Below are 144,179 nucleotides of genomic sequence, written 5' to 3' on the forward strand. Positions count from 1 at the left end.
TCTCTCTCTCTAAAAGTGTTCCCGCCTTTCTGCCTCACACAATCTGAGAGGATTTTTCTGCAGCGTGATGATCTGGTAACTATTTTATTTTGAAAATACAGACATGCTTATTAATTATTTGTTTTAATGTGAAAGTCCTGACCATAATCCTTTTTTAGTGTCTGATTGTTAAACTTTATTTCAGTTTTAAGAGTCTGAAGACAGGAAAGTAACTTTTCAAAATAAAAGCTGAGGTTCCATTTATGCAGGACCTGCAGAACCTGCAGAACTTTACTCCATGAAGACCCGTGATGAAGAGCTGTGATGAAGAGCTGTTCCCCATAAACACTCAGACCACAGAGGATCTAGAACACTTCTGCATCTGTCTGACTCAGCTCTGTCATGAGCTTGTTGTCGGGAAGATTTCCATTTCCTGAAGAAATCCAAACCAGCAGAATGGTTCAAATCATGGAATCCTCCAAAACTGTGACGGTACATTTCTCCAGCAGATGTCACTGTTCTTTGTTGGACTAAAGTCTTGAAAATCTCCATGTTTTTTGGTCCAGTCAGAGCTAAAAGCTCCAGAGATGGTTCTGCTTTTCACTCCTCCCTGTTTCTCCATCTCAGCTTCTTCTTCTTCCTCCAGTAAATCTGGGAACTTCTCTGTTCTTCTAGAGGCTTTTCTAATGTCAGACGGTGTTCATTCAAACCCATTTAGAGCTGAAAGTTCTCCTCTATGCTGATGACTCTTTGCTGTCTTCAGCTAAAGTCATCAATCATGGAGACTGGGAGAAGGTCCTCTGTCTTTCATCTGGAATGAGGAGATCAGGAGACTTGGTGGTGGAATGAAGACGTTCAGGAGTGTGAAAAAGTGGGAGAGGACAGAAGACATGTGTCCTCTTCACAAACAAACTCAAACTCTCACAGATCAGACGTTTCTTCTAGTCGTCCTCCAGGTTTGCTCACATCTCAGGAGGATCTTCTTCTTCTTCTCAGATCTTCTTCATGGTTTCATGAAGACTGTGATCAGATGGGTGGAGAAAGTCGTCTCCACCCTCCTGGAGGAGAAGCTGCAGAATCTTAGAAGCTCCAACAGACTCCCAGCTGATGAAACAGAGAGCAGAACGTTGATCTGATCTGTTGGAACCCACTCCATCCTGAAGCTGCTGAGTTCCTGTCCACCAGGGGGCAGCACTCCTTCATTCCAGCTGCAGGAAACCTTGATGTTCTGCAGAATCTGCAGCCGTTCAAACACTTCCTGTTACTGAGGAACAAAGACGTCATTCAGGAATGTGGTTCTGCTGCAGAACATTCTTCCAGACTAAAGCAGAGAAAAAGTCCCACAGAGCATCTGGAAGATCCACATTCTTTCAGTCAGAGCTGCTCTCAGGCTCAGACTCTGGTTCCAAACAGTCTGAATGTTGATGTTTGTGTCAGCAGTAAAGAGGTCAGAGGTCAGAGCAGAGCTGTCAGTCAACAATGTGATCAGAAAAGATGGAAACATTCCCAGAGAATCTAGGAATGTTCCATCAAATCAGAACAATGTTGATGTCTGCAGATCAATTCCTAAAAGCTGATGATGTGTTTGAGCTGAAAGGAACATTTCTGCTTTGAACAGACGACCATGAAGGCATCAGAGCTCCTGCTCCAAACTCCAACATGTGATGCAACAAGCTGACAGTTGATCTGACAGCAAAGGAATGGATGAGGAAGACAGACGAGGAGGAAAGTCTCTGCAGAGCTGAAAGAGCACAGGAAGAGAAAACAGACTCAGGTGGTTGGAGGAAGATCAGCAGGTATGAGGTGGAGAAGAGAAACACCTGAAGATCCTGATCCTTGGAGGGAAAACAGAGATTTGGAGCTTTGGAGAGATCAGTGGGACTCTTTTTCTAAACTTCCTGCAGTCATCAAAGTGTCAAACTAAAGTGTTTTTCTGCTCCTCACATCTTTCTCTCTGTTGGAATCTGTCAGAGTTTTTCCTGGAAGCTCTGACAGATCTGGAAGATCCACATTCTTTCACTTTGAGCTTTTCTTTGGGATCAAATCTCTGCCTCCAACGGCTGTTCTGACTGATGATCAGAAGGAGCTGTTTCCAGGAAATAGTCAGGCCCCTCCCTTCAGCTCCATCAGGAGTTTCTGCTTCAGTGTCAGTAGATGACAGATGAGGGGGGGGTCATGCACGTCTGGAAGGGGAGAACAGAAAGCAGAAGGTCACATGACCTTCACTGACATCAACTATATGTCAATCTGACAGCTTGAAGCTCCGCCCCTCCTCCCAGTGACTAGCAGGTTTCTGGTTGAGGCTGCTCCACCTGCTGCCCCGCCCACCTGTGCTGCCCCGCCTCCATCCAGGTGGACTCTTCCTGGTTGTGAGTCAGTGATCAGTGCTGCAGCTGCGTTGACACGGTGAGGGAGACTCTTCTTCCTCTTCATCTCTTTGCAGAAACTGAAGTGAGTTTGTTTCTGGAACTTTGTCTTCACTAACTTGACTGTTTGTTTCTGAATGTTTGGAGAAGATCTTCTTCTTTCTCTGCAAACTCTCCTCCCTCTGCTGTTTCCAAAGCTTCATCATTGTTGGATCAACAACATGGAGGACTCTTCTTCATCACCTCAACAACAATCAGCTGATGCTTGTTGGCTTTTTTCATTTCTGACTCCAAACCTTCCTGTTCTCCTCCATCCAGTCTGTGGGAGAACTCCTTCCTAAAGTAATAGATTACAGTTCCAGGTAACAGAGTCCTATTTCCTCCTTCCATGTTCAGGAACTCTGGGATTCCATCAGACCAACAAGCTAGAATAGAAATGTTTGGAGCAGAGAGACCATGAGGCCTTAGTGGATGAAAACAAAGATTTTTCTGCTTTTCTTCAACTATCAATTCTATTTTTCAGATCATCTTCAATGATTTTGCTGTTAGTCTTCATAGACTCTAAACTTTAGTTGTTGTCTTCCTCATGGTGTGTTTTGTGTGTTTTTGGACAGAGTTGTGTGTCTAGTTTTTCTAGTTCAGTCATTTGAACTTTAGGACAGAGAATTGGAGCCACCATCAAAATAACAAAAAAATACATTTATCAGAATAAAGTCCTACAATTATGGGAATAAACTGGTAGGATTATGGGTAATTGTCAATAATTTACAATAATCAAGTGTATGGATTTTGGAAAGAAAAACTTTTTTACATTGTTGATCTAACTTTATTATTTGCTTCAGTTAAGATAAATCATTTTTTTGTTAAGTCAGTTTAAAAATAACACGTAGTTATCAGACATTTATTTTACTTTCATTTAAATTAATTCAATTAAGTAGGTGTAACTTTGGTGCTGCTGTTAGACTGGCACCGCAAGGAATTGTGGGATACCATTCCCTTTGCCTGTCTGGACACATTTGGATTTAAGTTTGGGTTTTTGACCAAATGTGTTTAGCGCTGTTTTGTCTAATTCTTTGTACTGTTATGTGCTATATATATATATATATATATATCTGCCTTAACCTGCTTACGCTGCTTACTCTGAGCTGTAAAACAGCTTCAGTACATCCAGAATGCTGCTGCTGGAGTCCTGACCAGAACCAGGAAGTATGATCACATTAGTCCTGTGCTCAGGTCTCTGCACTGGCTCCCTGTACCTCAAAGAATAGACTTCAAAGCAGCTTTGCTTGTGTACAAGTCTCTCCGTGGCCGAGCACCAAAGTACATCTCTGACATGTTAGTGCCATATGAACCATCTCGTACTCTGAGGACCTCAGGGGCCGGCCTCCTGTTGATTCCCAGAGTCAGAACTAAACAAGGGGAATCAGCGTTTCAATATTCTGCAGCTAAAATCTGGAACAGCCTCCCTGAAGGCGTAAGACAGGCCTCTTCTGTGTTCATGTTCAAATCTAGACTTAAAACATTTCTGTTTAGCCATGCATATGACTGAAAGGTTTCTTTTAAAGTAAATTTTACGTTGATTATTTCTATGATGTATTGTGATTTTAATGCATTTTTCTGTTTTGTGAAGCACCTTGAATTACTTTGTGTACGAATTGTGCTATACAAATAAACTTGCCTTGCCTTGCCTTACTCTGGGTATGTCGGTTCCAAAAGACCGGAAAGAGATATCTATCTAGATAGAGATATCTATATGTCTATATAAATATATCTATCTTTCCCGTCTTTTGGAACCAACATACCAAGAGTAAGGCAAGTTCAGGTGGATTTCAGCCAGAGTTCAGGCTCAAAGTCAGGGGAGTTTAAACATGCTTCCTGGAATACCCCCCTGAAGTGTAGAAACAGGAAGTTTGTTGTTTCTGTGTCAAAGTGACTGAAAGGAAATGTTGCTGCTGCAGCTCCATGTCTCCACCTGCTGGAGGGAGAGCAGAAGTGCAGCAGCTGATGGCAGCTTCCTCTGATGATGAGGAGGGTTTCCTCTGCAGGTGAAGGTGTGTGTGAGCTGATGTGGATCCAGTGAATCCAGCAGGATGGATCAGTGGGAGGAGCCACAGGAGAGAGCCCCTCCCTCTAAAAGCAGAGATGGTAACCATGACAACCAGAGCAAAGCTCAGAGGTGAGATGAACATCTCCAACTGTCCATGATCTTCTCCATGTCAGAGCTCAGGACTCACACCAGCAACCTGCAATCTCCACAGGAACCAACCTGGACCTGGACCTGGACTTGGACCTGGACCTGGATCCAGCAGTGTTTACTCCAGGAGTGACAGATCAAAAAGTCTGAATCGTTTCTTCAAAGCCATCTGTACAGGACTGACACAGTAAGTGTTTGTCAGAGTTAAAGGAGGCTGGATTTTAGTTGAGATGAGCTGTAGTTTTCAGCCGCGCTCAGGAACCATTTGGTGGTTGAACCCTCACCTTCATCAGCCACAGTTGATCCTTCTCCTTGAAAAGCCACTTGTTGTTAAAGCTACATTTGATTGGCATTTTGGAGCTTTCCACAATCCATGAACAGCAAGTAGAAAGCGTCACGCGCTGAACTGAGGAAAGTTCCACCTGCTTTACGCCAACAGAAACTCTCATCACTGATAGTTCCAGGTTGAACTTCTGCCACAATTTTACTTCAAATCTCATCTTAAACTACTTTATTTTTGTTTTTGCATCCAAAATATGAACATTTCATGACTTTTCCAAAACTTTACAGAAGATTTCATTGTTCATAAACTTTTCAAGGATCTAGAAATTACATTTTCAGAACTTTTCCAGGTTTTCATGACCGTATGAACCCTGTTTAAAGCTGAACTTCATTCTATTTGTCCATAAATGACAGCAAGATTTCCAATGCAGTCTAATCAATCTGTTACTTAGAATTTCATTCTTCAACAGTCTCAGTTCAACATTGATGTTCTACTGATCAATATTGTTCTATGAATACAAAGAGTTGATCCACGAGGAGAGAAACTGAGGCTGAAAATGAATGAGTCAATCTGAAGAAAGACTTGATGGAAATTGGAGAAAACCAGCAGAATCCTGCTGATCTGAAAGTCTGTCCTTCAAAATAAAGGCCCTGGAAATGTCCCCTACTGTGGTTCCTGCTTCTTTCTCATTCTAATCTCTAATCAGACAGAGACTAAGTCATTGGAGATTTCACTTTGTTGAACTTTATTTCCAGCCTGATGGAATTCAGAGTTTGATGACATGTAGAAATGTCTCCTATCTGAAAGATTTAGGGTTCAGCCTGATGCCTTTGAAAACAATCCTGTTTTTCAAAATAAGACCGTATCATCTATAAACTAATGTGACATTTAAGATTAGTGTTTTATCCACAAACAAAGACATGATTCCAGTGACAATCCCTGCATGCAGTGTCACACAGTTGTCAGAAGGGGGCGTTTGAACAGACTGTCTCACTGCAGATCAGTCTGTTCATGATCCGAGTTCAATAGTTCAACATGAAGAGAATCTGATGAACAGAAGAGATGAGTTTCTAATAAAACAATTGTTTGTCCATCAGGATTCAACATAGATATGGACTTGGATCTGGATCCAGCAGTGTTTCCTTCAGGAGTCACTGGTCAAAGGGTCGTAATCCAGACTTCAAGGACATCCATCCAGGACTGGAACAGTAAGTGTTTGTCAGAGTTAAAGGATTCTGGATTCTAGTTCAGATGATCTGTAGTTTTCAGATGAAGGACTTGAGGTCTGGTTCAGTTCTGGATCTCTCTGATCAGACTCACTTGGAGCATCATGTGTGTGATGAGATCTTTTCAGTTGAGTCTTCTGAGAGTCTCTGAGAGACATCAGAGATGTTGGAGAAGAAAACATGTTGACTGCTGACTCTGACTGACAGCAGCTCCAGTCTGATTCCAACCAAATCAGGAGAAAAGTTCCAGTTTTCTCTGCTTTGCTAGATTTTCTTGGTGAAAATGTCTGACTTTGGTTTCATACTGTGGCTGATTTCTCCAAGTCTGACAAAGTTGACCACACCCACTAGGTGAGCGTCCAGCAGGTCACCCACAGACTTTGCTGCTTTGTTTCCAATGTTGTCGTCTGGATTGAGTCTCAAATAAAATAAACGGTTCACGCTTCTCCTTGAAAAGCCACTTGTTGTTAAAGCTACATTTGATTGGCATTTTGGAGCTTTCCACAATCCATGAACAGCAAGTAGAAAGCGTCACGCGCTGAACTGATGAAAGTTCCACCTGCTTTACGCCAACAGAAACTCTCATCACTGATAGATCCAGGTTGAACTTCTGACACAATTTCACTTCAAATCTCATATGAAACTACTATATTTTTATGTTTTTGCATCCAAAATATGAGCATTTCAGGACTTTTCCAGAACTTTACAGAAGATTTCTTTGTTCATAAACTTTTCAAGGATCTAGAAATGACATTTTCAGACTTTTCCAGGTTTTCATAACCGTATGAACCCTGTTTAAAGCTGAACTTCATTCTATTTTATACAGTGGTGTGAGAAAGTTTGGGCCCCCCTGAAAATTTTCCAGATGTTTCTTCATAAATCATTGGTTGTTCAGATCATCAATTTCAGTTAAATCTATCATCTAGCAGATGAACACAGTGATATTTGAGAAGTGAAATGAAGTTTAATGGATTTAAAGAAACTGTGCAATAATTACTTCAACAAAAATAGGCAGGTGGGTAAATTTGGGCCCCCCTGTTGTTTTGATTTGACTACCTTTACCAATCATTATTGTTTTACAAGCTCATTGACCCTTGACCTCCATACACATGTGAAGCCAATCATGAGAAGGGGGATTTCAGGTGGCCAAGAGCAAGTTTTTCTGAAGAATGTCACCATGGGAACCTGAAAACAGCTGTCAGATGAGCTGAAAACAAAGATTGTTCAACATCATAGTGTAGGCAGAGGTTGAAGGATGGTGAGAACCATCAGACTCCACCCACAGAGCAGCTCCAAAGACCTACAACGTGATCTGGCTGCAGATGGTGCCACTGTGCATCCTTCAACCATTCAGCACACTTTGCACAAGGAGATGCTGGATGGTAGAGAAGAAGCCTTTTCTGCACACATGCCACAATCAGAGTCATGTGAGGTTTGCTAAAGCACATCTGGATAAGCCAGCTTCATTCTGGAATGAGGTGCTGTGGACTGATGGAACTAAAATGGAGTCATTTGGACATAACAAGGGGCGGAATGCTTGAACAAAGAACACAGCATTCCAAGACAAACACTTACTACCCACAGTCACATTTGGTGGGGGTCCCATCGTGCTTTGGGGCTGTGTGGCCAGTGCAGGTTCTGGAAATCTGGTCAAAGTTGAAGGTGACATGGATTCCAGTCAGTATCAGCAGATTCTTCCAACCAATGTTCAAGAATCAGTGACAAAGTTGAAGATCCTTCAACTAGACAATGACCCTAAACACTGCTCTAATTCTACAAAGGCCTTCATGCAGAGGAACAAGAACAATGTTCTGGAACGACCATCTCAGTCCCAGACCTGAATATGATTGTAAATCTGTGCTGGGATTTAAAGCAGGCTTTCCGTGCTGGGAAGCCTTCAAATCTGACTGAACTGGAGATGTTTATAAAGAGGAAGGCTCCAAAATACCTTCAACCAGAATCCAGGCCCTGATTGGAAGCTATAGGAAAAGATTGGAAAAGGAGGATCTACTAAATATTGATGGCAGGTTTCTGTTGGGGGCCCAAATATACACACCTGCCTATTTGTGTTGAAGTAATGATTGCACAGTTTCTTTAAATCCATTAAACTTCATTTCACTTCTCAAACATCACTGTGTTCATCTGCTAGATGATAGATTTAACTGAAATTGATGATCCAACAACCAATGATTTATGAAGAAACACCTGGAAAATTATCAGGGGACCAGACTTTCTCATAATACTGTAAATGACATAAATGACATCAAGATTTCCAATGCAGTCTAATCAATCTGTTACTTAGAATTTCATTCTTCAACAGTCTCAGTTCAACATTGATGTTCTACTGATCAATATTGTTCTATGAATACAAAGAGTTGATCCACGAGGAGAGAAACTGAGGCTGAAAATGAATGAGTCAATCTGAAGAAAGACTTGATGGAAATTGGAGAAAACCAGCAGAATCCTGCTGATCTGAAAGTCTGTCCTTCAAAATAAAGGCCCTGGAAATGTCCCCTACTGTGGTTCCTGCTTCTTTCTCATTCCAATCTCTAATCAGACAGAGACTAAGTCATTGGAGATTTCACTTTGTTGAACTTCATTTCCAGCCTGATGGAATTCAGAGTTTGATGACATGTAGAAATGTCTCCTATCTGAAGGATTTAGGGTTCAGCCTGATGCCTTTGAAAACAATCCTGTTTTTCAAAATAAAACAGTATCATCTATAAACTAATGTGACATTTAAGATTAGTGTTTTATCCACAAACAAAAATGATTCCAGAGACAATCCCTGCATGCAGTGTCACACAGTTGTCAGAAGGGGGCGTTAGAACAGACTGTCTCACTGCAGATCAGTCTGTTCATGATCTGAGTTCAATAGTTCAACATGAAGAGAATCTGATGAACAGAAGAAATGAGTTTCTAATAAAACAATTGTTTTTACATCAGGATTCAACATAGATATGGACTTGGATCAGGATCCAGCAGTGTTTCCTTCAGGAGTGACGAATCAAAGGGTGGAAATCCAGACTTCAAGGACCTCCTTTCAGAATTGGAACAGTAAGTGTTTGTCAGAGTTAAAGGATTCTGGATTCTAGTTCAGATGATCTGTAGTTTTCAGATGAAGGACTTGAGGTCTGGTTCAGTTCTGGATCTCTCTGATCAGACTCACTTGGAGCATCATGTGTGTGATGAGATCTTTTCAGTTGAGTCTTCTGAGAGTCTCTGAGAGACATCAGAGATGTTGGAGAAGAAAACATGTTGACTGCTGACTCTGACTGACAGCAGCTCCAGTCTGATTCCAACCAAATCAGGAGAAAAGTTTCAGTTTTCTCTGCTTTGCTAGATTTTCTTGGTGGAAATGTCTGACTTTGGTTTCATAGTGTGGCTGATTTCTCCAAGTCTGACAATTCCACTGGTTTCTTTTTCTGGAGAAGATTCAGATGAACATGTTCTCCTCAGTCCAGAAATGCTTGAAGAATCTTTTTTTCTCTGTAGAAAAACATCCTCATAAATGTAGCTGCTGTGCTCCAACAGTTAAACCGTGTTGATCTCCATGAATTACATCAAGAGTTCAGATGTTTCAGATTAAATCTAACCTTTCTGGAATCTAGATCTAGTCTGCTTTGGAAAAACCTCATTCTGATGATGAACTAAACAAAGTTAGAACAGACACAACATTTTTGGAAGTTAAATATAGGATAAAATTTGTCTTTCTTTACACAACAAATTTACTCGAAAAATATCCTTCAATGCTTCAATGTTGAAAACAGATTTCTATAAAGTAATGTAGATGAAACAAAAATATATATAATTGTTTGCATAATTATTCACCCCTTCAGGTCAGTATTTAGTAGATGCAGCATTGGCTGCTCTCTGGAGTTTTTCTCCATTCGTCTTTGTAAAACTGCTTAGGTTCTGTCAGGTTGGGTGGATCCTGAACATGAACAAGTCCAGCCACAGATTCTCTATGAATTTAGGTCTGGGCTTTGACTCTGCTGCTCCAGAACATTGACCTGGTTCTTTTTAAACCCTTCCTGTTAGCTTTTGCAGTTTGCTTTGGATCATTGTCTTGCTGGAATAGAAATCTCCTCCCAAGCCGTAGTTCTTCTGCAGACTGAAAAAGCTTGTCCTCCATGGTTTCAGTGTATTTTGAAGCATTCATTCTGCCCTCTATCTTCCCATAAAGCTTTGAGCGGTGAAGAACCAGGAAGCAGTTTCTTCATGACAGTCTCATCTCAGCAGCTGAAGCTTGTAACTCCTTCACAGTAGTTGTAGGAGGCGGCTTCTCTCACAAGTCTCCTACTTGAACGGTCACTCATTTTATGAGGGCGGCCTGATCTAAAGATCCAGATTCACACATGTGCCACATTCCTTCCATTTCTTGATAATTAATTTCACTGAAGTCTGGGGGATGATACCTTTCAGCAACCGTTTCTCTGAGTTGTTTGGAGTGTTCCTCTGTCTTCATGGTGAAATGGTAGCCAGGAATATCGCTCCACCAGTATCTAGACTTTTCATGGACATCAATTATCAAAATAAAGGTTTTTTTTGCCTCCATTCACTGCAGTGAATGAGACATTTGGACCAAACATCAAACAAAGACACATCGGTGTCATCTGTATAGAATGTTAGGTCTGAAATGTTAAACAGGACTATGCTGAGAGATTAGAGATTAGAGATATTCTTTATTGATCCCACATTGGAGAAATTCAATTGTTACAGCAGTTCAAAAAGTAGAAAAGTATGGCAGCAATGTGCAAAAGTGAGGGGTGTTCAAAATGTGCAAAAGTACAAATACAAAATGTGCAAAAATAGAAAAAGTAAAAAACTAATAACTTATGTACACTATTACGACATAACGTATGTTATGCGTAATAATAAAATTAAATAAAGTAAAAACACAGAATACAGTGATCCCTCGCTATAACACGGTTTACTTTTCACGGTTTCGCTACTTCACGGATTTGCATCGTGCATTGTGTTCTGCATTCTGATTGGCTAAAAAGTCACTCCGCTTCTTCTCTACCTGTGCGTTAATAATGTTGCAGTTTAATATGTACATGTAACCCTCAGCATCAGCAAGTCTGCTTCCGGCCCCTCGACGCCATCCCTCTGCGTTGTGTTTTTATTGATGTTGTATGGTGGTGGAGTGACGAAGAGAGAACCACAGGACACTGGATGCTGGATTCAGGATTGTGACTGAACCACAAACTCCTGTTGTTTTAATTAGAACTTGACATCCAATCAGCAGTCAGGCAGCTTCAGAACATGCACAGGGAAACTCCGTGTCAGGTAAACTCAGACATTGTAAATTGTAAATTTAAAACAAAAGAAACATAAATCAGAATAAAACCATAAATTAATAAGGTTACCAAAGGTTAATACAAAATGATAATTACAGAGACATCATACAAAAATAATATATCTTTCAGCGTCTACATCCCATGGAATTAAATCATGTCTGCCTGCATCGCTGTCACGTGCAGCCTGCTCACGGACCCCTCCCCCCTGACAACTAGCTAACGGCTGCTTCCTACCAAAACTTTATTTAAATTAAACTAAGTGCAAATGCCTCATACTTCTTTTTCAACGTAAAAGTTTAAAACAGTTTAATGAACAGTCCTGAAACAAGATTACAAATTACCAGTTTGGACATGTGTAACTGTAACAACCTGCGGGGCCGCACAGCCCATCTTACCTTCAGAACATGCACGGGGAAGGGGGGTGACCAAGATGGCGCTCTGAACAGTCGTGTTTGGCTGAGCTCTGCAAACCTAACTGTTTTTTGTAATAATACACGGTGAGCAAAGACCCTTTCTTGATTTTTTTTTACCTCTTTACATTTTTTTATACTTTTTGCATAGTTCTCAAAGCAATATGAGCAAAGCCGAGAAGAGAAAGACGGAACTCAAGAAATCGCTAGCGAGTGTTGGCTCTGTTAGCAAACCTGCTAACGTTAGCCATCCTGCAAAGCCGTCTGCGTCGAGTAAGACTACTGATGCTAAAGTCAAATTAATTGACTCAATGCATGACTACATGGAGGCAGTTTCGGAACCATTCCTAATGGAAGAAGAAGACTTCCCTGCTCTTCCCTGCACACCCACTGCTTCCCCAGCTGGCAAGCTGAGAAAAGTCACAGAAACGGAGACAGAGGCTGTTCTTTCTCAACTCTCGTCACTCACACAATTGATAAACTCGAGGTCAGACACTCTGGAAAAGTTAATTAGCGGCAACTCCAGAGAGATCTCTGAGATGAAAAAAGCTGTGCAGGAGAACTCCATGCAAATCTCAGCTGTAAAAGGCTCCGTTGATGTCGTTTGTACTGAAATTAGTGACATGAAGAACAGAGTGGTCCACGCTGAGGCACAACTGGAGAAATATAAAACAATCGTGGAAACACAGGAAAAAAGGATCTCCCAGCTGGAAAGCTACTCCCGCCGCTGGAATCTGAAACTACGCGGTTTGGCTGAGAAAGAAAATCAGAACGTGCGGCAAGAAGTGATCCAGATCTGCCAGTCTGTTCTACCGGAGGCAAAAGACAAACTCCCCGATGTTGTGGATACGGTACACAGACTCGGCCCGAAGAGACCGAACAACAACCAACCGAGAGGGATCATCATCCAGTTCACTGCGAGGATTCACCGCGATGCTGTCTGGCGCGCCGCAAAGAAATCTGCCTTTCTGAAAGAACACAACCTGAGGATGGCGGAGGATCTGTCTGCTGAGGACCGCGAACGGAGAAACCAACTGTGGCCGGCCGTGGAGAAAGCCAGGAGGGAGAACAAGCTGGCGTTCTTTGTTGGAGGACGTGCCTTTGTGAATGGTAAAGAAATCCTGCCGCCTTAACGAAGGCTGCAGATGTGAAAGCTGGATCTGAACGTTTTTTGCTATTTTCCACATTTATCAAAAATGATACTGTTGCTTAAAATTTGATTTTATTTGAGCTCATAAGCTATTGCATTCAAGCTGCTACTTTTTATTTTAATTTTTATCTTGCTTTAATTTTGTTTTTGATATAACATTATAATGTTATTTTAAGTATTACATTATACTTAAATGTGAATCAAGTAGCAGCATTGTGGGTTTTATTTTTATTTATTTTTTTCTTAAAACATTTACTCTTATGAGTAAGATGGGACTAATAACGCCCATCACTTTGGTGTTATTTCATAAGGAAATAATTATTGTTAGGGTCTTAGTTCACAGCTTTTTTTGTAATGGTTTGCAGGTTCTTATCCTCTTTCTGTTCCTAAGCGACCAAAAATCCTTAACTCAACTTCTTTTTTCTTCTTCTTTGGTCTAAATATCTTTTGTTTTTGTTCTTTTTTTCTATTTCAACTTCATGTCTTTATCCATTATTTCTTTAAATGCGAGAGGTTTAAGAAACAATGTTAAACGTAAAGCCATTTTTTTGTTTTGTAAGCAGTTTAATTCAGATTTTTGTTTTATCCAAGAGTCCCACTCAACTGAACAAGACAAATCCTTCTGGAGGTCACAGTGGGGAAATGATGTGTGGATGTCACATGGTACAGAGCGAGCTGCTGGTGTCTGCATTCTCAAAAACAGATTCAATGGAAAAGTTTTGCTATCTGACAGCGATAAAGATGGTCATTACATTTTTATGATACTTGAAGTAGCCCATTCCGTCTTTATTCTAGTCAACGTGTACGGGTTCAACTCTCAAACAGAAAATAATCTTCTCTTCAATAGACTAGAAACACGTTTATTGCACTGGCTGTCTAAATACCCAAAGTCTTTTATAATATTTGGAGGGGATTTTAACTCAGTTTTTGATAATTCTATGGATAGATGGCCTCCCAGGAGTCCAGACTCTAACTCTCCTATAAAGTTGTTTGCACAAAATTTAGATTTAATTGATTCTTGGAGAGACTCGCATCCAAACCAAAGAGCTTATACATGGTGTAACAAATCACAGACCAGACACTCACGCATTGATTTCTGGCTTACTTCTAAAGACTTAAAAAATGTTAAAACAGATATTCATGCCACACCGCTTTCAGACCACAAAACAATTCATCTAACCGTCCCTTTGTCGAGCTCCTCTGGCACTAAAGCTTCATACTGGAAGTTAAACAGTACCATTCTTGAGCATCTGGAGGTGATTTCTGAAACTCATCGCTTAATAAAACTTTATTGGAACAATGCACTAGCTGAACACTAATTCTGTAATAATTGGGAACTTTTGAAATACGAACTTGGTAAATATTTTAGAAAATATAGCTCTGACTTAACAAAAAAAAGAAGAGCTGTTGAGACAGATGTAATACAGAAGATTGCTCTTCTTACATCTAAGCCAACAGATGTCCTAGATGAAACGGATAAAACAGCTTTAATAGACTTACAACACAAGTTAGATGACATTTATAAACGCAAAGCAGAAGGCGCGTTTATCCGATCTAGGAGAAGGTGGATTGAAGAAGGAGAGCAGAACTCTGCCTATTTTTTCAGGCTAGAGAAATACCAGTCCAATAGCAATTCTATTTCACAATTAAATATTAATGGGGTCATTTCTGATGATAGAAGTACCATAGCAAAATATTGTTCTGATTTTTATAGTAAACTCTATTCTTCCAACTATTGTTCAACATCTGCCCTTACCTTTCTTAACACTGTCAATAATATTACTCCAGTGAGTGAAGCGGACAGAGTCTGTTGTGATGAGGTCATCTCTTTGAGGTTACAGATGCTATAAAATATCTGAAAATAAATAAATCTCCTGGAACAGACGGCCTTACTGCCGAGTTCTATAAACAGTTTTCTGACAATTTAGCCCCATTTTTATTAAAAGTTTTTGAAGAAAGCATTAACAAGGGTGCACTCCCTCCCACGTTATCTCAGGGACTGATTACCTTGATCCCTAAACCGAGAAAGGATCCTCTTTCCTTAGATAACTGGCGACCAATCACCTTATTGAATTGTGATTATAAGATATTGGCTTTGATTCTTGCAAATAGAATAAAGCCAGTCTTAGATACAATTATTGATGAAAATCAGTCTGGATTTATGCATAATCGTCATATCTCAAACAATATTAGATTAATTTTAGACATACTAGATTACTCAGAACTCGTGCAGGATGACAGTCTCATTCTTTTTCTAGACTTTTATAAAGCCTTTGATTCTTTAGAACACAATTTCATTATTGCTGCTTTAAATAAATTTGGTTTTGGTCAATTCTTCTGCAATGCTGTTCAAACTTTATATGTCAATAGTAATAGTTCTATAAAACTCGCCAGCGGAACTTCTCCTAGATTCTTCTTGAAACGTGGGGTAAGGCAGGGATGCCCCTTATCAGTCTGTTTCTTCTTTCTGTTCAACTCCTTAACCTACATATCAAACTCAGCCCATTAAAAGGTTTAATTGTGGCTGAGAGGGAAATATTCATAAGTCAACTAGCAGATGACACTGCTCTCTTTATCCGAGACGCTTCACAAGTAGCTGTGGCGATTAATATTATCCAATCCTTTTCTAAAGCTTCAGGACTTACCCTTAATTTAAATAAATGTGAAATTCTGCCTGTTAAAAACTGTTTGCTTACATCTATCCAAGGTATTCCTGTAAAAACATCTGTTACGTACCTTGGTATTCAAATCACTAAAGATATGCAATCCAGATGTTCTACAAATTTCTCTCCAATAATAGATAAAACCAAAAAAAAACTAAACCAATGGCTGCAAAGAGATTTGTCTTTGAAGGGCAGAGTTCTGCTTACAAAAGCAGAAGGAATCTCTCGTTTGACGTATGCAGCTCAATCTCTACAGGTTAATAACACAGTCTGCAATACAATTAATAGAATATTATATAACTTTCTATGGAGAAATAAAACTCACTATATCAGAAAATCTGTTATTTTAAATACCTCTGATAAAGGCGGTTTAAATTGTATTGATTTTACTGCCCTTAACAATACACTCAAGGTAATCTGGATTAAGAAATATCTTAATAACCCCACATCTATCTGGAACTTTATTCCACATTTTGTATTTTCAAAGGTAGGAGGCCTTAACTTCCTGCTATGCTGTAACTATAGTATTCCAAAAATCCCTTTGAAACTGTCAAATTTTCATCAACAGGTTCTCTTAGCCTGGGCTCTGATCTACAAACACAACTTTTCTCCACAGAGTTGTATTATCTGGAATAACTGTAATATTGTCTATAAAAGGAAAACTCTGTTTTTAAATAATTGGTTTAATAATGGTATAATTTTCCTCAATCAATTATTCAAAGAACCTGGATTATTATATAACTACTCAGATTTCACAAAGCAGTATAAAGTACCAATAACTCCCAAAGACTTTGCAGTAGTGTTTGATGCCGTCCCGTCTGGGCTTTGCATGTTATTCAGGGGTTTCTACAGCGCTCATCCTCTGACTCTTCATCCTCCTGATGTGCTCAAATCCCCTCTGGGTAATGTCTGCTTCACTTCCGCTAAACAGTTGAACTCAAAAATCAGAGCTTTGTTTCAAGATAATTTAGTTTCTGTTCCATCAGCTTCCTTTTATTGGGCTAATTTCACTTCTAACATTGATTGGAAAAAAGTCTGGTCTTTACCACAAAAATACTTCTTAACAAATAAAGTCAAAGAAATCTCTTTTAAACTCCTACACAGATTTTATCCAGCAAAGCATTATTTAACTAACAGTGATGAAAGTCAGGTAAGGAAAAAATCCCTGAACTTTTCTTTGAGCGATATGGCGGGCACAGAGCGAAATTTTGGAAAAATACGTGGTCTTAGATGCATTCTGGTGCATTCTGGCAGCTAGTTATTCACTTCTTTATCAAAAAAAACTAAGACTAATCGGAGCATCATGATTTGTCATTCAAACCCCTAGTTTGACTCTCCATTAAGGACTTGCTGGTCCCAAAAAAGAATTTGGAAAATTGCTCAAAGTAACACAATCCTACAATCTACGCTTTTCCTTAAAGCTGCAAAACATACAATTGCTAAAATATAGTAACATCAAAGCCCCAAATGGCAAAAAGAACACCAGTAACTATGATATTCTATGAAAATACCTCAGTTATTTATACATTATTTCTGCTTTAGAAATGACTGATGTACAACATCCACTTGCACTGTTTTCTCAAACTATAATTACATCAAAATATGGGATCTGCTTTTAAGTAATCTGGGAAATATCAAAACAAACATACAAACTAAACTAAACATTGTAAACATTATTTTTTAAGGGAGTGCGGGTCCAAACCATCAAATACTTATAATTAATGTCAACTATACTGAACTAAATCATGGTAATTAGGAAATACAAATAAATTAGATAAAGAAATGTATTCAAAATAAAAACTGAAACTCAAAACTAAAATTGAAATTATTTCAAAATGTGGTTTTGAGATTATTTTACACAAAAAAGTATTTGACCTACACTACCTTAAAAATCTTTTTTTTCCAGCCAAGACCACTTCAATTTGTTTTTTATCGTCTTCTCACAACTGAGGTCGTGACCACGCTCAATAATGACGATGCCTGCCATTATTTTAACACAAATTTGATCGCAAACTCTTCAGATGTGTTTGTGAACGTTTAGCGTGGGTCCGCCAGTTTTGGTCTCTAGGGAAGCGAGTCACGCTGACCACGTGGTGCAGACAGAGCCAATCAGACCCGTCGACGCATCCGAAAGCAACTAAAACGTGCCGTCATTGGTCAATTAGGCCGGGAAGACGAAAGATGGCCACGACCATAGAGGAAGCGATCTGCGGAGAAATATAGAAAATAGAGCTAAAATTAGCTGATTTCAGACCATTTTTTAATCCGGAAAGCGATTTGTCCGTAGAGATCAGGTCTTTATTTCCCGGAAAGTACGTTCGGTTTGCTCAAAAACCCGGATTTCCGGGAATTCCCGGAAGACTTTCATCACTGAACTAAATTTAAGGCTGACATAAACACCAGTTGTACTTTCTGCCAGAAACAACCTGAAACCTGCTCATTTATTCTGGTCTTGTGAATTTACATACAGATTTTGGAAAAACATTCACAAATTTATCACCGATTCTATTTTTGCTGACATTCAACTTTATTATAAAAACATACTTTTTGGTTTTCATAGCTTTGATGTCAAAGACCGTGATGCTTTCTTTTGTGTAAACATGGTATTATTTATCGCTAAATTTCATATACACAAAAGAAAATTTTCCAATAAAAAACCGGATTTCTTTGTGTTCAAACTGGAACTGCAGCGTTATTTAAACTTAATTTCTGCTTCAAAAAATACAAAAGCTCAAAAAACAATTAGCATCTGTAAATCTTTTGGACTGCTGACATAGATTTACTCTCGCATTTTCTCTTTTCTCTTTATTTTTTTTGTTTCTTTTTATTTCTTATTCCCTTTTGTGTTTATTATTAATAATTAGTATTTTTTAAAGAATGCAACATGTTTGTTCTGTATTCAGAATTCTATTGTACATTAAATGTGCATAATTGTTGTATTTTCTTGTTGTGTATGTTGCAATTGTTCAATAAAAAAAAAAAAAAAACATGCACAGGGAAACTGAAGACAAAATGGCGCTAACCCAGCAAAACCCCAACCGAACTACGGTGTCCCATCTGGCCCACTCATTTGAGCACAAGGGCTAGTCTCGACAGTGCTGCCACCCTGTGGTCACAGGAGTCACCTGTCCTACATCCACCCCGACTTTAATTGATGGCGTCCCAGCCATCAGACAAATGCCCCTGCCCTAGCCCTTCAAAGACCACCCACCGAACAAACCATATTGTGTCCCATTAAAATTATGTGTATTTTGAGCCCAAATGACTTAACTATTTCTAATGGATCATTATGACCGAGCTTCTCTCCTAGCTTTCACTCTCTGCCACAACTCCCAGCCTCGGTTTATCTTTTCTTGGTCTTTCAAAGGCCCTGCGGCCTGGTGTAGTAGGCACAGTTTCTTTGGGGGGCGCCTATTCCTAGGTGGGTTTCTTTTTGGAAAGTCAGGAACTTGAGAGGTGTAACCCCCACTTGTAGCTGCTGTTGTCTCTGTTGCCTCGTTCATCAGTTCTGCGCTGAAGTCCACCATGTTGTCGTGTTCATGCTCACCACTTGTCAGGTCTTGCACATCCCCTTCCACATTGTCCTCCACATCCCCCAGCACTCTGTCCTCCATCACACCTGGCTCTGTGCCTATGTCTCCAGTTGTTACGTCAGTCTCTAGCAGCTCCTCCACAGAATCCTCATTCTGCTCCACTGGGAGGAACATGCACTGAGTGAGGAGGTTTCTATGAACAACTCGTTCTGCTCCTCCATTCTCTGGACGCACCACATAGACCGGGATGCCTTTCTGTTTTTTCACCACAATGTACGGGTGACACTCCCATTTGTCCCCAAGCTTTTGTCGCCCCTCTATATGACAGACCTTGACCAGCACTCGATCCCCTGGGCTGAAGGCGTGGCTTTTTGCAGTTCGGTCATAGTACTTCTTCTGCTGTCCTTTGGCATGTTGAGATGTTTTGTTAGCCTGGGCGTAGGCCTGTGAAAGACAGTCAGAGAGGGTCTGCACATAGTCACTGTACCCACATTCCTCAGCCCTGATAGAGAGTCCAAAAACAAGGTCCACTGGAAGCCTGGGGTGTCTCCCAAACATCAGGAAGTAAGGTGTATAGCCTGTGGAATCATGCCGTGTGCAGTTATAAGCATGTGTCATGGCATCTAAATGTTCATGCCAGTGGGGTTTCAGGTGCGGCTCAAGTGTCCCAAGCATATTGAGCAGAGTTCTGTTGAACCTCTCGGTCACTCCATTCCCCTGGGGATGGTAAGGCGTGGTGTGTGTTTTGGTGATGCCGACACATTTGCACAGCTCTCTCACAATAGCACTCTCAAAATTGCGACCTTGGTCTGCATGCAATTTTGATGGGAAACCAAATCTGCAAAAGAAGTTTTTCCAGAGCACTTTAGCCACTGTGCGAGCTTTTTGGTCTTTAGTGGGGTAGGCCTGTGCATATCGGGAAAAGTGGTCTGTTACAATAAGTACGTTCTCTATTCCACCTTTGGACTTTTCCAGGGTCAAAAAGTCCACACACACAAGCTCCATGGGTGCGCTACTGTGAATACTGACCAGAGGAGCTCTGAGACCTGCGGTTGGTGTTTTCCTGAGGCAGCATCTTTCGCATTGCTCGCACCATGTTTTTACATCCTGGAACATTCTTGGCCAGTAAAACCGCTCTCTGATCATCTGCAGCGTTCTCTCAAATCCCAGATGCCCCGAGTCATCATGAAGAGCAGTTTTGACTGAATTTCGAAGTTGCTCAGGCAAAACGAGCTGGTGGACTGCACCTCTGTGAGTGTCCTCTATGTTCCGGTACAGAATTCCATCTTTTATTACCAACCTCCTCCACTCCTTTAAGAGGAGTCTTCCTTGCGTGTCACCACTGAGTCTCACCCCGCGACAGGGTTTTTGGCCCCGGCTCTTAAAGTGAAGGACTGAACCAATAACGGGGTCCCCCCTCTGAGCAGCCCGCATCTCTTGTGTTGTCATGGCAGGGAGCGACTCAGTCCCCACATCCCCGTAAGGCTCTGACATAGGAGGTTCACTGGTCTCAGGCTCTCCTAAAACAGCAGGAGGAAGTTCTGCTAACACACTTGTTTGCACCCGCTGTGGGCACATCTGCAGAACATCCGAAACATCCTGGGTGGACAGGCGGGAGAGGGCATCAGCATTGGTGTTATTCTGGCCTCTGCGGTACTGGATGTTGAAATTAAATGCTGACAGCCGAGACACCCACCGCTGACCTGTTGCATCCAGTTTTGCAGTAGTCATCACATACTTGAGGGGGTTGTTATCAGTCTGGACAGAAAATTCTCGCCCGTAGAGGTGGTCATAAAATTTGTCCGTGACTGCCCATTTCAGTGCTAGAAACTCAAGTTTATGTGCTGGGTATCTCGACTCTGCGGGGCTCAACCCTCGGCTTGCATAGGCTATGACCCTCTCTGCTCCATCCTGCACCTGCGCCAGCACAGCACCGAGCCCTTCTCCTGATGCATCAGTCTGAAGAATGAAAGGCCTGTTGTAGTCAGGGTAACCAAGCACAGGTGCAGTGACCAGTCTTTCCTTCAAGGAGTCAAATGCCTCCGCACATTCGCTCGTCCACACGAATGGTTGGCCAGAGTTTGTGCACTGCATCTTCCCTTTTTTCTTCTTTCTGGGATCGCCTGAGGTGAGGCGATACAAAGGAGCTGCCAGTGTGGAGTAGTTCTGCACATACCGCCTGTAATATCCTGCAAACCCCAGAAACTGCAGGGCTTCTTTTCTAGTGGTTGGCTGAGGCCAGTTCTTAACCTTACTGATCTTTTCTGGATCCGTTCTAATTCCTTCAGCAGACACCAAATGACCGAGATATTGCACCTCTTCCCTCACCAGTAGGCACTTGGAGGGCTTTAGCTTCAGCCCATGCTCACGGAGTCGGTCAAACACCAGCTGCAGCCTTTCCAGGTGTTCCTCAAATGAGTTTGAGAAAATTATGAGGTCATCCAGATAAATCAGAAGATGAGTGAAATTCATGTCCCCAAAGCAGCAAGTCATGAGCCTCTGAAAAGTGGATGGTGCATTCTGTAGCCCAAAAGGCATCCTGTTGGCTTCAAACAGTCCCATAGGAGTGCTGAATGCTGTTTTGTGCCTATCATGCTCTGCCACCTCCACTTGCCAGTAACCCGATGTCAGATCAAGTGTGGAGAAATACTTTGCCTGGCCCAGTGACTCCAGCGCCTCCTCAATCCTTGGCAAGGGAAATGCGTCTCTCGTACTGCAGGAGTTAAGCCGTCTGTAATCAATGCACAGCCTTAATGACCCATCCTTCTTTGTAACAATCACCACTGGCGAAGCATACGGGCTCTTGCTTGGCCGAATGACTCCTGCAGTCTCCATTTCACCTAGCAGGCGCCTGACATCCTGCCACTGGGAGGGGGGAATCTTACGGTACGGGAGCCGAAAGGGTTTAGAATCAACGAGGGGAATTTCATGCTGTACTGTTTTTGTGTGACCAAAATCTGTTGGGTGCTGCGAAAACACATCTGCATTCTTCTCCACAAGCTCCAGCAGAAGGGAGCGCTGTTGTTCATTCTCCACAGCTGCTTCAGTCAGATTGACACCAGCACCTTTCACCACCTGGCCAAAACTCAGACACGCACCATCTTCCTGTTGTCCTTCACCCTCCTCCTGCTTATCACCTGCAAACTCCACCACATTGCGGACCAGGAATACATTGACCAGTTTTGTGTGAGGCATGATAGTCACAGCTCGCTCAGAAAGGTTCATGACGCGGACTGGGGCACAGCCTTTGTTAACATCGGCAAGTACCTTTGCGACCAGGAGGTTTGGGGGGAGATGCAGAAATGGACGGCCTTCAATAACAGCCGTAAATGTCTTTCTTTGTGGGCCAGATTTAATTTTGCACCACAAGTCAACTTCTTTTCCTCCCGGAATTAAAACCTTCTTGCCTGTGTATACAACAGGGCCCACCAGGCCATCCATGTTGCCCTGGATGGCATCCCCAAGTTGCAACAGGGCTGTATACCACTCAGGATAGTGTTCCTTGATTTGATGGAGGAACTGCTGCCCATGAGTGACTTGGAGATCATGTTTAGCAGCCCGCAGCACATTTGTGCCTATCAGCAGGGGGACCGTTGAACGGTACACAGAATCTGGAACAATAAAAGCAGGCACCATCTTGTAGTCTTGGCCTAACAGTTTCAAGTTTATATGCACCACGCCATAGTAAGGCACCGTCTGGCCTCCAGCACCTTCAATTGGTATCTTGGAAGCTTGCAGCTGTTGTTCTTTGAGGGTAGGATGGCTACACCAGAACGTATGCGTGATGCTAGTCACTTGTGAGCCAGAGTCAATGAGCGCTTTACACTTCGTACCACTGACTTCCACTTCACCCTCATTCCGTGGGCCCACCAGAGATGGTCCTTCTCCTCCATCATAAGCTTCTCCCTCCTGCTGTGGGGAACTTTGCTGCTCGCCCATGGTGACCCCCACTCCCACGGGCTCTAAGAGTTTAAAGCCTGTGATGGTGGCATGGCAGCCTCTTCAGCAAGGGTTGATGGCTGCGGCTGCTGAGCCCAGGTAGGATTAGGGCAGGGGCTGGGGAACGCTGCTTTGCAGACACGAGCTATATGTCCCTGCTTCCCACATCGATAACATACGAAGCTCTGATTTTTTTCAGTGTTCGTCATGGGTGGGGTGGAGTAAGGAGGGGCGGGTGGGCGAGGTCTTGGCGAAGGAGCAGGGGGGGACTGGGGCCATGATGGGAGGCTCAGAGGAGGAACAGCAATTCTTGCCTCAAGTCTTGATAATTTGGCCATGTGTTCCTCTTGATTAATGGCTAACTTTTGCACCAGTTCTGTCAGTGCTGATAGCTCAGAGGATGGTTTAGCTCTTTCAGCTTTGACATTTGTGCTATACTCCGCTGCAAATTGAACCTGTGCACCTGGTTTCTTTGACTTGGGCTGGGAGTGGAACTTTTTGGATTCTCTTGCCAGATCTCGCAGCTCAACTTGCAACTCTCTGAAGCTTAAGAGCCTAGGCTTCATGGGGGCAATTCTAGCAAACACCTCTTCATCACAGAGTCCCCTCAGAAATTGTCGGGTGAGCTTGCTGTCGCGATCTGGGAAGGGCCTGCTCCTTCTTTGACTTTCTTCTACCGAGCGCAGGATGGATTCAAGGGCAATTGCATATGAGCAGGCAGATTCCCCAGGCCTTTGGGTGCGCTCATAGAAGTCAGCTAATGGATCCAAGGAGCCCTGAGCATCACCATATTCCGCCCGCAGTTCCTCAAAGGCTTTTTCTGGTGTCTGTTCAGAAGAGGGCAGGTTCAAAACCAGTTTCCGAGCTTCTCCACTCAGGTGCCTCACCACAGTTGAAAAGCGGAGGTGTGCTGGTAATTCAATTGCATCCAGAAGGTACTGCATATCCCGTATCCAATCATCAACCAGCATTTTGCTATCTGTATGGCCCGTAAAAACTTGGACATTCCTCACCTGGTGTGTCTGCATAAATCCACCATATGTCATCTGTGCAGTGCTTGGGTTCGGAGTAGTCCCGGAGTTTCTTAATAGGGGATTAGGTGCATATGAGGCCAATAATGGGTTGGTGGAATGAGATGGGGGAGCCACCTGTGGTGGTAGTTTGGATGGCATAGTGTGTTGGGGATGGAATGCGGTAGCAGTGTGGTTATGGGATGTGGTCTTCAGGTTTATAGGGGTTGACAGAGTCAGGCTGGATTCCAATGCACCCATGGTTGGAGGTAAGGCAGTAGTCGAAGGGCCTTGAGAGTAAAAAATAGGTGACGGCAGTGTGGGCATCTGGGAGACACATCCTGTAGGTGGAGTTCCATTTGTGGTGACATCAGCTGGTGGGTGATGGTGGTTCGGTGCAGGAGCATAGGGCACGGTGCAGGATTGGGAGTACCCCATGTACCCCTGTTGCCTTGGAGTGAGCGGAGGGCTGAGGTGGGAGACAGCTTGGGGATGTATGGGGAGCTCTGGCACAGTTGGCGCTTGTTGTGGCATGGGGTGCCGAATGTCTCTAGGTGGAACCACTGGCTGAGGAATGCTGACTTGGGCCGGAGGGGCTGGTGTAGTGTAATATGGTGAGAGCACAGGGGGCTGCAAGCTTAGCCATGACTCTGGGTCTTGCCCCAGGGGGTGTCTATGAGGCTGGGACTCAAAACCCAAGAGCTGCGAGTGGGGGCTGGTATAACGGGTGGTGTCATAGAGCTGCTTTGGTCTCACTACTGGCTGTTGGCTTGCTGTGTTGTGTTCTGCCATTCTCCCATCACTGCAGGGAATAACTTTGATCTCATCAAGTTCATGAGAGTGGCTTAGTGCTGGACCCTGAGGAGGACAGCTGTGTGCAGGTGCACCTGGAGACATCCCCAGGTTTAGTGGAGGGTCTATGTACTCGCTTAACATCTTATTCTGCCTGCCGCTTTTATGCACACATGCAAAAAAAAATATATTGTCCGTTCTGAATGCTAGGAGTGTATTTGGAACTGGGCGTGGGACTAGTTATACTTTATAGCCCAAGGTATGAGGGTAGGCAATGTAAAAATAAAGTCAAATTCAACAGAAAAAAATAAAATTCAGTCACGATTCAAATCAAAACCATATAACAGTCCAGCAATAACCACTTGTTCAAAATGTCTCCAAGTTAAACCAAGTAGCTGCATAAGAAATAATCTTGAAAACTAATAGGTAGCAAACTTTTACAGGAAAGGGAGAGACAAAAAAATACATCAGGTTTCATTTAGCTTAGAATTAAAATAATGACACTGATTTTTTTTTTTCCCCCCCACTATATATCAAAAACAGGAAAACTCAATCACTTACACTCCACTTCTTGAGAATAAAGGATACCTGTTTTGTAGGTGGATGCCTATCTAAAATCAGAGTCTGCAGGGTCCAAAAGACTGTCACAATCCGGGTCACGGCACCAAAGATGTAACCCTCAGCATCAGCAAGTCTGCTTCCGGCCCCTCGACGCCATCCCTCTGCGTTGTGTTTTTATTGATGTTGTATGGTGGTGGAGTGACGAAGAGAGAACCACAGGACACTGGATGCTGGATTCAGGATTGTGACTGAACCACAAACTCCTGTTGTTTTAATTAGAACTTGACATCCAATCAGCAGTCAGGCAGCTTCAGAACATGCACAGGGAAACTCCGTGTCAGGTAAACTCAGACATTGTAAATTGTAAATTTAAAACAAAAGAAACATAAATCAGAATAAAACCATAAATTAATAAGGTTACCAAAGGTTAATACAAAATGATAATTACAGAGACATCATACAAAAATAATATATCTTTCAGCGTCTACATCCCATGGAATTAAATCATGTCTGCCTGCATCGCTGTCACGTGCAGCCTGCTCACGGACCCCTCCCCCCTGACAACTAGCTAACGGCTGCTTCCTACCAAAACTTTATTTAAATTAAACTAAGTGCAAATGCCTCATACTTCTTTTTCAACGTAAAAGTTTAAAACAGTTTAATGAACAGTCCTGAAACAAGATTACAAATTACCAGTTTGGACATGTGTAACTGTAACAACCTGCGGGGCCGCACAGCCCATCTTACCTTCAGAACATGCACAGGGAAACTGAAGACAAAATGGCGCTAACCCAGCAAAACCCCAACCGAACTACGGTGTCCCATCTGGCCCACTCATTTGAGCACAAGGGCTAGTCTCGACAGTGCTGCCACCCTGTGGTCACAGGAGTCACCTGTCCTACATACACGTACGTAAATCAGCTTTCCAAATTACGTACATGCAAATCATCTTGCAATTTCAAGTTTCTCTAAAACCCATAGAAAAAGAGCAACACCAACTGTCAATCACTATGTTCTTCTCCCGAACAAACACACAGCTGCACCGCGGGCTTCAAAAGGAGAAAACACTGCAGCTTCTCAGACTGAAGAGCATTGAAATACACCTGAGCCACTATTTGTCTGTTTGTACTTTGTATTTTTTCATGATCATTTTAAATTTTCTCCCGTTTAATTCAATTACTCTCTGGTCGCGGTGGGCGGGGCTAATCTCCGCGATTTGAAGCCTTCTGTTTACATCGATGATTCAAATTATTATTTGACAGTACAGAAGTTATTTGTTGAAAAAAAACGTTTTTAAAGTACGTATACAGGGTTTACTGTATACATATGGGCTATGGATGTATAATTACCGGTTTGTACATGCATATTTAAACTGTGGCATTGTACAATCTCACAGCTGTTGGGATGAATGACTTAGGTGATGATTGACACCCGTAAGTTGGAAAGAGAATGGCGCCGCTCCGGTTCAGAGCAGTCTCTGGATATCTGGAAACATAGCCTATTAAATTATAAAAAAAGCTCTGCGTAGAGCTAGAAGCCAGTACTATTCAACCTTAATATCAGAGAATGGAAACAATCCCAGATTTCTTTTTAGCACTATTGCTAAATTAACTGGCAGTCAGAGCTCAGTAGAACCACATGTTCCTGTTTCTCTCAGCTCTGATGATTTTCTTACATTTTTCGACAGTAAAATCTCAAATATTAGACATAAGTTAAATCAAGTTATTCCTTTTTTTTTTTTTTTTAACTTGTCCTGTCCAACAGCTGGGCAGACAGATGAGAGCTGAGGGCCTCTTGTGTTGGACATATTTTACTTTAACAAGAGGGGTTATTCATCTTCAGACAAACCAAAGGTATGTCTGAATAAACCCCTTTTGTAATTGAGGCCAAACTTTATTAATTTCAATCATGTCTGAAAATATTTGGTACAGTTTCATTGTTTTATGTTATGAGACATTAAATACTGTCCAAAAGTTTTCAAGATGTTTCAGTTTCAGGTGTGTCACCAATCCTCAGCTACTAAAAATATTTACACTGAATATTTAGACATCAGTTTTTAAGACCTTTTTTCTAACTGGACCTCTTTAAATTTGAGTTGAAGACCCCTGTTAGAAACCACCTCCTCCCAGAGGGAATCAGCCCCCCACTGCAGTCTCCACTGTAAATGTACCAACAGTGTTGTTCTGGTGTGTGGGTCTGCAGTTGTGGCTGTAGAGGCTGTAGATCAGGGGTCTCAGACTCAGTTTACCTTGGGGCCTCTGAAGGCAGAGTCTGACTGAGTTTGGACCCCCAGCACACATGCACATGTTTGCAGCTCGTGGGTTTCTGGGAGCCAATCTGAATTTAAAAATACAATCTTCTTAATATTTATGTGTGGACAAAGATGTAATGTGCATTTTGACTGCATGTAAATTCATGTAACACTTCATTTCAATTCAATTTTATTGAATAACTAAACAGACTAAACTAAACTGGCATCCCTGCCTGTTACGGCTGTAGCTTGTTTGGTTTTGTTTTGTTCTGTGTTTTCTATATTATTTCTGTATCAGAGTGGGACCTCTGTGTTCTTGTGTATCTTTGTGTGTGTTTGTGATTATATGCAGGTGTGGTGCATGGACGTGTGGCCTCCAATTGGAAAAACACAATTTGGACCTCCAGATGATGAGAAAGGAGCCTTGCAGCAAGAGTCTCCACTGCAGCTTGGCCCTCTTCTCCATTTTTGTTTTGACTTCACCACCTGTTTAGTTGTGTGTTGCACTTTAGTAATTTGTATTAGTATTTTGTCCGTGCCCACTCTGTTTAGTCGTTTGGTTTGTAGTTATGTTAAGTGAAGCTGTACATTTACCGGTAAAATGACACGTTTCAGTTAGGTCGGGTTTTGTTTGTTATTTTGGCCTGGGTTCACCCTGAAGCCTTTTTGCTTCACTTTTAGTTCTTGTTGGTTGTTGGTTTATTTGTAAAATAAATGTGTAATATTTTGTATGGAGACAGTTCTTTGGTGTGTTAATTTAAAATTCGGTAGCCAAAACTTTACTTTTTATTTTATGCCCCCCTAGGCACCCCTAGACATAAAAGGGGGCTTAAGCATGATTGGGGGCTCATCCGGGATTGTGCCCACTTCCTTCGGGATCTGATAACCATTCATAACTTGTTCTGATTTGATATGTGGGTTTGTTCAGATTTGATTGCATTTTGAGACGTTGGTTAACACTTTTGTTGTTTTTTTTAGGCCATAACATTGGCATTTGAAGTTGGTGACCTGTTGGCTTTGGAGCCCAATAGCATTTGCAAAGAACAGTTGTTATCTGAGCAGGAGTGCTTCAACCCTTAGGCAGACCTTGGCTGGAGACATCAGTTGGAGGTGATGTAGGCAACAGTGTAGGAGTGGAGGCCCAATTATGTTACGCCCCCGTCTAGGGGTGCCTAAAGGGGCATAACATAAAAAAGTAAAGTTTTGGCTAGTAAATTTAAATTAACACACACACCAAACAAATGTCTCCATACCAAAGTTAACAAATCTATTCACAAATTAGCAGACACAAGATGCACAAAAACACAGAGGTCCCACTCTGAAACAGAAATAATATAGAAAACACAGAACAAAACAAAACCAAATACAGCCACAGCCGTAACACCCCCCTTCCCAAGATAAAACTTCTTCCCTAAGAAGCATTTATCCTAAGAGGAGCACATATTCAAAGTGGTTGCTCTCAGCCCACCACTCAAACTCAAGATGGCCTCACAAGACGAATCACACAAACTCAGGACGCCACACAAGATGCACCACACTAACTGAAGGCGCCACATAAACTAACCGTCCACACAAACTAACCGGCCACACAAAACACTTCACAGAAACTCAGGAGGCGTACCCCTTTGGGCACGCACACGTCAACTCGGGGTGCGCGCCCTGCAGGACACGCACCCATCCACTCAGGGTGCACACCCCTCAGGACACGCACCCGTCAACTCGGGGTGCGCACCCCACAGGACACGCACCCATCCACTCAGGGTGCACACCCCACAGGACACGCACCCATCCACTCAGGGTGCGCACCCCGCAGGACACGCACCCAGCAAGCCTAGTCATCAAAATCTAGTCACACAAAAACAACTCAAAATTAACCTAACAAAACGAATGTGTTGTACCGAAAAACAAGTTTGCTTAACAGCTTTCTTGTTCTACAAAATGTTGGCAATATGCTTAATGCACCAACTTCACATGTGGTGTCCTAGACCAAAGAGGCCAAAATCCACTCAAAAGTGCCAGTACAAACTCAGAGTGACTTAAGAGCGATGTTTCTACTCACATAATTTGAAGAGTAGTAGACATCCTCTGTGGCAACCCCAGTCAGGAACAATACAGTTGGGTATGGCCCCCTCCTTAACCGGCTACGGCAGCAGGAACCTCCGCACCTGCCTCCGCCCGAGCAGTGTTAGTGACATTGGCAACACCTGCAGTAGCCTCCTCTCCTACACTGTCACTTACACAACCTCCAACTGATGTTTCCAGCCAAGGTCTGCCTGAGGGTTGGAGCATTCCCTGCTCAGACAACTGCTCTTCAAAAGTGCTCTTGGTCTCCAAAGCCAACAGGACACCAACTTCAAATGTCAATGGTATGGCCCAAAAAGAAAACAAACTGTTAACCAAAATCTCCAAATACAATCAGAACCCACAAAAATCAAATCACAAATAATGTGAACTCAAATGGTTCAATCCGGGACGAAGTGTGCACAATCCCGGATGAGCCCCCAATTATGTTACGCCCCCTTCTATGTCTAGGGGTGCCTAAAGGGGCATAACTTAAAAAAGTAAAGTTTTGGCTAGTAAATTTAAATTAACACACACACCAAACAAATGTCTCCATTCCAAAGTTAACAAATTTATTCACAAATTAGCAGACATAAAGATGCACAAAAACACAAAGTCCCACTCTGATACAGAAATGATAGATAAAACACAGAACAAACAAACAAAACAAAATCAAATACGGCCACAGCCATAACACTGCCCTTAGACCCTCCTTGGTTGTAAGGAAAAGCTCGTAAAAACAAAACAAAAAACATATTCCAGGAAAAAAGAAGAAATCTCAGGGGTGTCCACATGAAGGAGGGATCCTCCCCCAGGACGCACAAGCCATGGACCAGAACTCTTGATGTACCCGTTTAATTTAAACACATTAACATTAAGTATAATAATCTCTGAAAACTAACTAGTCTGATAATAAGCCTGTCCAAAGTGGAATGTTTTCAGTCTAACTCTGAATGTAGAAACTGAGTCGGCCTCTCTTACATGAGCTGGGAGTTTTTTCCATAAAACAGGGGCTTGGTGGCTCAATGCTCTACCTTCAACATAACATCAGCCTTTTTTTTTTCTGGACATGATTCTTTCCACGGTTTCACAGGAATGCTTGAAACATCATTTTTGCATTCCTAAGCCGTCCCTGGAGCTCAAACACCGTACTGAAGCCACTTTTCTGCTCCTTTGTTCTCCTGGGTGGCCGGGATAGGCTCCGGCAGCCCCGTGACCCCAAAAGGGATAAAAACGGTTAAGAAAATGAATGAATGAATGAATGAATGAATGTTCTCCTGGGAGAGGGTTCTCTGGACTCAGGCAGCTCGCTATGACTGGAGTAGCCAGAAGTCCACAAGTGTCTCTATTGGTTTGTTAGGGAGGATGGTGTTAAACGCTGAGCTACAGTCCACAAAGAGCATCCCTGTTAGCTCTCCTCTAGCTCTAGGTGGGACAGAGCATCATGGAGGGCTGTGGTCACAGAGTCCTCTGTGGATGGACTGCCTCTTTAGGAAAACTGCTCAGAATCCAGACATGGGGGCAGCAGAGACATGAATCCAGCCTTTGGCTCCAAGACAGTCTAGACACTTCAGTGACTCTGTAGACATGGACAGAGAGGTGTTGATATGATCCATTGGTTTGCTGTTCTCCATCTGAACTGTGAACTAGAACATTCTAGCTGTGACATGACTCTAGTTAGTTTGGTTTCAGACAGAATGGAGCTGATTGCTGCTGATTCTCCACAGACTGGACCAGCAGAGCTCAGAGACTCCCAGTGGTCCGTCTGTCCAGCAGCATCAAACACAGCTGGACTCCATCTTTCTGGTCTGTACATGAACAACAACTACTTTCCATCATTCTGTCCACAGTCGTCTCCATGCTGCACTTTGCAGACCAGTGGATTGTCAGAGTGTCCAACATGGAGCTGATGTTTGGCTCCATGACTTCACTCTGATTGGCTCATTCATCTGGAATTCTGTTGCAGCTGCTGGAGGACAACATTGTCACTTTTGTCAAGAAGGAGCTGAAGAAGATCCAGAAGCTTCTGAGTCACAGGGAGGAAGAGGAGGAGCTGGAGGCTGAAGATGAAGAGCAGAGGAGCAGCAGAGAGTCAGTGATGAAGATCACAGTGAACTTCCTGAGGAGGATGAAGCAGGAGGAGCTGGCTGATGGACTGCAGAGCAGTAAGAGGATTTCTCTGAAGGTTTCAGCTGCTGAGAAATGAAGATTTCCTGATGTCTGAACAGGGATTCAAACCCTCATCATTCAGGGCTGCAGAGACTTGATTTACTGTTTGTTGTCTTCATTCAGGATCGGCTGCTGCAGTTTGCCGACATGAAGTCCAATCTGGTCTGAAGAAGAAGTTCCAGTGTGTGTTTGAGGGGATGGCTAAAGCAGGAAGCCCAACCCTTCTGAATGAGATCTACACAGAGCTCTTCATCACAGAGGGAGGAAGAGGAGAGCTGAATGAAGAACATGAGGTCAGACAGATTGAAGCAGCATCCAGGAAAGCAGACAGAGCAGAAACAAGCATCAGACAAGAAGAGCTCTTCCAACTCCCAGCTGGAAGACCAGAACCAATCAGAACCCTGATGACTAAGGGAGTGGCTGGCATCGGGAAAACAGTCTTAACACAGAAGTTCACTCTGGACTGGGCTGAAGGCAAAGCCCACCAGAACCTCCACTTCACATTTCCATTCACTTTCAGACAGCTGAATGTGCTGAAAGAGGAGAAGTTCAGCTTGGTGGAACTTGTTCATCACTTCTTCCCTGAAACCAAACAAGCAGGAATCTGCAGCTTTGAAGACTTCCAGGTCCTCTTCATCTTTGATGGTCTGGATGAGTGGCGACTTCCTCTGGACTTCCACAAGACTCGGATCCTGAAGGACCCTAGAAAGTCCACCTCAGTGGCTGATCTGCTGACAAACCTCATCAGGGGGAACCTGCTTCCCTCTGCTCTCCTCTGGATAACCACACGACCTGCAGCAGCCAATCAGATCCCTGCTAAGTGTGTTGACATGGTGACAGAGGTCAGAGGGTTCAACGATCCACAGAAGGAGGAGTACTTCAGGAAGAGGTTCAGAGATGAAGAGCAGGCCACCAGGATCATCTCCCACATCCAGAGATCCAGAAGCCTCCACATCATGTGCCACATCCCAGTCTTCTGCTGGATCACTGCTACAGTTCTGGAGGATCTGCTGAAGAGCAGAGAGGGAGGAGAGCTGCCCAAGAGCCTGACTGAGATGTACATCCACTTCCTGGTGGTTCAGGCCAAAGTCAAGATGGTCAAGTATGATGGAGGAGCTGAGACAGATCCTCACTGGAGTCCAGAGAGCAGGAAGATGATGGAGTCTCTGGGAAAACTGGCTTTTGAGCAGCTGCAGAAAGGAAACCTGATCTTCTATGAATCCGACCTGAGAGAGTGTGGCATCGATATCAGAGCAGCCTCAGTGTACTCAGGAGTGTTCACACAGGTCTTTAGAGAGGAGAGAGGCCTGTACCAGGACAAGGTCTTCTGCTTCATCCATCTGAGTGTTCAGGAGTTTCTGGCTGCTCTTCATGTCCACCTGACCTTCATCACCTCCAAACTCAACCTCATGGAGGAAGAACAATCACAGATCTCTCAGCCTGAACAGAGCAGTCCAGTCCAGTTGTACCAGAGTGCTGTGGAGAAGGCCTTACAGAGTCCAAACGGACACCTGGACTTGTTCCTCCGCTTCCTCCTGGGTCTTTCACTACAGACCAATCAGAGTCTCCTACGAGGTCTGCTGACTCAGACAGGAAGTAGCTCACAGACCAATCAGGAAACAGTCCAGTTCATCAAGGAGAAGATCAGTGAGGATCTGTCTGCAGAGAGAAGCATCAACCTGTTCCACTGTCTGAATGAACTGAATGATGGATCTCTAGTGGAGGAGATCCAACAGGTCCTGAGGTCAGGACGTCTCTCCACAGATAAACTGTCTCCTGCTCAGTGGTCTGCTCTGGTCTTCATCCTACTGTCATCAGGAGAAGATCTGGAACAGTTTAACCTGCAGAAATACTGTGGTTCAGAGGAGGCTCTTCAGAGGCTGCTGCCAGTGGTCAAAGCCTCCACCAAAGCTCTGTAAGAACTCTCATGAAAATCACCTTCAGTGAACAAATGAATCTGATGGAAACATGAAAGATTCAATAACTGCTGTCTGTCTTTGTTTTCTGCAGACTGATAGACTGTAATCTGTCAGAGAGAAGCTGTGCAGCTCTGTCCTCAGTTCTCAGCTCTCAGTCCTCCAGACTCAGACTTCTGGACCTGAGTCTAAACTACAACCTGCAGGATTCAGGAGTGAAGCTACTGTCAGCCGGACTGGAGAGTCCAGACTGTAAACTGGAGACTCTCAGGTCAGCTTTCATTTAAATGTTGATTCTCTACAGTCTTTTTCAACCAGTGTGCCGTGAGAGATGATCAGATGTGCTGCTGGAAATGACTCATTTTTACTGATCTAAAACATTTACCATCACCAGAATATCAGCTCCATGTTCATCAAATAGGTCCATGTTTCACTCTGACGCTTTTGTGGAGCTCTTTGTAGTAGAAATACACCGGATCTCTCAGCATCTTCCATGTCTTTCATAAAGAGGCAGAGAAAAACTTTTGACGGGAGCTCCTCCCACAAGTGGCGGGAGCTCCTCCCACTCGCGGTGGGAGCTTCAGATTTAGAAACACACTGTTGGAGGAACGTCCAACACCCACTTTGATTGGTGGACGTGAATCTGATGCGGTTAAAACAAAAGTGGAGGACATGAATGAAGTGGGAGGATAAGGGGGGGGGGCATGGCACACGTCTGTGTAGAACTCTGTGACGTGTGGTCAGGTGAGGTTAGTGAGGCAGAGCCTCACCTGTCATAATGGTGATGAAATAGAAAAAGGTAAATGAAGTAAATCTTCTTTCCACTGATCTGTGTTAAATCTCCATTTTCAGTCCAGTTTTCCACAGTTTGTGAGGTTCAAATCTCTGAATTAGAGTGTTGATCACAGACGGAGCTGAATCTCCTGGTAAGGCTCTGGAGCTGCTGAGCCTCATGTCTGACTGCAGGACTCAATGTTAACAGAGACTAAACACTGCTGTAGGCCTGCAGAAAGGGGGCAGACGTGAGCTGACAGCTGCTTTGTAGCTACACTGCTGCCGTAGAAACAGAATAAGAACGTCTGTCTCCATAGAGAGGAGTGGCGGTTCTACCCTAAATTACTCCCCGGGCGAGATTCTCCTCTGCCCCCCCCCCCCCCCCCCCAAAAAAAAAAAAAAAAAGATTCATTTTGTCCATTTATTGTAACAATCCTGTGGTCTGGCTTGGCTTGGGGGGGTGGTCCCTTTGCCTGTGCTGGGGGGGGTTGGCGGGGGGCCCTGCTCGGGTGGGGGGGGCCCAGCGGCGCCGGATGGGCTGCCCATCTGCACCTGGGGCTGGGATCGGCCCTTCCCTGGCTCTGGGACGGGACGGGACAACCCTCTCGGGGCCCCCGGTCGCTCTGGGTGTCACCCGCTTCGGCTGCGGGGTCTGGGGTGGGGTGGGGTGGGGGGCTTGTCGGCCCTGTCCTGTGGGGGGGCGTTCTGGGGGGGAGGGGGGGCCCATTATTAGTACGGGTCGGGGGGGCTAGCGGGTCGGGGTCTCCGCTGAGGCAATCAGTGGTTGCCTCGGCCGGTTGGCCTCCTCGGTCCCGTCGAGGCCTGACCAGAGCTCTTCTAGGGCCGGCGTCTGGGGGTGGGGGCCTGGGCTTGCTCCGGGGGGGGGCGACGCTTTCTGGCTCCTCTCTCTCTGTGTGAGGTGGGTGGTGCCGGGCCTGGGGTGTCGGCGCCTCCGGGGGTGGGCCCCTGGGCTGGGTGGCCCTGGCCCCTTTGCTGGGGGTGGGCTGGGGGACGGCTGTTTGACCACCGGGGGACAGTCTACCAGCTGTCCCCAACTTACCCCCTTCCTTATATAACCTCATATTAGGGTGAGGGGGTGGGGGGTCTAGCCTGCGATGCGCCTTGGGGGGGGGCTACTTGGGAGTGGCCCCCCTCCTATGGTTGCCGTATGGAGTGGGCCCCCCCCTCTTTCGGTTTTATTTGCACCTTAGACATGTAGGGTCCTTGGTAGGGGGGGTGCTTGGACATCACTGCAAGCAAGCAGCAGATGTCCTCCTGGCACCCTACCCGCCAATTTTAACCGCACCTTAGACATTTAGGGCCCCTTGGTGTGGAGGGTGAGGGGACATCACTGTGAGTAATCAGGAGATGTCCTCTTAGTGCCCTACTCGCCAATTTTAACTGCACCCCCCTTAGTACACACACCCCTCCCCCTTCAATATATACATTCAAACATAAACACACACACATGCACACAAACACCCTCTCAAACACCCATACACGCACACACATTTTACAAGGAAGGTGGGACCTGGGTCCATCTGTCCCCTACCCCTTCCCTGGTGGGGGGTGCGGGCCCCTTGGCGATGGCGGCCGTGTCCCTTGGGTGCCGGCTCCCTGGGCCCGGCGGTGCTCTCTCTGCACGGTGGGGGGGTTCATATTACACCTGAGCCGGGGGTGTTCGTGTCCCTGGGGGGTGGGTCCTGGTCCTTGCCCCTGGGCGCTGGGCCCCGCCAAACTTCCAACATGGCCGAGCCTGGTCGGGCCATATTTATAACATCCCTTGTGGGCCGCCCTTTTTTCCCCGGGGTTCCCCCCTCCTGGGCGGGGGCGGCGGGCCCCTGCCTTGCTCCTACCTGGACCAACCGTGGGCCGGGTGGGTGGCTGCCTGGAGTGTGGAGCGGGTCTCCCTTGGGGGGTCCTGGCTCGTACCTGGGGTCGGGGCGGGGGGATGCCCGGAACTCCTGGGTGGTGGTGGGGTGCTCGTCTGGGGCTGTGGGCGTCCCTCTCCGGTGGGGCCCTGCGTTGGGCTCTTCCGGCGCGGCGGGGGGCTGCTTTCCTGGCTGGGCTGGGGCGGCGCTCTCTTTCCCTCTGCGCCTCCCTGCTCTCTGGCTCTGGGGGCCTCGTGGCGGTCCTGCTGGCCCTGGCCTGGGTGGCGGTCTTGGTCGCCCGGGGGGCGGTTGTTCCCTGCCTGTTCCCGTGTGGCGTTGGGGGAATTCCGGCTGCCGCTGCTGCTGCGGCGGGGGTATGGGTGTGGGGGTGGCTGGGCGCTCCTCCTCCTTCTTTTCACATTCCACCATCCATTTTAGAAGAACATAAACACTCACCTGAGCACAGGTGTTAGCTCACCTTTGCACTAATAGTTTGCATGATTGAATGAATGAAAGATTTCACACTAGTTGGTTTAAAGGCATAGGTATGCGTTCGTGAACACTATCTGTTTTGTGTGCATGTTGACATGTGGACATTTTTGCGGCTAGCAGGTGTGTTGATAATATTTGAGTGTGTGTGAACAGGCCCCGCCCTTTTTGTACTACATTTGAACCGTACCGTAACGATAAACAACCAGTAAACCTGTCTGCTCTATGCTGCTTCATGGTCTTACCCCCCTTCCCCTCCTATTATCACCCTCCTACCCCCCCCCTCTCTCTAACGTCCCTCTCTCTTCTTCCCCTCTTTCCTTTTCCGTCCGGTCCAACACCATAGATTTTCAAACATGATTGAAATTAATAAAGTTTGGCCTCAATTACAAAAGGGGTTTATTCAGACATACCTTTGGTTTGTCTGAAGATGAATAACCCCTCTTGTTAAAATAAAATGTGTCCAGCACAAGAGGCCCTCAGCTCTCATCTGTTTGCCTAGCTGTTGGACAGGACAAGTTAAAAAAAAAAAAAAGAAAAAATCCATCCATCCATCCATCTTCCTCCGCTTATCCGGGACCGGGTCGCGGGGGCAGCAGTCTAAGCAGAGATGCCCAGACTTCCCTTACCCCAGCCACTTCCTCCAGCTCCGCTGGGGGGACCCCGAGGCGTTCCCAGGCCAGTCGAGAGACGTAGTCTCTCCAGCGTGTCCTGGGTCTTCCCCGAGAACTCCGCCCATTGGGACATGCCCGGAACACCTCTGCAGGGAGGCATCCAGGAGGCATCCGAACTAGATGCCCGAGCCACCTCAACTGGCTCCTTTCGATGTGGAGGAGAAGCGTTTCTACTCCGAGCTCTCCACGGGTGACCGAGCTTCTCACCCTATCTCTAAGGGAGCGCCCAGCCACCCTGCGGAGGAAGCTCATTTCAGCCGCTTGTATTCGGGACCTCGTTCTTTCAGTCATGACCCAGAGCTCATGACCATAGGTGAGTACTGGAACGTAGATCGACCGGTAAATTGAGAGCTTTGCTTTTCGGCTCAGCTCTCTCTTCACCACGACGGACCGATAGAGCGACCGCATAACTACGGACGCCGCTCCGATCCGCCTGTCAATCTCACGCTCCGGTCTTCCCTCACTCGTGAACAAGACCCCAAGGTATTTAAACTCCTCCACCTGGGGTGCCTTTTATTTTATTTCTTTATTTATATTTTTGCACCATAAGTGTTGAGGGGGGAGAGGATAAAGACATCGGTGCGATGTTCAGTGTGTAATACACTAAAACAAAGGCGGGATGTGCAGGCTGCTGCAGACATGTCAAAATAAAAGCTGAGGCCCCAGATCGATTTAAGCTTGACCTGACGTGTTACTCTGCGGGTATGGACAATACCGCCCCCTACAGGGTGCCGCCCTGGTCCACCGCTCACTTCGCCCATATCAAAAACTGCCACTGTGAACACATCTGTATACTTTAATTTGTTTACAGTAAATATGAATAATTTATACCCAAGAAGAGTTTTCTATCCATGTCTATGACAGAAATATGATCTGGTGTGTATTTTAGAAGCTGTTAGCTGCTGTTGGATGGATGCTGAAATATTCAGTTCTTTCATTGTAAATCTGACTCCAGAGGAGTCGGTGCCTCACCAGCATCAACCTCACCACACGTCTGTGTAGAACTGGACTAAGTTCTGTGTTCTGGAAAGAAAACAGGAATCCATCCCAGAACTGCAGATTTCAATGGACAAACAGTTGCAGCAGATTTCTGAGCCACAGAGCAGCAGCTCCTCATGCAGAGATATGAAGAGGTCAACCTGCAGCAGACTGACAGGTCTTTCCCACAGACCTGGTTCTGGTTCTTCTTCAGAACCCAGCCTGGATCAGAACCTCTGCAGGTAGTTTCTGGATGAGGCTGGGGGCGGGGCTACCTGGCCAGAGAGGTTTAAACCAGGGGTCAGCAACGTTTGTGACATGAAGTGTCAGTTTGACATTTTCTCCAGAACAACTGTGCCGTCACCAACAAAAATGTGAACTCTGATACAAAGAAACACAGAAACATTTCCAATAGATCTGACATTTACTGTCATTCACAAACAGCAGATCAAAATGTTCAAAGGTGTTTTGGCATTAACTCTAAAAAGTACTTTCATAACAATATTACAAGGAAAATTGGTCAAAGTTGAAATAGTACTGCAACTATGTTTGAAACCCAAAGTACTGCATTTGTGTCTGTCAGACCTACACCAATAGGATTGGATACTTCAGAACAAAATACCATCAATATTTTTAAAAACTTCACAACCATCAACATGAAAAAATAAGATTATTTAGTCTGATTTATCTTTTGTTCCATTACAAGACAGAGGAACTGAATGTCAGTTCATTCTGTCATGGTGCTGTTACTGCATGTAAAATTGCATGTTTTTACTTTTTCCTTAGTTTGATCATTATAGTTATATTATGATATAGTTATTGATATTTTCCACAATTGGACAGAGTCTTTTTTTTTTTGGAGTGGTGATCAGTCTTAGCAGCGTTCAACATAAGCAGTTATCCGGTTGTCCGAGACAACCAGATTTCACCGAGGACAACCAAAATGAGCTTGATGGTTGTCCGTGTGACAACCTGATCTTTTGGTATTTTTTGACTATTTTTCAAGTTTCAATGGTTAGTATTTGGCAACCTCTGAATGGAGACGTATGCAGCAAATTATTTCCACTGACAAACGAAGTGCGTGCATGCTAGCGAATCCTTTCTGTTTGTACATGTGCACTTTTCAATAAAGATTACCGGTTTTCAAATACGTGTTGAACAACACTACCTGGCGCGTCCACTAGAGGTCTCTAAAAACACACAAAGATTTAGTTTTTGGCAATACTTTGTATAACCAGGTGCTTTAACTTTTAGTAAAATGTTTGTTTTTAATATTTTAAGAGATTTTTTAAATGTCCATCATAAGAGGCAGTTGATATTAGATGCATAGAAGAAATAAAGATGTAAGTACTGACATCTGAGTAGGTTTCGTTGCTGTTGAGTATTGGTATCTAAGGACAACCAAAAATTGGGGAGGACAACCAAGTGTACTTGCCAGGTTGTCCAGAGGACAACCATTTCTTTCCCCTTATTTCTAACACTGCTTAGTATTCATTTTTAAACTTGTTGACATTTGTCAGAACAGACAGAAAGTCTGGGTTTAACCTGTTACCCCCCCCCCCCCCCCCCCCCCCCGCGCGTGTCTCCGTCTGTCTATGGCAAGCAAAAGGCGTCACAAATCACCAGGAAAAGCAGTGTAAAATGCTTTTTAAGCACATTTTAGAAGTAGAACATAATTTACACTGTCCTGTGTTGTCCTAAGACAGGTAAAAAGTGGTGTTTTATCACATACTTAACAGCCCCCCCTCATGCATAATTCATTTTCATTTCCAGGTCTTCATGATTTTTCCTCCAGAATCTCTCCTGAAAATGTCATCTGTCAGTGTCTCATCAGGGCGGGTCCCACCTGACTGAATGGACCAAGTTCCTGGACCTCCAGCTGCATCACTGCTCCTGAACACACTTTTCTGTCTCATTGCAGGTTGAAGAACTGCAGTTTGTCAGAGATCAGCTGTGAAGTTCTGGTCTCAGCTCTGAAGAAAAACCTGTCCAATCTGACAGAACTGGACCTGAGCTACAACCAGAACCTGCAGGATCCAGGAGTTGTTCATCTGTGTGGTTTTCTGGAGAGTCCAGACTGCAGACTGCAGACTCTGAGGTCAGACTCCATGTTTCAGTTGTGTTCACATCAATATGATGACAAAGTTTGGTTTGATTCTTTTGAAATGGTTTATTTCAAGCAATCAAATAGGAATATTACACAAAAACAATACAATCACCAGTTATACATTCATACAATAACTAATCAAACTTAGAATAAGTAGACATATTAATAAATATTGCTTGAAAGGGAGTGGAAGGAAGCGAACCTATATAATCCACCCCTGATGATGATGATTTATCATTATCCGGTTCTTAGATTTTAGATGAATTACTTAAATTATTTTGTAAAAAATAACTTTTAAAAATCAACATGGCAATGAAGTATCTAAAATATATGCAGATTATGTTACTTATAAAAGTCATTGATATGATTAAAAAATAATACTATATCAGTAAAACAGAAATAACACTGTTTCAGGAATTATCATCGCAAAATTTGATCAAGTATCAAAAGTTAATGTGTTTAAAATTATGTTACATTAGGAAAAATTCATGAATCAGCTCATCAATGTTATGGAGCAAGTGTAGTAATATCATTAAAATTCAATCAAATAACAATTTTCAATAATTGTTTAATCATTTGTTTTATTATTTTTTTGTATTTTTATTTAGCTTTTTTTTTCTTTTTATCTTTTTTATCATAAAGTAATGCTATGAAGTAAAATAAACAGTAAAAAGGGTCTATATTTGTCAAAAGACCAAGGCTAGTATTTCTTCTTCTTCTGCTGATTAGCAGCTGATCTTCTGGGTTTAAACAGTTTCTAGTTCTCTTTGATATGTCTGCAGACATTAGATTCAGGTCCATATCCTTCTTCAGCTGATATCAGCGGCGGTGAAAGTTGAGGTCAAGTTGTCTGCAGGTCAGAGCTTTGCTGTCAATCAGGTTACGTCAGACTTATGGAGAAAATGATTAATCTAGGCGTCATATTTCTTGAAATTATTTGGCTCTTTGGTTTATTCCTCCATGTTGTTTCAGACGACCGTGATCAAACACTTCTCAAAGTCCTTCATGGTGTTCACAACCAGAACCTTGGACCGGTCCTCTGGACCGAGCGGTTTGATGTAAATCCTGCAGCCTTTAACCCAAGTGTTCTCAATCTGCTTCTGCTTCCTGAGAAGCTGTGCATGTTTGGAGATTTCAGCATTCCTTCTGGTCAGATGGTCGTTCAGATAAGCAGCAGATCCCTTCAGGTTCTTCCTTTGATTCATCAGAGCTAGCTTGTGTTTTTGATTCACAAACCTGATGAGGATCGCTGGTTTATCAGTCTCCTTTCTCCTGGGGAGCGGGTGGCAGGTCTCCATGGTGTTGAGTACCAGGGAAATCCCTTTAGACGTGAGAAATGATTCCACTTGGTGTTCCAGAGTCTCCCCACCACTCCCCGTTTCAGAGCTCCTAGCGCTATTAGCTTTAGCAATGCTAACTCCATCTGCATTTAGCTTTGCCTGAGGTTTGATCAGTATACCAGTGAGATTGACATTATTCATCCTTACTTGTTCTTCCACATCATCCAGTCTTTTTCCATGAATGTCGACCTGGTTATCTTGTTGCTCGTTTTTAACGCAGGGCCTCAGGAATTCTTCCAATAGCACTGAGAGCGGAGCTAGCTTAGCATTCACCTGTTCCATAAATGGATACAACGTAGCTTAGAAATCATCAAGAGTCTTTTTAAGGTATTTGTAGTCAGTGTTTTTCTTGGGGTCCATGGTCAGCTCTCTTCTTTGGAAAAAATCAACATTTTAAGTCATTTGAAGATAGTTGTATGGCCGCCGTGAGCCCCCACGTGTCCGCGCTGTAACCTGGAACCGGAAATTGTGTTAGGACTGAACTGCAGACATGAGGCTTATCAGCTCTGCTCTGTGTCTTTGGTCCAAAAGACTCCTCTAAAGTGCGTGCAGAAGCAGCAGCCTCACGTGCACGCTCACATGCACTCTGAGTCCTGCTGTGTTTCAGCAGATGCAGCTGAGAGTCCAAAGGGTTAGGGTGACAGAGTCCTGCTGCAGCTGGATGCTGCTCTGACAGACACATCCTCCACAAACATCCTCACCTTTTCATCCACAAACATCATCACATCATCCATCAAAGCTCCCAGCAGCTTCTGACTCTTCATTCAGAGCTGAAGTCATGCTTGATCAGGGATCAATGTCCAACATTTGCTGCTGACTCTTCCTCATCACTTCCTTCTTCTCTCTGCTTTGATCTGTTGGAGCTGAAAGTCTCTGCTTGAAGGGCTGCAGCAGAGAAGGACTGGAAGATCATCTCCTGAAAACTGGGAGGAAGACTTTCCAGCATCCTGCTGCTGAAATTCTCCCATGATTCAGTGCTGTTTGGAGAAGAGCTGAGCAGAAAGAGGAAGTGGACTTTTTCTGCTGTTGCTGCAGAAACATCAGTTGGTTTGGATGCAGCCACAGGCTGATGTTTGACTTTCACACATCTGGACTTCTTTCCTGAAGCAGCTGCATGTTGTCCTGAATGTTCCTGAATGTTCTTCTTCTCTGCTTCTGCTGGACTCTTCTGATCTGCTGCTGTTGCTTCACATCTTTGGACTTTTTCTAAACTTTCTGATCTTCTTCAGCTCTGAACTCTTTAGAAGAAGTGAAGGATGAAAAACAGGAACTTTGTCTTTAAACTCAACTCTTTCTTCTGGATTCAGGTTGATGGACTGCAGTTTGTCAAAGACCAGCTGTGATGCTCTGGTCTCAGCTCTGAAGTCCAACCCGTCCCACCTGACAGAACTGGACCTGGATTACAACAATCTTCAGTCTTCAGATGTTCAGCAGCTCCAGGATCTGGTGGAGAGTCCAAACTCCAAACTGCAGACTCTGAGGTCAGTAGAGGGTTGGAGTCAGTCCAGCTGCTTCCAGATGTTTGGTCCTAAAGTTAGTCTGAGAGCAAAGATGCAGAGTTTCCTGTGAAGCTGCAGCTTCTCAGTGAAGCTCTGAGGAGAATGATGACAGGCTTCAGGACAACAGTCAGCCAATCAGAGCAGCAGAAGCTCCAACAGGTGAAGATGACAGGAAGCTGCTGCTCTGAACAGGACTGAAGCTCCTGCTGCTCTTTCTGCTGCTGTGCTGCATCACTGACTGACAGACCAGGATCAGGAGACACTCCTTCATCTCTGTTTCTCTTTCTCTTTGCAGGTGGGAGTATTGATACTGATGTTCCTCCTGGAGGAGCAGAGAGGAGCAGCAGCAGCAGCTGGTCTGCAGAGATGTGGTGACTGGACGGTGTTCCTGGGAGGTGGAGAGCAGAGTGATGGAGGAATCAGAGGAAGTGGAGATGAGTGTCAGAGCTGCAGCAGGAACTGATCTGAGATCAGCTCCACTGTCTCTCAGTTATGGTGCTGCAGCTCCCCCAGTGGACTGATGGAGAACTGCTTTTCCTCTAATTCTAACTTCTCAAACGTCACTATGGGGTCAAATTGTGAAGTTTCCTGCAAATAAACTCTGATATGAATTTGTAACAACAACCAGTAAATAGCTGGTAAACTAACCTGGCTCCAGTTAGTTTCCATTTTAAATAAAAAAGTTTCCTCTTGGTTCAAAGTAAACCTGGACGGTTTCTCTAAACCAGGGGTTTCAAACTCGCGGCCCACGGGCTATTTGCAGCCCCCAAGATGATATTTTGCGGCCCTCGCCGTAATATGAAAGTTTAATGTTAATGTGGCCCGCCGGTTTGTGTGATTGACACTTTTTCATTGTCGTGCGCGGAGCTGACGAACCAATCACAGTGGAGTAAACTCAAACTCAAACTTTATTTATTTATATAGCGCCTTTCATTTTGGTTAAAACGCTTAACATAAAAACAGATAAATGAAAGTTGTTAAAAACGGAAAACAAAGGACAATCACACAAAGAAGGGACCCCTACCTCACCACCCCCCGTCCCCACCCCCACCCACCCAGTTACCCCAAAAAAAAATGTCTACAACGTAGCTTAGATAAATGACTCTTGAGGGCGAAGGCGAAGCTGCAGACAGAAGGAGAACATTCAATTTAGTTTTAATGTGCCTCTCCCTCTCAGTACGATCTGTTATTATATCTTTTACATTGATTTGAATGTTTTGTAATGTATGTTGCCTTTTTTAATCAATTGGTATTTTAAATTATTTTAATTGATCACTTAACTACAAAAACCATCAGGACACATGTCCCACAATGCATTGTTTTGCAGTCATCAGGGCAGCTTTCAGTCAGTGCAGTTCTAAATTTCCAGCTGCATTTGATTATGTTTGCCCCTTGCTCCGCCCCTTTTCTCGTGATATTTTTGTGATGATTGACAGGTGATGTTGGAGCAAAAACATACGTCTCACACCAGGTTATCTGTGCAACGTTTCGTCCACCTGGGTGATCTCAAACACGCTGATTGTGCATCTTGGCTGCACATATTTGGTAAATGGTAAACGGCGTATACTTATATAGCACTTTTCTACCTACAAGGACAAAGCGCTTTACAGTCACAGACCCATTCACCCAGTCACACACACATTCACACACTGATGGCCGCTCCACTGCCAAACACAGGCGCCTGCCTGCCAGCAGAGGCAAGGTGGGGTTCAGTGTCTTGCCCAAGGACACTTCGACTCATGGGCATGCAAGGCATTTGGTGTCACCAACATACATTTCCTTCCTTTTTTTTTTAGCTTTTCTCTGATTTCGGGTATCTGTGACGTTTGTTCTGATCTCCAGTGAACAGTGCCCATTATTTTATGAACCAGTTTGAATTCAGTATAAAAATATAGGAGTGGCTGACCGGCTGCTCTACAATAAGTTCTGACTGGGGTTTAAATGTGCAAAAAGTCACAAGAAAGAAAATCCAAAAATGGTTACTGAATTTTGTTTCTCCTTTACTAATTTGTGGTTTAAAGAGTAAACTTAAAAAAAAAAAAAAAATTCCACACAGACTCAGAATTGGAAGCACATCCTCTCTGACTTCTCCACTTTAAATTTCAATCAGTCCAGATTTACTGACAGTCATCTTCATCCACACTGAGGGTCTCAGCTGTTTCGGAGGAAGTGCTGCCAAGTGTCCATCAGTAAGAAGACAAGAGAACCGTGTTCAGAAGAACCATTGATGGATTTACAGAACTGTAGAATTGGAGTCTTCTTTTGTGTTTAATAGTTATTATTCAACAGTGTGAACTGAACTGTTTTAATAGGGGCATTTAAATTAGAAAATAGCAGATATAGAAGACTAAATGAACAGAAAAGTATCACTGATTTATTTACTTATTGATTTTTTTTTGTTTACGTATTTTATGTTAATGAATGAGAGTTTTATAAGTAAATTTTCTACAGAAAACAGTTACTAATAGAGTATAGTTAAGAGTATATATATATATATATACATATATACATACATATATATATACACATATATATACATATATATATATATATATATATACATATATATATATATATATACATATATATACATATATATATATATATATATATATATATATACATATATATATATATATATATATATATATATATATATATATACACACACACACACACACACACACACACACACACACACACACACACACACACACACACACACACACACACACACACACACACACACACACACACACACACACACACACACACACCGGGGCGAAACGAACGCGCTGTGCGCCGTCAGCTGCCCGCGGATCGGAGGAGAAATTAAGGAGAGCAGACGCGGCGGAACGAAAACCCCACATCAGAAAGATGGGGATCATCCATCCAAAGGACGGGGGGAACACAGCAAGACGCCGAAAGAGAAGGAGACCCGCGGGCTCGGAGACCGGCGAAGAATGAGCGCTGAAGGTAAGAAAGAATGAACAACTGCGCACCTGGGCTTAAATAGGACGCTGAGCAGGTGAGTTAATTAACTGAACCGCCCTAGGGTATTTACCTGAAAAACACTGCAGCGAGTATCTGCCCGAAATACGATAAATCGTCATTTAAAGACGATGAAGCTTCTCCTTCGTCCCGTTGAGTCATGGCAGCTTCTGAAACATTTCTCCTCCAAGTGATGGAGATTGATGATCTTCACTTCCTGAAATGACTCCAAACTCCATCCTTTTGTTTAAGGATGATCTAATTTAGGTTCTCTATACTTTAAATTATCATGTGATTGATGAATATTTGTAGCCTAATAGCATCTTTTTGTTGTCTTTTTGAAAACCTTTTTACTGCTTAACTTCATGCAGCTAAACTGTTAAAGTCCATCAATCATTCATCTTCTATTGACATCTAACCCTTGCTATCCCAGGATTTATGCTTTAGCTCCTCAGATTTAAAGTTTGTGGAAACAAAACATTTAAAATAGTTTCATTGAGTTGATATGATGGAGTAAATCCTTTGATATTTGTACATTTTCAAACAGAACATCCTGTGGAAATGTTCTTTCACATTTTGCTGACATTGTAAAAATGTAGTGTTCTGGGTAAATCAGTGTTTTCTCTGATAACGGTAGTTTACTGCCACTGTTCAACCTTTATTGTTAGAACATTGATCACAAACAAGCAAAGAGGAATTCTGAGGGTTATTGGGACTTGAGGCATGGATTCAGACATTCTGTGGAGTTTCCCACTAACCAGAAAAATGGCCTTGTAGGTAAACATTTATCATCTGTTTGTCTTTTCTCTGAATGAACGCTGACTTTAACAGGTTGGAGGAGCTTGGCTTGTGGTCAGTTTCACCTCCAGGATCTTGGTCTGGCTGGTATTTTAAGGGTGAAGATCAGTCTGGTGGTCTTCCTGAAGCAGGGATAGAACAAGGCATAGATGAGGGGATTCATGCAGGAGTTCAGCAGCATGACCCAAGATAAGACCACAGCTTTGTGGGGGGGTCTTGGCCTGCCAGGGAAGGGTAGTAGTACGGGCAGAAGCACATGAGAAACACTGCCATCACCATGCCCAGGGTCCGGGCTGCTTTCCACTCCCACCTCTTCACCGTGGGAACAGAAGGGACCGTCTGCAGGCGCCAGACCTGAGACACGGCCCCCACCAACACCCGGGCGTACAGCACCAGCATGACAGAGCGGGGGCCAACCAGAAGAACAGGTGGACACTTCCTGATGTGTGGCTGATGACCACCACGCACTCGCCGTGGCAGCTGTGGACCCTGTGCGGTCGCTGCAGGTGTCCCATCAGAATGCAGCCGTTGTAGAGGGCGGAGCAGCCCCAGCACAGGCAGATCAGGAACACCACCGGGTCAGGGTGACCCTGCTGGGGTACAGCAGCGGCTGGCAGATGGCCAGGTACCGGTGGACGGACATGAGCACCATGTGGCCCAGGGAGCCGGACAGCAGGCAGTAGGAGAGGAAAGGCGTCAGGGCGCACATGAGCCGGCCCAGCAGCCAGCACGTCTCCAGGTAGCGCACCCCCTCCATGGGCATCACCAGCAGCCCCCCCACCAGGTCTGACCCGGCCAGGGACAGCAGCAGGGCGTTGGTGGGGGTGTGCAGCTGCCTGAAGATGATAACCAGCAGGTTGAGGGTCACGGTGAGCAGAGAGACGAAGGCCAGCAGGACGTAGAGGAGCCCCCGCCGTCTGAAAGCTAGGCAGCAGCAGCCGCCTGCAGGAGGAGTCCAGGTTGGGACAGCAGAGAGAGGAGCCCCCCCCCCCCCGCCGTCGTCCATCAGAGGGGAAGTGGGTCAAGTGTTCCAGCAGGGGGGGTTTTCTCCTCCTTCAGTGACACCCACAGGGGTGATGCAATTCCCCCTCCTGACCATCATCTTCATCAGACCCCCACGTCTCCCCTGGTTTCTTCCAAACCAAAAACAGGAGAAAATAGATTGATATATTTTCAAAAACAAAGACATCCAAAGCGTCTCATCAACAAATGAATCAATGTTATTCTGTAGGCATATAGGAGATGTGAGCAAAAACAAAGAAATCCACTTTAAGCTGCAGAAAATGTTTTCTTTGATTTGGTTCTGATTGAATTTTCCTGTTTGAAACCTCCTCAATACAAGCATCTAGAAAAAAGAGCCTAAAGTCAATCAAAGCTGTTGTGAAGGAATGTGGTTGTTTCCTGGAAGACAAACACAAGAAAAGAAAAATCCTCTCATCAAGAGGAAACAGTGACTGGAATTGATTTTCTTCAAATAAGAATTCTTGGTCAAACCACTTTTCTTCTCCAACAGGCAGATTTTCTTTGACTTATCTGCCAAAGCAGAAAGAATGTTGGACTTCTTTCTGAGCGGCCTGTTTTTAGCAGAGTGAAGGTTTGGACTCCAACATCCTATGAGGTGATAGAATCAGGACTCACTTGGAAACAGCTCCAGTTTGAAAGGATTGGACCATTTCTTTCATCTTTAGTGGTTTTTAGAGATCGGGGGTTTCCAACTCAGTTTACCAGGGGCTCCAAGAAGCCAAAAATCCCATAGACGTCTATAGAGAAATAAAGAGCTTTTTCTCAGTCCTATTTGTGGGAATAACCATTTTTTCTATTTTTTAATAATCTTGATAATTCTCTTTTTTAGCGTAAAGCTATTCAAGTTATGAACTGACCAATCAGATGCTTCAATAAAAGTAGGTGGAGCCTGCTGACCCCCCACATCTAACATTTCAAACCTTTGACAGATTTCAAGTGGTAAGGGCGTGGCCTTCCAACAAGCTCACTCCTGATTGGCCAAAAAGTAGTTGTGGTAGAAGCCTTGACTCAGACCGACTCGGACCAATCAGTGCTACGACTTGGAGCAGGAAGTGAACCATCTTCCATGGTGATGTCACACTCTGAAAGCTCTTCAAGAACAGTTCAAATCATTTCTTGGAGGAAACATTGAAGATCAGGATCATTTCTCCCAAACATGACTCTTCTTGACTCCTCCTTTCTAGCAGAGAATTGGCAGCGCTCCTCCTCCTCCTCCTCCTCCTCTTCCTCCTTTTTCAAAGTTTTCTTGATCTGTGGAGAGCGACGGACACCCATGAACCTGTTTACTGATCAACATGTTTACTGTCCAGCTGCAGCTTCTCCTCTAATATTGCATCATGGATGTTTTTCACTCCTCACATTGATCTGGGACCGGAGGAGTTCCAGGCCAACTAAGCAGTTTTTCCTGATGAGGAGCTCCTCTCAGCCGCTGAGCATCATGGGAGTCCTTCCTGTTGGTGAGGAGCAATCATTTGATCTGAAAGGGATCACTGTTTAGTTTTAGGACAATGTCTGCGTTCTTTCTGACAATAATAACAGTCATTCATAGATGAATGAATCTTTTTCTGAATCAGAATAAACCAAATTAGTAGAGTTTGACCTTAGTTTGGATTTATGCTAATTCATTCATTTAACCTTAGAAAAGGCACATTTCTAAGACTGGACCATTAATATTTATGGACTATACTATACAATTCATCAAACTAACATATAATGATTGTTTCATCATTCAGATCATTTTGCAGTTGAACTTTGAACTTTTTTTAACTTTTAATTTGTCACAGCTCAGCTGCTCTGGTTCTCCTTTTTTCCCTGTTTTACTTTAAATAACAGCTGATTCAGTTTAAAACATTATTTATTGTGTTAAGGCTTTGGATTAATACAAAATAGAAAGCTTTATTGAAATCATGTTTGGAACATTTCAATGGAACAAAAGGGAAACTCTCCCTGAAACTGTTTAACGTAAGAAAATCATTTTTTGTTCATTTAATTGATCAACTTTATTGATTGGTGTTATTCATTTAATTTATATTTTTATTTGAACATTTTTCTGTGATAAAACCAATCAAATGTATTTTCTTCTGTCATTGTTAGTTTTTTTTACCACGTTTTTATCCGTCTCTTTAAATGTTTTCATTTATAGAATGTTTTCTATAAATTAACCTCTAGTCGTGTCTGATAAACATCTGTTAAAAATTGATATTTTTCAAAAATATATTTATTTGATTTAATTCCTGGTTTGAAATGGTGTAAATCCTGAATATTGATGTTTTCAAGCACGTCAGTGATGGCTGAGCGGGTTTTTTCTCTGGAATGCTTTTGATTGACAGGCTTCCAAACACAAAGAACTTTGATCAACAGCCGCTTGATGAGAGTTCATAGAGAAAGAAACAAAAATGTCTTGAAAATGTGACATCACAAAGGGAAACCCGTTTAAAAAAGGTGTTTTTTTAACTACATTACAAAAATCTATACCATTTGTTGTAAAAGGGAAAAAAAACATTAAAAATCTGTTTTTCTGGATGAAAAATGTGCTGAATATGAAGATGAATAAACCAAAATCTCATGTTTGTTGAATGATTCTTCTTGCTTGGTAGATGCTTCTACTGGCTGTGTCTCTTTTGCCTTTGGGTCAAAGCAGAAATCCTTTTCTGTCAGAAACATTGAACCAGCTAGGGTTAAGTTTCCATTGACTTGAGACTTTTTCCAGATCCTGAGATCAGTGAACTGATCCATGTCCTTTGGTTGATGTTTCTCCAAATGTTGAACTGTTGTCTTCACAGCTTTCATTTTAGACCCAAGGCTTTCAATGAAAACAACTGTTGTTGGAAACATTTGAGGAAGTTGGTTACCGTTTTCATTAAAGACTGTGACATCAGCAAGTCGCTTTCATTGAATTCTTTTAGATTTTCTAAATGACATTTCTGAAACAAACCTACTTTATTCCTTTCTTAACTGGGAATCTTAGGGACGTTCTTTGTGGAAGGACGGTACTATTGGGAACAAAAACCAAAACAGAAACTGAATTCATTCTATTATTAAATGTTTACCAAATCCCAGAAACTCTAATGTACCAAATAGAAACTCCTGTTCAATCAGATCAAAGGCTCAATAGAGTCAATGAACCCCCCCTTCTTTCAAATCTATCCAATATTCCAACAATAGTCGTCTCAATTCTACCGGTAATTGTAGAATAAACACAAAATCCTAAAGAACATGAAGTCCTCCAATTCAATAGGTAATGGCTAAACTAAATGGAACAGACTAAAGTGACCTTTGACCCTCCTTCTCATCCAGTCCCAAACCAGTTCCCCTCTGGAGATCCAGGATGTAGACGAGTCGGCTCAGGACGCGTTCACCAGGTTCCACTCAGTTTTTGGAACCATCTGATGTCAAGTGTTCTCTAAAAACCAACAGTGGAATTTACCAATTCATTCAGACCAAAGGCAGTAGAGAAATTGCTGCCTTTTATTGTCTGGATGCATTTCTTTTTTCAAATGTCTTCTGTTTTTACCGTCTCTATGTTGTTGTTTTTTCTTTTCAATTGGTGGTGACTCATCACCATGGAAACACGTTGCTGTATTTGTGCATCAATACAAAGTGTTGTCTGGTTCAAATCCCATCAGTGTCTCCAATGTTCATCCAAAAAGCCTTTACTAGGGTTTGAACACTGATTTAGCAATGGTTTTCCATAAGCTGCCACTGAATTTCCCAATCTAAAAAGAAACTCATTTCATGCAGACTGTTGGAGACGCTGCTGCTAATTCAAACCACATATTGATACTAGTGCTGTCATGCCATCCATTTATTAATCAGGACCTAGAATGATTTCATCTGTTTGGAATCTAACCTCATATTTGCTGTGAAAAGCCTCATTTGTAGCTATTTTTGTTCAGATTTGTGAGATTGTTCCAAATACAACAAAAAAGTGGCTTTATGAAGTTCTCATTGGATCACACTTCCAAATTTGAATTTGATAGCAAGTTCAGAAAAAAACACAACAGAAATCAGAAAGAATACAGTGAAAATGAGAAAAAACTTAGACAAAAAAATAGCAAAATGTAGAAAATGAATATAGTGAAAATGAGATTTTTGAAACCAAAATTAGAAAGACATTGCAGAGAAAAATCTTTCCTAAACTCTGGTTGACCACACTTAGAACGTGAGCATCCAGCAGGTCACCCACACACTTTGCTGCTTTGTGCTCAATATTGTTGTGGGGGTTGACTCCCAAACAAAAATGAAGAATAAAACTGCTCATAATTGTCAATATTGAAGACTTTCCCAACATTTTGCTGTGTCATGTTTGTGGATAAAGTGAGGAAGAAGAACCAAACAGACTGGTGATAGTTGGAAATGAGTTTTTGGGATTCTGCACAGGAGCGTGGTTCCTCTTCCTCACCACCTCCCGCTGGTTTGCCGTCCGGCTCCATGGGATCTGCGTCATCTTCATCCCCATCACCACCTTTGGCGTCCTGCTGCTCCCAAACCCTGAGAAACACTGCTGGTCTCCACCAGGGGGCGCCACAACTTCTCCTTTCTGTTTCCTCCTCAGAACTGGACGTGCCACTGACCTACGCCGTCACGCTGATGGGCGTGTTCCAGTGGGGCGTGAGGCAGAGCGCCCAGATGGAGAACATGGTGAGGAGCAGCGCAGACGGCTGCACAAGCAGCTGCAGACGTTTGGCTCCGCCTGTGTTTGCAGATGACCTCTGTGGAAAGAGGTCACCCATCTCCAGAGCCAGCCCCCCCCTGGAAACCCAGAAGCAAAGGTTTGGTGACCTTTGACCAGGTCAGCTTCACCTACAGTGAGGACAGCCGGCCGGTGCTGGTTTCTTTTGGATTTCATTGGTAATCTGAGATTAGAAGAATAATCTGGAACAATAAAACAGAGCTGCTGTTTTCCAAAAAGAAGAGGTTTTTCATGGTGGCGTTAATCCACTGAAGATGAAGATTGACACCTGGGAGGATCCAACATGTGGAAAGGCTTTGAATGAAGAAATTCCAAAATAAAAGCTTCTGTCTCCACGGGAACTATGAGGAAGAACCTGGATCCTTTCCACCAACACTCAGATGAAGCTCTGTGGAACGCTCTAGACCAGGTCAGAGGTCAGAGGCAGCTGCTGTGTTTGAGGAAGAACCGCATCGTCATCATGGGCGAGGCCGCTGCCAACGTGGACCCGAGGTGCAGCGGGACTCCGGGTCCATTTGTCCAAAGGCGGCCCACCTGCTCCTCACCGTCGCATGTTTCTGTTGTTTTCCATGTTTCTTTTCTGTGACCAGCCCCTCATCCTTCCTCCTTCCCTCCATCTGTGCTGCTCTTCTCTATCCTCCAACCTTTTCTAGCATCTGCTGCTGCTTTCTCCCATTTCCTTGACCTTTGCCAACCAGACAAACTCCACTGACCTTGATTGACCTTCAGTCTGACAGAGGGAAGTTACTGCCTCTGTCCCAAGCTTGGAATTGAACCCTGCACTCCCACCCATAATAGCCTCTTCTCTACCACTGTGCTATACTTCCTAGACCAGAACTGCAGCTCCTCGTTCTGATGAGAGAAGATGTTCCACACTCTGAGAAATGTTTTAGATGAAAGTTGGGATTTGAACCATCAAGCTGGTGTTTAATGGTCAGGTGTGTTTTTCCTGAATCCTATTGTCTGAACCAGACCTGCAGCTGGTGGTTCTGATGAGGTGAAGATGTTCCACTCTGAGAAAAAATGATGATCTTCTGAACAAAGACTCTCAGTGGGATTTGAACCCTCACCCTTCTGCCTGTAGATCAAGTCACTAACACTGAGCTGTTCTGTCTGCATCACATCACTGCAGAAAAAGCAGCAATGATCATTTTAGAGTCCAGAAAAGCACATTTACTGATTCATAGCTGAGAAAAAAACTTCTACTGTCAAAAATACCAACAGAATCAAAACATGAAGTCTGTGACAGAGATGAAAATATTTGGGTCTAAAACAAACAAAAATACTCCAAGTTTCTACTTTACAGAGTTTTTGGGGCTCACTACAAACTTGTGCAGGTTGGTGGATATTTTGACATCTTTTCTTTCCAAAGCTTCATATTTGGAAAAAATAAGAAATAAAAAAGGATTTGGATAAATTATTAAAACATAGAAGCAGAAATAGAAGGTAATATTTGAGTAGGTCATAAAAAAACTTGAATTTTCAGCTTTTTAAAATAAGGAAATCTTTGGACTCATTTAGAAGTTATAAAAAAATGTCCTAAATTTAAGTTGTAAAGAAGAAAATTCCTAATAAATATTGTATTTCTGCCATTTGAAATGTCATATTTATGTCTCAAAGTGAATCAAATGTTTGCTGATAGAAAGGAAATGGTTTGAAAACGTTGGTCTGCTTCCCAAAGTGGAACGACCTTCTTTACCTGAACTCACCTGGCAGAGCAATTATCACAGGTGTTTGAGATTGATGTCAGTGGTTCAGAGAGACACAATATCATCCATCAGTTTAACGGAAAAAGAATCAACTGGATCTGTTTGGAGACAATCTGCATCATCATTTGGAAGACTCTATTTCTGTGGAAGGAAAAGTATTGTTGAAACAGAAGGCAGAGGATTGTCACGCTGTGATTGGCTGAGAGGCAGAATCACCTTAACATGAACCAACCATTGACTGGAAAAAGAAGGAATTATCAAATATACTGTTTATGGAATGAACAAGTACAGCAGGTTAAAATAGAGAAGTAGAAAAGATCATGTCAATATTTCAGACAAAGATTTGTCCTTTTGTTCAGTATTACTACATCAAATCTTCAGATCTGAGAAATATTTAGTATTTGTAAAGCACCTTCTGACTTTTTCCCCCAAATCTTTATTGAAGATATACAGGATATAAAATCAAGTCAGTTTTTAAGTACACAGATAAAAAAAGAGTAACAAAATGTGTCAGAGGAACATAAAGAACAAAGGAAATAAAGCACATTATAAACAAGAGCAGTAAAAGCAGTAAGTTGCTATTCTGTACATTCCAAAAATTCCAGGGTGTCAAAGGTTCTTATAGCTTTGGGGTTGGAAGAATATTTTATTGTTCTGGTATATTGGTTTAACTCAATCAGAAAAAGTTTGAATAAGGGCTTTTTTCAGAAAATTTGCATTTATAAATATGGAATTTGGCTAGTATTAATAAAAGGTTAATTAGATATTCCCTTATTCGTGAATTATTAACATTATAAAAACCACATTAGATATCCCTGTGCACCAAATCAAATTTTTTGTCAATTTTACATTGAACAAAAGAGGTAAAGTTGCTGTCGGGGGGCATTTCCAGAAAAGATGTATAATTGTTTCAGAGTCTAATTTCCAGAAGGAGCAGTTTTTATCAATGTCTATGTGGAGTGAGGATTTGGCTGCAGCATCAAGTTCACATTTATTTATATTAAAGTTGAAGGCCAGAAGATTCTGAGAATTTATGAATAAGGTTGATTCCAACTTTCCAATTTTTCAGGAAAAGAGTTTTGTCATCAGCAACTTGACTTATAAGAATTTGTTTCTCAGCGACTGAAATGCCGTTTATGTTATTTTCCTGGATGAAAGCTGCCAGCAGGAATAAATAAGGGCTCCCTGGACAGCCTTGGCGTGCCCCCCTACCCACCTGAAATCTTGGAGACGTACCATATTTAAGTTTGATTGTACTGTTAGAATTATTGTAGAGAGTTTTAATAGCTTTTATAAAAAATGGTCCAAACCCAAATTTTTCTAGAGATCGATAAATGAATTCATGTTCTAGGCAATCAAAGGCTTTATAAAAGTCCAAAAACAGAATAAAACTATTCTCATTTATTAGTTCAGAATAATCTAATAAATCCAAAACTCATAAATTTCCCAATATCAAATTTTAATAATTCCCATTTAGGGCTGAATATTTTTGATGCAGTAGTTTCTTCCCAGTATGATTGGATCATTTTTCTTGTCAGTTCTATTACAGTGTTGTGGGACAGAAGACTGTTATTTATTTTCCAGCAAACAGCCCTGGGAATGTTGGACATTGGGGAGAGAGTTAACTTTAGGGTGACTATGGTCAGAAAAGGGAGCTGGATGAGAATTCACATCAACATTAGTGACATTCATTATTTTAGATGTCAGCCAGTAATCAATCCGAGATTGTTTAGAATAATCTTTGGTGTGCCAAGTAAATGATTTTAACGAAGGGAATTTTACTCTAAAGGCATCCACAATTTCAAATTTATCCATGAAATGTTCTAAATACTTATTGTTTGGATTCGTTTTTTTAGGAGGGTGTCTATCTAAGGTTTTGTCATTAACAACATTGAAATCACCACCAAAAATCAAAAAGGCCTCAGGATATTTTTAAAGCCAGAAATTAATTTTTCCATCCCATAAATCAAATAACTGACTGTTTTCCAAAGGAGAGTTGTAGCCATATACATTAGAAATGATCACCACATTCTGGGAGATCAACAGCACCATAATAATCAAATGCCCATTAGGGTCACTGTAGTGATGGAGGATTTCCACAAGAAATGTATCTTTTAGAATCAAAGCACCAGCCATTTTATTAGAACCATGAGCTCCCCATAATTCTTTACCCCACTGACTTTTCCAAAAGTTTAAATCTTCTTTTGTGCTATGAGACTCCTGAATAAAACAAAAATCACATTTAAATTGTTTAATGAACAAAAAAACTGCTTTGCGTTTCAAAATATTTCTTAAACATTAAAAGAAAGAAACGATAAAGACATGAACAGTAGAACAAATTCTCAACAGAGAACAATAAGAAGAAATGTGAACTTCAGAAGAGTGCTTCTTACTTAAAGAAACACGTTAGAACTCGAGCTTCACTTACTCAGAATATTAACATGTTTAAAGCCTAATAATGTCATTAAAAACTAAGTGACGTGATTAGTCACATTTTAACAACCAAGGACAAGATAGGAAGCTATAAACTAAGTTTTGCAGACACCTTGAAATGTTTTCTACCAGAAAGGAGTCAGAGTGGTGTCCCACATCATCCTCAGGATGGTCACATGGTGACGGTTAGGTGGATGGGGGCAGGAACAACTCGGTGCCGTTGGCGAGGCGCGTCCAGCAACAAAGTAAGCCGTGTTGCCTTCAGCCCGAGCATCTCTCACCAGCGTTTCTCCCGGTCAGAAGCGATGAGGTCTTCAGAGAACCGCATGTTGTTTTCTTTCAGGTATCTGGACTTTTTGGCTGCTTTCCAGAGAGCATCTCTCAGGGCGCGGGAGGAAAATTGAAGGATGATGTTCCGTGGCGTGGTTCTATTAATGTCCCTCCTTCCAAGTCTGTGCACGATGTCAAGTCCTTCATTTACCTTGATGTTTTCATCCAGTAGGGTTTTCTGGCAGATGGTGATGACTTTAGCTTCACATCTTCGGTGTTGTTTTCTGGAACCCCGGCCAGCCGCAGGTTCCATCTTCCAGAATAACGCTCCAGCTCTTCAATGCGACTTTCACAGGACCCCATGCGCTGGTCCCCCATTTTAACTTTTGTGTCCACCTCCTTCATTTTAGTTTTCATTTCCTTCAGTTCCTCCAAAAGGAAATCAATGTTTTTTTCAGACCCTCCATTTTCATACAGTTCTCCCCCACCATCTTCTCAGTGGAGTCAGATCTTGAGTTAATGAGGCAAGAGAGTTTGGGAACAATGCCTTCAGGATCTTGGATTTCAGAAGCTTTACCTATTTTCAGTAGAGGGGACTTCAGTGGCGTATCAGGGAGGGGGGTCAGAGTGAAGTCGTCAGCTTCCATCCAGTCATCTGTTGCAGCTGCTTGGTTAGCATAGTTGTGTGCGTCTATAACACAGCCTTTTGTTGGCAGACTTTCTCGTTCTTTTCGTTTATTTTTTTGGGTTTTGGCATGGTGGTGATATAGATATAAGATTGTTGTTGTCACAGTCTTTTTAATTTTGGCTTTAACGAGGCTTTTTAAGCGGAGCTCAAGCGTGAGTGTCTTACCGAGACGCCGTCTTGGCCGACCCCTCGTTCTTACTTACTGTTAAGTCCGTGGAACACTCACTTCCCGTTTAGGGCGGAGCTTCCTGTAGTTCTCAGCCAATCGCGCCATGAGAAACTATTGTTCTTTTTGAATGTTGTATTGTTTGAATTGAAAGCGTGAGTGAGGGAGGGGCCATTCCCATTCCCCCCCCCCCCTCCAGACGTTCTGGGGGTCAGGGTTCAACTCCCACTAAGTGTCAGGTTTTTTTCAGAGTGTGAAACATCTTGACCTGGTTGCTGCTTCAGAGCCAATGGCGGCACGACAAACCCTTTTCCCTTTTTTAGCTTCTATTGTTTTTCATTGAACAATTGGAACTTTCAAAAAAACATGACTGAACATCAAATATTTGAACAAAAAAAGGTTTTTTTTGGCTCCTCTAGCAGTTTGAAGGATTCTAACTGGATTTGAAATTCACTAATAACTATTGTAAATTGGGGGTGGGGTGGGGGGGCTATACATTAATATTTATGCATATAGAATTTGGCATAGAAAATAGTTTTATTATATTGTGTTTTTCATTCTGAGACCAAAGATGATGATGAAAAGAGTAAACGTTGGTCATGACGGGTTTCTATTTTTGTCCATAAATTTGTGTTTGGGGACATGACCCCCCCCCCCCCCCCCACTAAATCCTAACCGATGTCATTTAGTTTGGGGGGGAAACAGAATCTTTCATTGGTTTGTTTTTGATGAACTTCTTTGCATCGGCAGCAGAATAGACTAAACTCTGGACAAACATTTCACTTTAGTCCAATAAATAGACTGAAAAATCTCAAGTTGAAATGAATATGAACTAGTTTGGATTTGATCCTTTACACAGATGGATTCCTAAATCAATTCTTTCTGATTTTCAAAGGATACGACTATTTCATTCAAAATGGATTGACTTAGTTTGAACTTTAAATCTAAGGTGTCAGAGATTCATTTGACTTTCTAAAAGCTGGAGTGCCACACTAAACCCCTCACGCCTGAGACTTTCCTTGAAGTGTCCAGTTCAATACCCCCTGGTCTATCCTAGGCACTTTAACGTTAGGAGTTGGGTCATCTAGACCCACTAGACAGTGCTCTGAACCTTTTTTCTTCAATGATTTGTGAAATCTTTCCACCTTTATCCACCTTTGTCATGGTAGGGAGAACACCTCAATGTGAGGGTGGGGTCATCTAAGATAGCACAAGGGATACTTGAACTGTAAAAGATTTGGGTCTCACATGAATCCTCCAACAGTTGGAGCTATTCTTCTGTTTTTCTTGAAAGTTTTCTGTTTGTGCTCTGAGTTCATATAAGAAAAGCAACAGATGGGATTTGAACCTTATAGCCTCACACTGACCCACTACACCATCAGGGCCACTCACACTGAAACGTCTTCTCGTGGTGCTTTGAACTTGACATTTTTGTCTGTCAACTTTCAAATGTTGCTGTAGGAGAATTGAACCAGCAACCTCTGAGTTAGATGACAGTTCACCAACAGTCTGAGTTATTGCACCACGTTATCTTCAGCACTTCAAAGAGTTTCTGTTTCTACTTTGACTGAGTTCCTTTGAAGCTGAAATGAATCCTGAGCAACAGACGGGAATTGAACCTTTCACAGTGCAACACAAAGCCACTGCACCACAGAGCCCTTCAGCAGCTCTGTTCTCATGGAGCTTTTGACTGAACATCTGGAGGAGATCCATCAGCTAAATGACAGAAACAGAGTGGAGGACATGATGGAACTCCTCATCCTCCTCCTCCTCCTCCTCCTCCTCCTCTTCCTCCTCCTCCTCCTCTTCCTCCTCCTCCTCTTCCTCCTCTTCCTCCTCCTCCTCCTCTTCCTCCTCCTCCTCTTCCTCCTCTTCCTCCTCCTCCTCCTCTTCCTCCTCCTCCTCCTCTTCCGCCTCCTCCTCCTCCTCTTCCTCTTCCTCCTCCTCCTCCTCCTCCTCTTCCTCCTCCTCCTCCTGCTGTCATAAATTGTTGCTGAGTGAGGATGAGTGGAGGTGGCTCTCCATGAACAGCTGGAACTCTTCCTCCTCCTCTTCCTCCTCCTCTTCCTCCTCTTCCTCCTCCTCCTCCTCCTCCTCCTCTTCCTCCTCCTCCTATTCTTCTTCCTCCTCCTCCTCTTCCTCCTCCTCCTTCTCTTCCTCTTCCTCCTCCTCTTCCTCCTCCTCCTCTTCCTCCTCCTCCTCCTCTTCCTCCTCCTCCTCCTCTTCCTCCTCCTCCTCTTCCTCCTCTTCCTCCTCCTCCTCCTCTTCCTCCTCCTCCTCTTCCTCCTCTTCCTCCTCCTCCTCCTCTTCCTCCTCCTCTTCCTCTTCCGCCTCCTCCTCCTCCTCTTCCTCTTCCTCCTCCTCCTCCTCCTCCTCCTCTTCCTCCTCCTCCTCCTGCTGTCAGAAATTGTTGCTGAGTGAGGATGAGTGGAGGTGGCTCTCCATGAACAGCTGGAACTCTTCCTCATCCAGTGGAGGCAGTCTTTGAATTCCATCCTGCTCTAGGATGGCATCAATGTTTTGGTGGCTGGAGGGATTTTCCCCAAACACATTGTTGACAGCTGTGCTGTCTGTTGCAATGTTTTGGAGCGTCCCTCTGTCCAGAGTTCAGATGGTGGGCCATTATTTTCTGGAGGTTCCAGGCCTGTCTAAACTGCTCCAGTCTTTGTGGAATTTCAGGAAGAGAAACAATCTGCAGTGAAAGTCTGTGGACATCATCATCTGGGTTTAGAAGCTCTGAATCCTCTAAGGAGTAGAACATGAGGTCAAAGTGCTGCAACACATGCAGAAATACATCACGCCAAAGGCCTTCAATGCTCTGATGGTGAACGGATCGTCCGGTTCTGAATCCTCTGTGTTCAAGTCCTTGAACTAGAAGTTGCCTCACATGTTGTTCTAGTTCCCCATCATCTATTGCAGACAGCAGACTTCTAACAGGTAAAGCCAACAACTTTGACTTCTGGTACCAAAATGATGAGGAGCATCCCAGGATTTCAGCACTTTGGGAGATTGGATGGCCTTGCTTCAGCAGAAATTCTTTTTTTTTTTTTTTCTTTTTTAACTTGTCCTGTCCAACAGCTGGGCAGACAGATGAGAGCTGAGGGCCTCTTGTGTTGGACATATTTTATTTTAACAAGAGGGGTTATTAATCTTCAGACAAACCAAAGGTATGTCTGAATAAACCCCTTTTGTAATTGAGGCCAAACTTTATTAATTTCAGCAGAAATTCAATGTGTTCTCTGGTAACATCAATGGCTGGTCGGCCTCTTCTCCCTACAAAAAGAAAAAGTCAACTAAGTTGAAGCCTTTAAGCAGCATTGGACTGTTAATTTTTTTAAATTTATCATCATACTAATTATCATACATGTGTAGTGGGTCAGAAGAAAAAGAAAACACCCCCTATTTTATTTTGTCATAGTCTTTATGTTGTTGTATATATTTTCTTAACCCTGGTAAATTTCGTTAAGCTCAGTAACCATTGTGCTATTTCACGACCGGCCGCTAGAGGGCGATCATCGCGCTGGTATAGAGTAGTTGGGCTGTCAGGAAGAAGAATAAAGTTTCCTGTGTTGAAGCTAACGGCAGCTCAAAGTGTTTGTCTCTTCTGTTCTCACCACAGGTCAGTAAAAGAGCATCTGAATAAATGATAATTACAGATTATAATCAGAAATGTTGTTTTGAGATGATCTTTGTCAAGAGGAAATATGAAGTGTGGTAGAGAGATGGTGGTTAAAGAGTAGATCATTATTGTTATTATCATTGTCTAACAGCTGACAGCTTTAAAGTGCGGGGGGGGGGGGGGGGGTCAGATTCTGCTCTGAACTTAATTTATTATATATTTAATGAAACAAACTTCGTACAATATGTTGTTCTGGTTTATAACGCATGTTAAATGCAGATTTCTGATTAATGCTTGATTGTAGGAGATATAGTGAATATTTAGATTTATGGATCTAAGTTTAACTGATAGAAAACTAACATTTTTTATTTAAGTTTTGATCATCCTGTAAATATGATTAAATGTTACAAAGAAACTATTTTATAGAGTGATAGAGATTACGGAGTTTTCATAAATGTTCAAAGGTGAAGTTAAAGGGAGATAAGAATATTGTATTTAGAATGTGACATTCAAGGAACTGATGGAAGTTACTACTGGCAGCTGAGGCGGGAGCGCGCAGCTGACGCGGGAGCGCGCAGCCGGCGCTTAACGCCCAGCGGATCCCAATAATAACTCTAATAATAACATGCAAAAAAATCAAAGTTAGCTGTTAGTTATTAACTCTGATGAAAATCCATTCAGTATTTATTTGACTTTCAAATACATTTTTAAAAGTTGGGTCAACAGAAGTGAGAGAAGTGATGGATTTGTGACAAAGAACCGTTTCCTCCACATGTTCTTAACATGTATTCTACTCCTCAACAAAACCCGGCTTGTTGTCGGGAAGATTTCCATTTCCTGAAGAAATCCAAACCAGCAAAATGGTTCAAATCATGGAATCATCAGAACTGTGACGGTACATTTCTCCAGCAGATGTCACTGTTCTTTGTTGGACTAAAGTCTTGAAAATCTCCATGTTTTTTGGTCCAGTCAGAGCTAAAAGCTCCAGAGATGGTTCTGCTTTTCACGAGAGATCAGCGTGACTCTTTTTCTGGACTTTTTCTAAACTTCCTGCAGTGATCAAAGTGTCAAACTAAAGTGTTTTTCTGCTCCTCACATCTTTCTCTCTGTTGGAATCTGTCAGAGTTTTTCCTGGAAGCTCTGACAGATCTGGAAGATCCACATTCTTTCACTTTGAGGTTTTCTTTGGGATCAAATCTCTGCCTCCAACGGCTGTTCTGACTTGTTCACATTCAGATTCAATCTGCTCAGTTCTGAGCTTTAGCAGAGGAGAACCATCATCTAAATCCTGAAAACATCTAAATCCTGAAATCATCTAAATCCTGAAAACACCTAAATCCTGAAAACATCTAAATCATAAAATCATCTAAATCCTAAAATCATCTAAATCCTGAAAACATCTAAATCCTGGAAACATCTAAATCCTAAAAACATCTAAATCCTGGAAACATCTAAATCCTAAAATCATCTAAATCCTAAAAACATCTAAATCCTGGAATCATCTAAATCCTGAAATCATCTAAATCCTGAAACATCTAAATCCTGAAACATCTAAATCCTGAAATCATCTAAATCCTAAAATCATCTAAATCCTGAAAACACCTAAATCCTGAAACATCTAAATCCTGAAAACATCTAAATCCTAAAATCATCTAAATCCTGGAATCATCTAAATCCTGAAACATCTAAATCCTGAAAACATCTAAATCATAAAATCATCTAAATCCTAAAATCATCTAAATCCTGAAAACATCTAAATCCTGGAAACATCTAAATCCTAAAAACATCTAAATCCTGGAAACATCTAAATCCTAAAATCATCTAAATCCTAAAAACATCTAAATCCTGGAATCATCTAAATCCTGAAATCATCTAAATCCTGAAACATCTAAATCCTGAAAACATCTAAATCATAAAATCATCTAAATCCTAAAATCATCTAAATCCTGAAACATCTAAATCCTGAAAACATCTAAATCCTAAAATCATCTAAATCCTGGAATCATCTAAATCCTGAAACATCTAAATCCTGAAAACATCTAAATCATAAAATCATCTAAATCATAAAATCATGTAAATCCTAAAAACATCTAAATCCTGGAAATATCTAAATCCTAAAACATCTAAATCCTGAAAACATCTAAATCCTAAAAACATCTAAATCCTAAAAACATCTAAATCCTAAAAACATCTAAATCCTGAAAACATCTAAATCTTGAAAACATCTAAATCCTGAAATCATCTAAATCCTAAAAACATCTAAATCCTGAAATCATCTAAATCCTGGAATCATCTAAATCCTGAAAAAATCTAAATCCTGAAAACATCTAAATCCTAAAAACATTTAATCTGCTCAGAATCCAGACTGCAAAAAAAGAAAGGTTCATAGAACTTAAAATTTTAAGGCAACAAACTTTGGCAAAATTTTGAGTTAAGGACCTAAACTCAACATTTTAAGTTTTGTGTTGGAGTTTGCAAACTCATTTATCTAAGTTCTTCTAACTCAGTTGTAAATTGTATGAATTTAAAAGTTCAAGTTGGATTAACTTTGAATTGTAATTTTGACCAACTCAGATGTAAGTTACAGTGACCTAAAATGTCACGTAATCTAACTCTGAATCTTAACCTTTCCCAACTCAGGCTAAATTGTAAAGACTCAATTTTTTAAGTTATAGCAACTGTAAATTCCAATTATTGGTAACTTAACCAAAGGTTGAAGTAACTTAAAATTTAGCTTTATGAGAACCTTTGATTTAGACTTTCAGTTCAGTTGTGTACCTCCCTGTATTTTCACAGCACCACATGTGTCCCAAATCTTTTCCTGACCATTGAGATATGGGTTAGCAGTCTCATTTTGCCCACACATGTGCGTGCAAGGACTAATCATGTAATTTGACCATACTCTATATCTGCAACAACATGAGCCCCACTTCTGTTCACAGCTCCCTAACTCATGGTGTGGGAATCAACACTTCCCATGACAGGGCTCGACATAGCCATTTGTCCGCTGGCCCGGTCCTGTTTTTCGAGCAGTGCGGACCACAAGACTTTACTTTTCACTTGTCCGCTCGGGCCACTAAAATATCTAACGGTTTATACATTCTTCACCTTTTTCAATAAAGTAAATTTTGCGAAAACGTGTAGATTTACCTCGTCTTCATAATTTAGTTTTTCTGCTAGTCCTGTGTTCAGACTTCAAGGGTTTCTATGGGAAACCTTTGATCACTTCTCCTTCTCTCCCTCCTGCGCGCGCGCGGCTTTCACTGCCGAGCACCACGCGGCACGCGCTCACTACTTTTTTTTTTCAAACTTTATTGAATGTAACAATTCAATACAAAACAATGTTAAACAGCAACAACGAAGGCACAAGCCAGTGGGTTATTATTACATTTGATTATAAATCCGACACCGTCACTGAAGAGAGACTGAAGCATGTCAGAGATGTGGAAGACATGGCAGGAATAGAAAGGAATATGTTAGATGGAGTAATAGGTATAATTAGTAGTATGGACAGCAAGATATTTAATGAATGCATTGAAGATAAAACTGTATGCATTAAGCTTTAAGCTGAATGTCAAAGAATTAAAGGCAACTCCAAATACCTGAATCTCAGACTCAAATGCAGTAGAATGTTAAACTACTTAATTTTGTTTTTCTTTACAACACTGTAAGCAGTAAGTATTTCTAGTTAGCTGAATGATCTCAGTTAGACCTGCACAATATGAAGAAAACTCGCGATATGCGATATCAGAGATTAAAATTGCGATAACGATATAATTTGCGGTATATAAACAAACAGCAAAATAACCAAATAACCATTCCCAGTTAAAAAATTATACTCCAAATGACCCACGTTGACATAGGTTACAAACATCTAACATAACAGGGCTCCATCTGATTGGTCAACAATGTGAAGGCGTCCATCCGATTGGTCAAATGCATTAAGGGATTTATTTGATTCGTTAAGTGGTTCAAGCTGCCATTAGATTGTTTTAACACATTTAAGGTTTATGATTTATTGCGATATTTGCCGTTAGAAGCACCATGAAAACTTCTGAACTAGTGTTACCTACTACACTGCAGTGCTCTCTTCAAAACATCTGAAACAGACTAGAGCAGATTTAAGTTTGATATGGTCTATTTTCAGTCATTGAAAAGTGTAGAAATAAGTGATGTCACCAGAATGCACCAAATTGTACCATATTAAAAGTTTCCGGGGGGGCATGCCCCCGGACCCCCCTAAAGTTGCAAGCACCTGCGGAGCGGCGGGTCCCGCTATGCGCGGTGTCGGGCCAGTAACTTTCAGCTAGGGCCAGTAAGTTTCAAAAACTACTGGCCCTGTGGGCCAGTGCAAATTTCTGGGCTACGTCAACCCCTGCATGAGTCTTAGTTGCCATGGGCGGGGCAAACGCCCGGGTCACCAAAACGTTGTTTACAAAATAGCTGAAGCCCTGGGGGATCGCGTGTCCATTTGAAGATGATTTAGTTGATGAAGAAGCTCAGATAATACTTTTTCCACCGTGAGAGGCTGATAAGACCACATATGGATGTTTAAAGATAAACTTTTTACTTTGATCTAACTTCATTATTTGCTTCAGTTAAGATAAATCATTTTTTTTGTTAAGTCAGCTTAAAAATAACAGGTAGCTACCAGACATTTATATAACTTTCATTAAAATTAATTCAATAAAGTAGGTGAAACTTTGGTTACACTTTGCTGTGTGTATATATATCTATATCTATATCTATCTATATATATATATATATATATATATATAGATATCTCTCTCTCTCTCTCTCTCTCTCTCTCTCTCTCTCTCTCTCTCTCTCTCTCTCTCTCTCTCTCTCTCTCTCTCTCTCTCTCTCTCTCTCTCTCTCTCTCTCTCTCTCTCTCTCTCTCTCTCTCTCTCTCTCTCTCTCTCTCTCTCTCTCTCTCTCTCTCTCTCTCTCTCTCTCTCTCTCTCTCTCTCTCTCTCTCTCTCTCTCTATATATATATATATATATATATATATATATATATATATATATATATATATACCAACCGAGCTGGTAAGGTGCAGGACTGTCATGCAGGAAACCCGGGTTCGATTCCCAGGGCAGAACGAACAAGTAATGGAAATGGGGCAATTACCATAACAATGGAAATTGGGCAATTACCATAACAAAGACGGGCAATTACATCACCCAGTGAGGGTCCTTGGGCAAGACCCTTAACGTTAATGCCTACCTCACAACATGAGAGACAATGAACCACATGTCATGCCGGCTCAGACGTCGCCCGGCCAAACAAGGTCTGCGTCAGGTGCTGAGGAACCAGAGCACCCTGATGGAAAGTGGGCTACTGGAACAAGACGGAAATGGACTAGATGTGAGAACAAGGTTCTGTTAGAATGCTACTACTCAAGTAATCCCACCCAGAGGGGTTACATGCAGAGAATGTGGAATGTATGGATGCTTCGAAACCCACAATCAAGGCTAACTGCCAAACAACTGGTAGCTCAGTGCTCTAACATCCACAAACGGCAACTCCTATCACAACTTGAAATTGAAGCGATACAATACAATGCCACGGGAGAGCCAGAACAACAGGTCAGAGAGGAGATTATGCCACACTCCCACCCTGAGATTGGTCTACACAGCCCCAACAACCACAATTACGCTGAGCAAGGCAGCAACTGACCTGAAAGACAAGATCGTGTCTACAATGAACACTAGGCAGCCCCGACACCAACTACAACGGTTAAGTGACGTACCTGAAAGTCTACTGGAAACTGTGAATGAAGCATTGAGGGCAATTCCTACCACAACCATCTCAGAAACCAATGAACTGGTTTACACTTCAGCAGCAGTGATCCTTGAGATGCTTGGCTACAAGAGCAACCATGGAAGAAAACAGTACCCACCATGGAAGCAACGGTTAGAGGCCAAAATCAAGGCAACTCGGAAGGATGTGAGTAAGCTGACAGAGGCTCAAAGAGGTACAATGAGAAAGCAAGTACCTAAGAGATACAGCCAGATGCCCATACCTGAAGCATTGGAAACTGCCAAGCAAAGGCTCCTAGCCTTGAGCAGCCGCCTAAAGAGATACACAAGAGACAATGAAGCCAGACGAATAAACAGGCTCTTCGCAACTCAACCTGCAAAAGTGTACGCTCAGTGGCAGGGTCAAAACAGCCGAGCAGACCCACCAAGGCTAGAAACTGAACAGTACTGGAAAAGTATATGGGAGAAACAGACAGCACATAACAGCAATGCCCAGTGGCTGGTCTCTCTAAGAAAAGAACATAGCAACCTCCCTGAACAGAATCCAGTAACCATCACAGTGGCAGGCATCCAAGAAAGAGTCTCAGGTATGAAGAACTGGACAGCACCGGGCCCTGACATGATACATGCCTACTGGCTAAAGAAGCTTACCGCACTCCACGAGCGCCTGGCAGCACAAATGAACCAGCTGCTAAGAGATGGGACTCACCCCGAATGGCTAACGGAAGGGCGAACGATCCTGATCCAGAAGGATCCCTCAAAGGGTGCAGTCCCATCCAACTACCGGCCAATAACCTGTCTGTCCACAACATGGAAGCTCATGTCAGGCATCATTGCAACCAAGATAAATAGGCACATGGATCAGTTCATGAGTAACACACAGAAGGGCATTGGTAGAGACTCCAGAGGAGCCAAACACCAACTCCTGGTCGACAGAACAGTCGCTCAAGACTGCAAGTCACGACACACCAACCTGTGCACAGCCTGGATTGATTACAAGAAGGCCTATGACTCGATGCCACACACATGGATCACTGAATGCTTGGAGCTGTACAACATCAACAGGACTCAAAGAGCCTTCATAGGAAACTCAATGAAGCTGTGGAAAACCACCCTTGAAGCCAATGGGAAGCCACTTGCACAAGTGTCCATCAAATGTGGGATATACCAAGGTGATGTTCTGTCCCCACTGCTGTGCTGCATAGGTCTCAACCCCCTCAGTCAAATAATCAACAAGACTGGCTATGGATACCGACTCAGAAATGGGGCCAACATCAGTCACCTCCTCTACATGGATGTCATCAAGCTATATGCTAAGAGCGAGCGTGACATTGACTCCCTGATCCACACCACCAGGATCTACAGTACTGACATTGGGATGTCATTCGGGCTCGAGAAATGCAGCCGGATGGTGACAAAGAGAGGCAAGGTAGTCCACACAGGGGGGGTCTCACTCCCAGAAGGAACAATAGCAGACATCAAGGACAGTTACAAGTACCTTGGAATTCCACAGGCAAATGGCAACCTGGAGCAGGCAACAAGGAAAGCTGCAACAGCTAAATACCTCCAACGACTAAGGCAAGTCCTGAGAAGCCAGCTCAATGGCAAAAATAAGACCCGGGCAATTAGCAGCTACGCACTGCCAGTTATCAGATACCCTGCAGGAATAATAAGATGGCCAAAGGAAGAGATACAGACCACGGATGTTAAAACACGAAAGCTCCTCACCATGCATGGAGGGTTCCATCCCAAATCCAGCACCCTGAGACTGTATGCTAGCCGCAAGGAAGGAGGCCGAGGACTAGTGAGCGTAGAAGCCACTATCCAGGATGAAACATCCAAGATCCATGAGTACATCAAGCTCAAGGCCCCAACTGACAGTGTGCTCAGTGAATGTCTCAGGCAATGGAGAGCAGAGGATACAGTGCTGGAGGACAGATCCTCATGGGAGGACAAACCCCTGCATGGGATGTACCACCGGACCATAACTGAAGTGGCTGATATCAAGAAGTCCTACCAATGGCTAGAAAGGGCTGGCCTACAGGACAGCACTGAAGCGCTCATCCTGGCAGCTCAGGAACAAGCCCTGAGCACCAGATCGATAGAGGCTCAGATCTACCACACCAGACAAGACCCAAGGTGTAGGCTGTGCAAAGAGGTGCCTGAAACAATCCAGCACATAACTGCAGGGTGTAAGATGCTGGCAGGGAAAGCATACATGGAGCGCCACAATCAAGTGGCTGGAATAATATACAGGAACATGTGTGCAGAATATGGACTGGAAACCCCAAGGTCAAAATGGGAAACACCTCCAAAGGTGGTAGAGAATGAGAGGGCAAAGATCCTGTGGGACTTCCAGATCCAGACTGATAGGATGGTAATGGCGAACCAACCAGACATTGTAGTGGTGGATAAAGAACAGAGGAAAGCCGTTGTTGTGGATGTGGCAGTGCCAAGCGATGGGAACATCAGGAAGAAGGAACATGAGAAACTGGAGAAATACCAGGGACTCAGAGAAGAACTGGAGAAAGCATGGAAAGTGAAGGTGACAGTGGTGCCTGTGGTAATTGGAGCACTCGGGGCAGTAACCCCCAAGCTGGAGGAGTGGCTACAACAGATACCTGGAAAGACCTCAGACCTCTCAGTCCAGAAAAGCGCAGTGCTAGGAACAGCTAAGATACTGCGCAGGACCCTCAAGCTCCCAGGCCTCTGGTAGAGGACCCGAGCTTGGAGGAGAAACCACCCGCGGAGGGTGAGAGGGGCGTTTTTTTATATATATATATCACAGGGCTCCAGACTAACTTTTTTCACTAGGAGCACTGTGGCCCCCAACTGAACATTTTAGGGGCACAACCAGAAAATTTAGGGGCGCATACCGTAAATCAACATGCTAACCAAATCTACTAATTTCCACTGTATTAATAATAAATACTTTAATAATAGATGCCGAAATTACAATATGCTGTTTCAAATTCAGTGTCACATTTTAATCTGCACTTTTGAAGATGCAACAACGAGGTAAACTGACAGCAGCATGGCTGTCATGACAGTACAAATAGCAAACAAAATACCATAAATTTAGAATAAAAAAAAGTTTTTAGTAACACAGTGATTACCGTAGTAACCTTTCGGTCATTTCACAGTTACAAACAATACTTAAATGTATGTAAACATTAGGGGATGGAAATACATGTTGGTGACACCAAATAGGTGCAGCCAAGATGCACAATATTTTGAGATCACCCAGATGGACACAACGCTTCACAGATCACCTGGTGTGAGACGTATATTTTTGTTTTTGCTCTAACATCACCTGTCAATCAAAACAAAAATATCACCAGAAAGGGACGGAAGCAAGACCCCAACCTGAGCGAACGCAGATGGAAACTTAGTACTGAACTGACTGAAAGCTGCCCTACAGACTACAAAACAATGCATTATGGGACATGCGTCCTGATGGGTTTTTGTAGTTCAGTGATCAATTAAAATAATTTAAAATACCAACTGATTAAAATAAAGGCTACATCCATTACAAAACATTAAAATAATTATAAGATGATAAGATGTAATATCACAGGTCATACTTAGGGGGAGAGGCATATTAAAACTAAATTGAATGTTAAGGACAACAACTTCCTGTTCTCCTTCAGTCTCGCTGCAGCTTCGCCTTCATGCCCCCCCCCCCCCCCCCCACCCCCACCCCGGGGCACAGGTTCATCTTAAACACGTCTATTGTTGCATTTTCCCCGCCTGTTTTAAATCGTGTTGTCGCTCACACGTGTTTAATGTTAGAGCCCCGTTAGCTGTCACGCATGAACGTGTGGGACATTTATGCTCCTCAGCTGACCATCTCCCGCGGGAGCGGTGTGCTGCCGTAGTAACAGCCGTGCATGATGAGAACAGTGGTTTGCTTCGCGAGTTTGAGACCCCTGCTGTACACTCTGGCACTGGTACACTAGCTGCAGGTCGGGAGAACGAATCAATAGTTCGCTTGCTCATAGCACAGACGCACATATCGTGTTGTTTTTTGTTTTTTTTTGTGACAATATTTGTCTCCGTTTCCTTCCCACAGATGTTTACGTGAGCTCGATTATCTCTAGGCCCCGCCCCTCCACATATTTTAGCCATTTGCAGTGGCTTTCCCTATTCTTCTCACACGCATTGGCCGCCTCAGACATCACTCAATGACACGCTCGCGTGCGCTCGCGTGTGCTCCAGTCTCATGAGTATTCGCGCGAGTGTGTGTGTCTGTCTGCGTGTGTGTGCGCTTGCGTCTCATTGATGATTTTATTGCTCATTTCATCGATCATTGACGTGCCCCTTCCACGTTTAATGTATAAAAAAAAAAATACGGAGGGTGGGGGAGGCAAATTTACTGGTAGCACATGTGCGACTGGATGTAAAATTCAGTCTCAAATTTTAGTCGCAAAATGCGACCAAATGGTCGCAGTCTGGAGCCCTGTATCAAGAGGACAAGAAAGATGACGTATATCAGGACAACCTGGGGGTAGAGGAAGCTGAAAAGCTGCTGACGTCTCTGACGGGCCAGTCTCACTGTGTAGATGTGTTACCCTTTGCTGTGCCTGTATGCACGGCCCTCATAAACCACAAGCACAAAGTCAACGTGACCCCAGGTTCTCAAAAGAAAATCAAAACTAACACAGATCACAAGATAAACAACACTCATATTCAGTTACAAGTAATCAAAACACTCCAAACACTTCCTGTTAAGAGAAGAGGACCAGTCAGTTCGAATCCATGGTTACGAACACAAGGTTCAATTGAGTGGGCTGGAAACTCAACCACCCTCAGGTGGGAGGGAAATTATACCACCTGGATCCTTTCCTCTTCTGAATTTGACCTTGATTTCGTGGCAAGAGGTGGGAGGGAAACACAACCACCTGAGCTGCTCCTCTCTCCTGAGTCCCACCACTAGGGGCGCTCCAGCCCTATTGTTGAGGTGGGGAACTTTCGGAGGAAATGACTCCTGTGGCTAGCAACCCAGTGATTATTCTGCCCCTGTGTGAGTTGAACCTTCTTGGGAAACCGCTGGATCAGCTGCTGCCTGGAGGTCCTGCTGGACTCGTGTCAAAGGTCACTGTGGTTGATCTGCTGCCTGGAGGTCCTGCTGGAACCGTGTCAAAGGTCACTCTTGTTCATCTGCTGCCTGGAGGTCCTGCTGGACCCGTGTCAAAGGTCACTCTAGTTCAGCTGCTGCCTGGAGGTCCTGCTGGACCCGTGTCAAAGGTCACTCTAGTTCAGCTGCTGCCTGGAGGTCCTGCTGGACCCGTGTCAAAGGTCACTCTTGTTCATCTGCTGCCTGGAGGTCCTGCTGGACCCGTGTCAAAGGTCACTCTAGTTCAGCTGCTGCCTGGAGGTCCTGCTGGACCCGTGTCAAAGGTCACTGTGGTTCAGCTGCTGCCTGGAGGTCCTGCTGGACCCGTGTCAAAGGTCACTGTGATTCATCTGCTGCCGTGCACTGGCTCCAATGAAACCAGGTGTCACCTTTCCTTGGACCCTCACTGCATGCAACGTTCTCTCCACAACATGGAAGAGTTTGTCCAACGTGCTCCCGACCATCTCCGTTTGATGACCTTTATCAGCACCCAGTCAGGACCTGCGTCAGTCTCAGTGCGGACTCCTTCTATTCTCTTCGCTGCCTGTTTGGAGAAAACTAATATAAAACTATGGAGAGAATTTTAATAATCAGGGGGAGACTAGAGCTATGACAGTGTTGGATTTTTGATAACCGCGGTGATGAAGCACCAGGGGGCGCAGTGTCGCGGTTAACCGCAGCCCCCCCCCCCCTAAAAAAAATAAAAAACAACAAAAAATCCCCCGGCGGTCGCATCAGAAATAGATACAATGGAGTATTCTTTATTAACAAATAACAGTAACAACTAATTACTACCTATCTAACTAATGAACTAACTATATAGCCTATATAGGTGTTGTGGATTGACTGTGACTGTGTGGGTCCGCGCTGTGTTTAGGAGGATGCACGTGTTGATTCCTCTGCAGCGGACCGCTCTCTAGCTGCACGTGAGGCTTCACCTGTCCTCTCTGGTACAGACATCTTTTCAGAATATTATATATTGCCCAGTAATAAACAGACTGCAGACACTTTGTCACCTTTCCGCTGGCCATGAAGCCTGACACCCATGAAGAACGGGGGCAGGAGGCCTCGCAGACACATAACTTTGCGCTGCATAAAATAGTTCCCAAACAAAACATGTAGTGATATTCATGGAAATCTAACAGCGCGCGTTCATGTTTGGTGTTCTGGAGTGAAGGAGAACAGTAATAACCCCCCCAACACAAAATCCTCTGGCAGGCAGCCGTGTCGCGCACTTAAGAACGCACACAGCTTGTAATGGAAATGAATACAATGGAAATGAATAATTAGAACGCAGTAAAGATGGAAGAGATGGAAACTTCTGTTGTAGAATGAGGATGTGTGCTTCTGACAGCGCGCGCCTGTGTCTGTAAAGAGAACCGCGTGTCACGTGCAGCAGAGGCAGTGAGAGCACGCCGACCACAGACAGTGACAGGCGCGGTGGGAGAGAAGGAGAGAACAGTCTGAAGGAAAGAAGGAAAGTCTGAACACAGGACTAGCAGAAAAGGAAATTATCAGCAAAGATGAACGTGTTTAATGTGTTCATTATAGTTCCAATCACGCACCATATGCAGAACTTTCAAAAAAACTAAAACGTGCGGTGATGCGGTTATCGTCACAGCCCTAGGTGAGGCATTGTTATTTGGGGTTCCTGAGCATGGAAACCGTGACTGTGGCCCTGTAAAAAGTTCTGTCTGCTACTCATGTGGGTCAAACTCACTCTCTGAATAACTGAGCATCTGATTGACATCAGAGCAAATGGTAGAGCGCCATCGCCATTTACTTTGGTCTGTGCACAGATCTTGCCCAATTTAGTTTGAATGTTTCGATTTATACTCTCCACCTTTCCTTGTGACTGCGGGTGTTATACCGTTTCACGTGAATGTTTCAGGCCTAACAGGGCTCCAACCTTCTGCAGGTCCTGGTTTCTGAAATGGATTCCATCGTCAGACCTGTCTTTTATGGGAAAATCATGGCGTTGAACGTGAATAGACATTTTATTACTGATTTTCTGTCTCCCTTCTTGGTGGGCCATGCCTCTGGCCACCCAGTAAATGCATCCAAGCACACCAACACAAAACTGTAACCTCTGATGGAGGTCACCATGTCTGTAATATCAATTATGATATTGAAGCATGGCTCTGGCTCCCACTCTGTTTCTGAACAGCTCTGCTCCTTCTGCTTCAGCTAATCCTGCTCTACATCTTCTGCTCTGTGAGCTGATTGGGGATCTGTTAGTCTTTCTGCCTTTCTGACCACATGCTGACCGTTCTGATCTTCCACTACTGCATATGCTGATCTCAATGCATCCTTGTCATGCCTGAAACAACAACCATCTGTAGAACTATTTGCTCCCTGTGGACTGCACATCCTACCTGATCTTCACCTGTTTGTTCCACCGGTTCAGCACACACATGTGGTGTTCCTGTGGTCATGTGGTCTGTGATCCTTTGTGTGTGAATGTGATATTGGGTGCTTCTAAAATGTTGTTCAGAGAGTGTCAATTCCTGAGAGTTCACGTATGCCACTCCACCATATGTGGTCAGTATTTGTAATGGGTGTCCCATGACTATGTGCTAGCGTGGTTTAGTTCCTCCAACTGTATGTTTGGTGCATTTGTGATGTCTCTTGTCCATGTTGTCTAACATAACGCTTGGGTACATAAGTATTACTCTTCCTCCCCCTTTTCTCTGGAACAGAACACCGTTTGCTAGATCTTTTGTTCCAGAAACACCAAAAAAGAACGGACTACTACATATAATCTGGTGTGGCCAGCTCAGAGGCCGCAGCCAGGGTCTATTTTAGTTTACTAAAAGTAGTTTCATTCTCTGCAGCCCAGTGCAGGTCTACTTTAAGGTTCATCCTATTTTGCTGTCTGACCATGCCGTGGAGTGGATGGGTCAATCCTTCGTTATTGGGGACGTAATGTCTGCTTCAGCCAGGCAGACCTAACAATGACAACATCTTCGACCTTCATGTGCTTAGGATGAGACGCACAGCTGACCTGTGGAACTGGGAAATAATGTTTTAAGAAATCTACTTGTCTGCGGCACTCCTACAATTTTTCCGAACTTTACACCCTGTGGCTGCTATACGGCTAAGAATTACGCCTGTGGCGTCTAAACATGCATTCACCGTTTGAGCTGTTATCAGACTTTCATCCACATACTGGATGAGAGTGACGTTGCCTGACAGGGGACAGTCAGAGAGAACCTCCTTTAATACCTGGAAAATTCCTGGAGAGAGTGCGAACCCCTGTTGGAAACGCGTGTAACACATTTACTGGGTTTCACACGTAAATGAGAAGATGTCCACTATCAGAGTGTAGAGGCAGACCGAAAAAAGCATTGTCGAGGTCAATGCATGTAAACCAGGAGTGTGAGTGGTCCATTTTGGCCAGGGCTTTGATGGATTAGGATCAGAAACGGTTGAAGGGCTCAAAATGTTATATACAGCATGCAAATCGGTGGGCAATTTACCAACCCATCATCTGTGGTGCTCTGAGCCCACAGATGAGGTGGCTTTCAGCCAATTAAGGCCTTGGCCAAGGGATGGTCGGTCCGCTCATGACCATGACAGCAAAGTACCTGAGCGTGTTCTAGGGTGGCTTTGTCCTCCCCTCAACCATTATACCAGACTTGGGACATCTGAGTGAGAGTCTAATACGTTTGGGCTGAGGCGCGTTTTAACACTCCGCCTAATTTTTTAGTCTCATGTTTGGGATGCAATGTATGACAAACGTGGGGTACTATATCAGAAACGCCTTGTGAGAGGGTGTGAGCAGAGCGTCTACTACCCACCCCTCAGAGTCTACATAAATATGTAGTCTAGCGATCTGCTATTACTGTCCTGTTGGGCCTTGGTACCAGGTTTTCAGATTTCTATCTTTTTAAAAAATCACGAGAGGGGGTCAGACGGGGAAACGTAGGGCTCAAGGCTGGAGATCCAAGGTTTCCACACCAGGAAAGCTGACAGAATACCTTCATGCGCTTTGGTTTCTGGATCGAGTAATCCCCAGTACAAGTCTGCCAGTGGCTCCTCTGTTGGACGATCAAGGTACTGGGCCTCATGAGTGAGTTTATCCGCTCGGCAATGGAGTATAGTCCCATCTGGTAGAGTGACCTGTAACCCATCCGGGCTTTACAGACTGGTTGCTCCCAGCTTCACCAGCAGGTGACAACCCAAAAATCGACTGGCACTGTTGGCGAGTGCACAAAGTGGTGGTTCAGTCTGTTTGCTGACCTTAGTGTTCAAGGACTTGGTGTATGGCAGAGTCCGTGTCTCATTATTCTTGAGGATTCCAGAGGTTCCATGCCTCCTGGGATGCCAGTGTATTGCAGGCATTTGGTGAACAGGCCCGTGTCCACGCCCTCTTGGGGTTCTGCCCCTAGGTGGTCCACCTCTGGACCCATGGCATCCACAAGGCTGCCAAAGTTCGTATGGACAGCCTCTAGTCCAATAGCCAGGTTCCTCGCAGTAATAGCACAATCCAGCATCCATCAGTTCCCTGAGTGTACCGCCCCGGAAACCTTCGCCTCTCACCCCACCTCTCCCCGTCATTGTCGCCTAAATCCTGCGGGGCGAGGGCCGGATTGACAGCCGTCACCACTAAGACTGTTCATAGATGAGTTATAGGTTGTAAAATGAAACCAGGCCGGACCTGGCAGAAATGCACCAGACAAATGCGACCACTGAGCTTCCGTTGTAAGCCTAAGAAATTTTATTTATATATTTAATATTATTTTTATCTTTTTACATTTTATTTTTTGTATTCATGTATTTATTCATTTTTGCTTTCTGCGTAGCCTCTGCCAGCTGCAACTCAATTACCTGTTTATTGACTTCTTCCAATTTATTGTCTTCCTTTTGACATTAAACGTTTCATCCACAATTGTTTCTCACTTTCAGGTGCATTCGTTATAGTTTGGCATTCTTGGTTTGAGTTTGTTAGTTTGAATCATATTATCATACCGAATCATAGTCCAAAGAAACATTGGTTGTTTAGTTAACACTGTGCAGACACCGGATCCTCTGTTTTTATTGAATGACACCAGCATGCACAGACACTTCTCTACACCATTTGCAGCAAATTCCAAACAAAGCGCTCTGACTGCATCTCCCTGGGAAACTCAAGGCTGCAGACCTGCAGCTGTGAGGAGAGGCTGAATCTCTAGGATGTGGGTCCAAACAGTATAACTGATTGTAATTTTCAAAAGCCCCGTCAGTGGACAGAATGAATGTAAGCATTGTCTGTCCAAACCTCAAAATCTTCTTCCCTTTTTTATTTTAATTTATTTATTTATCTTAAGTATTATTATAACTATTTGTGTGTCTGGACAAGATAGGTGTGAACTAACAGCATTTCTAAGTACAGTAAACCCTTGTTTGTCGCGGGGGTTCTGTTCCAAAAAGAACACGTGATAGGCAAAATCTGTGAAGTAGAAACCTCTATTTTTTTTACAATCATTATAGAATTAAATACTCCATTATACATTGAAAAGAAAGAACAAACCATTTTACAGGCTCAAGCATTTGTTTCACAAATAAAAGTACATTAGAAACGTTTTTTTCAACAAATAACTTCTGTACTGTCAAATAATAATTTGAATAATCAATGTGAACAGAAGGCTTCAAATCGCGGAGATAATCCCCGCCCACCGCAACCCGAGTATTGGATTAAACGGGAGAAAATTTAAAATGATTATGAATAAAATACAAAGTACAGTGGGACAAATAGTGACTCAGGTGTATTTACTGCTCTTCAGACTGAGCCGCTGCATCCTGACTCCGCTCTGCAGTGTTTTCTCCTTCTGAAGCCCGTGGTGCAGGTCTGTTTGTTCGGGAGAAGAACATAGTGATAGGCAGTTGTTGTCGCTCTTTTTTCTATGGGTTTTAGAGAAACTCGAAATTGCAAGATGATTTGCACGTACGTGTTGTAAAATTGGGAAGCTGTTTTACAGACGTGTACATATTAAACTGCAACTTTATTGATGCACAGGTAGAGAAGAAGCGGAGTGACTTTAGCCAATCAGAATGCAGAACACAATGCACGATGCAAATCCGTGAAGTAGCGAAACCGTGAAAAGTAAACCGTGTTATAGCAAGGGATCACTGTAGTGTGATTCCAGAAAAAGTTAACTAAAAAAAAAAAAACATCCATCTACAGAAATGACATCACTTGTATAATTAAAGATTTAGGAGCCCCTAATACTGCAACTGTCCGTTCATCCAAAATATATTTTTTAATATTATTATTATTTTTATATTTATAATGTATGTGTATGTGTGTGCTGTACGTCCACCATCCTGTTCTATAAACAGTTCCCTGACAAACCTGCTTTGGCACACCTCCCTGTCCTAAGTGCATCTCATCTTCCTGTTTGTTCTGACCCCCCCAGAGGGAAGACGTTGCCTTTCTTCACTGCTCTGTCCTGTCAGTCGCATCAGATCCTCCTTGCTGCGTTTCACTTGCTTTTGCATACACTGGTTCCCCAATCACCTTGACCTCCAGCTGTCCCCAGAGCCCCCACTTCTCTATATCTATCTTTAGCCATGTCACCAACACAACTCCTACTAAACACAAACACAATTGACACACCCAACTCCAAGTGTTTTGTTAAAACACAGACAAAGCAAAGAATTATACAGTCCATAACTTTTAACACAATCAAAACTTTTACACAAAATCACAAAATACAAAACCCAACACATAACACTTGGGTATAACCCTTAATCAAACTAAGCCATTTCACTAAAATGAGTCTGTTAGTACGTAACCAGTATTGACTTTCATGTCTGTCTTTGTTTTTGTTTTTTTGTTTTTTTCCATATACACACAAACTCTGTCCGCTCCCCCGCTCCACCAGCAGACCTACGTGGGAACCTGCCGCTGCACATACCTCTCTGTGCAAAACCTCAATCCTCTACCCCTTTACAAAATAACGTTACAAAATATTTCTATTCTAATTTAGAATTTCTCAACAACATCAGGCTTATAAATAGGACCGTTCTTTTTTTTTTTTTCAAACCATTTAGGATAAAAGTTGTCACCGTTGGTTCAGACATCGGCTGCTCCTCTTTTCCCAGCAGAATTTCCTCTCTGTCTGTTTCTTCCAGGTCTTTTTTATATTTTACTCTTCTTACATGTTGCGTGACCCTCACTAACGTTTTATCAAACAGATTTTCTGGAATGCTGTGGAAGTCCAAATGGAATTTCTAAAGACCAGTAATAGTTCACTTCATCATATGCTCTGCACTTTGCCACCACACCGCCAGCCGAGACCACCAATTGTAATCCTTCTAAAAACTATACCCTCACGCTTCTCTCCGGCTCTGTAAACTAACACACACACAAACATATATAATTGATTCTAATACTTATGTCATTAAATAAATGTTAAGACGCTTCTTGACAAACATCAGTGGACAATGCCAACTCCAAAAGATAATGTTGAAGTGTACAACTATCTTAACTTGCTGATATAGCGCTTTATTAGCTTGCTTTGACCTACAGAAGATTTTGTTCGACTCATGGAGCCCAGAGTGTGTGGATAGAAGACGCAACACAGGGATAAAGCAATCAATTGACTGTATTAAAGAAAGCAAAAAACAAAACAATAAGTTGAGACAGTGAAGAAATGAGTGTCCAGGGATCCACAGAGATATTTTTCAGTTTTTGGTTTTCAAAGTTCTTTTCCTTTGGGTATGGAGTCTTTTGCAAAGTTCCTTTTTCATAGGTTCTTAATTCAAGGTCTCATTGAGAGTTCGTGGGTAGCTCGCCAGGCACCATTCCTGTATGGTGCAGATCAAAAAGTTGTTCCAATAGGGATAGAAGTGGGGGTGGGAAAAAAAACCTGACCTAAACAAGGTCAAACAAATGATAGATTAGACACATACAAGACATACTATTTACAATACATTATTTACAACATATAAGTGTATGTCATAATTGTAAGAAAAACAATAATCAAATAAGGTCCTAACAAAATTTGTAGAAACCTACTTTCAAATTTCAGGCATATAAATAAATGGGTTTCAATGGGTTCCAATGTTTCAAAAATAAAGTGCACTTTTAATCATATTTAGCTTCAGCATTAATCAATTCAGTTTAGCATTAATCAAAGGAGGAAAACAATGAATGAAATTAATGAATGAATTCAAAACCAAAATGGCCGACCAAGCACAAGTACAAAAAACAAGTTGAAAAGTCCTAAAATGGACAAAAATTGAAAACAATTAACTGAAATATTTCCAATTTCAACAGCAAAAAAAAAGACTAGCATGGCATTTCTCTGAGGTAGAAAGCCTTTGAAATACTAATGTACTGCTATGTGTGTGACCCGATCGCATAAACTCACCCAAGAGTAGTTAGTTCAAGGTGTGGTTGTTCAAAGAACTAGTGTAGCCCAAATGGAGATACTTATAAATTAAGATTTCATTGAGAGTTTGAGTTTAGGCTAGTATCTGAAAATCTTTGGTTCTTCTCAGGGAGGGAGGTGAAGGGCCCAAACAAAACACAAAGACAAAGATAATGGCTATGGTGCAAAAAGTGAAATTTAATATAGTTAACCCCAAAAGACATTTACAATATATACACAAGCTGTTCACAATGTTTTAAAGATAAACAGTGCATGAGTTCCAAAACAGCTGAATTTAATCCGGGTTTTATTGTCCAGGAAGAACAGAATAGATGCACTGTGGCTTTGGTAAAGGCAAGGTGAGGTGTTAAATGGGGAGAGGACAGTGCTGCTGCGCCTCTTACCACGCAGGTTCCAGGCGATTCCAGGCAGCTCACCATCAAAAGGAAGGAATCAACATAGAAATGGAGATGGAACCTGGCCAGATCCCTCTTAAATCGAACAAATCCCGGTAACACGATATTTGTAGCAGTAGCTCCAACTAGCTTCCTGCGACAGTCTGTACTGCGCCATTTTTAAAGAGGCACGAAAAGTCACGTGGAAATTATCGGAACCGCGCAAGTCTCGCGATAGCTCGTAAGCAGCCGGACAGAACGGAGAGAGGGAGGGCAGGAGAACAGAAAACGGCTGAAAATCACCCGGGTTACACCCTCCCCCTTTAGATAATGCGCGTCCCGTTGCAAGAGTTATCAACATTTGGCCCTGCTGCGGCTGCTTTCCCCGCAGGCGGACATTACGAACAAGGACACGATCTCCAATGTCCAGGCTTGATGGAGTTATCTTCTTGTCAAAGTGGGCTTTGTTCTATGCTGCAGACTTGAAGGCGTGTTTGGAGGCGAGTTTGTAGCTCTCTTCTAGAAGTGAGCGAAGATTCTTAACACAGTCAGAATGAGACATGGATCTTGGTTCCCGGACTGGTAGACCAAAGGCTAAGTCAACAGGGAGACGAGGGCAACGACCAAAAAGCAGTTCATATGGCGTAAACCCTGTGACCTCGTTTTTCGTGCAGTTGTATTCATGAACCAAGGGCTTCACATGTGTTTCCACTGTGACTTCTGTTTATTCTCTAGGGTTCCAAGCATCCCCAGCAGTGTGCGATTAAAACGCTCAACTGGATTTCCCCGTGGATGGTACGGAGTAGTCCTGCTTTTCTTGATGCCGGCAACCTCACACAGCTCTTTGATGAGTTTTGACTCGAAGTCTGGGCCCTGGTCTGAGTAGATGCGCTCTTGAATACCATAATGCACCATGAACTCATTCCAGAGGCACTTGGCAACAGTCCCGGCTTTCTGGTTGGCAGTAGGAATGGCAACTGCAAATTTTGTAAAATGGTCTGTGAGAACCAAAATGTCCTTTGTGTTGCTACTGTCTGGTTCAAGGGTGAGAAAATCTATACACAAGATTTCAAGTGGACGACTTGTCCTTATGTTATCAAGCGGAGCAGCCTTCTCCACCAGTGTCTTCCTTCTCACACATCAGCCACATGTTTTGATGGTATTCTCCACGTCAACTGCCATCTTCGGCCAGAGGAATCGCTGGCGGACCAGATCCAGAGTCCTCTCAATCCCCATGTGCCCCATGTCGTGGTGTAAACTCTTTAATACAGTGGGACGCTGGTCAGGTGGCAGAACTAGCTGCAGAAGAACCTTCTCATCATCCTGTCTCCTCTGATACAGAACCCCATCGACCAGCTCTAGCCTGTTCCACTCTCGCAGCAGCAGGGGAATCTCTGGCAGTTCATCACGAGCTGTAAGTGGAATTTTCTCACCGGTCTCGAGCTGGTCTATGATCTCTCGAATGGCAGGGTCTGCTCTTTGATGTTCTTTGAGATCGGTGCGAGACAGAGATGGTATTACTGGCAGGCCTTGGGACTCCTCTGTGAAGATGTCAGAGATGCTGTCAACAGTCGCAGACAGAGACTCAACCAGGGTCACAGTACCTTGACTAGGATTCTGATCTTGTGCTCTAACTAGGCAGCTCTCGGAGATGGCATCCACAACCTCTGGCTAGATCTCCTCTGCATCACCAGGCGCAGATGGCTGCTGAGTCAACTGGCGAAGCAGGTCCCACTCCTGGCAGGAGTGGTCTTCAGGAGGATCTCCATGAGCACGTCTTGACAGAGCGTCGGCATCTAGATTCTGTTTTCCAGCACGAAATTGCAGCGTGAATGAATATGTCGATAGCGCCGCCAACCACCGTTGACTTGTGGCATCCAGCTTGGCTGTCGTGAGAACGTAGGTTAGAGGGTTGTTGTCAGTTACAACTGTGAAAGTGGCTCCATATAGATAGTCGTGGAACTTTTCGACGACACTCCACTTCAGGGCCAAAAGCTCCAGTTTAGGGGCCGGGTATCTCTACTCACTCAGTGACAATCCTCGACTGGCGTAAGCGATGACCCGCAGCTTCCCCTCCTGCTCCTGGTACAGCACTGTTCCCAATCCAGTAGTGCTCGCATCTGTATGTAGGATGTACGGCAGCTTTGGGTCCGCAAAACCTAGAACAGGGGCAGATGTTAGTTTAATGATTACTGTCTCAAATGCTCTCTGCTGTTCATTGGTCCACTTTTCACCAAAGGATTGCTTAGGGTCCAAGTATTTCCCTCCTGGTTTTTTCATCTTGGGGGAATGGCGAGTAGGTGCATAGCCACGTGTCAGTTCATTTAATGGCTTCACAATTTTTGCATATTCCTTAACAAACCGTCGATGGTATCCAGCGAAACCCAGAAAAGATCGCAACTCCTTCAAGTTGCGGGAGACTGGCCAGGATTTTAGAGATTTTATCTTTTCTAGATCTGTGTGGACACCATCTTCGGACACAATGTGCCCCAAATAACGGACAGATGATTGGAAAAACTTGCACTTGTCTGGCAATAGTTTTAATCCGAAATCCTCAAGGCGAGACAACACATGGAGAAGACGGGTTTCATGTTCCTCGAAGGTTGCATAAAAACAATGATGTCGTCCAGGAAGACGAGAACCTCCTTAAGGTGCAAATCACCCATGCAACGCTCCTTAATTCGCTGGAACGTGCTCGGAGCATTCGTGACTCCCTGCAGCATCCGGTTCCACTCCCAAAAACCAAGAGGTGTGATGAAAGCGGTTTTGGCTTTATCCTCTTCGGCCATCTCGATCTGGTAGTAACCGGATTTCAAGTCAAGGACAGAGAACCACTTGGATCCCGTCAGTGCAGAGAATGATTTTTCTATGTTTGGCAAAGCATATGCATCTTTCACAGTCTGTAGATTGAGCTTTCTGTAATCGACGCATAGCCTCACCTCACCATTTTTTTTCCTCGCCACCACAATCGGGGACAAAAATGGTGACTCAGACTCTCTAATCACCCCTGCCTCGAGCAAGTCCCGGAGATGTCTGCGGACCGCTTCTAGATCTTTGGGGTGTATCGGTCTCGCTCTATGTTTGAAAAGAGTCTGATCATTGAGCTTGATGTGATGTTTTACCCGATCTGTGCAGCCAAAGTCCATGTCATGGTGGGAGAATACATTGGGCATGTTGCTGAGGTTTGTAGTTATGCCCTCCTTCCACTGTGGTGAAATGGGTGAGTCTCCAAAATTAAACTGCAACGGGTTCTTGTGATTTGGATCTGAGGTGGTAACCTGTTGTGATAAGATAGTTGGTGAAACTCCAGTGCCAGCAATGATGGTTAATGGTGGAATAAACACATCTTGCTCTGACTGGTTCTGTATGAAGACAGGCACTTTGTACAGTGGATGGTGTGGGAGAGTGATTAGGCAGCTCTGGACACACAGGCCTCCAGGTAACGTTGAGGCTGGATGTTCGACGATGGCCAGCTGGTCTGGTGGCGGACGTCGAATCTAGCAGAACCGTCTAGGACAGTTATCTGACCAGCTGGAACCAGGACTGGAGTTTGGCTCAACAGGTGCACAGATCCGGCGCTGCCCATGTTACTCTGCTGATGTCTTAATTGCAGGAGCTTTAGGACTGCGCGATACCCCTGTGCAATGGGCTGGAAGGTGGAGTAACAGCTGCCAAGATGCTGTTCATAGAGAGGCTCGGGGGTGTTCATCCCGATAAGCACAGGAGATGAGGACTCAGAACGAGCATCCGGAACAACAAGAGCAAGCGTTGGCACATCCATTTCCACTCCTGGGAAGTCCTTAGGAAAAGTGATGTCCAGTTCCACATAACCTAAATATGGCACTGACTGTCCTGCTGCACCTTCAACCTGGAGGTTGAAAGTGCTGTGTAGTGGCTTCACAGGCTGGTGGCTCAGATATTGATTATAGAATGACACTGGAATTGTCGTCACCTGCGAGCCGGTGTCAAGGAGGCAGTTGCATAAATGTTCATCAGTCTCCACCACAGCAGCATTTTGAACCATTAAGGCCCTTTGGTAGTCTGGTGGGCGTGGTGGTCTTTGATTCAGCTTCACTCATCTCCGCACACTTCACAGTCTCTTTCTCTTTGGGACAAGTTTGTTCCATATTGGTTCCCATTTGCCCCTCAATAGGAACCCCGACTAGTTTAACTGACTGTTTGTGAACGTGGGTTGTTGTTTCTGGCAAACTGTTTCTTTTTGCGGGCAACCAGAGCACTATTTGGTTCATTTTGGCACTGGGGACGAATGTGACCATCTTCACCACACCTAAAACAGAACCCAGGTTTGCGTTGGGCAGGTGTGGACTTCCGGGATGCAGGCTGTTTGCTGTATTCTGCTTTGGAACAGGAGTTGGTTGGAGGCTGGCCTTTGTTAGCCGTTAACAATGCCAGTTGTCGCTGTACTTCAGCAAGTTGTTCTGCCAGCTGCTGGGTTATGCTGGTTAGTGCAGCAACTGCTCCTCCCTCACAACCAGTCTCAACCTGAGCCAACTGCACATGGGTGGTTGCTTTCTGTCTGACGGCCCCGAGGTGATGTTTCATTCTTTGGATCTTTGTCGCCTCCCGATCCTCTTCAGTCCGAAGAAGCAGCAACAGTTCATTGAATGTTGATGGGTTCAACTTCCTTTGCTTCAGTTGGAGTTCAGAAATTAAGGAGCTGTCCCAGCACCCCCGGCAGAATTGATTTATAAAGTGTTTGTTGGCATCAATGTCCTTAACTCCACCCCTTTTTGCAGTTGCATTCAGTGCCACTTGGAGTATATGCAGATTGGAGGATGGCTTTTCTCCATTGTTTTGGAAAGTGTCCATAAATTTGGCAAAAAGTTCATCACCACCTTGTACAGTGCCACAAGCAGAGTCGAGAGTGTCCAGATAAACTAAAGGCAAGGCGTCTGTGCACATCAGCTGCTGGTGGCAGGAGGCTGTCGACAATCTTCAGAGAACGCTGGAGGTCTGAGATTGACGGGTCCCGCAGCATTAAGTCCACTCCTGACCGTCGGGTATCATAATTATGAAGGTAAAAATGTGTCAAAAAGAATGCACTTGTGAATTTGATTTGAGAACTTGTAATATAGAATCTGAATACTTGTGCATCAAAAATCTGCATCTGTGTGTAAAAATCTTCTGCTGTGAACTGACAAATTTCCATTTGCATGTGTTCATTTAGAGTTACAACTTCAAATCTGTGATAACAACTGCTCAAATGTGCTTTTGCGTGTGCTCGAATCTGCTGCCGCAAATCACAGGTGCGCTACAACTGCGCTCTGACTTCTGACACATTCCTTGCGAGAAACTTCTGTCAAAAGTGATCTGTGTCCGAAAATGGAACTAGGGGGGGGGAGGGAGGGTAAGAGGAGGCGGAGTCAACCAATCAGAGTGCATGATTCGGAGAACTTGGTCAAGTTAGAAAGATCTTCACAGATTCACACTTCCTGCTTCAATAACTCTTCTGATAAACGTTCAAATGTGACAGCAAGTCTCTCAATCATTTTGTATGAACACAGAGAGTGAACTAAAAATGCATTTCTACAGAAAAACTTAGTTTTGTCCTGCATTTTAATGAGAAATGATTTCTTCGTGCTTTAAATGCAGACATGCAGCTAGACGGCTGCGAACGGACAGGATCAGGAAGATGATCATCTGTGTTGTAGCAGGACAACAGGGCCAGGGCTATGAGCAGCTTTATTATAAATCATATGGATAAACATTTGAAAAAAATATATTAGATTAGATAAACGCGTTCTCCGCGACATTCCAGGCGACGGCGCGGCGGCGCGCGGCTGTGGCGGACTCAGCCCGCTGAGGAACGGCTGGGTATGCGCGACAGGTGTGCTCCCCCGTCGGTCAGCGGGATCCTCGCTTCTTCTTTCCTCCGCTGAGCGAGGGCGTAGACCTCGCCGTCTGTCAGCGGGATCCCTGCTTCTTATTTCCTCCGGAGCTCGGCGGCTGCCCGCTGAGCGAGGGCATATAGCGCGGTGTCACACCGCTGCCAGCCGCCGAGCTCCGCGGAGGAAGGAGAGGCCGAAGGAGAGACCGAGGGTCCCGCTGGACGAGCGCGGAGCACCCGCGAGCGAGAGGCGTGCTCCGCCGACGGTCAGCGGGATCTTCGTTTCTTCTTTCCTCCGCGGAGCTCGGCGTCTGGCCGCGGTGTCGCGTACCAGCGACACGCTACGCCCTCGCTCAGGCAGCGGCCAGCCGTTCCTCAGCGGGCTGAGTCCGCCACAGCCGCGCGCCGCCCCCTGGAAAATCGCGGAGAACGCATTTATCTAATCTAATATTTTTTTTCAAATGTTTATCCATATGATTTATAATAAAGCTGCTCATAGCCCTGGCCCTGTTGTCCTGCTACAACAAAGATGATCATCTTCCTGATCCTGTCCGTTCGCAGCCGTCTAGCTGCATGTCTGCATTTAAAGCACGAAGAGATCATTTCTCGTTAAAATGCAGGAGAAAACTAAGTTTTTCTGTAGAAATGCATTTTTAGTTCACTCTCTGTGTTCATACAAAATGATTGAGAGACTTGCTGTCACATTTGAATGTTTATCAGAAGAGTTATTGAAGCAGGAAGTGTGAATCTGTGAAGATCTTTCTAACTTGACCAAGTTCTCCGAATCCAGCACTCTGATTGGTTGACTCCGCCTCCTCTTACCCTCCCTCCCCCCCTATGTCCACTTTCGGACACAGATCAGTTTAGACACAAGTTTCTCGCAAGGAATGTGTCAGAAGTCAGAGCGCAGTTGTAGCGCACCTGTGATTTGCGGCAGCAGATTCGAGCACACGCAGAAGCACATTTGAGCAGTTGTAATCACAGATTTGAAGTTGTAACTCTAAATGAACACATGCAAATGGAAATTTGTCAGTTCACAGCAGAAGATTTTTACACACAGATGCAGATTTTTGATGCACAAGTATTCAGATTCTATATTACAAGTTCTCAAATCAAATTCACAAGTGCATTCTTTTTGACACATTTTTACCTTCATACATAATCTGCCTCATGCGCTGGTCTCTGCAGTCGTCCTGAAAACACTTTCAGTTTCTGTGGGAAAACATTTGCCTCGCTCTTCACTATGTGCTCCACCACATAGCGCTGGACTTCAGGTGGGTTGAAATCTGGGGTGGTGGTAGACGCTCTCTCTCCGGGCTCTGTAGTATGCTGCCAAGATGCGGGGTGTGGGTTACTTTTTGCTAGGAAAGGTGAAGTCTCCTGTGGTGGGATAATGGAGGTTGGTGGTCTTGCTGATGGTTTTGGGGCGGTACAATGGCCTTGAGGTCTGCAGGCAGGCTCTACTCCTCAGCAACACGGTGGATCTCGGCGACGGACCGTCCAATCTGAGCCATTGTAACTTTTAGCACTTTAGCAAAGTCCATACCAGAGAGTTTTGCAACATTTTGCAGGTCTGTCAGATAAGACTACGTTTTACTTTTTGCAATGTATTCTGCATAAACCGTGGACAATTCAGAAATTAGGCATGTTTCCATTTTTTTCAGAAGAACTAAATGTATACGGTAGACTGTGCCGTAAATCAACTATTTTGTACCGCTGTTAAATTCAATAATAAGCGACCCTTCAAATTCTGAACACGATTCCGATATCATTTCAGTTCTGTCAACACGTCCATATTGTTCCAAAAAGTCGATAAATTCTTCAGCACCTATTGTTTCAGTGACTGATATGCCTTCAACTATTACACTGTTTGGTATTTTAATTCCCAAGTTCATAAACACATCCATGATGACACAATAATGTTGCAGATGAAAATAAATTCAAATTACCGCACAGTGTGGGTTAAGACACTTCCTACTCCCTCCTAGCTAGCTCGCCACTTTTTATATGTATGTAGATACTTATAAATTAAGATTTCATTGAGAGTTTGAGTTTAGGCTAGTATCTGAAAATCTTTGGTTCTTCTCAGGGAGGGAGGTGAAGGGCCCAAACAAAACACAAAGACAAAGATAATGGCTATGGTGCAAAAAGTGAAATTTAATATAGTTAACCCCAAAAGACATTTACAATATATACACAAGCTGTTCACAATGTTTTAAAGATAAACAGTTCATGAGTTCCAAAACAGCTGATCGGTGCAATTCCAGAATTTAATCCGGGTTTTATTGTCCAGGAAGAACAGAACAGGTGCACTGTGCCTTTGGTAAAGGCAAGGTGAGGTATTAAATGGGGAGAGGACAGTGCTGCTGCGCCTCTTACCACACAGGTTCCAGGCGATTCCAGGCAGCTCACCATCAAAAGGAAGGAATCAACATAGAAACGGAGATGGAACCTGGCCAGATCCCTCTTAAATCGAACAGTAGCTCCAACTAGCTTCCAGCGACAGTCTGTACTGCGCCATTTTTAAAGAGGCACGAAAAGTCACGTGGGAATTACCGGAACCGCGCAAGTCTCGCGATAGCTCGTAAGCAGCCGGACAGAACGGAAAGAGGGAGGGCAGGAGAACAGAAAATGGCTGAAAATCACCCGGGTTACACTAGTCCGGTAAGATGTTACAGAGTTTTGTTTAAAGTTTAGATAGCAGACGGCTATAGGAGATGCAGCCAGCCACAGCAGATCAGCAACAGCCAGAGCATGGATGACAGGAAGTGGCTATGTGACCCGGATGTTAATAAAGGGAACTGGCCCCACCAAAATGAGAGCGCCCAGGTGTTCCAAATCTGGTAATGCAAGTGGGGCACTGATCCGGGTTACACTGAACTGACTTAAATTGTTGAATTGATTAGTAGAACTTAGATTATAGAGTTATTACAACTTGAAAGATTGTGTTAAGTCAAAAACCTTAAGTTGGATTTATTACAGTGGACATGGGGGCAGCAGAGACATGAACCAGCCTTTGGCTCCAAGACAGTCTAGACACTTCAGTGACTCTGTAGACATGGACAGAGAGGTGTTGATATGATCCATTGGTTTGCTGTTCTCCATCTGAACTGTGAACTAGAACATTCTAGCTGTGACATGACTCTAGTTAGTTTGGTTTCAACCTACCAGTACTGACAGAATGGAGCTGATTGCTGCTGATTCTCCACAGACTGGACCAGCAGAGCTCAGAGACTCCCAGTGGTCCGTCTGTCCAGCAGCATCAAACACAGCTGGACTCCATCTTTCTGGTCTGTACATGAACAACAACTACTTTCCCATCATTCTGTCCACAGTCGTCTCCATGCTGCACTTTGCAGACCAGTGGATTGTCAGAGTGTCCAACATGGAGCTGATGTTTGGCTCCATGACTTCACTCTGATTGGCTCATTCATCTGGAATTCTGTTGCAGCTGCTGGAGGACAACATTGTCACTTTTGTCAAGAAGGAGCTGAAGAAGATCCAGAAGCTTCTGAGTCACAGGGAGGAAGAGGAGGAGCTGGAGGCTGAAGATGAAGAGCAGAGGAGCAGCAGAGAGTCACTGCTGAAGATCACAGTGAACTTTCTGAGGAAAATGAAGCAGGAGGAGCTGGCTGATGGACTGCAGAGCAGTAAGAGGATTTCTCTGAAGGTTTCAGCTGCTGAGAAATGAAGATTTCCTGATGTCTCAACAGGGATTCAAACCCTCATCATTCAGGGCTGCAGAGACTTGATTTACTGTTTGTTGTCTTCATTCAGGATCTGCTGCTGCAGTTTGTCGACATGAAGTCCAATCTGGTCTGAAGAAGAAGTTCCAGTGTGTGTTTGAGGGGATGGCTAAAGCAGGAAGCCCAACCCTTCTGAATGAGATCTACACAGAGCTCTTCATCACAGAGGGAGGAAGAGGAGAGCTGAATGAAGAACATGAGGTCAGACAGATTGAAGCAGCATCCAGGAAAGCAGACAGAGCAGAAACAAGCATCAGACAAGAAGAGCTCTTCCAACTCCCAGCTGGAAGACCAGAACCAATCAGAACCGTGATGACTAAGGGAGTGGCTGGCATCGGGAAAACAGTCTTAACACAGAAGTTCACTCTGGACTGGGCTGAAGGCAAAGCCCACCAGAACCTCCACTTCACATTTTTATTCACTTTCAGACAGCTGAATGTGCTGAAAGAGGAGAAGTTCAGCTTGGTGGAACTTGTTCATCACTTCTTCCCTGAAACCAAACAAGCAGGAATCTGCAGCTTTGAAGACTTCCAGGTCCTCTTCATCTTTGATGGTCTGGATGAGAGTCGACTTCCTCTGGACTTCCACAAGACTCAGATCCTGAAGAACCCTAGAAAGTCCACCTCAGTGGCTGATCTGCTGACAAACCTCATCAGGGGGAACCTGCTTCCCTCTGCTCTCCTCTGGATAACCACACGACCTGCAGCAGCCAATCAGATCCCTCCAGGATATGTTGACATGGTGACAGAGGTCAGAGGGTTCAATGATCCACATAAGGAGGAGTACTTCAGGAAGAGGTTCAGAGATGAAGAGCAGGCCAGCAGGATCATCTCCCACATCCAGAGATCCAGAAGCCTCCACATCATGTGCCACATCCCAGTCTTCTGCTGGATCACTGCTACAGTTCTGGAGGATCTGCTGAAGAGCAGAGGAAGAGGAGAGCTGCCCAAGAGCCTGACTGAGATGTACATCCACTTCCTGGTGGTTCAGGCCAAAGTCCAGAAGGTCAAGTATGATGGAGGAGCTGAGACAGATCCTCACTGGAGTCCAGAGAGCAGGAAGATGATGGAGTCTCTGGGAAAACTGGCTTTTGAGCAGCTGCAGAAAGGAAACCTGATCTTCTATGAATCCGACCTGACAGAGTGTGGCATCGATATCAGAGCAGCCTCAGTGTACTCAGGAGTGTTCACACAGGTCTTTAGAGAGGAGAGAGGCCTGTACCAGGACAAGGTCTTCTGCTTCATCCATCTGAGTGTTCAGGAGTTTCTGGCTGCTCTTCATGTCCACCTGACCTTCATCACCTCCAAACTCAACCTGATGAAGGGAAAACAGAAAAAGTCTTGGTTTTCTTGTCTTTCTAAAACCAGTCGAGTCCAGTTCTACCAGTGTGCTGTGAAGAAGGCCTTACAGAGTCCAAACGGACACCTGGACTTGTTCCTCCGCTTCCTCCTGGGTCTTTCACTGCAGACCAATCAGAGTCTCCTACGAGGTCTGCTGACTCAGACAGGAAGTAGCTCACAGACCAATCAGGAAACAGTCCAGTTCATCAAGAAGAAGATCAGTGAGGATCTGTCTGCAGAGAGAAGCATCAACCTGTTCCACTGTCTGAATGAACTGAATGATGGATCTCTAGTGGGGGAGATCCAACAGTTCCTGAAGTCAGGATGGCTCTCCACAGAAAAGCTGTCTCGTCTTCGTAGGTCAGAATATATCTCCACGTATAAACTGTCTCCTGCTCAGTGGTCTGCTCTGGTCTTCATCCTACTGTCATCAGGAGAAGATCTGGAAGAGTTTGACCTGCAGAAATACTGTGGTTCAGAGGAGGCTCTTCAGAGGCTGCTGCCAGTGGTCAAAGCCTCCACCAAAGCTCTGTAAGAACTCTCATGAAAATCACCTTCAGTGAACAAATGAATCTGATGGAAACATGAAAGATTCAATAACTGCTGTCTGTCTTTGTTTTCTGCAGACTGATAGGCTGTAATCTGTCAGAGAGAAGCTGTGCAGCTCTGTCCTCAGTTCTCAGCTCTCAGTCCTCCAGACTCAGACTTCTGGACCTGAGTAACAACAACCTGCAGGATTCAGGAGTGAAGCTACTGTCAGCCGGACTGGAGAGTCCAGACTGTAAACTGGAGACTCTCAGGTCAGCTTTCATTCAAATGTTGATTCTCTACAGTCTTTTTCAACCAGTGTGCTGTGAGAGATGATCAGATGTGCTGCTGGAAATGACTCATTTTTACTGATTTACAAACATTTACCATCACCAGAATATCAGCTCCATGTTCATCAAATAGGTCCATGTTTCACTCTGACGCTTTTGTGGAGCTCTTTGTAGTAGAAATACACCGGATCTCTCAGCATCTTCCATGTCTTTTATAAGGAGGGCGAGAAAAACTTTTGACGGGAGCTCCTCCCACACACGGTGGTAGCGTCAGATTTAGAAACACACTTTTGGACGAACGTCCAGCAGCCACTTTGATAGGTGGAGATGAATCTGACGCGGGTTAAAAAAAAGTGGAGGACATGAATGAAGTGGGAGAAAAGAGAAGGAGGGGAGGACCACGGCACACGTCTTTGAAGAACTGAGACTAATGATCCGTATGGATCACGGATCATCCGTGCTCCCCAAGTAGTTTCCCGCGGGATCCAGTGTCAGAGCGCGTAAACGTGATCAAAAAGTACAGTTGCTTTACAAAAACATAAATCACCGTTTAGAAAGAATGTCATTTTGTTTGGTTTGGTGAGGTTTACATGAAAGTGCATTTAACAACCTGGAGGGAGAAACGGCTATCTGGACACATTTTCAACTCATTTAGTTGAACATTATTATTAAATAATGCAGCATCAATTGTTTTGTGGTTCAATTATTCCAAAAAATGCTGGTGAGATCATGGAGGGACTGTACATCAATACAGACCACAGAGATTCTCTTTTTAGTTTTGGTTGCTGGTGTGCCGCAGGATTTTTGTCAAGTCAAAAGTGAACCTTGACTGAAAAAAGGTGGAAAACCACTGATCTACAAGAAGTTGAGTCTGGTTTTCTGTGATTTAGGAGAAAGTGTCAGATAGACGTCACTGATGAAGAAACAGCAGTAGATAGAAGAAAAACATCAGTTCAATTCAAAACCCCAGCTGGGTCTCATCTGATGACTTTTTTTCTGGCATGTTTTTCCACACCAGACTAAATAGGATAACCTAAATCCATCCAGGGGTTGATATCTGGGAGAAGTTCATGTTCTGTGTTCTTGAAAGAAATCAGGAATCCATCCCAGAAGTGCAGATTTCAATGGAAAAACAGTTGCAGCAGATTTCTGAGCCACAGAGCAGCAGCTCCTCATGCAGAGATATGAAGAGGTCAACCTGCAGCAGACTGACAGGTCTTTCCCACAGACCTGGTTCTGGTTCTTCTTCAGAACCCAGCCTGGATCAGAAACAGCTCTTTCATTAGACTGGTTTCTGGTTCTTGTTCCTGGTGCTTAAACAGACACTAAATCTTTGCTGGATAAGAGTGAAGAACCTCTGCAGGTAGTTTCTGGATGAGGCTGGGGGCGGGGCTACCTGGCCAGAGAAAGGTTTAAACCAGGGGTCAGCAACGTTTGTGACACAAAGTGTCAGTTTGACATTTTCTCCAGAACAACTGTGGCGTCACCAACAAAAATGTGAACTCTGATACAAATAAATACAGAAACATTTCCAATAGATCTGACATTTACTGTCATTCACAAACAGCAGCTCAAAAATGTTTAAAAGTTATTTTGGAATTAACTCTAAAAAGTACTTTCATAACAATATTGCACAAGGAAAATCACAAGGTCAAAGTTGAAATAGTACTGCAACTATGTTTGAAACCCAAAGTACTGCATTTGTGTCTGTCAGACCTACAGCAATAGGATTGGATACTTCAGAAAAAATACCATCAATATTTTTAAAAACGTCACTACAATTAAAATGAAAAAATAAGAATATTTAGTCTTATTAATCATTTGCTACATTACAAGAAAGAGCCTGAGGAACTTAATTTAATTTGAGTCTGTCATGGTGCTTGTATTGCATGTAAAATTATGTTTGATCATTATAGTTATATTATATACAGTTATATACATTTTCCACAATTGGACAGCATCATTCTTTTTTTATTGGAGTGGTGATCAGTCTTAGTATTCATTTTTAAACTTGTTGACATTTGTCAGAACAGACAGAAAGTCTGGGTTTAACCTGTTCCACCATGTCTCTGTCTTTCTATGGCAAGTAAAAGGTATCAGAAATCACCAGGACAAGTGGCGTAAAAAAACTGGTTTTTAAGAACATTTTAAAAGTAGAAAATAATTTACATCCGTCTTGTGTTGTCCTAAGACGGATGTAAAAAGCTGCGTTTTATCACGTTCAAACCACACGTCAAGAACGGAGATCTGATGTGTCACATATGGGCATCAAAAAAGCTGTAATGTTAATGAATCCATAGTTGTCTGCTATGGTCTAGTGATTAAAAAGCTGTACTTTATGTTTTTATCATGTGGAAATTATGAGTTTGACTCCACAGGATACACAAATGTTGGTTATTTTTTCTTTTGCTGACTTTTAGTGACATAATTATATTTATTTGTAGACACTAAACCCCACCCTGCCTCTGGTGGAGGGGGGGTGCCAGTGTTGAGCAGCAGAGCCACCTTCAGTTTCTGAATGGGAAAGTGACTGGAAAGAGCTTTGTTCATGTTTTTGGGTCAAAGTCATAAAGGAAATTGCTAAACAGCCCCCCTCCCATGCATAACGCATTTTCATTTCCAGGTCTTCATGATTTTTCCTCCAAAATCTCTCCTGAAAATGTCATCTGTCAGTGTCTCATCAGGGCGGGTCCCACCTGACTGAATGGACCAAGTTCCTGGACCTCCAGCTGCATCACTGCTCCTGAACACACTTTTCTGTCTGATTGCAGGTTGAAGGACTGTAGTTTGTCAGAGATCAGCTGTAAAGTTCTGATCTCAGCTCTGAAGAAAAACCCGTCCAATCTGACAGAACTGGACCTGAGCGGGAACCAGAACCTGCAGGATTCTGGAGTTCTTCATCTGTGTGGTTTTCTGGAGAGTCCAGACTGCAGACTGCAGACTCTGAGGTTAGACTCCATGTTTCAGTTGTGTTCACATCAATATGATGAGTCCAGATGACTGACTGATGACATGACTACAGAGTGATGACTTGTCAGCGTATTCATACTAAAATCAATTATTTGTGAGAAATTCCATCTTTAAAAGTTTTTATATAGGTTTTTACATTTTAAGAGATATGACTCATAATAAAGGTGCTCAAATAAAGGTTCACTCTTACCTCTCTGGTCGCACCCAATTTATTCAATTAAAACAGTTCACTTCCCATACAGTTCCTGTCACTACAGGTGTTCCCCAGGGCTCCGTCCTGGGACCCCTGCTATTTATCATCTAGCTTCTCCCTCTTGGTCAAATCTTCCTTAAATACAAGATTAACTTCCATTGTTATGCAGACGATACTCAGCTCTACATCTCCACCAAGCCAAATTCCTCTCTACCTCCCACTTCCCTCACTGACTGCCTTCTTGCAATAAAGTCCTGGTTCACTACTAATTTCTTAAAACTAAACAATGATAAAACTGAACTTCTCCTGATCGGCACCAAATCCGTTATAAACAGTCCAGAACTTCTCAATTCCCTTTGAAACCTCCTCCATTTCCCCCTCCCCTCAGGTTAAGAGTCTGGGTGTCATCTTCGACAGCACCCTCTCTTTTTATAGATTATACCAAGCAACAATCTCTCTCCACTCTGGCGCATATTCTGTCGCCTCCCCTTTTATTACGTTTGTTGGGTTTTCCCTAAGCTACATATGCGCTGAGCTCCAAGGAGGGGAAACAGATCAAACACAGCTGCAGCGCTATCAGAAACATTAATTGGCACATGTCCATCCTTCCACAGTTTTCTCACATCACTTTCGGACCTGCAAAGCCTTTTCTCAGGGATAAACTAACTCAGAGCGTCCTCCAACTCATTCTAGACACAGCTAAAACAGGTTCTCAGGAGAATGCTGGAAAGACACAAAGATAATCGTTTTCTCCCAAGGATGTCACCTCCACCTTCCTGTGAAACAGAGTTCAAATTCATGTTATTTTATCTATAAAGCACCTTTCATGTCAAACAGACAGCTCAAGGTGCCTCCATAAAAAACAAACAAGAATACAATAAAACGAATCCCCACACGTGTAATAAAATGAATAAATAAGCCCCTCATAATAAAATAAACAAAAACAAGCAAAAATCAAAGAGAAATGACAGAGCTAAAGAAAAGAGAACCCAGAAGGCGCCGTCCGCCCTGTCCTCCTGTTGGCCGGGGTGTCAGCATCTAAGCAGCACAGGCACAACTCATCCCCAGCACCTCCCGCCCCAGAGACCCCCAACCCCCAGGCCCAGTGCACCCAACATGGGCACACCAGGCCCTTCAGCCCAAAGGAGCCGGAACAATAGATGCCAGAGGACAAGCATGGCCAAAATCTCTGTGAGCCCGAACACTAACACCCCAGCCAAGGGGGAGAAAACACTTGTAAACAGTTTAAGATGTAAAAGTAATAAAATAAGAAAGATTAAATATGAAAAGAGGTCAAATATGAAAATATTAATTAAAATTAAATAAGATGATTTAGTGCATATAAAAGTCTAAAATATAAATCAGAATAAGTTAAGACATAAAAGGACTAAAAGGCAAATAAATAAATATGTGATAAAATAGCATATAAAAAATAAGAGTAAAAATCACACATATGAGATCTAATTAAAAGCTGAGTTAAATAGATGAGTCTTTAGTTTCTTTTTAAAAACCTCAACAGTGGATGAGGCCTTCACATCCTCAGGCTGTTCCACAGACGAGGTCCGTATTGTCTGAGCGAGGCCTTTTTTTTGCATGTTTACAGAAGTGTGTGTGGACACACACACACTTCTGCAAACATGATTATAGCAGCTATATAGGTAAGTAATGCATAAAATATGCAAATATAAGATAACTTCTATACATTAGTCCAACACTCCTTCCCCTAGTTCCATTATCGGATACAGATCAGTTTTGAAAAAAGTTTCTCGCAAGGAATGTGTCAGAAGTCAGAGTGCAGGTGTAGAGACAGCAGCTTCAGGCTGAAGCTCATTTGAGCAGTTGTAATCACAGATTGGAGGTTGAAACACTAAATGAACACATGTTAATTGGAATTTGCCAGTTCATAGCAAAAGCTTTTGTACACACAGATACAGATTTTTGGTGCACAAGTTCTCACATCAAATCTACTAACTCGTCCTTTAGACACATTATTATCTTCAGCATTTTCATTTAACTCAATATGTTATAATCAATATAAAAATAAATTGCTAACCCCCCCATGCATAATGCATTTTCATTTCCAGGTGGTCATGATTTTTTATCCAAAATCTCTCCTGAAAATGTCATCTGTCAGTGTCTCATCAGGGCGGGTCCCACCTGACTGAATGGACCAAGTTCCTGGACCTCCAGCTGCATCACTGCTCCTGAACACACTTTTCTGTCTGATTGCAGGTTGAAGGACTGCCGTTTGTCAGAGATCAGCTGTAAAGTTCTGGTCTCAGCTCTGAAGAAAAACCCGTCCAATCTGACAGAACTGGACCTGAGCATAAACAAACTGCAGGATCCAGGAGTTCTTCATCTGTGTGGTTTTCTGGAGAGTCCAGACTGCCGACTGCAGAATCTGAGGTCAGATTCCATGTTTCAGTTGTGTTCACATCAATATGATGAGTCCAGATGACTGACTGATGACATGACTACAGAGTGATGACTGACCCCCCCATTCCCACCTTACCGTATGCTGCTGCTGAGACTCTGAGGTTCCTTTTTCTCTTTTTTCAGAGGTTCTCTTGTAGATCTAGTCTGACAAAAATCCTGTCCAAAGAGGAATGTTTTCAGTCTTACTTTGAATGTAAAACTGTCTGCTTCTCTTCCATGAGCTGGGAGTTTATTCCAGAAAACAGGGGCTTGGTGGCTAAACGCTCTACCTCCAACCGTACTTTTACTAATTCTAGGAACCACAAGCAGTCCTGCATTAAGTGAGTGAAGTGTTCTGATTGGATGGTAAGGCACTATGAGGTCTTTGATATAGGATGGGGTCATACCATGTAAGGCCTTATAGGTTAACAGGAGGATCTTGAACTTGATTCTAGAATCAACTGGGACTGACATAGCTGTGAGTAATCAGGAGATGTCCCCTCAGTGCCCTACCCGCCAATTTTAACTGCACCCCCTTAGTGCACACACCATTTACTCCTCAAAATATACATTCAAACAAACACACACAGACACACACCCTCACTAACACACACGCACACAGTCATGTCGCAAGGAAGGCTGGACCTTGGACCATCTGTCCCCTACCCCATCCCTGGTGGGGCGTGCGGGGCCCTTGGCGGCGGCGGCCGTGTCCCCTGCGTGCCGGTTTCCTGGGCCCGGCGGTGCTCTCCCCACGCAGGGAGAGGGATCCCTGAGCTTTCTGGCAAGCCCAGAAACCGGGGATCATATTACACCTGAGCCGGAGATGTCTGTGTCCCTGCGGGGTGGGTTCTGGTCCTTGCCGCCGGGTGCTGGGCCTCGCCAATTTCCATCTGTGGCAGAGCCTGGTCGGGCCATGTCTACAACAACCCTTGTGGGCCCCCCTTCTCTCTGGGGTGCCCTTCTCCTGGGCGGGGGGCGGCTGCCCCCTGTCTTGCACCTCCCTGGACCATCTGTGGCCCTGGTGGGTGGCTGCCTGGAGCGCGGAGCGGGTCTCCCTTGGGGGGTCCTGGCTCGTACCTGGGGTTGGGGCGGGGGGATGCCCAGAACTCCTGGGTGGTGATGGGGTGCTCGTCTGGGGCTGTGGGTGCCCTTCTCAGGTGGGGCCCTGCGTTGGGCTCTTCCGGCGCGGCAGGGGGGCTGCTCTCCTGGTTGGGCTGGGGCGCTCTCTTTCCCCCCATACCTCCCTGCTCTCTGGCTCTGGGGGCCTCGCGGCGGTCCTGCTGGCCCTGGCCTGGGTGGCGGGCGTGGGCGCCCGGGGGCGGTTGTTCTCTGCCTGCTTGCTGCCACGTGGCGTTGGGGGCTTCTGGCTGCCGCGGCTGCTGTGTCGGGGGTCTGGGTGTGGGGGTGGCTGGTTGCTCCCCCTCCTGCTTTCCACATTCCATGATCCATTTTAGAAGAACATAAACACTTAACTGAGCACAGGTGTTAGCTCACCTTTGCACTAACAAATTGCGTGAATGAATGAAATATCTCACACTAGTTGGCTTGTAGGCATAAGTATGCGTGTGTGAACACTATCTGTATTATGTACATGTTGACATGTGGACATTTTTGCAGCTAACAGGTGTGTTTATAACATTTGAGTGTGTGTGTGGACAGGCCCCGCCCCTTTGAGATTTGTATTCTATCTGTACCTTAGCGTACTGATAAACATCCAGTAGCTTGTTGCTTTATCCTGCTTCATGGTTTTACCCCCCTCTCCCCTCCTAAGATCACCCTCCTATCCCCCTCTTTCTAACATCCCTCTCTCTTCTCCCCTTCTTTTCCTTTTCCGTCTGGTCCAACAAAAAAGAATTTCAAAAATAATTAAAATGAATAAAGTCTGGCCTCGATTACAAAAGGCGTTTATTCAGACAAACCTCTGGTTTGTCAGAAGATTCATAACCGCTGTTGTAAAAGTAAAATATGTCCAACACAAGAGGCCTTCAGCTTTCATCTGTCTGCCCAGCTGTTGAACAGGACAAGTTAAAGGCTGAACGCAGAGGTGCGGGCTCTGCTGAAACACAGGAATGCTGCGTTCCAGTCAGGTGACAAGGTGGCACTCAGAGCAGCAAGAAGGGAGCTGCATGCTGGGGTGAGGAGGGCCAAGGCCGCCTATGCTCAGAGGATTCAGGGACACTTTACGTCGAATGACCCTCGGAGTATGTGGAAGGGCATTAAGTGCATCACAGATTACAACACCAGAGATGCACAATGTCCTGAGGACCCCTCTCTACCAGACGCACTCAACCTCTTCTACTCCCGCTTTGAGGACTCCAACACCGCCCCTCCCAGCACCAAACTCACCATCCCACCTGGCGAAGAGCCTTTCAGTGTGACGCCCGCTGAGGTGAGGAGGACCCTCCAGAGGATCAACCCTCACAAAGCTGCTGGACCCGACAACATCCCTGGACGGGTGCTGAAGGACTGTGCACACCAGCTCACAGAGGTGCTGACAGACATCTTCAACACCTCCCTGATGCAGGCAGTGGTCCCCACCTGCCTGAAAACCGCCACCATCATTCCAATACCCAAATCATCCACAGTGACAGGTCTGAATGACTATCGGCCGGTTGCCCTGACACCGATAGTCATGAAATGTTTCGAAAAACTGGTTATGACCCGCATCACAGAATCCATGGACATCACCAAGGACCTGCACCAATACGCATACAGGTCAAACCGATCCACAGAGGACGCCATCTCCTCTGTGGTCCACACAACCCTCACCCACCTAGAGAACAAGAACACGTACGTTCGACTGCTCTTCGTGGACTTCACATCAGCTTTTAACACCATCATCCCGCAGACCCTCACCCAGAAACTAAACACACTTGGACTGAACCCCACTCTGTGCAACTGGGTCTTGGACTTCCTGACAGACAGACCGCAGTCTGTAAAAATCCGCAACGTCTCCCCCTCCCCGATCACCCTCAGCACGGGCTCCCCCCAGGGCTGTGTGCTGAGCCCCCTCCTGTTCACCCTGCTGACGCACGACTGCACAGCGAGTCACCCCAGCTGTCTGATCGTGAAGTTTGCGGATGACACAGCTGTGGTTGGACGCATCTCCAACAACGATGAGTCTGACTACAGGCAGGAGGTGGAACATCTGGAGAGCTGGTGCAGAGACAACAACCTCTGCATCAATGGGAAGAAGACCAAGGAGATGAAAGTGGATTTTAGGAAGGACAGATGCCCCCCTCCCCCCATTCACATCGGAGGGGACGTGGTGGAAGTGGTTTCCAGCTTCAGGTATCTGGGCGTGCACATCTCCAGCGACCTCACCTGGAGCACCAACACCTCCTGCCTGGTCAAGAAGGCACACCGGCGCCTTTATTTCCTGAGGAGGCTCAAGCGAGCTGGGATGGGGATCCCAGTCCTGACCTCCTTCTACAGGTGTGTGGTGGAGAGCGTCATGACCTCCTGCATCACGGTGTGGCACGGCAGCTGCTCTGCGGCAGAGAGGAAAGCTCTGCAACGAGTGACCAAAGCTGCACAGAGGACTGTGGGCTGCAGCCTGCCGTCCACCACTGACATCTATACGACCAGATGCAGGAAACGGGCCTCTCGCATCCTGAAAGACCCCACCCACCCCTCACACCCTCTGTTCTCCCTGCTCCCCTCAGGCAGGAGGCTGAGGAGCATAAAGAGCAGGACCACCAGACTGAGGAACAGTTTCTTTCCTGAAGCAGTCAGACTGCTTAACTCCGGTTGATCACTGCACCCCCCCCCCCCCTCTATGGACAACAAGCTAATTCCCAAGTGCAATATCACAGGGCTGTGCAATACTTAACATAAAATACTGTGCAATTTGAAAAAAAAAAAAATACTTCTGTGCAATACTCATCAGGAACCACACCATAACAGACTGATATTTTACTGACATTATTATTGATATATATTATTTATGTCTGAATGTAAACGGCTGGCCCGGGACCAGAGAGCCTAATTTCGTTTTATCATGATAAAATGACAATAAAGTTTCCTGATTCCTGATTCATTCCTGATTCCTGAAAAAAAAAAACTATCTGAACTACTTCAGCAGCAGTCCTGGTCATGAGTTCTTCAGGGCCAAACCGCCAATCCCAGTTCTTTTGGAAATCTGGACTCATTGTGGATTTCTCTGGAACACAGAGGAGGATTTCCGGTTCTAAAGGTTCTGAACAGGGTTCTGTTCATTTAGCTTTGCTGTTGGAAAATTCTACAATGTCTCTTTGATGGGTTTTCATGAATCAGCAACTTTGTTTTCATGAATCAGCAATTATGTTTTCATGAATCATCAATTTTGTTTTCATGAATCAACAACTTTGTTTTTATGAATCAGCAACTTTGTTTTCATGAATCTTCATTCTCTGTAAGATATCTGCAGGGGGTTTAAACTTTCTATATTCTCTTGATTTGTGTCAGATCCATTAAAATGGGATCCAGATTTTCCTATTGAAGATTTTTTTACCCATAATTCAAAGTGATATTCAATCCTCAGTGAACAATTTACTTTACAATGTGATGATGTCATTTGAAAATTTATTTTACAATATAAGATTCAAGATGAAGAAATACTATTTAATCTGACATTTTAGAAATCAAAGCTTTAAATCAAAGTAAAATTATTGGATGTTATGTTTGTTAGGTTCATAATTCAGATGAAAACCATTTAACAATTATCAGTTCTATTTCTATTTTAATAATTTATTAAATCTACTGCATTTTCATTCACCTTTATGTTTTCAGGTTAAAGTCCATTAGAAATTGCAACCCCCCCATCCAAACCTCCTGTTCTGTTGGATTTTCCCACATTTGGTGGTCTGCAGACCTCGGATGCACTGAATTTCATTGAACAGTGTGAAAACTATCTTGACCTTAGACCCTTGTCAAATCACGAACTATTAGGAGCCCTGTCCGCAGTCCTGAAGGGACCCGCTTTAAGCTGGTGGAAAGCCACTAAACCTGTTGTACATGATTGGTTGACATTCAAGGAGGCTTTTTTATCCGCTTTCCTGCCAACTGATTATTTAAGTGAAGTGGAAGAGCAATTAAGAACAATTGTGCCGAGGCCGAAGCAGTGTTTACGTCACTTTGCCTATGACTATAGGGCTTTGTGTCTGAAGTGGAAACGAGACATGACAGAAGAAAAGATAGTTCGGCGGACACTTAATAACATCAACCCGAGGTGGCCGTCTGTCTGCGTGGGAACGTTTCATCGGTAGCCCAGCTGGTAAAAATAGGTTCAATGGCAGAGGAGATCAGACGGAGAGTGGGGTTGCATAAGGCTAGACAAGCTAGGTACTATAACCAATGGAGGAAAGATGCGCACTTTCTCCCGGGTAACCTAGACCTATCAAAGACCTATCATGGGTTAAGGCCTTAGTAGCCTTCGGCGTGAGGGGGGACTATGTGACAGTCACATAAATGTATCATATTTTCTGTATTTTACACCCTGTGAGGTGAAGAGGTCCTATGTTTTCCTTTTATTTTAGTGTATGTGTGTATTTTGTGTATTGGTGTACCGGGGATGCCGCTGACGTCACCCTTCACAGCTGATGCGATATCAGCTGGGGGTGCGTTAACTCACGGCATGGCTTCCGGGTTAAAAAGGGACAGACAAGGTGGGCTGAAGGCTAAGAAGAGTCACAAACTCTGACAAGACGGAAAGGGAGACTACAAGGGCCCTTCCAAGGAGCAAGTACTCACCGAATACCTCGGAAACCGACCAACGGGAGTTACAGAGGAGGATCTGACGTGGACCTTTCCAAATTCTGCTGCGGGGATTATTATTAATTTCTTTTGGGGATGGACGTGGCTGGAAAGTGACCAAGAGCAAAATGAGACTCACTGACATTAACCCGAAGGACGGGGTGAGATCATTTCAGTTTTTATCTGTTTCTTTTGACTTTGGGAGGGATTCTTATATTGGAGCGCTTCTGCGCATGCAGGTGGAGGACGCTAGACGGACAATAGGGTGTCATTGTAAATGCAGGCACGGACCTATATGTAAACATCGGGAGAGCGATTCATGGAGTGTGACTGGGATCAATGAATTGTTAGGGTTAAAGAACATATCTTGATTTAATTGGTTGTACATTTGTTCATTTGTGTTCTATAATCAACCCGCGACAATTATCGTAAGACTCTAAATGAACTGTAGAGTGTTACAAACTCTCCTGAAAATGTCATCTGTCAGTGTCTCGTCAGGGCGGGTCCCACCTGACTGAATGGACCAAGTTCCTGGACCTCCAGCTGCATCACTGCTCCTGAACACACTTTTCTGTCTGATTGCAGGTTGATGAACTGCAGTTTGTCAAAGATCAGCTGTAAAGTTCTGGTCTCAGCTCTGAAGAAAAACCCGTCCAATCTGACAGAACCTGAATAAAGAACCTGAATTGCGGAGTTCTTCATCTGTGTGGTTTTCTGGAGAGTCCAGACTGCAGACTGCAGACTCTGAGGTCAGACTCCATGTTTCAGTTGTGTTCACATCAATATGATGACAAAGTTGTGTTAGGACTGAACTGCAGAGTGATGACTGACCCCCCCCATTCCCACCTTACCGTATGCTGCTGCTGAGACTCTGAGGCTCCTTTTTCTCTTTCTTCATAGGTTCTCATGTAGATCTAGTCTGACAATAATCCTGTCCACAGAGGAATGTTTTCAGTCTAACTTTGAATGTAGAAACTGTGTCGGCCTCTCTTCCATGAGCTGGGAGTTTATTCCAGAAAACAGGGGCTTGGTGGCTAAACGCTCTACCTCCAGCTGTACTTAGACTAATTCTAGGAACCACAAGCAGTCCTGCATTTAGTGAGTGAAGTGTTCTGATTGGATGGTAAGGCACTATGAGGATGGGGTCATTCCATGTAAGGCCTTATAGGTTAACAGGAGGATCTTGAACTAGGGTTGTGTCGATGGATGATACCATCGTCCATCGTGATGGGTGAGTGGCATTACGCTGGAGAGACACCATCGTGATGCCACGCCCCCGCCACGTTGCGAGTCGACACCATAAGCCACAGTTACATGTGCAAAATATCTTAATCGGATCTATGGTCGAATTAGAATCCAACCCTGTACATGAGCCCTGAAAAATGTTTTCAGAATATAACAAACGTACCATGGGTCACATTTTCGGTCGTAATAAATCATTCGCACATGCGCAGTAGGGTTTGAAAAACCGGGAGAGGATATCGGTTCCGCCGAGCGGCTATATACATTGATATTTCACACTCCGCAAAAGCCATACCATAACCATACGGATCACAGGCCCCGGTTCTGCACAGACGTGTGCCGCGGACCCCCAACCCCCCAATCCCCCCTCCACGCACTTCATTTAATCTGTATTATGTAATCCTATTTATGACTTGGACGTGTCTGACCACAAGGTTATTTCATTAAAAGTAGCATTGGCTCACCAACATCAAAACACAAAACGGAAAATATATTTCAGGAACTTCAAAAACATTGACCATGCAGCCATTCAAGAGGATATACAAAAACTCTGCCATCACCACTCACCTCAGTTAATGAATCTGTTGATCATTACAATTCTACACTTCATAACATTCTGCAATCCAATTCACCCCTGAAATCAAGAACCGTCTCTTTCACTAGATCAGCCCCGTGGTACAAAGAGGAACTGCGTATTCTTAAAAGACTTGGACGAGCCATGGAACGGAGACTCGTAAAAAACAACTTGGCAGTACACAAACAGGCCCATCGAGACCATCAAAAACTCTACTGCAGGGGTCGGGAACCTTTTTTGCAGAGAGAGCCATAAACGCCACATATTTTTAAATGTAACTTCGAAAGAGCCATACAATAATGTAGTGTCCCTTTCCCACACTGAGGCACGGAGACTTAACCTCTTTTAAGGTTCTTTATTCTGGTTACTGCAGACCACAACAAACGCCGTACAATTAATTCAGCAACTTCTGAATCTCTCCAGCGAGATGAGAGCGCTTCTCCCAACTTTATATTCCCCTGCTCCCGCTCCAGCCCTCCCATTTCCCTTATTCGGCCCATAGCTGAACCCCATTGGTCCAAATTACCTAACAACAGGCTGAGCGACAGAACTGAGGGCCAATCAGATCTCTGCTTGATGCGTTCCAGAACTCCAGAACTTATAACGCGGCCTAACAGCCAAGTTAAACTCAGTCTGCGACAATATGTTTAAAACTAAATATACAAATGAATGTGTGCATTTGATGTAATTTCAACATTTTTAAAGTACAATAAGTCTGTGGATTCTTTTCAATAACATTGTTATGCTGTTGCTAATAAATGACGAGTATTTCTCGTGGTAGTTTTGCTGATTGTCTTGTCTGGTTGATACGTGGTGAGTTTCTGCTTCACGCAGGCGTTGAGACGTTAAACGTGATCTTAGGTTGGTCTGAATGTTCTTTAGATGTGACAAAGACTGCTCACATGCAGACGGGGAGCCAGACACACACGCCACAGTGAGTGACAGGCAGCGGGTTTTACGTTTTTACAATCCCTGCGCGATTCACCTGCTGCCGGTCTCCACAACCCCTCACCCCCACCCTCTGCTTTCTTCCTCACACATCCCGTCTCCGCAACTGCGCGCTCTTTCTCAGAGACGGGAGCGCGCAGTTTTAGGCACGGCAATTCACAGGTTTTCATCTGGCACAAACTCTGTGAAATAATAGATAATAGTAAACTGAAAGTGCTGGCGCAGATTTCTCTCTCTAAGCACCGCTACTACTGCGCGCCTCTGGCATCGCGCCGAGGACTGGTCTAATAAAAAAAAAAAGTATAATTAAAGATTTGTCTGCGAGCCACATGTGACCATCAAAAGAGCCATATATGGCTCGCGAGCCATAGGTTCCCGACCCCTGGTCTACTGTATAGCCCTTACAATAGCCAGGTCTAAGTTCTATTCCCACAAGATCAATAGCAACACTGGAAATTCAAAACAGCTGTTTTCCACCATACACTCTCTGCTTAAGCCCCCCACACTTACCCATAGTGATGCTAGTGTCAGCAGCTGTGATAGATTCATGGATTTTTTCACCAAAAAAATATCTTCCATAAGATCTAACTTGCTGCCCACTACCACTATTCCCACCTCATCTGCAAACCCGACTGTACCAACAGCTCCAAGGACCCCTTCTGAATTCACATCCACTACACAGAAAGAGGTTGAGGCCATCTTGAGGACTATGAAATTCTCAACCTGCTCACTTGACCCCCTCCCAACAGCCCTGATCAAAGTATCAGTCCAATTATCACAACTATAATTAACCAATCATTACAAGCTGGTCATGTTCCCCTTGCTCTCAAAACTGCTTTTATAAGACCACACTTAAAAAAGCCTGCACTGGACCCTGATAACTTGGCAAACTACAGACCCATCTCCAACCTACCATTCCTGTCCAAGGTTCTTGAAAAAGTTGTCGCTGCTCAGCTCCACCATCATCTCTCAACGCACAGCTTATATGAAAAATTTCAGTCTGGTTTCCGGCCAGCTCACAGTACAGAGACAGCCCTGGTCCGAGTCATGAATGACCTACTCATCATCATGAATGACCAGGGCTCCCCATCTCTACTCTTCCTTCTGGACCTATCAGCTGCATTTGACACTGTGGATCACGGCATTCTCCTTAACTGTCTTCATACTACTGTTGGACTCTCTGGGAACATATTCAACTGGTTTAAATCAGCAAGCTACGGTTGTAGCTGTGGCTACAACCGTAGCTTACCATCACCAAGTATGAATGAGGAGTGAATGAATAATGGACACAATGTAAGCGCTTTGGGTGTCTTGAAAAGCGCAGATAAATCCAATCCATTATTATTATTATCTCACAAACAGGACAGAATATGTGGCTCTGGGGACTGCTAAATCTCACACACACACAGTCCCCTGCAGAGTTCCTCAAGGCTCTGTTCTTGGACCTTCACTCTTTACCATCTACATATCTCCACTTGGACAAATCATTCGTAAACACAACATCTCATTCCACTGTTACGCCGATGACACACAGTTATGTGTAAAAATGGATTCCACTCCCACCCTAACTTCTTCTGCCCTCCAGGCATGTCTCGAGGAGATAGAGGCATGGATGGCTGAAAACTCTCTCCAATTCAACAGCAACAAAACTGAAGCCATATTTTGATTTGATTTGATTTGATTTATTGATTTATTTCAAGCATTGTAGTCAAAGCAATAATAAAAAAATAAAAAAAATTTACACATTTATCAAACTCATTACAGAAATGATGAAATGCATAGATTAAAAAGACAGAAAACAAAACAAAAATGTCACTTAAATCACATTTGCTTAATTAAATACAGTGATCATTAACTGAAGTATAAGTAGAGTTTGATTTATTGCTTGAAAAGGAGTGGGAAGAAGCAAGCTTATATAATCCCACCCCTACTGAGTTCATTCATTTGATAGTTTTACAGTGTTTTAAATCCGGTTCTGATCAGATAGATTCTCCTCAAGTAACAAAATCCAGTGCCTAGAAATGATTGAACTTCAGAAAACATTCATTCATGATTTCAGTAAACAGTAACGATACCGATATGTAATAATAATTGATTATCATTAGAACACATGATAAGATTAAACCAGAAATTATTGCTACACATTGCAGATCAAGTAAATAAAATCAATAGCTTATTGATTGTAATTTAAACATTTCAGTAATCATTATTGCACATTACAATGTAACACTCATTGGTTGTAATTAAAAGAGCTTTGATTATTTCACCACAATCAAGTTCACACATGTATTTGGAATTATTCCAACACCTGTTGATCCTTAAATCTTCTTATCTTCATATCCTGAAATAAGAGTTTCTTTATACATTTTCTTGAATATTTGAATATTTGAACATTGTTTTAGCTCATTACTTAAACTGTTCCAAAGTTTAGTGCCACACACCGACACACAAAAACTTCTCTTTGTGGTTCTTATCAATTTGATCTTGAAGTTCCTACATCCCCTCAGTCTGTAGCCTCCTTCATTTTCTAAGAACTGTTTTTGGATGTTGGATGGTAACAATTTCCAGCTGGCTCTGTACAAAAGTTGCGCAGTGTAAAAATCAACAAGGTCATACAGTATTAAAAGTCTTGATTGATAAAATAGATTGTTCGTATGATCAAGATATCCGGCTTTATGTACAACTCTGACGGCTCGTTTTTGAAGTAGGAAGAGAGGATGTAGTGAGCTCTTGTAATTATTACCCCAAAGTTCTATACAGTAGGTGAAATATGGTAATATTAAAGAACAGTACAATAAATATCTACTGTTGTATCCTAATATATGTTTAGATTTATTTACGATTGAAATACTTTTGGAGACTTTAGTTTGTATGTGTCTGATGTGTGGCTTCCAACTTAGTTTGTCATCGATAAAAACCCCTAAGAATTTGATTTCTGTAACACTTTCAATTAAGACATTATTTATTACAATTGAGGGCTCTTTATTTGTGTTGTAGTTTCCAAAAAACATCACTTTGGTTTTATTTAGGTTCAAAGACAATTTGTTGTAATCCATCCATAGTTTTATATTATTTAACTCTGTGTTCACCACCTTTATAAGTTCCCTTTGATTGTCTGTAGAATAAAATATATTTGTGTCATCAGCAAATAATATGAGTTTCATAAGCTTTGAAACATTGAATATATCATTTATGTAAATATTGAATAGCAGCGGGCCCAGAATTGATCCTTGTGGGACACCACAACTTATCTCTTTGGTTTCTGATGTATATTCATCAATCTTGACAAATTGTTTTCTTCCAGTTAAATAGCTTTTGACCCAAGCTAGCGCTAGTCCTCTTATCCCATACACTTCCAGTTTGTCAAGTAGGATAACATGATTGAGAGTGTCAAATGCTTTTTTTAAGTCAATGAAAACTCCAGCTGCATATTTCTTTTTGTCCAGAGCATTTGTGATTTCCTCCACAGCATCAATGATAGCCAATGAGGTAGATCTATTTTCTCTAAAACCATATTGGTTTTCATTTATAATGTTATATTTTTCAATAAATAAAGCTAATTTATCATTGAATATTTTTTCTAAAATTTTTGAGAATTGTGGAAGAAGAGAAACAGGTCTATAGTTTGTAAATTGGTGTTTGTCTCCACTCTTATAGATGGGAATCACTTTGGCTATTTTCATTTGGTTTGGGAATCTCCCAGTTTGTAATGATAAGTTACATATGTATGTTAGAGGCTTAGCTACACTATGAATGACTTTTTTCACCACCTTCATATCTATATCCTCACAATCTTTTGAGTTTTTACTCTTGAAATTATTCACAATTGATATCAGTTCATTTTCATTCACATCAGAGAGAAAGATTGAGTGTGGGATCCTTTCGATGGGAGGATTATTGTCTTTGCTAATTTTGCATTTTGGAATTTCCGCTGACAACTCTGGACCCACGTTTACAAAGTAGTTATTGAGACCGTTTGCAGCTTCATTGATGTCATAGCTTTGACCCTTCTCATCTGTAAAGTAATCTGGATAAGTTCGCTTTTTTGTCCCATTTTTAATGATGTTATTTAATATTTCCCAAACTCGCTTTACGTTGTATTTATTTTCATTCAGTAGATTATTGAAGTACACTTTTTTACTGTAACGTGTTATTTCAGTTAGTTTATTTTTATATGACTTATATCTTTGTTCACTTTCTCTTGTCCTCTGTTTTAAGAATTTTTTATACAGGTTATTTTTCTTTTTACAAGCATTTTGTAGACTGCTGGTTAACCAAGGGCATTTGGCAAATTTGTTCTTGAATTTATAAATTGGACAGTTCTTATTGTAAAGTGACCTAAATATTTCTAAAAAACATTTATAAGCAATATCGACATCTTTCTCTCTGTACACAGAGTTCCAGTTTTGTCTGGATAAGTCATTATTCAGAGCATTCATGGTTTTTTCATTTCTTAGCCTTTTGTAGACTGGTTCTTTTATAATTTTCTTTGTCTTCACATTGATGTCAAATAGTGCAAAAACTGGTAAATGATCAGTTATGTCACATATCATTAGTCCACTCATATGAGTGTATTCTATATTATTTGTAAAAATATTATCAATCAGAGTAGCACTTTGAGTAGTGATTCTGCTGGGTCTTGTTATGGTTGGATATAAACTCATAGCATACATTCTGCTGATAAAGTCGTCGGTTGCTTTATGTTTGCTGGGGTTTATCAGATCGATATTGAAGTCTCCACAGATGTATAATATTTTGTTATTTAGAGAGGTAAACATCTTTTCCATCCAGTTACTAAACACTTCTAAGCTTGACCCTGGCGACCTATAAACACAGCTTATAATGACATTTTTCCCTGAATTGTTACATATTTCAATTGTAAGACATTCCAGTATTCCATCCACTGCGACAGACAATTTATCAGTTACTGTAAACTTTGTATTTTTTTCCACATATATTGCGACTCCTCCACCTTTTTTGTTTACTCTGTTCACATAGTTAAGTTCATAGTTTTCCAATTCAAAGTCAGCGTCCTTGTCGCAGCTGAACCAAGTCTCAGATATGGTTATGATATCAAAGGAATGCCCGATGTTCTGTAAATAGTCCTTGATGTCTTCAAAGTTGGTATACATGCTTCTGCTGTTAAAGTGAATAATTGATAGTTTTTTCTTCTGGGTTAACAGAGTTTTTAAAGTCATCTATGCTGTAATATTTGCAGTCCATATTAACAGTGGAAAAGAATTGATCAGGGTCGATGTCTTGAAGGTTGTTGTCATTATCACTGAATATTTGAAGGTCGGTTTGCTCACCATTCAGATCTCTCTGAGAGTTGTGGTTGCAGGTGACTGTTGAAGAAAAAGTGTTGTTTTTTTTTAGAAGCCATGGATAGTAGAATTTGTCTCCTCATCTCGTAAGACCAGCATCTTCACGTATCTCTTGTTTAGACTGTAGTGGGTAAATATTTTTCCAAATCTTGCAGGCTCCTGATAAGAACAACTATTAATTAGATATTATTAATATTAGAATATTAATCGTTACCCCTCACCAGATCAAAACATCCTCCACCAAAAGTATTCTGGTCTCTGGTCACAACATCCTGCTTTCTTCACCTGTGATAAATCTTGGTGTCAAAATCGATTCTACTCTAACATTTGATCATCATATACGTCACCTCTCCAAAGTCTCTTTTTTCCATCTCAAAAACATTGCAAAGCTCCGCCCCTCACTCACCCAGTCTGATGCAGAAAAAGTAATCCATGCTTTTATCTCCTCCAGACTAGATTATTGCAATGCTCTCCTTGTTGAGATTCCTGGCAGGAGCCTGGAGCTCCAGCACATCCAAAACTGCGCTGCTAGGGTCCTGACAAGGAGACGCAAATTTGACCACATCACTCCTGTCCTTCAGTCACTTCACTGGTTACCCATTCGTTCCAGAATTCAATACAAACTCTGTCTTCTCACCTACCAATGTGTCCATGGAGTTCCATGGACACATGGAACTCAAGTAAGCTCCTTTTCCCGCAAGCCACTTCACGACTCCTCCGTTCCAATTTCACACACTGCCTTCATCAGCCCTCCACTCTGGAACAATCTTCCACAATCCCTCAGAGCCCCACAAAGTAATAAAGTAAAATATCGAATAGCAATTATATAGGAGCGAAAAATTAAAAATGGCCTCTTTTTCTGTGTTCCAGCGTTATTTCGTTGTGCAAATGCATTTGTCATGTAGGGAGGAACCTATGTGCAGCGCTTCCGGCAGAACTCTATGCCACAACAACGAGCTTATACGCACGCGGCTGCAGCGACCACTCTCTGTTCAAAAGAAAATAGCTTTCATGATCGTAAAAATATGTAGATTATTTTACCTTTAAGAAATCTGGGGGGGGTTTCTGGAAATAAAAATGGGATAAATTGAAATTTCGGGTTTGCTTCGGGCTCGGGCCTGCAAATCAAGTTAATTGGTCGGGTTCGGACCGGGTTTGGCTTTAATGCCTGCGGGCCTGTGTCGGGTCGGGCTGGATTTTTTAGGCCCGATCTTACCTCTTACCCCATGCATAATGCATTTTCATTTCCAGGTCTTCATGATTTTTCATCCAAAATCTCTCCTGAAAATGTCATCTGTCAGTGTCTCATCAGGGCGGGTCCCACCTAACTGAATGGACCAAGTTCCTGGACCTCCAGCTGCATCACTGCTCCTGAACACACTTTTCTGTCTCATTGCAGGTTGAAGGACTGCAGTTTGTCACAGATCAGCTGTGAAGTTCTGGTCTCAGCTCTGAAGAAAAACCCGTCCTATCTGACAGAACTGGACCTGAGCAGAAACCAGAACCTGAATTGCGGAGTTTTTCATCTGTGTGGTTTTCTGAAGAGTTCAGACTGCAGACTGCAGACTCTGAGGTTAGACTCCATGTTTCAGTTGTGTTCACATCCATATGATGACAAAGTTGTGTTAGGACTGAACTGCAGACATGAAGCTCATCAGCTCTGCTCTGTGTCTTTGGTCCAAGAGACTCCTTTAAAGCAGTGCAGAAGCAGCAGCCTCACGTGCACGCTCACATGCACTCTGAGTCCTGCTGTGTTTCAGCAGATGCAGCTGAGAGTCCAAAGGGTTAGGGTGACAGAGTCCTGCTGCAGCTGGATGCTGCTCTGACAGACACATCCTCCACAAACATCCTCACCTTTTCATCCACAAACATCATCACATCATCCATCAAAGCTCCCAGCAGCTTCTGACTCTTCATTCAGAGCTGAAGTCATGCTTGATCAGGGATCAATGTCCAACATTTGCTGCTGACTCTTCCTCATCACTTCCTTCTTCTCTCTGCTTTGATCTGTTGGAGCTGAAAGTCTCTGCTTGAAGGGCTGCAGCAGAGAAGGACTGGAAGATCATCTCCTGAAAACTGGGAGGAAGACTTTCCAGCATCCTGCTGCTGAAATTCTCCCATGATTCAGTGCTGTTTGGAGAAGAGCTGAGCAGAAAGAGGAAGTGGACTTTTTCTGCTGTTGCTGCAGAAACATCAGTTGGTTTGGATGCAGCCACAGGCTGATGTTTGACTTTCACACATCTGGACTTCTTTCCTGAAGCAGCTGCATGTTGTCCTGAATGTTCCTGAATGTTCTTCTTCTCTGCTTCTGCTGGACGCTTCTGATCTGCTGCTGTTGCTTCATATCTTTGGACTTTTTCTAAACTTTCTGATTTTCTTCAGCTCTGAACTCTTTAGAAGAAGTGAAGGATGAAAAACAGGAACTTTGTCTTTAAACTCAACTCTTTGTTCTGGATTCAGGTTGGAGGAATGCCATTTGGATTCGTACAGCATTCCTGCTCTGGTCTCAGCTCTGAATTCCAACCCGTCCCACCTGACAGAACTGGACCTGAGAGGGAATTACCTTCATTCTTCAGATGTTCAGCAGCTCCAGGATCTGGTGAAGAGTCCAAACTCCAAACTGCAGTCTCTGGGGTCAGTATAGGGTTGGAGTCAGTCCAGCTGCTTCCAGATGTTTGGTCCTAAAGTTAGTCTGAGAGCAAAGATGCAGAGTTTCCTGTGAAGCTGCAGCTTCTCAGTGAAGCTCTGAGGAAAATGATGACAGGCTTCAGGACAACAGTCAGCCAATCAGAGCAGCAGAAGCTCCAACAGGTGAAGATAACCGGAAGCTGCTGCTCTGAACAGGACTGAAGCTCCTGCTGCTCTTTCTGCTGCTGTGCTGCATCACTGACTGACAGACCAGGATCAGGAGACACTCCTTCATCTCCGTCTCTCTACTTTCTCTCTTCAGGTGGAGGTGGTGAGTCTGATGTTCCTCCAAGAGGAGCAGAGAGGAGCAGCAGCAGCAGCTGGTCTGCAGAGATGTGGTGACTGGACGGTGTTCCTGGGAGGTGGAGAGCAGAGTGATGGAGGAATCAGAGGAAGTGGAGATGAGTGTCAGAGCTGCAGCAGGAACTGATCTGAGATCAGCTTCACTGTCTCTCAGTTATGGTGCTGCAGCTCCCCCAGTGGACTGATGGAGAACTGCACTTCCTCTAATTCTTACTTGTTCTGTCCAACAACTTAGCAAACAATTAGAGCTGAAGGCATTTTGTTTGGACAGGTATTACTATCACAAAAAGAGGTTGTATAGCTTCGAGAAATCAGAGTGTAGATTTGTATAAACCCCTTTTTGTTGTATTATTTTTTTTATTTGTTACATTTAGTGTGTGTGGGGAGGGAGAGGGGAAGAATGTGAGGGGGGGTGGAAGAGAGTAAAAGGAAAAGAGGTGAGAAAGTGGGGGATACAAGTACTGATTTGAATAAGTTTTTATTTTAAGTTGTAACAATTATACCAGATCTGCTGGAAAGACAAATATTACATCAAAGGTGAAGTTCTGACACGAAGATGAGCGGAAAATATCTCTCCATCAAGACACTGTGGGTTAGGAAGGGGGATGAAGCAGACAGGGAGCAGTGTGGCAGTGTGCACATGCGCGTGGGGGTGGAGATACATGCACGCTGCCAAAGTGAACCGTGTGTTCATAAAGGGAGCCAGATCCTACCCAGCCAGACCAGGAGGGGAGGGGAGGAGAGACCCCCAGGCCAGAAGCGCCCCCGGCATCCGGACCCAGGCAGCCCGGGAGTGGGGGAGGAGGGGACCGCCCACCCAGCCAGGCGCAGAGAAGGCCACCCTATAGGGGGCCCCCCCCGACACCCAAAGGCATAAGCGAACCCAAGACAAGAGCCAAGGATGAAGCCAGGGCCCCGAAAACCCATGAGCCGCCCACCACCCGACCGGCGCCCCGTCTCCGCGAGCCAGCCCCGGTACCCAATCCAAGCAACCCACAGCCACCCCCCATAACCCTACCCACTACAACCTTCCTCACCCGCCATATTATCTGAGCCCCCCTCCCCAACCCCCTCAATGCCCTCCCCCCTCTGTGATGGGGAGGGAAAGGCACAGAGGATCCCAGTGAGCCAGCCCCCAGGTCCGTCCCACCCATGCACTCTCACACACATACTTACGATCTTGTGGTTGCCCCCCACCCCCTGCCGCACGCAGTAACCCCCTTCGGCCGACCGACCCCCCAGCGTCGTATGCCCGACCATCACCGCAACCGACAGGATACCCACAATCCCCGGCCCCCCTGAGAGGACCAGGGGGGTGAAGACCGACCGCCCCTCCCCGACCCCACCCATGTACGGAGATGTGGGAGTGCTGTGTGTGTGCTGCAGGTAAAATAGGAGGTCTCTAGTGTGGGAAGCCCCACCGCTTCCAAGCCGCAGGGCCCCCCCACTCCAGGGTCCCTCTGTGTGTGGTGTGTATTTGCTGTGTGTGTGCTGCTAACATGCAGTGTGTGTCTAAAGTGGAAGTTAAAATTGTGTGGGGGACCAGTGAAAGATGACCCTCCCCACAAGGCCCTAGATTAATCAGGGTGTCTAATATGCAAGTAAAAGCGGGATGGAGGGCGGATGCCGACGCGACCCCAGAGAGACACTCCAAGTGAGCCCCGCCAGCATGACCCCCCCATCCAGATACCCCGAGCCCTATGTGCCTGTGTGCGAAATTTGTTTGGGTGAGAGCGGGGAGGAGCAGCCGGATGGGCACAACCGGGGAAGAAGGCTCCCCCGAGCGACCGGCCGGCCGCGGTAGGCGACCCCCTCCCAGGGCGGTTGGCAGTCAGGAGGCGGCAAGCCAGCCGCAGATGGAGGTCAGAGCCTCGTAGCGCCGAGAGACAGCCAGCAAGGAAGGGGCCCGGTGCCAAAACGGAGGGGCAGGAGGACCAGCCCCACCATTCATGCCCTGACCTCCCTAAGGACTAGCACCCCGCCCCCTGCACCCCCCCCTAAAAAAACCCAAAATAGATTAAATAATAATAATAATAAATGATACTAATACTGCTACTACTAATGATAATAAAATAAATAAAATGAAATAAATAAATTAAAGAAAATAATAATAAAAAATAATAAAAATAAATAAAAAGGAAAGAAAGGAATAAAATAATAAATGAATAAATAAATAAAATAGTAATAATACAATAAACCCACCCAAGTGAACCCCTTAACCCCTGCTTCGAATGCAACGCCGACCCCCCCGGGAGGCCAGGCCATGCGCCAACTACTGGCCACGGGCGAAACACCGGCCGCGGGCAGACGACCCCAGGCTCCAGAACCCCAAGCCCCCCCCCACGCCACGGCAACCAGCCACCCAGCACGGCACCCGTCTGCCGTTCCCGGTCGCACTGCCTACCCTGCGCCCAGAAGGCACCAACCCAGGAGCCCCTACCAAGTCGCCGGCAGAGTGCGCCCCCCCCACGAGCAGCCAGAGCCCCGAAGCCTGGAGAACGGCAGGCCCGGCAGATCCCACCACCCCAAACCCACCCCGGCCCACCCAACCGGCCAGGACCCGGCTCAACCCATCACCATCCCACCCCTACTAGGTGATGTGACTAACCAGCTGGAGCCAGGGAGAGTCTGAAGCCGACAGGTTTTTTGTGGAGGACATTATCTTTAAACTAATATGCTCTGACATGAGGTTTCTGTAGTGGTTGATGCTAAGATTATTTTTAGATTTCCAGTTTAGGAGGATAGTTTTCTTTGCGATACATACAGCGGTGAGAACCATATAGGCCTTGTTAGATTCCATGTTGATGTTATTCAGGTCACAGAATAAGCAGAATTTGGGGCAAGCAGGAATCTTATGATTAAACCAGACTGATAAATCCTCACAGACCTTACGCCAAAATGATTGGACAGGTGGACAGAGCCACAGAGCATGCAAATAGTCGTCTATGTTGTTACCTATGCACTGTGTGCATACAGCAGACTGATTGAGACCCATTTTAAATAACCTCTGTCCGGTGTAGTGAGTTCTGTGGAGAATCTTGTATTGAATAAGTTGCAGATTAGGACTTTTGATCATATTAAAGGCATTCAAACAGATCTGTAGCCAAAATTGATCACTAGAATTCAATGATAGCTCAGACTCCCATTTTGTCATGGGTAAGTAAATGGTTTCATCTATGTTAGATATCAACTTATACATTTTGGAAGTGAGCTTGGGATTTTTTTGGGTCAATAAAATGTGTTACTGTAAGGGAAAGGTCTAGGTCTATTTGGGTCAGGCAGTATTTAGTGCTTATAGCTGATTTAAATTGCTGATATTCTAGAAATTTGTTTTTACTAATCCCATAGATCAGGGGTGTCCAAACTACAGCCGGCGGGCAAACTGCGGCCCGTGGGTCTGTTTATATTGGCCCGCAGCAAATTTTGAAAATGTAATTGAATATGGCCCGCACATGGCGCTTGAGATCAACTCTGTTGCACTTCTCAGTTTCAACACTAGATGGAGTCGCTCACAGAAAGGTGTGTTGCGGAGTGGGTGTGTGCTGACAGCCCCGCGTGCCACGAGAGAGGGGGGGGGGGGGGAGCGAGTGCAATTGGAGATGGGTGTGTGAGAACTGAGCGGAGGTGTGGGGGTCGATATTTTCTGTGTTCGGAGGACGGGGCATTTTATTATAATTTTTTTTTTAAACTTGTCCTGTCCAACAGCTAGGCAGGCAGATGAGAGCGGAGGGCCTCTTGTGTTGGACATATTTTACTTTAACAAGAGGGGTTATTAATCTTCAGACAAACCAAAGGTATGACTGAATAAACCCCTTTTGTAATTGAGGCCAAACTTTATTAATTTCAACCATGTTTGGAAATCTTTGGTGTTGGACCGGACGGAAAAGGAAAGAAGGGAAGAAGAGAGAGGGATGTTAGAGAGAGGGGGGGGGGGGTAGGAGGGTGATAATAGGAGGGGAAGGGGGATAAGACCATGAAGCAGCATAAATCAACAAGTTTACTGGTTGTTTATCATTATGGTAAGGTTCATATGTAGTACAAAAAGGGCGGGGCCTGTCCACACACACTCAAATGTTATAAACACACCTGCTAGCTGCAAAAATGTCCACATGTCAACATGCACACAAAACAAATAGTGTTCACACGCATACTTATGCCTTTAAACCAACTAGTGTGAAATATTTCATTTATTCAATCACGCAAACTATTAGTGCAAAGGTGAGCTAACACCTGTGCTCAGGTGAGTGTTTATGTTCTTCTAAAATGGATAGTGGAGCGCCCAGCCACCCCCACACCCAGACCCCCGCCGCAGCAGCAGCGGCAGCCGGAATCCCCCCAGCGCCACACGGGAACAGGCAGGGAACAACCGCCCCCCGGGCGACCAAGACCGCCACCCAGGCCAGGGCCAGCAGGACCGCTGCGAGGCCCCCAGAGCCAGAGAGCAGGGAGGCGCGGAGGGAAAGAGAGCGCCGCCCCAGCCCAACCAGGAAAGCATCCCCCCCGCCGCGCCGGGAGAGCCCAACGCAGGGCCCCAGCAGAGAAGGACGCCCACAGCCCCAGACGAGCACCCCACCACCACCCAGGGGTTCCGGGCATCCCCCCGCCCCAACCCCAGGTACGAGCCAGGACCCCCCAAGGGAGACCCGCTCCGCACTCCAGGCAGCCACCCACCCGGCCCACGGTTGGTCCAGGGAGGAGCAAGGCAGGGGCCCGCCGCCCCCGCCCAGGAGGGGGGAACCCCAGGGAAAAAAGGGGGCCCACAATGGGTGTTGTAAATATGGCCCGACCAGGCTCGGCCACTGTTGGAAGTTTGGCGGGGCCCAGCGCTCAGGGGCAAGGACCAGGACCCACCCCCCAGGGACACGAACACCCCGGCTCAGGTGTAATGTGAACCCCCCCCACCGTGCGGAGAGAGCACCTCCGGGTCCAGGAAGCCGGCACCCAGGGGACACGGCCGCCGTCGCCAAGGGGCCCGCACGAGGACGGGGCATTTTAATAAATAGCATTCTGAACTGTGAAAAAGTATTCCCTTTATGTAAAAAAGAACTTGTTTTGTTTTTGGAATTTTTTTTGTTCATAGCTGCATATTTTGTCACAGAGTGTAATTGTAAAATGAAGCTTTTTAAATTGTGTGCGTTTAATGTTAAAATTGTCCTCGTTGGTCACCTATAAGCCCTTTTTTTGGTCTACTTTTCTGAGAAAACTGGACTTCGAGTCTTTATAATCTAGAAAATCGTGCACTCTGCCAGTCAACCACACTAACGGCTACGTATGTAAAGATCTGCTGGCTTCAGCTGCTCAATAAAGCCGTTCTGAACTGCCTGGTTGGAATGAGGTTTCATTGAGTGATGTTTCATTTTGATGTGCGCTTGTTTTATGTGGCACAGATCAGCATCGCTGCTCCCACTGAGAGCAATGTTCTTCACATTATAGGTGGGTTAGAAATACACAGTAATCATGTGTCAATATGTCACCTCTAGTGTGCGGCCCGGACCTTTGCTCATTTTTCTGTATTTGGCCCTCACCAAAAAAACTTTGGACACCCCTGCCATAGATTGAGGATAACGTTGAGAGGGACAGAAATGTTCTATTCTGAATTATATGCTGGAACTGCTGGATTCCTTTGTTCTTCCATGAAGCAAAATGAATCATGTTTTTGTTAATTAAAATGTCAGGGTTATTCCAAATGGGGTAAGTTTACATGGAAATAAAGTTAGGTTGTTTTTTTTTAAGAAAATCCCACCAGGCTGTTAGAGATGAGCTGATGTTTAAACTTCTGAAGCAATTGTGTTGTTTAATTTTAGAACTGAAGAAAGGATAATTAGAAATATCTAGGTTATCACAGATTTTGTTCTATATCTAGCCAGGATTCATCCAGCACACCAGGATTCAGCCATTTTTGTACATAACACAATCTGTTCGCGGAGTAGTAGTCCTGGAAGTCTGGAAGGCCTAGTCCTCCTCTATCTTTAGGTTTTTTTATAGTTTTTAAACTAATCCTTGGTGGTTTACCTTCCCAGAGGAATTGGGAAATGAATGAGTCTAATGATTTGAACCAAGTAGTTGGAGGTTTGGAAGGAATCATTGAAAACAGGTAGTTAATTTTGGGGAGAATCATCATTTTTATGGTTGCAACTCTCCCGATTAGAGAAATGGGTAGAGTTGGGTGTGGTTTAGCTTGAATAGATCAGAAAGCCTAGAGGAAATATTTATACCTAAGTACTTTATGTTGCCTGTTTGTATTTTAATAGATGACGGATTTAGGTAATTTCAATTAATTGGTAGAATTATGCTTTTAGACCAGTTTATGGAGTATTCTGAAACTGAGGAAAATCTATTAATTAGGGAGATGATTTGGCAGATGGAAGATTGTGAATTTGGAGTAAATAGTAAAACATCATCTGCATAAAGACTTATTTTGTGTTCTAGATTTTTGGTTTGAATGCCTTCAATGTCTCGACTTTGCCTAATAGCAGCAGCTAGAGGTTCAATAAATAGTGCAAATAAAGATGGAGATAGTGGACAGCCTTGTCTGGTTCCTCTTTGTAAATTAAAGCTTGGAGATGTTTGATCATTTGTTCTGACACGAGCATTAGGAGAGGCATATAATATTTTAATCCAGTTAATAAATGATTTTCCAAAGCCAAATTTGTTCAGGGTGGCTATTAAAAATTTCCAGTTGACCCGATCAAATGCCTTTTCTGCATCCAGTGACAAAATGGTTGCTTCTCGGTTGTTGATGGTTGTATAATCTATGAGGTTGATTAATCTGCGCATGTTGGTAGATGGATGTCTACCCTTTATAAAACCTGTTTGGTCAGGATGTATTAGAGAGGGAACTACCTTCTCCAGCCTAAAGCTTTGCAGATTATTTTAAGATCTGCATTAATCAGCGATATGGGTCTATAGCTGGATGGTGATGTGGGATCTTTCCCAGGTTTCAGAAGTAAGATAATAGTATCAGAATTCATATTTGGAGGTAGATAATTGTCCTTAATTTCTATTGTCATTCTGAGAAAAATGGGAGCTAAAATTAGCCAAAACTCTTTCTAAAATTCTGCTGGGAAGCCGTCTGGTCCTGGGGCTTTTTTACTAGGCATGTTGGTTAATGCTTTATGTAGCTCTTCTTCAGTAAGAGGGGACTCCGGGGCTGTGACTTGTTCCTCTGTTGGTCTAGGCCAGGGGTCGGCAACCTTTTTTATCAAAAGATCCACTTTGCCCACCCCCCTCACAAAAAAATGTGTCTGGAGCCGCAAAAAATTACAGAGTTTATAAACTTCTAAAAGTTTTAATCTTTATTTAAATTTTAACAGTTGAAGCCACTGAATACAACAAACAAGCCCACTTTAATATATAATATGTTTAATAGTAGTAACCCATGCATTCTCCCGTCCTCTTCGGGTTTGTTGGCAGCCAGCCAGTGATCAATGGACGCACCTTAAAATACAAAAAAACGACATCAGTTCTGAGTATGAGGATTTAAAAAAAAATAATTTCCTGTTTAGTGGAAATTATGTTCCTCTTACCTGTTTAGTGGGATTTCTGTGTCTGAATTTCCCTGCAGATCTTCCCTATGTCGGCGCTGTGAGATGTGACTTTCATCTTCATGCAGGACTGTAGAGTCTCGCTGGTGAGGCGGGAGCGGTATTTGGACTTTATAATGTTCATGCTTGAGAAAACTTGCTCGCATAAGTAAGTTGAACCAAAGATGGATAGGACTCCTAATGCACACCTTTTCATGTTGATTTAGGTGTCAGGAATGGCATTCCATGTTGCAAAAATAAGTTTGTCGGGTTGGGGTAGTTTTTCCATATCACTCCATTTGTGCTCTTTAGCGAGAGTAGCCCTCTGACGGGCAATTTCTTCAAGATCCGCTGACAGGGATTTAAACTTGTTAACCCACAAAACTTTATCCGCAATATCGGCCAGTTGAATTTCTAGATCAGGCTTACTTACTCCTGTGAATGCGGATGTGTTCAGGAGGGATGGGTCGCTGTTCAGCAGGGATGGGTCGCTGTTCAGCAGGGATGGGTCGCTGTTCAGCGGTGCGACAGGGAAAGAGAGAGGCTGTTTCTCCTTTCTGAACTCACTGAATCTTTCTCCAAATGCAGCTTGCATTGCAGTAATGGCACGGTGTAAATAATCACAATTTATGTGATTGTTTTCTTCTTTGAACTCTCTTAGGGAGGGGAAGTGAGGGAGCGTGCCATTTTGTACATCTCTGGCGAACACTGTCATCTTGCGCTTAAATGCCCAAATCTCCTCCAGCATGTGCAGAGCCGTGCTTCCCTGTCCTTGGAGATTTTTATTCAGCATGTTCAAGTAACTTGTCATGTCTACCATGAAGTAAAACTTTTCCAGCCAAGATGGGTCTTCCAGCTCAGGATACCTGAGGCCTTTATTTCCCAAGAAGGTTTTTACGTGCTCCAGACAGGCAGCGACGCGTTTCAGCACCTCCCCCCTGGACAGCCACCGGACTCTGTTGAGCAGCAGGAGATCTGAAGACGTGTTTTCGACTTCTTCTAACAACAAACAAAACTGTCGGTGGCTTAACCCATCCGCAATTATTTTGTTCACCATCTTAATAACAAGGTTCATTACTTCCACACATTCAGGGGGAAATGTTTGTGCGCTAAGTGCTTCTTGGTGGATAAGGCAGAGAAACGTCATCAGATCTCGGCCCGGTGACTTTTGAAGTAAATTCACAAAGCCCTTCTGTGCTCCTCTCATACTTGGCGCCCCGTCAGTAGATACCGACACTAGGTGAGTGGGGTTTATCCCTTTATCTTTTAGACAACAGCATCACAAATGTCCTGCCCCCGAGTTTGGCCCTTAAGCGGTATGAGTTCAATCAGTTCTTCCTGCGGCCCATTAGCATTGGGGTACCTGCATAACAGTGCTACCTCCTCAACATCGTTTACATCACTTGACTCATCACAGGCAATTGAAGATGCTTGAGCTGCATTAACATCGTCAATTTGCTTACTACTGATATTTGCTGCCATTTTAATGGTCCTGTCCTTAACCGTCTTTGCAGAGAGAAGCATGTCTTTCATTTTCTGAACAATTTCCTTTTTGTTTTTAAAATCGGAGAATAGATGCTCTGATATTTGAATAAAGGTTTCTTTTATGTATTCTCCTTCTGTGAACGGCTTACCCCTCTTTACCATCTCCTGAGCTGCCAAAAACTAGCCGCTGTAGTTGACTGTGGAGAGCTGATCCATTTTTTGAAAGATAGTTTTCTCTCTCCATCTCGTCGTTGCAATTCAGAAAATTGCTCTCTGGCGCTCATCTTCGGTTGGGTATTTTTCAGCAAATGCTAAATGCTTGCTTTGAAAATGTCTTTCAACGTTACTTTTTTTTGTTGTTTGATAGTTTCTCGCCACATATCAAGCACGCAGGTAAGCCAGCGTCATTGGCAGATGTCCGCGCTGCATTAAACTCTCTATTTTCTTCTGAAACTTTTCTTTTTTGGGCTCTTTTTATGCTTACAGTGGTAGGGGTTCCCGTCGTGGTCCCGCCAGCAAGTAAAGGCGACGGCTGCTGACGTTGATGTGACATATATTTAAAGTGACAAATAAAAAAAAAAAACTTTATTTAGAATCTAAATTTTAGAATCTAAATAAAGTTTTTTTTTTTTTTTTATAATTTGTCATCTAAATTTTAGATGGTCCATATACTTTTACCCGGTTCTTTCCCATCAGTGGGGTCACGGGGGCCGGCTGGTATAGGCGTAGGGCAGGGTACACCCTGGACAGGTCGCCAGCCATCGGGAGCCACTACAATGAGGCTGAAGAGCCGCATGTGGCTCCAGAGCCGCAGGTTGCCTACCCCTGGTCTAGGCAAAGCTATGCTATTGAGAAAACTATTGATGTCATTGTCAGAAGGATCAATTTGAGATGAGTTGAGGATTGGTAAAAGTTTTTAAAAACAGAATTTATCGCAGCTGGATCTGTGTTTCCATAGCTATGTTCAACAAGGATCTGTTAACCAAGAAATAATCTAGCCTGGAGAATGATTGATGAACTGTGGAAAAAAAAGGTATAAGCTCTTTTCGTGGGATGGAATAAACGCCAAACATCACAAAGACCAAAATCCTCCATGTACTGTTTAACAGTGTTTGTGGACTGCCAGATTCTAAGATTTCCTGTGTTATTTAGCCTATCCATTTCTGGATCTAAACACATGTTGAGGTCACCTGCAATAATTAGCGATTTGTCTGTATGCTCAGATAGCGCAGAGAAGAAGGAATGAAAGAATTTAGGGTCATCTACATTGGGGGCGTACACATTAGCTAAACACAGCTGCATATTTTGAGTGGAAAGAGTGACTATTATAAATCTTCCTTCTGGATCTATGATTTTTTTGGCTTCGGTGAATTTAACTTCCTTATTTATCATAATTGTTACTCCTCTCTGTCTAGAATTATAACAGGCTGAATATACGTTGGGAAAATCTGCTGTGGCGAGAATATTCACTGAGGAATTAGACATATGAGTTTCTTGAAGAAACGCAAAATCAGTTTGGAGGTTTTTTAATGTGGTCAATATTTTCAGTCTCTTCTCTCAGGTTCCAGCTCCGTGCACATTCCAAGTAACTAACCTTAGGGTGGACATGCTGCTGTTGAGGTGGATGCTAGAAACTGTATGTTATTGATGGAGGCAAAAATGAGTATATATGTACACATAATGGTGTGCTTGATGTTGCTATGAGGCTTTATGTGTAATGTACAGTGCATGTGATGTAATGCTGGACATGCTGAGTGTCTGAGTGTGTTGTGCAGATCAGTACTATTGTAGAGTGGCTGAGTTATGTGGCAGCTTAGGTGAGGGGGAGGGAATAGTGTGTGAAAAGAGAAAAAGGAGTGCAGAGGGAGGGGGTAATTAAGAAACAGGGAGGGTAGAAACAGAGCAAACCTATCATAAACAGGTTGAAGCTGCTGAGGAGACTGGTGAGGATTTTACCTAAAGTGGAAAACCTTTATGCCCCGTGAGTTCTGCCCAGTGTGTCACATATAAGCATAAACTGACACCTGTGCAGAGAGTGTAAAGGGTGTGGATACATATCTGGTTTAGAATAGCCAGGGAGTGACGTTTGGGTCGCGGTGGAGCTGTCCGTTCACATAGAGCCGGTCCACAGAGATGACAGCAGGGGCCCCTTCACTCAGAAACTTCCTTCTGATGGGGATCAGGATCCTTTCTTTAGGGAACTGATCATCCATCCTGATGTCCCCGGAGCTCCCTACCACGGCGTCTCACCTCTTCCTTCTCCTTGTGAAGGACAAACTTGGCCACGATGGGTCTGGGCCTGCGGTTCCCTGGTCTCGCTGCTCCCATGCGATGCACACGGTGAAAGTTTATGGTTTTAACTTTTTCCTCTGGAAGCTTTAGCTGGGTTTGAATAAAGTTTTTAATTTTTTCCTCGGCGTTTTCTTCTGGCGTTTCTGGTATTCCCATGACCACCAGGTTATCTCTCATGGATCTTGATTGAAGATCCAGAATGGACTCCTTGATCTTCTTATTTTCTTCAGAAAGTCGGCTCATTCCATCAGTGATGGACTTTACCGACTCCCTCAGCGCTGAATTCTCCACTTCCTCTAATTCTAACTTCTCAAACGACACTATGGGGTCAAATTGTGAAGTTTGGTGGTTTCCTGCAAATAAACTCTGATATGAATTTGTAACAACAACCAGTAAATAGCTGGTAAACTAACCTGGCTCCAGTTAGTTTCCATTTTAAATAAAAAAGTTTCCTCTTGGTTCAAAGTAAACCTGGACGGTTTCTCTAAACTGATGTGGATGGAGGCCCTAGCTCTAGCTGGAAACACTGCTACAACGTGAAGGGGATTGTCATGGATGGTTACCTCTCAGGTTGGACACGCCCCTGACCAGGTGCCAGTGGTTGTATCGATGATTGAGGATCAGATAGAAGAGTTGGAGCAGCATAGCAGCCCCAGTCTGCAGTCTAACAGTGGTGACATCAGGCTGGGCTCATGGGCTGATTTGGAAGAGAGAGAAACTGTCAACTTTGTAGGGGAGAGCTGCCATTTTCTGTCAAATCCTTGTTCTCCTGTTTCTTTTAGTGGTCAGACAGTCAGCATGTAGGTTTGGGACTTTTATTTTGTAGGATCTGAGGGAAGTTTGTTTTCTCCGTTTACTAGAGGTGTGTTCTGTTTGTTGTGTTCGCCTTGGCTCTCCCTGAATTTAAGATGCTCCTAGAATAAATTCCAGTTATTCTTTATCTTCACTTCTTTGTTTTTTCTACACATTTATCTGAATTATTTCACTTATTTATGTTTTCTAAAGTCATGTGACGCTGCAGCTACTAAATCTGATGGATATAAACCAGAAATCCACAAAAACCAACAGAATCAAACAATAAAAATGTCCAAATGGATCTGAAATAGACATAAAAACTAGTTTGAATGATGTTTTTCTGCGTTAAATGAAGGAGTCACCAACGTGAAAAGAGGAAAAGTTGATTGAATCAGTGATGAACAGAAGCACAAATACAGAGAGACATCCTCAGCGGGGGGGTTACCAGCAAACAGCACCTTTAGCCAAAATAGATCCAGATGTGAGAATCAAACACTCCTCTACACACTGAAGCAAGCAGCTCTACAAAAGGTTCTGGTTCTGTTTGGAAGAGGAAAAATCCCAGCAGAACTTTAGTCATCAACAAGTTTAGGAAAACGTCTCTGCTGCAGAACACAGGAGAACCAAACCAACTCATGTGTCTGTGTGGGACTGGAAGTTCAGAAAAGTCCTCATGGCTTTGAGATGCTTTTTGGGAACAAACAGATCCCAGAGTGGAAAGCCCACACCATGACAGCGCCGCCTCCTTTAAGGCTGGAAGCTACATCTCCAAAATACACTTTGGTGGCTGTTTTGGAGCAGATGAGAACTTTTTCAAACGGTAAAAACGTCTGCAGCTAGAAAAGTACAACTCTGTTGGACAACGTGCTTTTATTTTGAAAATTACAATGACTTGGTTTCATTTAAAGTAGATTTATACATGTGTGTATTTGTTATTTACAATGATGTTCTTATTGCAAACCTGAAAGTGAATCCTTGGAAAATGGAATCATGTGCAATAAAGTTTGAATGATTGAATAAATAAATAAATAATAATCAACACATATCGCTGTCTGTGGGATGTTTGTGTGCATTTATACATGCCAACATATCCCAGAATTCCCTGGTTTAAGCGCCATCATGTTTTAAAAACAACTTTATTCCACAAAAAGGAAATAAATCCAGTAGAAAACATCAAACTAAAGCTTGGTGGGTGATGCTAAAGCTGCTGACGCCCTCTTTTTAGATTTGATTATTATTGAAATATAATCATTACAAACTCTCAGACACAACCACACAATGATGCAAGGCACAGCTCTACACACACAAAACAACGTCTACATGTCTAAAATCTAGAAATCTTTCAGCATCAATGACATTTCAAGGCATTTAACAATCTGGACTCTAGATCAGTAACTATTCTGGAGCAGATTTCCAAATGTCATCAATAAAGGATTTGAGTTCTGAATCCATTCAATGAGGAGAAATACAGTCTGACTTCAATTTCAAACACAGTCAATTCAGATGATCTGTTTTCATTTGGATGCATTTCTTTCATTTTGGGGACTACGGGCCATTTGATGAATTTCCATAGTTGATCACCTGATGTGTCTGTTATTTTAGGTTGATGATACTTTACTGTTAAAGTCATGGTAGAATTGACCTTTAAAGGATTTGTTTACATATTTATCATCACATTTTTCAGTGAGTTTTATTTCATCTATGACTAAATTTGGTAGTTTAATTTGAACGTTGGAAGACAATATTCTATTTCTTCTTAAATGGATTAAAGCAATTGGAATTTCTCTGCAGGTTTTCTGAAATTCCTTGGTTGAACATTAAATATCAAATTGACTTTTGAAGTCTCTTCATTGAAGAATTTCTCCATTTGAATCAAGAACATCGTTTCCAAAATGATCTTGAGGTCAAACCAATTCTGATGAAACATTGTCTTCCTGTTTGTGGTCATTACTCTGTTGTTCCACAGGGGGGCGCAGTGAGGCCAAAACTAGGACTACATAGCATTTTCCACTGGAAAAGTACTTGTTGGTGAAATTCTGAAATCTTTAGAGGAAGTTTGGAAATTTCAAAGTCACATCAACAAAAAATCTAATCCAGCGACTTTTTTGAAGATGTTTTTGGGAAAATGAAACCAGAATGAGTCAGGATTAGCTATAAAGTCTTGAAACATTTGATTCTGAAAGTTCCAACCATTGATTCTAAATCAATCGTCTTCACACCTCCCTAATTATATTCCTGAATTAGTGGAGATTTTCTGATGAAATGGGTCTTAATTCTCCAAATAAATGTATAAATAATTGAGTATTCGTTTAATTCTTTGGATTAATGTGGAATCAAACCTGCAGGAGGCACAGCAGCTGCAGTTACCAGTGACGTCCACGAGAGAAGAAATGTCCATGTCCTTCATGTTGAACGTCTTTCTCTGTCATCAATTCACTTGATTTCTGATTTCATGCTCAACATTTCAAGCTGATGTCTTTGTGTCTCAGCCTCCAGGGGGGTATTCCAGGAAGCATGTTTAAACTAGCCTGACTTTAAGCCTGAACTCTGGCTGAAATCCGCCTGAACTTGTTTACTCTGGGTATGTCGGTTCCAAGAGACCAGATATGAGTTGGCGTAATTACGCTCCACTTGGTAACCCTGGGTTCACCTCTCAACATATGCATTTCAGTCCAGATAACGCTGCGGCATTCCTACAGGCCGACCACGGTGTGTTGTTTTCACAGGGCTGTTGACACATTCAGTGTTGCCAGTCATTGTTTCTTGCCTCTGTGGTCCAGTGAAACCATCTTGAGTTGAGCAGGGTGAGTCAACACTTGGAACTGTCTCTGATTCCACCTCACAGGTGTTCTCTAACAAGATATCCTGTGAGGTCCTGGGAAATGAAGTCTCTGTGGTTTGAAGCAAGTGTCTGCGGTTCCACCTGTACACTTGTCCACTTGGTGTTTTTACTATGTAGGATCTTGGCAGATTGTGTTTATTTATCACAGTGGCTCCTTCCCACTTGCTGCCTTGCCTAATCCTCACATTGTCCCCATCTTGGAGTTCAGACAGTGTCCTGGTTCTCTGATCAAATGATTGTTTCTGTCTTTCCTGTCTCCTCACAAGGTCGCATTTTCATGAAGAGCAGGTTGTAACAATGCCTTTGACACAAGTATTTTTGACTTGAGTCTTCTCCCAAGGAGGAATTGTGCCGGTGAAAGGCCAATCCCATCTAGTGGCGTATTCTGGTATTCCAGCAAGGCTAAGTATGGATCACCACCACTGTCTTGTGCTTTCTTCAACAGGTTTGTTACTGTCTGGACCGCCCTCTCAGCCTGTCCATTTGATTGTGGGAAAGTGGGACTGGAGGTGGTGTGTTTGAAATCCCATGCAGTGCTGAAATCCCCCATCTCCTGGCTCACCAGCTGTCTGCCATTGTCTGAGAATAACTCATCAGGCACCCCAAGTCTTGCAAAAATGGACTTGAGTGCAATGCTGATGTGTTTGCTTGTGGTTCCACTCAGTTTGACGATCTCTGGGAACTTTGAAAAATAATCCACACACAGTAAGAACTCCATTTCATTGAAGTGAAACAAATCCACACCTACTTTTTCCCATGCTCTTTCAGGAACTGGATGTTGCATCCATTTCTTCATCTATGAGTGTTTCTTTGTGTTCATTCAGACACGCTCTGCTTAGTGCATCTGCAACATGCATCTCCTTTCCTGGTTTGTATTTAACCTCCAGACTGAACTTTTGCAGCCTCATGAGCATTCTTTGCAGTCTAGCTGGAGCACTGAGGAGTGACTTTGAATCACTTCTAGTGGCTTATGATCACTTTCTACATGGACGTGTCTTCCATATAGGTATTGATGGAACTTCTCACAGCCAAAAACTATAGCCAGCAACTCTTTCTCAATTTGTGCATAACGTTTTTGACAGTAAGTGCCTTGGAGTCATATGCTACCTGCTGTCCTTCCTGAAGTAGCACCGCTCCCAAACCCTCTGAACTTGCATCCACAGACAAGGTAACTGGTTTGTTCACATCATAGTACTTCAGTACTGGTGCTTGGCTAGTGCTTTTAGTTTGTCAAAACTCTGTTGCTGCTCTGTTCCCCAATGCCATTGCACGCTTCCTTCCAACTTCCTCAGAGGGGCACTAATGTCCCAAAGGTTAGGGATGAATTTAGAGAGGTATTGCAATAATTTCTGGGTCTGGCTTGAGTCCCTGCTCACTGAGCACATGTCCAATGTAGGTGATTTCTGTCATTCTTATCTTACACCTATTTTTATTCAGTTTCAGATTGATTTTCTGAATGCGTTCTAGCAGTTGCCTCAGTCGACAGTCATGCTGCTCAATGTTCTCTCCCCAAACTAGGATGTCATCTATTACATTGACCACACCCTCTAACCCTTCTAGGTGTCTGGCTATGCATCTCTGGAACACTTCCGGTGCTGAGGAAATGCCGAATGGAAGTCTTTTAAATCGGTATCTGCCAAATGGTGAGTTGAATGTACACAGGTGAGAGCTTTCTTCATCCAGTTGGATTTGCCAAAATCCATGGTTTGCATCCAAAACTGAAAAATATTTGGCATTTGGCATCTCAGCTACGACTTCCTCAATTGTTCTCAGTGGATAATGTTCTCTTTTAATGGCAGCATTCAGGTCTTGTGGGTCAATGCAGATACGAACTTTGTTAGCTTTTGTTACAGTCACCATACTATTTACCCACTCTGTGGGTTCTGTTTGTTTGGTTATTACTCCCAAGCTTTCCATTCTTTTCAGCTCTGTTTCAATGTTGTTTTTCAGAGCAACAGGCACTTTCCTGGGTGCATTGATGACTGGACTGACATCTGGATCTGTCTTGATGTGATATAGTCCAGGTAAACAGCCTAATCCAGTGAAGAGATCCTCATATTCACTAAGAATGTCACTCTCCGTTTCAAGCACATGCAGTCTTTTGACAAGACCCATTTCCTCACATGACTCTCCTCCCAGAATCGCAGGTGCCTTGTTCTTTATGACTTCAAACTCTATATCATAGTTTTTATCTTTGTATTGACATGTCAACACGATTTTTACTTTAGTTTGAATTTTTTTACCTGAATACCCAACAAGCTTGGAGTAAGATCTGCTCACCTTTTTGTCCACTCTCAGCTTTCTGAGATCTCTCATGGAAATGACATTGCAGTCAGCTCCAGTATCCAGCCTGACTCGATCAGACTTTCTCATTGACGATCAGACTTTCACGCCACTTTTCTTTCTTCGTTCCTTCAGCATTCATCTGTGAGACCGAGTGTTCTTGTTTTTCTGCTTGTATGGAGCCAATGAAAGATTCTTGATCACCTGCCTCAGCCTTGTTTATTTGTTGCACTTTGTGGTTATCTTGTTGTCTTCGTGAATTAGACATTTTTGCATACTGATTTTGTCTGTAGCAGGCTTTGCACACTTGTCCATAAGCAGGACATTTTCTTGGCTCATGCTTGTAGCCACATCTAAAGCAGTTTCCGTGATTTCTCATCTTTATGCTCTGTGACTTTAATCCATCCTCTTTCTTTCTCTCATGTTGTTTTTGCTTGGTGACTTTATGAACAGGAATTTCAACCTCCTCATGCAGACTTTTTTGCTGACTCCGGCTTAACTCACTGGCTCTACTAATGTCTATTGCTTTTTGTAGCGTGAGGTCAGGTTCTCGTAATAGTCGTCCTCAAACTTGATCATCCATTATCCCACAAACGACTCTATCCCGTATCAGTGAGTCAGTGAGATGCTCAAACTCACAGTCTCATGCTTTATTTTTTAAATCAGTCACATACGCATCCACAGTTTCTGATTTTCCTTGCAGGCGTGTGAAGAACAGGTGTCTCAAATACGTCACATTTTTTCTTGGCTCACAATGTCGCCTGAACATCTCTTTCATCTCATCGTAGTCATCGACGTCTTCATCAAAGTCAAAGGTGTTGAATACCTTAATTGCTTCGTCCCCAGCCACGTGCAGGAATGTGGCTCTTTTCACAGCGTCGGACTTTTCATCGATTCCGCTGGTGACAAGGGAAAGTTCAAATCTCTGGATCCAAACCCTCCAATTTTCCGCTAGATTTCCTTCTAGACTTAGTGAAGTCTGTGGTTTCATCTGCTCCATTTTCTTCCTTTTTTTCTGCGAAGTCTGGTAACTTCTGACACCATGTAATATAAGACGTGTACGGAGTCAAGTTTTCAGTTTACCGTCTGTTTATTTAGCTCTCTTTTACTGCATCACAACAGTACAACTCAAATCTCACAGCGACACCTGTGGACACAAAGTGTATAACAACTCCAATACACTACATACATAAAGACATTCTGATTTCTGGAGTCACCAAGGAAATGCGTGGTGAAAAAAAAAAGAGAGCGCTATACTTCAGTGAGAGGGAGTCGGAGATTTTAATGACGGAATATGAAGATTATTCGTCCATCAAAAAAGTAACACGGCCGCATCATCAAAAGAAAGAGTTTCTGCTTGGAGAAAAATAACAGACAAAGTAAACGCACGAGTTTCTGATCTTGTTTCCATTTCCTTGTGACGCATATATATATATATATATATATATATATATATATATATATATATATATATATGTATATATATATATATATATATAACTTATCCAATTTTGTCGCCTTAAATGAATTACTTCTATTGGTAACAAGTAATTGAGTTAAATGTATTCAACCTAATTACTTACGTTTATAAAACTCAATAATTGTTTAAACAACTCAGATTTACATATTTATTTAACTAAATGTCATATTACTCCAATTTAATTAATCTTTTTTCCATCTCAATTTATTATATTTCTTGAACTCTCATATGTTTAAGTTTGAGCCGTCAGATAATTTTTATGACAACAAAAAGGACGGGAAAAAAATCCACGGAGTGCAAAAAAGCAGTGACTAATTTACCATCATTGTCATTACAGCATTAGATGGTAGGGGTGCTATATAAACTCATCATCCTCTCCTTCACTCTCACTCATGGTGCAGAGACATAAGCATAGTAGAACAAATTAACTCGGCAAAATACTGTAAAACAGCTAAACAACTAAACACATTTGGTCAAAAACACAAACTTAAACCCAAATCTGTCCAGACAGGCAAAGGGAATGATATCCCACAATTCCTTGCGGTGCCGATCTAACAGCAGCACCAAAGTTACACTTAATTGAATTAATTTGAATGAAAGTAAAATAACTGTCTGACAACTACATGTTATTTTAAAGCTGACTTAAGAAAAAACGGATTTATCTCAACTGAAGCAAATAATGAAGTTAGATCAAAGTAAAAAGTTTATCTTTCCAACATCCATATGTGGTCTTATCAGCCTCTCATGGTGGAAAAAGTATTATCTGAGCTTCTTCATCCACTAAATCATCTTCAAATGGACACGCCATGCTGCTTCACCTCTCTGAAAACAAACTAACCTTCAACTAAACCTGCTCCAGACCAGGTTATTTTCAGAGCATGAGTTGCCATGGCAACATGACCTACCCTGAAACATACCTCCATTTCTGGAACCGAAAACTGAGGTTATCAACTTCCTTAGCCTCAAACTTATCGTGAGAGCTAGCATAACCTGCTTTCTGGAATACCCCCCTGAAGGTTTCAGCACCACCATCCGGACAGCTCCCACTGCATGTTCTCCTTTAAACCCAGCCGGGCTCCAACCAAGAGTTTGGGAAGAAATCAGGAGAAACTGGAGAACGGAGGAAGAGATCTGAGGATCTCTGCAGAGAGAAGGTGTGGAGAAAAGACAGACGTGCAATGTAGCCAGTTCTCTGACCGAGTCCTCATGAGAGACACGCTACATGTGTCAAGCAGGACACACGTGGGATTAAAGGGGAGGAGGAGATCTGAGGATCTCTGCAGAGAGATTACCAGGTTGAGTTTGTGTCTGTGGTCTTCTGATCTATGTCTATATTATTTTGATTCTCTGTCTGATTTTGAGAAACTCCCTGAACATCTTTAGTTCCAGCAGACGCCTTCACAGATGAAACATTGGATCTGTTGATCAGTTCTCTCAGACATTTTTTTGCTTTTCTCACTGTGATTCATTAAAAGGGAAGGGATGATGTTCAACGGTCAGATAGAGAACCTCTGATGAACATCTAGAAACCACCTCTGTTGCTAAATCTGACATGACTGTCAGTCTGAACATGATTCTTCATTTCTAACAGTCAGGCTAAAGAGAGGAAACCTGAAGGAAACAGTTTTTCTGAGAAACTTTTCTCCTGAATGTGGAACTTCTTCCTAACCTTCACTTCCCTTTTTCTTATCTGCATCTGTCCCTGCAGACGTTTCCTGTCCGTCTGCTCTCTATAAAGAGCCTGTGAGATCTTCAGAGACTGAAGACCTTCAGCAGCTGACGCCTCAGAGGTCCTCCTGCCTGAACCAGCGTGGGTCCAGCATCCCGTTCTGAAGCTCCTGAAGAACCAGAGACTGTGGGTGAGACCATCAGCCATCAGTTCACTCTCCAGAAAGTCTGGAGTTCCTTTCAGACCTTTCAGTTTGAGGGACTTTGAAAGTGTCCTTAGAAAACTGCTTTATCTGCTGGTTCCTTCTTCTGAACGGAGACAGACAGACGTTTAGAACAGAAGGTCCTGGTCCTTCTTTGGGGATGAAACAGGGAATTCCAGGAATGTCATGGTTTCTGCAGAAACGCCATCCATCACTGTGATCCTGGTCCCATTAGGATCTCTAGACGTGTTGGTTTCTGCTAAACGCTTTCTGGAAGAAAGTGTTGAGGATCTGCAGCTGCTTTGGTAGAAAAGCTGAAAAACCAACAGATGTTGTTGTTTTTGCTTCCAGGTGACCATGAAGATCCTGCTGAGCTGTTTGCTGATCCTCATGCTCTTTGCTGACTCATCTCTGGCTACATATGAACGTTTTTGCAGGAAGCACATAGACAAAGACATGACAGACATGGTAACAATGGTAAACAACAAATGTGACTCAGTGATAAGAGACAAGAACATTTACGACAACAACAACTGTAAAAGAATCAACACTTTCATTGCCTCTGACCTGGCTGAAGTCGAAAAAATCTGTACAAGTGAGGGAACCCTAAACAGTCAAAGTCAAATGATGGAGAGCAAGAAAATGTTCACACTCATCAACTGCAAACTGAAGGACAACGATGCCAAGAAACCCAACTGTCAATATGAAGGCATTCTCCTGACTAACAGGAAGCTGTTGGTCCAGTGTGACAACAACAACCGGCCTGTTCACTTTGGTGGTTACATAGCAGAGCCTGGTTTCTGATGTCTGGATTCCTGAGGCGACAGTGAAATGTCCTGCTGACCTTCTCTGAATCCCACTGAACATCTGGCTTTACTGCAGCAGAGCCGCTTATCTAGATCAGCTGATCCTGTTCTGTGCTGCTCACAGTTTGCATTCCTGTACTCTGCTTGCTCCAACTCCAAACAAAGAGGAGTTCTGCTTTCATCAATAAAAGTATCAAGTTGACTCACAAGGACTCAGTTATTGACCCACATTTGGAATCCTGATCAGTTCAGAACTAGGACTTCTGTAGAGCCAGTATCTCTGGTCCCAATGATGGATCAATAAACCTGCAGGAATGAGTCTAAACCTTTAAACTCTGCAGAAAGCTGTGGAGGCTTAGAATGACCTCACTTCCACTAACAGATTACAATCCTGTCATTTCTAATGGAAACTTTCCTTTTCTGATGGAAACATGTTTGACTTCCACCAACATAAAGAAATGTCCTTTAAATGTTTCAGAAACTTATTCCTACTCTTTGCTCATTTATGTCCATAAATGTCCATTTTTCTAACTAAATCCCACATTTTTCTTTATTTTTTGGATGTCAGACTAAATGTAGAAAAAACAAAAAGCTCTAAAGTCCATGAATTTGTTCTCAACATCAAACTGTTTCAGTGTTAAATCTGTGATGTTTGATGTGGTTTTAAATCCTCATTGTGTGTTTTTTTCATTCATACTCTGGTATTTTAGTTCATCATTCCGTGTTTTAACATCAATGTTCCATACCTGATGCATTAGAGTTTCAGGAAGGGCGCCCTCTGCTGGCAGACTGCAGAGCTGCAGCTGCTGGATGTTCAGCTCCACGGAAATACCCGATCTTCATCGAATGTGGCCGATCCGGTCTGTGACGTCACGGGACTTTCGTTTGACTTCTGGTCTTCAAGGAAAACTAAAAAAAAAAAAAAAGTCTTGAAGGAAACCTTGAACTGAGTCAATGTTGTCTTTGACAAGAATGTCTGATGGTTCCTCATTTATTGTCCTCACCTGAAGAAACAAGCGCGTGTCACCCGGAAATTCCAGCACACCTGCATTCCCACAATCCTTCGTAAACAATTTTTTCCAACTTTATTGTACAAAGTGGAATTACATTACAAAACACAATTTTACAAACTAAACTTCAGATATGCCAGGTATATGGAAACGATTCTGTAGCATAAATAAAAAGCAAAGTCAAAACCAGAAATGCTTTTTCATTTTCAAAATGAAAAAGCATTTTTTGACTCAAAAATAAAATGAAAAAGCAATCCTTCAAAATGCTTTTTCTTTTCCTTCCTCAACACAGCTTATTCTGTCACTTAATTAAAATTAAAATGAAAATGGTATTTGACATTTCATTTTCAAGACATTCTCTGGTAAATGTGTATGAAAATTCATTTAGAAATGTCTAATTTGACAATTAAAATGGATTAACAGAAATGCTTTTTAATTTTCACAATGAAGCTGCATTTTTTGACTCAGAATTCAAATGAAAAAGCAATATTTCAAAATGCTTTTTCATTTTATACTTAAAACTGCTTATTCTGTGTCATAATTCAAACGAAAATGCAAAGAGGGGATTGCATTTGCATTTTAACATCCACCCCGCGCACCTTGTCGCAATATTCATTTCGAAAAAGCATTAGCAGAGGGGAGGCGGGGCGATGACGTCACTGCTTTCTCTGTGTGTCCGGCTGCTGACTGACACACACACACACACCAGGAGCAGACTGTGTTAGCGGCAGAGACGAGGGTTTTGTGATGGTTGTGAACTTCTGATGAGTTTCCACAGCTTCTCAGGACTACATAGCTGCATGTCCGCCTTCTGCGGTCCTCCTCCTGACGCACCGCGGACAAGCTTTTGTTCTTCGGACCGCCAGCTGCCTTCGCATAGCGGAGCGCGAAGCTCCTGATGATCACTGAAGGCGGAAATGCTGCTGCGATCTGAGAAACCATCATATGAATTTGTGTTTCCAGTGGTGTCCAAGAACAAAATAAAGACTGATTCCCACATATTTACAAATTTATCTGCAGCTTCGCGGTGAATTTACTGTATGATGACAGCTGGAGCTCCATCAACAGACAGCAGATTTCTCCATGCTAAACGTTGCTGGTTGGACAAAAAAAAATCTCACTCAGCGCGAAGCTGCAGGAGACTATCTTCATAATGTGCGTTTATTACAGTTATGCTAATATTTTACGGCCTGCTCTGCTCGATCATATGTTTGTAAATCCGTGCGGTCAGACGACGCTGAAGTTGGCTTGCGATTCACAGCTTCTGATTGGCGAGGGCACTAAAGGAACCTTCTGCTGCATTTTTCACATTAAGATTACGTAAAACCGGGTCCTGTTCAAAAACCGCTGGACCTGGACTGCTCAAACCTGGATCTTAATAAATCAAACAGCAAATTCACCTTTCTCCCATTTCCTTGACCTTTGCCAACCAGACAAACTCCACTGACCTTGATTGACCTTCAGTCTGACAGAGGGAAGTTACTGCCTCTGTCCCAAGTTTGGAATTGAACCCTGCACTCCCACCCATGATAGCCTCTTCTCTACCACTGTGCTATACTTGCTAGACCAGAACTGCAGCTCCTCGTTCTGATGAGGTGAAGATGTTAGACTCTCTGAAAAAACTTGGAGAGTTTCTTTCCAAATCCATGCGGTGGGATTTGAACCCTCACTCATCTGCTTGTTAGATCAACTCTACAACGCTGAGCTGTTCTGCTTGTGTCAAATCAGCAGCTGGTCTCTCATTTAAGGTGAAGATGTTCTCCACTTTGAAGAAAATGACAGAGATACTCAGTGGGATTTGAACCCTCACAGTTGGGAATTGAGGTCAGGCATCATTTCCCTGAAGCCATCAGTCTGTCTTAGAGGAGCGGCTGGTGGTTCTGATGAGAGAAGATGTTCCACACTCTGAGAAAAGTTTTAGATGAAAGTTGGGATTTGAACCATCAAGCTGGTGTTTAATGGTCAGGTGTGTTTTTCCTGAATCCTATTGTCTGAACCAGACCTGCAGCTGGTGGTTCTGATGAGGTGAAGATGTTCCACTCTGAGAAAAAATGATGATCTTCTGAACAAAGACTCTCAGTGGGATTTGAACCCTCACCCTTCTGCTCACTCTGCCTCCAACTCCTCTATTCAAGCCAATAACTCTATGCTGTTCTGACTGCATCAGAGCTGCAGGTCATCTAAATTATGAGAAAAAAAAGAGAATAAACCTGTTAGATTATTTACCAAGAGACTAAGTGGAATTTGAACCTTCAAAGGTCAAATTAAGGTCAGGCAGGATTTCCCTGAACTCTTATGTCTGCGTTAGAGCAGCAGCTCTTGGTTCTCATGAGGTGAAGATGACTTCAAAGTCTGAAAAAAGCTATTTTTTTTTTATCAATGGTGGGATTTGAACCCTCACCCTTCTGATCAAGCCAATAACACTAAACTGTTCTGGCTGCATCACATCACTGCAGAAAACTCCCACTAAGTGTCAGGTTTTTTTCAGAGTGTGGAACATCTTGACCTGGTTGCTGCTTCAGAGCCAATGGCGGCACGACAAACCCTTTTCCCTTTTTTAGCTTCTATTGTTTTTCATTGAACAATTGGAACTTTCAAAAAAACATGACTGAACATCAAACATTTGAACAAAAGAAGGTTTTTTTTGGCTCCTCTACCAGTTTGAATTATTTTAACTGGATTTGAAATTCACTAATAACTATTGTAAATTGGGGGAGTGGTGGGGGGGCTATACATTAATATTTATGCATATAGAATTTGGCATAGAAAATAGTTTTATTATATTGTGTTTTTCATTCTGAGACCAAAGATGATGATGAAAAGAGTAAATGTTGGTCATGACGGGTTTCTATTTTTCTACTTATGTTTATTTTTGTCCAAATAATTTGTGTTTGGGGACATGAACCCCCCCACTAAATCCTAACCGATGTCATTTAGTTTGGGGGGGAAACAGAATCTTTCATTGGTTTGTTTTTGATGAACTTCTTTGCATCGGCAGCAGAATAGACTAAACTCTGGACAAACATTTCACTTTAGTCCAATAAATAGACTGAAAAATCTCAAGTTGAGATGAATATGAACTAGTTTGGATTTGATCCTTTACAGAGATGGATTCCTAAATCAATTCTTTCTGATTTGAAAAGGATACGACTATTTCATTCAAAATGGATTGACTTAGTTTGAACTTTAAATCTAAGGTGTTAGAGATTCATTTGACTTTCTAAAAGCTGGAGTGCCACACTAAACCCCTCACGCCTGAGACTTTCCTTGAAGTGTCCAGTTCAATCCTTGAAGTGTCAAAGATTTGGGCTTTGACAGCAGTTTGAGCTATTCTTCTGTTATCTTGAATCGTCTTCTTGACACTTTTCTGTTTGTTCTCTGAGTTCCTAGAAGAAAAGCTGTTTGTCTCTAGAAGACGTGAGCAACAGATGGGATTTGAACCTTAGAGCCTCACACTAACCCACTACACCATCAGGGCCACTCACACTGAAATGTCTTCTCGTGGTGCTTTGAACTTGACATTTTTGTCTGTCAACTTTCAAATGTTGCTGTAGGAGAATTGAACCAGCAACCTCTGAGTTAGATGATTCTTAGTTAGATTCTAACACAATGGGAGTAGAAAAGAACCACACAAATATTGTCAGCCAACAGTACTACAAAAAAACACACAAAACATAACACAGCACCAAAAGTGTTAGTGCTAAATCTAGCACACCTGGCATTAGCTCCATCAGCTGCACTGCCCATACCACCTTATTTGAACAGAAAATCAAACTTCAAAGCGGTCTTTCAGTCCTGGATCACATATGCAGCCAATAAACTTTTGTCTCTGGGCTTGGAATTGGACTATGGCTGTGTTTGCAAAATACTGAGAATAGCAGTACAGCAAGCCTGATATTTGAACTTACCATCAGAAAGTTGTTGGATTGCATTGTGTACAGATGTCTGTTGTTGCTGAGTGAGGATGAGTGGAGGTGGCTCTCCATGAACAGCTGGAACTCTTCCTCCTCCAGTGGAGGCAGTCTTTGAATTCCATCCTGCTCTAGGATGGCATCAATGTTTTGGTGGCTGGAGGGATTTTCCCCAAACACATTGTTGACAGCTGTGCTGTCTGTTGCAATGTTTTGGAGCGTCCCTCTGTCCAGAGTTCAGATGGTGTGCCATTATTTTCTGGAGGTTCCAGGCCTGTCTAAACTGCTCCAGTCTTTGTGGAATTTCAGGAAGAGAAACAATCTGCAGTGAAAGTCTGTGGACATCATCATCTGGGTTTAGAAGCTCTGAATCCTCTAAGGAGTAGAACATGAGGTCAAAGTGCTGCAACACATGCAGAAATACATCACGCCAAAGGCCTTCAATGCTCTGATGGTGAACGGATCGTCCGGTTCTGAATCCTCTGTGTTCAAGTCCTTGAAGTAGATGCATGAATAAAGCCACCAGGATGTTTTCAGCACCATGGTCAGCTCTGACTCTTGATGGTAGGGCATAGAGGCATGTTGCTTTCAAACACGGAGAAAGCTCTGTTGTGGCACGATTGTCTGTGCTGCAGTTGAGGGAAGTCATCAGACGGGAGGATCCATCAATTGAACCATGAATCCCAAAACCCATCTAGAAAGGTTGAAAACCAAATATTACTGGAAGATTCTAAGACTATTGACAGTCGTCTGGAAACAATAGAGCTGGAAACTTCTTCTACTTGCTGAAGTTATTTTCAAAATCTAAAAAAGGATGACAAGTATGGTGATAATAACCTTAGGAGACGCATGTTCCCATCAATGTGCCACAAACTATTGGGGTAAGGTACATGATAAACACGTCCTGCAACTGCCATAAAAGATTGATGGAAGCTAAAAATTAAACACATGCAATAAAACAACTTTCATAACATCATAAACTGACAAAAGTCACTCTTTATAACTATTCATAAACTAAAAACAGTTTTTAAATTCTCTCTGAATCACTGTATAGTGATATAAACATTTGGCAACATTAAAACATAATATTCTAAGTTGTATTTCTTTATTTGTAAAGAAAATGCACTAATATGGTTTGTTAGATGCATAGGACATATGTCCAAAAACAGACATACCAAGTAAAATTTTGTTTTTAGTGAAAAGGGCGTATGATCGCATATGGTGCCTGCATTTTTCAGGCTGTATTTTCACTCATTTCAATAAATTCTCCGCAAACAACTTATATGTCAACACTTAACAAAACTATTCAACAATAAAATGTATGAGTTTCATCAACTTACCGTGGTTAGTTTTGACGATTCCTTTGAAAATGTCCAGTGAACTGAGCTGCAAAAGCAACTTTTTCTGATTTTGGAGAAAAGGGGAAATTTGATGTGACCCTGCTCTCTGCTGATTGGTCAAGTTGCACAATTGAGTAACCTATAATGGAGGATGATCTTTGCTGAGTCATGGGTAAAGATCCCATGACTCTTGAACTCACTGAGACGGGGGAAGGACGCGATAAGTAACAGGTGCGGAAATTACCAAAAACAGTCACTTACCCAATAAAGGGTTTTTAAGCACCATTGGAGTGTTTATTTTTTTAAATTCATCATCATACTAATTCTCATACATGTGTGGTGGGTCAGAAAAAAAAGAAGACACCCCTATTTTATTTTGTCATAGTCTTTATGTTGTTGTATATATTTTTTTATCCCTGATAAATTTCGTTAAGTACTGATTTCAGAACAGGCTCAGTTACCATTGTGCTATTTCACGACCGGCCGCTAGAGGGCGATCATCACGCTGGTATAGAGTAGTTGGGCTGTCAGGAAGAAGAATAAAGTTTCCTGTGTTGAAGCTAACGGCAGCTCAAAGTGTTTGTCTCTTCTGTTCTCACCACAGGTCAGTAAAAGAGCATCTGAATAAATGATAATTACAGATTATAATCAGAAATGTTGTTTTGAGATGATCTTTGTCAAGAGGAAATATGAAGTGTGGTAGAGAGATGGTGGTGAAAGAGTAGATCATTATTGTTATTATCATTTTTGTCTAACAGCTGACAGCTTTGAAGTGCGGGGGGGGGGGGGGGGGTCAGACTCTGCTCTGAACTTAATTTATTATATATTTAATGAAA

General features: G+C 43.4%; 4 protein-coding genes, 2 long non-coding RNA genes and 1 pseudogene across 18 annotated transcripts in view; 5 read left to right on the forward strand and 2 right to left on the reverse strand.

Annotated features, from left to right (window-relative positions):
• Positions 1–2,276: 2,276 nt before the first annotated feature.
• LOC144983685 (NLR family CARD domain-containing protein 3-like) lies at positions 2,277–34,293 on the forward strand. Its single transcript, XM_078930747.1, has 9 exons — positions 2,277–2,430; positions 4,391–4,521; positions 4,604–4,726; positions 5,920–6,030; positions 8,995–9,105; positions 31,449–31,527; positions 31,688–31,886; positions 32,014–33,805; positions 33,901–34,293. The coding sequence occupies exons 2-9, from the start codon at positions 4,436–4,438 to the stop codon at positions 34,091–34,093; spliced, it is 2,694 nt and encodes an 897-aa protein (XP_078786873.1). The 5' UTR covers positions 2,277–2,430; positions 4,391–4,435; the 3' UTR covers positions 34,094–34,293.
• LOC144983691 (uncharacterized) lies at positions 21,325–26,440 on the reverse strand. Its single transcript, XM_078930804.1, has 2 exons — positions 26,157–26,440; positions 21,325–25,717 (listed from the first exon to the last, which is right to left on the reverse strand). The coding sequence occupies exon 2, from the start codon at positions 24,990–24,992 to the stop codon at positions 23,070–23,072; it is 1,923 nt and encodes a 640-aa protein (XP_078786930.1). The 5' UTR covers positions 24,993–25,717; positions 26,157–26,440; the 3' UTR covers positions 21,325–23,069.
• An 8,294-nt stretch (positions 34,294–42,587) lies between the features above and the next one.
• Positions 42,588–44,243, forward strand: LOC144983708 (uncharacterized). Its single transcript, XR_013647470.1, has 2 exons — positions 42,588–43,520; positions 43,834–44,243. It is a non-coding gene; the product is annotated as an uncharacterized LOC144983708 (long non-coding RNA).
• A 3,000-nt stretch (positions 44,244–47,243) lies between these two features.
• On the reverse strand, positions 47,244–48,472 carry LOC144983692 (trace amine-associated receptor 7g-like; annotated as a pseudogene). Its single transcript, XR_013647452.1, has one exon. The product of XR_013647452.1 is annotated as a trace amine-associated receptor 7g-like (transcript).
• A 42,121-nt stretch (positions 48,473–90,593) lies between these two features.
• LOC144983688 (protein NLRC3-like) lies at positions 90,594–118,961 on the forward strand. 3 transcript variants are annotated; one of them, XM_078930774.1, is made up of 7 exons: positions 90,594–91,058; positions 91,186–93,025; positions 93,121–93,294; positions 96,084–96,260; positions 114,114–114,287; positions 115,175–115,348; positions 115,665–118,961. In XM_078930774.1, the coding sequence occupies exons 1-7, from the start codon at positions 91,022–91,024 to the stop codon at positions 115,675–115,677; spliced, it is 2,589 nt and encodes an 862-aa protein (XP_078786900.1). In that variant the 5' UTR covers positions 90,594–91,021; the 3' UTR covers positions 115,678–118,961. The 3 variants fall into 3 exon arrangements, with proteins under 3 accessions (XP_078786900.1, XP_078786903.1, XP_078786908.1); XM_078930777.1 differs by lacking the exons at positions 114,114–114,287; positions 115,175–115,348; positions 115,665–118,961 and adding exons at positions 98,708–98,881; positions 105,212–105,438; XM_078930782.1 differs by lacking the exons at positions 114,114–114,287; positions 115,175–115,348; positions 115,665–118,961 and adding an exon at positions 105,212–105,438.
• Positions 118,962–136,101: 17,140 nt separating this feature from the next.
• LOC144983698 (uncharacterized) lies at positions 136,102–137,284 on the forward strand. The gene is made up of 2 exons (XR_013647458.1): positions 136,102–136,264; positions 136,628–137,284. It is a non-coding gene; the product is annotated as an uncharacterized LOC144983698 (long non-coding RNA).
• Positions 137,285–143,856: 6,572 nt separating this feature from the next.
• Positions 143,857–144,179, forward strand: part of LOC144983678 (NACHT, LRR and PYD domains-containing protein 12-like) — a 128,325-nt gene continuing 128,002 nt past the window's right edge. For 9 of the 10 annotated variants that reach the window (XM_078930717.1, XM_078930732.1, XM_078930720.1 and 6 more), the window contains exon 1: positions 143,857–143,947. The gene's annotated coding sequence lies outside the window, so the exon portion shown is untranslated. The remainder of the gene's footprint in view (positions 143,948–144,179) is intronic. The other variant, XM_078930734.1, reaches the window with a different exon arrangement.

This window comes from Oryzias latipes, chromosome 2 (genome assembly GCF_053564925.1).
Source record: "Oryzias latipes strain Hd-rR chromosome 2, Olatipes_Hd-rR_3.1".
NCBI classification, from domain to species: domain Eukaryota; kingdom Metazoa; phylum Chordata; class Actinopteri; order Beloniformes; family Adrianichthyidae; genus Oryzias; species Oryzias latipes.

Excerpts from the sequence above, each read along its gene's own strand:
- LOC144983685 (XM_078930747.1), top strand. The coding sequence starts at position 4,436 with ATGGATCAGTGGGAGGAGCCACAGGAGAGAGCCCCTCCCTCTAAAAGC. Across the intron at positions 31,528-31,687 it reads AGCTGGACTCCATCTTTCTG|CTGCTGGAGGACAACATTGT; the intron begins GTCTGTACATGA and ends ATTCTGTTGCAG. Across the intron at positions 33,806-33,900 it reads AAAGCCTCCACCAAAGCTCT|ACTGATAGACTGTAATCTGT; the intron begins GTAAGAACTCTC and ends TGTTTTCTGCAG.
- LOC144983691 (XM_078930804.1), bottom strand. The coding sequence starts at position 24,992 with ATGTTAAGCGAGTACATAGACCCTCCACTAAACCTGGGGATGTCTCCA.
- LOC144983688 (XM_078930774.1), top strand. The coding sequence starts at position 91,022 with ATGAAGCAGGAGGAGCTGGCTGATGGACTGCAGAGCA. Across the intron at positions 91,059-91,185 it reads GGCTGATGGACTGCAGAGCA|GATCTGCTGCTGCAGTTTGT; the intron begins GTAAGAGGATTT and ends GTCTTCATTCAG. Across the intron at positions 93,026-93,120 it reads AAAGCCTCCACCAAAGCTCT|ACTGATAGGCTGTAATCTGT; the intron begins GTAAGAACTCTC and ends TGTTTTCTGCAG.